This window comes from Vigna unguiculata, chromosome 2 (assembly GCF_037176805.1).
Source record: "Vigna unguiculata cultivar grain cowpea cultivar isolate G323 ecotype 2 chromosome 2, ASM3717680v1, whole genome shotgun sequence".
NCBI classification, from domain to species: domain Eukaryota; kingdom Viridiplantae; phylum Streptophyta; class Magnoliopsida; order Fabales; family Fabaceae; genus Vigna; species Vigna unguiculata.
The window spans coordinates 29,279,089-29,386,103 of NC_140793.1; the positions used below are offsets into that span (position 1 = coordinate 29,279,089).

Below are 107,015 nucleotides of genomic sequence, written 5' to 3' on the forward strand. Positions count from 1 at the left end.
AATAATTACAAAATAATTGATATGAATTAAAAAATATATTAAAATTATATGGAATTTTAAAATAAAAAAAAAGTTATTCAATTAAATTTAAAAAAAAAGTGAAAAAAAAAATCAAAACACACACACACAACACCTCACGTAACCGATGTCAGTCTCCCTTTTGTGCAAGTATCAATTACGTAACTGGTGTCACACACACCGCCCTGATTATGTAACCTCTGCATATCCCCTTCAATCATCCTTCCTCCACTACCATCTTCCTCCACCACATTTATCATCTTACATCTACCATATTTCTCCCCCACCACATCAATCCATACCACACATCGGTGCATTCATTTGTACATGTTTAAAATTAAGATTAATTTGATAATGTAACGCATAATACACTGAAATCAGTTTACATATGGATGGATGGAATAAATGTTGAATCCCACAAATCCACATTCGCAAATCATTATATATCACTTGAAAAGAATACGAGCAAAATCAAAAAACTGTCATCACAGATACACTTAAAGAGTACCATTCCTAGAAAGGAACAGGCATAAAAATAAATTAAAATTTAAAAAAATATGAAAATTATATATTAATGAGAAAGTCTAAAATAGTTATAAAAAAAAAGAACCAGCTAATAAGTTTTGTTACATCGTTGTTGAGAAGTGATGTGAAAATGTAAAAGAAAAAATGATTTGTTACAGTGTGGTGAAAGCAAAAGCAATGGAAAGGAAGAAACATGATGTACAGAAAAAATGATTAGTGGTTGGTCTGGTTGTGGCAAATAAAGGGGTGATGATTGTACACTTAGGTCTTGAATGGAAAGTATATGCGAAAGCAGATGGAAAGGAAGATAGCCAAAAAGCAGAAAGAAAGAGTGAGGGAACAACTAGGTCACAAGTCCACAGCTACGACACTACCAATACTTCTACATACACTTCGATTCGTCTTATCTAGCCACACAAATACATCACATTATCATTTTTATTAAATTATTGGGATTCGTTAAATATTAGAGGAGAGATATGATTCAATATTTTAAATTAGGCTAGAAGATGGACATAAGTATCTACTACTTTTTTATATTTATTTTATTTTAAATTATTACGATATTTTCAACTTTTTAAGTTGTTTAAAAAACGTATTATTATTATTATTATAATAAAAACGAAGAAAATATTTAAGAATAAAAGTAAACTCTATCTATAAAATTCAAATATTTTATTATTAACAATTCAAATTATAATGGAAAAATCAGTTACTCAAAATTTATTTTATAAAAATTATCGAAAACCTTTCTCTTCGTTTATATTTTCTTTGAGATTTGGACAAACATACTTATTTGTTAGAAGATAAGAAATTATAGTATAAGTTTAAAGGTAGAGTAATCTCATTCTTTTCAATGTCAATCTTTAATCAAACAAGTTAATTTTTAATTTTTAATTATATAAAAAGTGCTACTTGCTTGCATATGGCTATTTTGAGTTAAAGACGAATCTTTGTTTATGCGTGATCACTATAATGTGTTCAAATTATTACTCTAAAAATTTTTTCGATGCAGACACAATATATCTTCAATCATATATATATATATATATATATATATATATATATATATATATATATATATATATATATATATATATATATATATATATATATATATAAACATAATATTAAAATAGTGCACCGCCTATCTTAATTAAATATAAAAATGTTGATAATTAATATGAACGGAAAGAACACCAAATATAGTATCACTTAATATTTGGTTTCTTTTTAATGAATTGTAATTGTGTTTCTAAGTTCATGGCCAATATACTTTATCCATCCCTATCCGAGAACTTTATAAGAAAGCTATTTGGTAGGAGAGTTAAATGAGAAAGATGAGTATTATTAGAGAGATAAAATAGGATATTAGAATATGTTTAAGATAAAAATGAACAGTATTTAAATTAAATAAAAGTATATATTTTATATTTTTTCAATTTAATATATTTTAACTTTTTGTGCATTTTTCTTTTAAAAATATTAATTTAATTTAATTTAATTAATTGTCTAATTTATTACAAGTCCAGGGACTTGCACAAAGTGCTCAGTTTGATGACATGTCATTTTAAATGATTCCACACACAGCTCTTTAAAAATTCTGAGAGGGTCCTAATGCCCATAATATCTGTATGGGTTAGAAAAATAAATAGCAATATTCAGAAGGATAAGGGGTTCGTAAATTTTCCTCGGATCCCTTTGTAGTCCATTAAAAATGAGTCGGAGTGACTTGTCAAATAAAAATAATAACAGATTAATAACTTGTTTAGTAGAATATGAACCCGTCAGTATATTTTTAAATTTGTTCTTAATTTTTTAATTTTAAAATGTTTATATGTATATAAATTAACATTAAAAGTATATTTAATTAAATAAAATATTTTTTATTTTTTAATTATTAGTTAATATTTTTAATTAAATAAATTAAAATAATTATTATATTTATATATTATATTACTTAATTATAACTAATAAATGAGATTTAATTTGTAAATATTAGTGACTTAAATTACAATATTATAATATATTTATATATTTAGAAAATATAATGTAAAAGATAATTTATTTAATTGTTTTTTTTTAAATGAATTACTTATGTTTTATTATTAAATTGAGGAGTTGAATAATACAAGTCAGAATAAAGTGACTGGTTGAAATTTTCGATTCAACTCGCTTTTTACGGATCGGTATGTTGAGTCCAATCCATTTTGTATAAAATAATATCATTATTTTATTATATTATTATAATTATTAGAATAATTATTTATTTATATTGTCATAATCACGATTAAAATATTGAAAATATTACATAATCATAATGATAATTGTGCGGTGACAATGATAATTATTGTTTACACATGTGTATGCCAAGGTTTTAAGTTGATTATTATTATTTCTTTTCAAATTAAATATATTTTAAATTTTAAAATATATTTTTGATTATCAAATTTTAAAAATTAATAAATATAGAATTAATATTTGACATTCTTTCATTTAATCATTCTAATTTGTAAATAATAAGACGCTATCTTCAATTTAAGTATTCTAATTTCAGTTTCCTCAAAATCTTAATTTTTCTATGCTGAATTACAATATGGCAATATGGCGTCGACAATAATAAAAGTTGAGACGATAATAATTAGTGATAAACTCGACATTATTAAACTCGATAAACAATTGATATAGGTTGATTTGACTATCTTAATATGTTTGAATCATCTGAAACTACATTTTGTTAGAGTATCTAAAGTTATTGGGAAAACTATCATCATTCCGATCTATCAAGATATAACTAGAAGCTATCTTAAAAATAATTATTTATAAAAAAATATTATTTTCTATTGGGGTTTTGATTTATCATTGTTATCCTTTACTATTTATATTAATTCTATTTATCAATAGAGAAATTACATGAGATCTATTTTATTATCGCATAAATTAATTCATTACTTAATTCCAAATTTTACAATTGCATATAATTATCCAGAAGGAGACCAATTAATTGAAATACAATGCTGACATTTTATGAAAGACATGGAAGGAGGTCGTTGGAAACGTGGAATGATGTGTTGAGATGCCATCCGTGGGTGTATTTACATTACATAACATTAAAAATATAATTAAATTAAATATTTTATACTGAAAATTCATGGCTATGTTATTTGTATATGTATCAGAATTAGCAAATTTTTTAATTTAATAAAATTTTTGTTTAATTTGTAAAAAACAAAATGAGTAGTTATATATTTTTATTATTGAATTAGCTGCTAACATTTTTATTATGGTTATTAAATTGATGTCTATGTTTGTTTGAAGGTGATAAATATGTAGTGACCAGATTGAGAAAAGTTCACCCATCGGTTTTGATGGTTGAAAATTTGTGACATATTTAAGCTATTTGAACTTTTAGCTTAAGAAAATTGTCGCTGAAATTTTTAAAGTTCATTGCATGAAAGAAAACTTAAACCAAAAAGAATCTGAAAAAAAAAAATGGACTGTAAAAATATTTGAATTGCGTTGATTGTATGATATTTTTTTAAATCATTCATAAAGAATAAAGAAATCATATTTGAATGAAATTAATCAATTTTACTTATCATTTTTACATAAATTATAAGTAAAAAATAGTAAAAACTAAAATAAAAAATACAATAATAAAATATGCAAAAATACTTACTTCTATAATCTTTGTTATGTTATATTTTTCTTAAATTTCTAAAGAAAAATTTGGGATTTAATGAAACATAGATAAAAAGAAATCAAGAATATAAATGTGAACATGATAACATATCGGGGAAAGAAGTGGGAAAAATTATGATGAAAAACATAAATGTAGTTCTTTAGCATATACAAAAGATGAAATGTAATTCTAAAGGTCATGCTCATCTCATCTCATTTGCTCAACTAACGAGTCACCAAAATTACCACTTTCTAATTCTCATCATCACTAAAACTTTATCATAAAATATTTATGTCAAAAGAAAGCCTCATGCACAATAGAATCACCAACAAGAAACCAAGATAACAAGCAAAAGATACCATTAATGCAGAGTTCCAAATATTAATATATTAATGATCTAATCCGGTTTATTACAACTTTATTAACAGCATGGATAATTAACAATAATCTTATCTATGCAAATATAATTATTGGTTAAAAACTAATAAAAAAAATTAGGGGTGGCAATGCGGTCAGTCCGTCCCGCCCTGCCCCGCATTTTAACCGCGGGTTGAAAAGTCTGGTCTGTCCTGTATAATTGCGGACCTACATACTCGCGAGCCAGCCCGTTTTTTTTTTTAAATTCTTATGATAAAACTTTCAATATTTAAAAAATTAGAAAACTTTAAGAAGTTCACAAGATTAAGTAAAGACTTTGGGAAGTTTGATGATAAATTGATAATTCATTTTCATCATATTCATATTCATATTATGACATATATAATGTATTCTTTAAATTTTAGCACATTAAAAAATACATAATACTTATCTTTTTCGGTTATACAATAATTTGGAACGTTAATGCAATAGTCCATAAAAAAAAGTAAATGATATACACAAGTACAAGTTTTTTTTAATGCAGGTTTGCGAGCTAGTCCATGCTGCCTGTGAGCTTCTATGAATCGGATCAATACAAACTTGCGGATTCATTACCTTGGCCCGTCCTGTGTTATTTTTGCGGGTCGACTGAACAGAACAGACCCATATTGTCATCTCTAAAGAAAATTATACTCCTTTTATTGATTTTGATATTAACTTTTGATTGACTGATAAGTCATTATATTTATTTTTTCCCTACAATATCTTTATATTAAAAACTTTACCATTAATGAAAGGTTATTGTGTAACTGCATAAATAAGGCAGCACCTTTAAAATCCAAAAATATTTTTTTATTTATTTTGAATAATTATGAAAAATAAAAAACAGGAATTCAAGCATCTTCTATTTGCTTTTGAGTCAAAGTCTCACGAAAATTTCATAATAACTTAACTATGACCGAGACATTTCTTTGTCAAACATGATTAGACCAAGATTACTGAAGAGATATATTAAAAATGAAGGGAGCTTAGCTATTGAAGATAACTTGTTGCATTATATGCATATTTTGAGTTTAGATTTTCTTCTGATTTTTTCTCTTTTCTTTATCTATTTTATATTTAAAATATATCGATAGTCATTAATTTTAAAATATATTAAAATTATTTTTAAAGTATTAAAATAGTATGGTTTTAATACTCAGTAAAAAAAAAACTCAACAGAAAAAACGGAGTCGCATATTTTGAGTTCCATAACAATTGATGGAGGAAGACATATTCATTACGTGGGTAGTGAAACAATTCATTCAAATTAATTAAATTAATTGGTCATATTACATTATTCAACGTATGAGAAAGTACAAAAGCAAATTATGTGCATCTTCCTTATTTATGGTGATCTAATAACTAATATTTGATACCATCATTGGTTAAAGATGTTTATGAAATATGAGTTTGCTTATTGATGATGAAAGATCTTTACAAAAATTGATGATACATGGCAACATGGTAGGGTCGTGCAACAAATAAGAACTAAATCATGACCAAAAGTAATTGCCAAACGAAAGAGAACAACAACCTCAAGCCCAATCTCTCAAATATGCTAATATGCTTAGTCAAATATGGGACGAGATTCAAGAGATATAACAAGGATTGCACAATTTATTGATGTACGACAAATATTTTCAGTTAGTTGATGCTTTCTTTGTTGATTTTTAACACAAATGTGAACGATCTTTGGATTTAATCACAAACACTTTATATGTTATGTTTCTATTTGACTATGACTTATTTCCTTATTTGCTTTATCTATTTTTATCTATGTGGTATCACACTTAACATTATCTTTATCAAGAATTGTTACATATTTTTATTTTATACTAGTTTTATATCCGTGTATATGCACGGTTGATGTTACTTTGTATGTGTTTTTTTATGTTATTAAATATATATTATATTAAAAAATATTTAGAAAACAAAATAATAGTATTTTTAAGTTTATAATTAAATTTTGAATAAAATTAACGTAAAAATTATTCATAAGTTTAGAATATATATATATATATATATATATATATATATATATATATATATATATATATATTAAATTCTCTAAAAATACAAATGATAGATTATGCAAAAATACATAAACTATATTTGTTATAAATACAAATCAACTAATGAACATATTCGTCTATTGTATATTGTTAGACTCGTATAATTAGTGTATCAATGAATTCATCTGATATCTAATGTGAGATGCGTCTAATCAGTATATGAACACAATGTGTATTTCTACACTCATCTAATGTGTATAGACAAACTCATCTTATGTGTATTACAAGACACGTCTAATGGATATGATTGTCTAATATGTATTAATAAACTCGTATAATATGTGTATAAATAAACTTATCTAATGTATATTGCTAGACTTGTTTAATCGGTATACGGACAAACTCACGATGTGTGTTACAAAACTCGTTTAATCAGTGCATAGACAGACTCACCTAATGTGTATTCTTAGACTCGTATAATTAATGCATGAAATGACTTATTTTATGTTTTATGCATAAATAAATAAACTTAGAAAAAATTAAAATAACTCCTATACACGTGTGGCAAAAAAATAAATTAAAATAAATGATTAAAAAAATAATCTTTAATAGACTACAAAATAAGATGGGTAATAAGACTACTCTGTTGAGCTATGTCACAGAATTAAGAGCTCTAAGTGAGTCATTTTTGGTAAACAAAACTTGCAATGTAGGTGAATTAGAAATTGAGTTTTGATGCCTGCGCATTAACCTAGATCCCACAAAAAAATTTAGCGATCGAGATAATATGAGAATGGTCATCTTCTTTTCGTATATTATAATAGTTTTTAAGACACTCATCAACAAAATAAAATGGATAATAAAGTAAATTTAATAATATATTATTTTCATATATTATAATAAAATAAATTAGTTTAAAAATAAAATAAATGGATAAAAAGGTAAAATAATTTCGATGTAAATATGGCAGCAAAATAAATATAAATAAAAAAATTAAAAATATCAAATAACTAAACAACTAATTTTTAGGATAATTATCAACAAAATAAAATGGATGATAAAGTAAATTTCATAATATATTTTTTTTGTATATTATAACATATAATAGATTAAATATTTGTTTTTAAAATACTTTAATGCTTTTTCTTTAATTTTTTATTATTATTGTCAATTAATAAATAATATTTCTTTTGCATCAATAATTTCTTTTTTTAAATAATTCATTGTTATTTTCTCAACTAAAATTTCCAACAAAAAAAAAGTTTGTAAATTTTAACTTTACATGGAAAAACAAGTTAGTTATTTAATTCATATTGAATGTAAATTTAATGTAAATAGACGCAACAAATATTGAATTCATATACTGTTAAAATTATGGGGTTTTCTTCCTGCACCCCCAATATTTCTTCTGCACCTCCAACTTTTTCTTAAAATCCAAAATTACCCTTTGACCAGTTTGAAATTTAAATCAATCACTTCTCTCTCTTATTTAATGGAAACTATTCTCTCACTTTCTTTTAACCTAGCACCCGTTCTCACCCCCAAACCCTCCATCTCCCTCACTCTCCTCACTCTATAAGCTCACCCCTCAAGCCACTCCTCACTGGTTTTGTTCTTTGGTCTATCCTCTTCCTTTCTGTCATTCCTCTACATTAACACATGTAATGATATCCTTTGTAGTTTTTCATTTTTTGTATTATTTCTGTCATGTTTACCACCCATCTGCGAGTATCAATGTCTGAAACGTAAATCACAAACCCGAAGTCGACTTCCGCAAGTGATTTAATTTCGGAAGTCGACTTCCGTAAGCCACAAGATGATGGAAGTGAACATCCGTACACCAAGATAAATTTCGGAAATGGACTTCCGTAGACAACTATGAACAGCACGAAAATGACACAACCGGAAGTCGACTTCCGTAAGTCATCAATATCAGAAGTCGACTTCCGTAATTTAAACTAACTTAGTATGTGACTTTCGTAGTTGATGTAATTGTTTTTACTTAATTTTAATGTAATTGTTTTTACATAATTTTAATGTAAATAAGTAATAATATTAATTAATTATAATTTATAATAATTTTAATTTTAATTATTTAAAATTTTTAATTTTAATTAATTCTATTGTTGAGTAAGTATAATTTTAGTTAATTATAAGTTTAAATAATTATAATTTTGGATAAATTTATTCAAAAATTAATTTTAATATTAATTAAATTATATTTTAACTAATAAAATTTTTGATTAATTTTATTTATACTTAATTATAATTTTCAGTAATAATAATGATAATTAATTATAAATTTGAATAATAATAATAATTATTATTTATAATTTTGGAAAATTTTAATTAATTATATTGTTTGAATAATTTTTATTTTAATAAATTAGAATTTTAATTTGTTTTTAAATTTGTTAATACCATTTTTATCAAATTAAAAATATAAAAAATTAAAATATTCATTTAACAATAAAAAAATATAAAACAAAAATAATTTGGTGAATGAGACATTTACTGGAAGTGAAGCATTTTTCGAAAGTGATAGCAAATGAAATTGGTGAGCTCCGGAAGTCGACTTCCGGTTAAGTAAATGTTCGGAAGTCGACTTCCGGTTTTATTTTTGTTAATAATTTTTTATATATATTTTTTGGTTTTTATGTTAATGTTTTTAGTTCTTTTTATGTTTTTATTTTAAACTGTAATTAATTTTAATTTGTAATTATTTTAATTTTTATAAATTTTATTTGTAATTATTTTAATTTATAATAATTTTAATTTACAATAATTTTAATTCGTACATGGGGGCAAATTTTTTTTGTTTTTATGTTATTTTTTTTACTTTTATGTTTGATATTTTCGGAATTGGGGACAATTTTTTAAAGTGTGGATAAGTGAAATTGGTGAGTTCCGAAAGTGGACTTCCGATTAAGTGAATGTTCGGAAGTCGACTTTCAATTTTATTTTTTTATATTTTTTTAAGTAATTTTTTTATATATATTTTTTAGTTTTTATGTTTTAATTTTAATTTGTAATTAATTTTAATTTTTAATAGTTGTAATTTGTAATTATATTAATTTGTAATTATTTTAATTCGTACTTATTTTAATATTTAATTTAAAAATTATGAATTCCAGAAGTCGATTTCTGGTTATTTTTTTTGGAAGTCGACTTCCGCAAGTAGATAGTCTTTTTTAGTGTTTAATTTTTTTAGTTTTTATGTTAATTTTTTCACTTTTTATGTTTAATATTTTTGAAAGTTGGAGTAATTTTTGGGACAGTTTTCAAAAGTTGATTTTCGGTGAAAGGGCAAGAGATTTGGGGGTGCAGGATCTTAACATAACATTTCCTATCATTTAATTTGTTCGTTAAGTCAACCACCAACCTCTTTAAAGACTTCATCATTGCTTAATTATTACTTTTACTTTATTTACTTTTTAATTATAATTTAATTTTTCAAAGGGCATAAATGGAATACCACAAATGTTAGGAGGTGCAGAAGAAATATTGGGGGTGTAGGAAGAAAACCCCAAAATTATTTCATTTTTTTTAATAAACTCTAAACTGTTATACAAAACACATCCTATAATAGTAAATAATCATAAAACATTTTGAAATGATTAATCCAAAATATTTCAAAATTAATATAGACCTTCCACACTAAAATATTGCAAAATTATTTTAAATAGTACGTTGCAAAATTACTTTTCAATTTGTGGCATGTTCTGCATGTTGAATTTCATACTTAAGAGTGAAATTAATTTAAGAAATCTGTTACTTTTGTAGACCAAGTTGGTCCTCTTATAAATTATTTTCAACACAATGTATATTTAGAATGCAGTTTCGGAATTGCACGACTAGTACAAATACATATTATAGTGTTTAATAAATTCATAGTGGAACTCATGATAATTTGTAGGATAAAGTAAAATACATTAATTATCACCAAAACATAAAACTAAGGAATGTTGTCAGAGATGCACAATGCACATAAGTTGCATTCTTTAACAGCTTAACAGAGAGCCTAAAGCAGTATACCCTAAGAAAGATCAGCATAGAGAGAAATTTATAACATTAATCATCAAAGTTACGTTAATGCTATTGAGTAGCATCTTCAGAAAACCTGGCATCAAATGGAGCTGAGGGATGGGAAAGAGCTGAATTAGCAGAAGTAGCTCCAGAACCATGCTGCAATTCAATGACAAGCCATCGAACTGCTTTACTCATTTGTTCCAACCGAACTGCACTTATGGGAGGAAGACCAGTCATAGTAGCTTGTCCAGGTTTTCCTGCCACAGGCCTTGTTGCCTCATCCACCAGACACTCCGATCCTATCCTCTGCTTCACAGACTCCACAAATTCCTCAGCTTGATCACATGCTACTCTGAACAATTCCCACTTCTGCCTAAAGTTCTCTAGAGCAGTATCTGTTGCTGTTGTTTTAACGGAACCAGCATTTTCTTTGGCTTCTAACACATTGGCAGCAGCAGTAACAAAATCTTGATAGGCATTATTCAGAGAATCAACTACGCTGTCCATTGGGCTGCTTGTGTCAACCAAATCAATTCTAAGATTCTTGTAACAACAGATCCTAAGGAAAAGTAACACCAAAGGAATTAAAGCTCAACAACAGTAGCTACTAATATCTCAAGGCTATTTGTCTCCTATCCTGATATTCTGATGTTATTCACTGAAAATACATGACATACTAAAATATCACTATGAAAAAAATTGTTGAATTATCAAGACGAGAGGGTGATAGAAAAACACGGCCATACCAAGTACCCTATAAACATAACTGGTCATAATGAAATAAAGTAAAACTAAAATCTGCCACACTTTGATGTCATAAATTCAAATCTGTAATTGTACACAATCAAGAACATTTCGATTCAACTTGAAATTGTTCTAGGCACAGTCAACATGTTCAACAATAATCATTCCACATAAAATATTAATTGATGGTGGCAGATTCTTATGGCATAGACATAGACATTGAACAATATTTCTTCTCAAGAAAGTCATTCAGATTGATACCACTGTTATCACCAGATTGATCAACAGCATTCTTAGGGCGTACACATAATTAAGAGAGGTGATACAATACAATCTATCCACTTAATCATTGAATCTCATTGGCCTATTGCAGACGATGAGCTCCCAACCACAATTTTATAAAGGTTTAAAGATTAGGGATCACCATGTCAGCGGGGGACAACGAGAAACGATTAGGGCAAAAAGGGGGAAAAAGTCTAAAAGTGTGAACGCACCTCAGTCGTCGTTCTCAGTGGCTCGCAGCCGGCGCTGTGGGTGTTGTTTCCGTCGGTGACCAAAGGTGATCGCCACTCGCCTTCTTCCTCCTGCTTTGGGTCTCTGATGAGAAGAGAGAAGTGAAATGAAAATTGTAGCAAAAATGATAGTAGTGCAAGAAGAAAGGCCCCTAATTTCAACAGGGGTTACAAATTCAATATCCTTACCTAATCTATTTATTTTCTGACGGGTGTTCTTCAATTCAAATCTGTTTTGTCACTCTAAAATTAGAAGAAAGTGCATATAAATATGTTAAAATTTAACACACAACAAAATATTAAAAAAGAGATATCGATCCAGTTGTGATAATAATATTAGTCAAGTGTCTCGTGCTAAATTTATAATTTTTTTCCCTAAATATTAATTATAAAAATATAAATAAAATTTAGAAAATAAAACAATTAATAAAATAATTTATATTAATACCAATAAAATTTATAATATATATATATATTAAGAAAAAGTAAGCAAAAATAACATTAGTAATAGATATAGAGATATTTTATCTATAACAATATATAAAGGGAATTTTTTTTTGTGTTCACTTTTCATTTTTCAATTTTATTCTTAATTATTATTTTAAAAATTAATTATTTTATAATTATTTTTTTTAACCGTTTTTTTTAAATCTTTTTTATTTTTATCGTTATTTTAAAAACCTTTTTAAACAATTATTTTATTTAACAACTATTTTAAAATTTATTATATATTTTTTAAAAATAAATATTATTAATTTTATAAAAATTAAAAAATTGCATACACAATCGCGACATCACGCCTTGTGTGTTCGCTAGTTATATATAACTAATGTATAACTAGTTGTGTATATTATATAACTAAATTTTAACAATTTTACATGTATATATAATTTATTTAATTAAATTAAATAATTGCATTTTAAACATTAAGTAGGCCCATAAAAAATAAAATAAAAACATAATAATTTTTTTTATTTAAAAAAATTAAAAAAAATCTAAAATAATTTATATTAATACGTAAAGTTTATAATATATATATAAATATATATATCTATATATATATATATTAAGAAAAAGTAAGCAAAAATAACATTAGTCATAGATATAGAGATATTTTATTATAAATAACTAATGTATAACTAGTTGTGTATATTGTATAACTAAATTTTAATAATTTTACATGTATATATAATTTATTAAGTTGACCCATAAAAATAAGAAAAAAAAACATAATAATTTTTTTATTTTAAAAATTTAAAAAATCTAAGATATATTAAAAACTTATCCCAAATTTGATTTGAATGTATTTTTTCTACTGATATTAGAACAGTTGAGTATATAAAACAAGTTAAAAAAGATATGTAGTTATTTTAAGAGCACTAACAAATTAAAAAATATAGTGAAATCGATAAATTTAATTATTCAATAAAATTTCTGATATTGTAACGTAAAAATACACTATAATTTGTTAGTACAATGTTCAGGTATTTCGAATATGTTTTATCATAAAGTTTTGTATTTTATAGAAGTTTAGGGATGCCGTAGAAAGCAAGGGGTGCAGAAAGCAATCGGAGAGTCGAGAATATCACCCTCGTGGTATCACACCCTCCCTCTCTCTCTCTCTCCCCAAGAGATGAACGATCTCACTTTCAAAATAAATAACACACCTTACGGCATCATCAACATGCAACTCAATTCGGAATAAAGGGTCTTCTCGACGAACACCTTGGACGGCGTCGAACACGTGGTCGCAGATCTCGAGTGTCTTCTTGAGGGTCTTCTCAACCTAACGCCTTCCTCCGCATGCTTCCGCCTCCCTCCTCTGTCGCGACAACCAAATGAAATGAACGATCTCATCTTCAATTAAATAACAGACCGTGCGATAACAAGAAGCTGCAACTCAATTAGTCAATTTCTGATAAACTCTAAACGCTGATTCGCCGGAACCCTTCGTCCGTTCACCAACAGGCCAGGGCAGTATTATGTTCTGCTAAATTTAATCTGGTCCCCGGCGAGGAAACCTAATTTGCGGGCTTTGTTTTCTTTGGGGGACGAAGGGGAAAATTGCAGAGTGGAATAGGGTTAGTGAAGTATAAATAGGGTTTTCGACGCACGTAAGCTCTAGAAGAAGGCAGTAATCGGAATTGATTTTGCTGGAATTGTGTTTTGGAGCTGCTGTGATGAGCTCGTGCTGAATTGGGTTATAATTCGGATAGCTCTGGTCCGTCAGCATGGGTTACGATTCGGCTAGCCCCTCGCAGGATGGGCGGGACGAAGGTAAGTGTCTGCAATGAAAATTGGGGAATTGTAGCATAAGAAGTGGTAGGAACAGGGGAAAGAAAAAAAAGGAAAAAAAAGGAAAAAAGAAATTGCTTCAATAGGGTTAAAGGGTTGCGTAATTGGATGTGTAGTATAGTTGTTCAGTGCTGTAGGCTCGGAACATGTTTTTGTTTGCTTGCACTGGCTGTATGTTATCATATATAGGGTTAGAATTGGGAGTAGGGTTGAAATGGTTATGCTGAATTTTAAGTTAGTGGCTATGTGCTGAAATGGGATATCTGTAAGCTGAAGTTCACGTGATGTTCTAGTATGTTATATGGTTTGTTGTTTGGTATATTTTGTTAACTCCATGTGTGATGGATTTGAAATGATAGATGATGAAGAAGAATATGAGGAGTCTGGCAAGGGTAATCGATTTCTTGGGTTCATGTTTGGAAATGTAGATAATTCTGGTGATCTCGATGTTGATTATCTTGATGAGGTAATTTTATGCCGCCTTTAATGTTGCATTTGCATTTGGTGGCAAACAACTTAGAAATTCAGGATTGAGCTGATGCATGCATAAATGTCATGCTTAGATTTCTTTGTAGTAGTTTTTTTTACTCAATCATAGTGTTTTTGTTATCTTCCTGGACTCCTATGTACATCTTAGATAGTTATACAGCCCAAATGAAATTTCTTAGCTATTGTATATTTATAATTGGTAAGTAGAGGTTTTTATGTGACTAAACTTCTATTTTGGAAGATTTAAAGCCACCATATTTGTGATTCGTACTTTGTGGGGAACTTTTACTTGAGTCGTGCATCTTAAATTCTAAAAAGCAAAGAGGAAGCATTGTGAAGCTTGTGTTGCTCAGTATGATTGTCCAAAGTGTAAATTAACAAATTACATGGAATTCAATTTTGGAGGATTTTAGTATTTCGTGTGCAAACTTCAAAGATTTATTTTATATTTGCTATATGTGTATTTTTGGTTGCATGGTGGAGAACATCAGAAGTTACTTTGCCTTTTGGAAACGTCATTTCAGTGAAAATGATGTTTGGTTATTGGTGGATAGGATCAATTTTGCCTCCAGTCCTTGGTTTTGACTAGAATTGATAAAAAGTGGTTTTGTTTTGTTAGGTTGACAGCTTTACTTTTGAATTTCTTATCTCAAACTTGCTTTTTAGGTAAAATATCTAAACATAAATTACTCCACTTCAAAATCAATTTTAACAAATCCAAAATAGATTTTTCGTAGTTAAATTTATGTACTAGGCTGCTGCTTATACTTTATGCCTTTAACTACTTTCTCTGACATGGGCATGCCAGATTATGAATGATCCAGGGAATAATAAATTGAAGGTTCTAGGAAAGGTGGCCTTCCTAGAAAACAATTGCACCATTTATGATATGTATACATGTTATGAAAATTAAATTATACTGATTGTTGAATGACCAATTGCTTCTTGGTTTATTTATGTATATCTGTTTTGGCGAAAAGCTTTAAAGCTAGTGCTAAATAAGCTTATTTCTTCTTTAGGATGCAAAGGAGCATCTTTCTGCATTAGCCGATAAGTTGGGTCCATCACTGACAGATATAGATGTAAGTAAATCTAAATATCATTACCTGTTTGAATTTGAAATCCAAAATGCTCTCTGTGGATGCTTTTAAGAAGTGTCTAATTATCAGATTTTCCTACTGTGTCTTTCCTTCGATTTCTGTTTTGACAATGATAGTAATTTGTTGTTTGCAGTTGTCAGGAAAATCACCACAAACACCACCTGACGTTGTTGAACAAGGTGAAGTCTGCCAGGAAAAAACTATATCATGCAGTTTTTGATATTCTGTTGGTATCATTTTTTTCCCTCATCAACTGAGAGCATTTCACCTGTGTTTTATTTCTACTGGAATTCTTTCCCACATGGCATATGTTTGGTAGAGAATATCATATAGCAGCTCATTCTCCTTTCTTCTGAAAGAAGAAAATTCCATACATCTTATTAGAAATTCTGCCACTATACTTTCTGTCACGCTCCATTGTTGATTGAAATTTGTTGGAAATCACAAAATTTTGTTTCTCACTTCTTATTGATGACTCTTCCCTAATTTTGTAGTTTATAGTATTGTAAAACTGTCGAGCTGCTGCCATGTGTCATTTCTGCATACAATTTGGGCCCACTTTTTCCCTCTCATTTTCTCTCTCATGCTCTTGTGCAGAGCACAGACTCATTGCTAGTTTTTAATTAAAGTCGAGTATGAGCTAAAAAGAATGTTTCACTAGCATTCCTCATCTTGTATGTATTTGTAGCATGTATATTTATGGTATTGGAGGATTGGAGTTAACACTTCTTGGTGTAACTCTCCATTCTGGATAATATTTCATAAAAATGTTTTTGTAAAACTAAAACATTAGTAGTGATTCCCCAAGTTTGGGGCTAACAAGGGCCAGTGGTGCAAGTCAATAGAAGTAGATCGATATAACAAACACACGTGAAGTTTCACTGATGGGTTGTCATGGTATTAATGAACATGAGTGAATAATTGTCGTTCATTGGCAGCCATACATTGTTACATAGATATTGGTTGGCACCTAAAATATGGGTTGGTGCTCCTGGCTTCTGTTTGCTCCAAAAGGATTTTCCTTTTGGGAAGTGCATGTTAGTCGAAATGAATTGATATATGAAATACTTCATTGGATTTTTTGGGATTTGATCTGTAGAGGATGTTAAGGTTTTATGCAGTGGAGCTCTTTTTATGGGGGTTTGTTGTATTTTAAAGCAAAATGCAAAAAAATTACAGTGAGTAGCTTCTGCTGTTGAAATTTTATTTGGCTTAAGGATAGTTTTCAAGATTTTTTGTTTGTATGGAATTGTGATCCTTGTATACAAGGTTCTTGCACGACTGAGTGCCAGTTTGGAGAGTCTTCTCCACAAGCTCTTCTAGGAGAGAAAAAAAAAGAAAAAATGAAATTAGTTTTTCTGTAAGTTAAATTAACTTGTAAAAATTGACTAATTTGTATTCACTAATTCCTTTTAGCTTTTCCAAAATTTGATTTTTAACATGCGTAAGTTAATTTTATCTCTTAGAGAAACTAATTTCATTTTTCCTTATATTTTTCTTAGAGAATTGCTTAGGGAGAAGTTTTCTCTAAACAAGCCCTATGCTTCTTGAGTGGCATACCTGAAATTCAGACATGGGGTCCCACAGTATTTTTCCTGCATAGGGCATTATACCAATTTTCCTTTGTCATCCAAAGACATAGTCGTGTTTCGTATGAGGGGAAGGGTTTTGATTTGAATCTCATAATTTATTTTATGAGTTACTTTGACAGATCTGCAGAGGGATTTGAGAGTATTTCTGCATGATATACGGTTAATTTGTTATTGTTATTTTCTGTTGGGAGGATTTCTGACCCTTCTGCTCCAACATTTCTTCTTCCTTGGAAATTTCATTGGATAAAGCTAATGAACATCAAGGGCATTTGTTGTCTGGAAAATAGTTTGAATTTGACACAGTGTAGCCCTGTTTAAAAGAGCAATATAAGCCATCTCTTTTGCCCTTTTCTCTTAAATAGTTTACTAACTTTGGATTCTTTTAATGTTAGACTGTCATGAAAAAGCTGAAGACGCTGTTGATTATGAAGATATTGACGAAGAGTATGATGGTCCAGAGACAGAGGCTGCCAATGAAGAAGACTATTTATTGCCAAAAAAAGAATTTTTCTCTGCTGAAGCATCTGTATGTATGGAATCCAAAGCTTCTGTATTTGATGATGAAAATTATGATGAAGAATCTGAGAAGGAGCAAGACTTTCTGAATGAAGACTCTAAACCTGATAATATTTCCGTACCTGGTAATATTTTTTACACGAATTGCACCACCACTTTGTTATTGTTGTATTTTGTCTGATTTTAACTTAAAACATGAATTTACTTGTTATATTGGTTTTACTCCACATAAAAGTGCTAGAAAGATTGATTCTTGTAATCTAGCTATGGCATTTTTATGCAGCCTTGTTCAGATGTTGGTTGGAGACAGATTTATGGTGTTTGGATTTCAGTTGAAATACCCTAACCAGCTTTCAGTTTCCATTGAACACTGTGTGCCAACATATATGAACCTTTTCCTTGGATTTTGTCAGAAACAAAGTTTACCTTAAACTTCAATTAGGTTAAAAATTATAATGAGTTTTTTTTTTTTTATCTTATTTTTTTTTAAACTCTAGTTGAGTTCAACTCAACTTAATTACCTAATTGAAATTCAAACACATGTACTGTTATCACGAATGGGAGTGCTTCAACTATTTTACTAAAGTTTTTGTGGCTCTATTTATTTGCACCTTAAAGATAGTTTTCTTTCACTGATGACAGGTTTTGAAGTATATGTTGTTTGATTGTTATATTTTCTGTTAGGCATTTGGTTCACTACTATGTGATTGTTTAACGACATCCAGTATGCTAGCTAAGCTGTGGATGGCTTTTTGGCATTCTGTTTGATGCATGAAATTTAGAAATTGAATGTGAATGAGTGCGACTAGGCACACTTGTGAAATAATTTTATATATATTAACTCATTAGTTTGTGAGCTGATTTTCTGAGAATTAGTTGTTAGATTATGCTATAAATTGTCATTGTAATAAATTTACTTTGGCTCTATACATAATTGCTAGACAATGTTGGATCTTAGTTGTTAAACTATAGTAAATGGATGAGTCACTGAGTTGAAATTTTGTGTATCTGAGACAACAGAGGTGCTTTATTTGTATTGAGAAAATGAAATCAATTCAATAAATCGACGAGATATGATATCCTCTAATAAAAATATATGACACAGGAATATAACAATATTCCTAATAATATTTTATAACCAAGATATTCTTGATTATAAATGATCCGTGTCTTGTTTTTATAATTATAACCCTCCCCCTCAAGTTGGAGCATGTAAGTCATGTGTTTATCTTGTTGTAAATATGATTAATCCCTGGTGAACATGTTGCAAACAGTTTTCTGGAGTTGACAAATCGAGTCCTGATATATTCAAACTCCAATTTTTCTCTCATGAAATGATAATTTACCTCAATATGCTTGAAAGATAAAATTAGAGGCAATGCGTAATTGTGCTTGATTGTGACATAAAAGGTGTATTTGGGAATTTTCTTCAAATTTAAGTTCTTGTTGGAGTTGCTTTAGCCATATGAGCTTATAATTGGCTAATGCCATTGTGCTTTTTTTCTGTTTCTACACTTGATTTTGCCAGACCAGTTGGTTTCGTACTTTTTTAAAATATTAAGTTACCTCCAACAAGAACACAATACGTAAAGCTTCTATTGCTTGATGACACTGCCCAATCAATGTCAGAGTACCAACCAATTTGAGTATTTCCCCATCTGCATAAATAATGCCTTTAGGGTTTAGGGTTTGTACAACTGCATCTCAATGGTCTTAATAAAGAGAGTTTATAAATTGACTTAATAACTTGTTACAAAGGCAATGTTAGGACGCATCACAATGAGACAATTTAGTTTACTAGTGTTTGTATCTCCTTGGTCAAACGATGTATTGCATATGAGAAAACACAACTTCAATTTCATTAAATCAAATAGTTTTTAGGACATACATTTGACTATTTCTACTTTTTTTTTTTAATATTTTTATTTGTTGTATATTTTTTCACATGAGAATATTTGAATTTATTCAATTGCATAAATCGTTACAACGTGGGTTCTTTGGAGATTGAATCATTAATAGTATCATATTTTATTTGCCATGATTTTAATTTTTTTGTAAAAGAAAATATTTAACTAATATTTGAAATGGTAAGGAGGACGGGAGGGTATGGGGTATTCCTATTATGAGGATGAGACAAAAATTCCATGCACGATAGGAAAGAGGATAAATTTTTACTTCAGAAATGAAAATGAGATATTCAAACCTGCATATGCCCCACCCTGTGTCATTCCTAAGTTTGTGTAACACAAATTTATATTTTGTAATATACTATATAGAATCAATATTGATATGGGTTCTTCTATTACTATTAAAGAAAGAAATGTATAAAACAATTTATGGAATCAAATATATCCTTAATAAATAAGAAAGGGTTGTCTTATATATAATAGTAATGTATTAATAGTTGTTATAGGGTCCAATTATTTGCAATAAATGATTAATAAGATCCACACCGGAGCAAGTTTGACCACTTACGACAAAGTATTTAAGAAATCAATCATAGTTTTTTGTGTGTAGACTTTGACTATCAACCAAGTTTTGTATTTGTCATCTGTACCATGAATATTGTATGTTAATTTGAAATCTTGGAAATTTTAGGAAAGAAAAATAAAATTGCTTGTTTTCCCTTAATAACTGGTAGATGTACCTCATTTCATATTGGAATCTTGCAGTTCACATATGCTAGCTTTGTTCTTTCAGAGGAGCAGGAAGAGGCTGTGGTAGATGCATCTAAAGAAGAGAGTGCTCTTGAACGTGAATTACATGTTGACTCACTGCAGACTGAAGAATTGGATGCTGATGTACAAAAACCTGAGGAGGTATATTTCAGTTTTGCCACCTCTTAAATATTTCTTTTTGGCCGTTGATATTTATTCTTCTTGAAATTATAATAGGGTTTTGGGTATAAAGGGATGGAAAGGAAATAAGAGAGACTGAAGGCTCTTTGATTGATATTTGACTTTATGTAAACAACTATCCCTTATTTATTCTTATACCAAGTCATAATCTGAAGTTCCAGCGACATGAGGAAATAAATCATAAAACTAATATATGGAAATTAGTCCATAGGGATACGATATTCTTTGATACTGTGTAGATATCATTGTATATTCTTCATATATTATAACAATTCAAATGAATGATATTTAAGTTCTGTACTGTTTTGACTCTGGACCATATTTGACCTTCAAGTTGTATATTGAATATTTTTTATTAGATTACTTGTAGTCTTGCAGATGAAAATATAAGTGATTCAACTATATAGATAAAAAAAATTGATGGATGGCTTAGTTGATATGTGTGGAAGGCTGATTTTCTGATTAATAAGATGGGTAAATAGAAGAACATTTTCTGTTCTTAAGAAAATTGGTTGATCCTGATATATCTTTTAAATTCGTTTATTCAGAATCAAATCTTAATTAGAAGTAGGAAATACTAAAATTGGTCTAAACTTGTCCACTGAGAGAATTAAAGACAGATCACATAAGTAATTTTTTGACTGAAGCTGCCTACTCAATGAGTGCATATACTGCATTACTTTACGTAGTACTCAAACTATATTGACGTGAATGATAATCCAGTGTGTTTGTGTATGTTTATATATATATATGTGTGTGTGTGTGTGTGTGTGTGTGTGTGTGTGTGTGTGGTTTGAGCCCATGAGCACATGTTAAGGTATTCAATCCTTTGCCAATGTCACCCTATGATCCTCATTCTTCATAATTTTGCCCCCTTTTGCTTTTGGTTAATTTTAGGGAAACATAGCGCCCCCATAGTGATCTTAAACCCTCCCCTCACCCCCTCCCCAAAATGAAATATGAAAATATTAATCTGTAAAGTTAAATAATAAGTTATTTTGAATACCAAATAATATAATTCAAGTAGACAGAAAATTGAATCCTAAAATAATCTTGGGTAAATTGTGGTGCTGTTTGCTCTTTGTATCCAACCCTGCCTAGTGGGAAAAGTTGGTTTTAGTGGTGACGTGGGACAAGCAGAGATATAAGCCTGTGCCAAACAGTTTTAGGTTTTTGAAGAGTTGTTACTTGAACTATGCATAATTGCACATAACTCTCGGCCTTGTTTTGAAATGGTGGTTTTACTGGCCTATTTATTGTTTCACTTGATGCATTTAAGAAACAGCAAAAAGGATGGCATTTCAGTTTAGTGCTTAATTAATTGTAAATGGCTAAAGTGGGGTGGGAAAGAGTAAAAGGATTTCTCTGTGATGTGTGCATCAAATTGATGACAAGTTGGCTCCTTGTGTGTGTATTTGCTATTAACTGTGATGTATATCGAGTGTAGTACCCTGCTATAAGCACAGCGCAATAGTAATGCTTACACTAACATATTTTTTCTCTAACATTGATGATAATTATTGTTGATAGGATTATAAAAGATCATGTTTGACTTTCTATTGACATATTAATGTCTTAATTGATGAAACAAACAGGAAGGGCCTGAAGTCCAGAAAAGGTCTATGGCTATGCCGTTGCCTGTTTTATATGTGGAAGATGGTGTGGCAATTTTACGCTTCTCTGAAATCTTTGGCATTCATGAACCTCTCAGAAAGGGAGAAAAGAGAGAACATCGGCAACCTAATCCTAGGGGTAATTGGAGATTGGAAATGTTTACCTGAATTTTATTTTTATGTCAGAGTCTATTAAATCTTGTAGGAGAGATATGATTAGAAAATTAAAATTGTTGTTGCACTATTTGTACAGTATGTGAGGGAAATTAAGGGCTGCCAATGGTTAGATTTGAATGGCAAAATGAATGCTATCTTTTTGCAATGTTTGTATGTGGGGCTTCTGTTCTAATGGGCATTTTACCTTTCATGTTTACAGATAGATACAAGTCATTGGACTTTACTGATGATTTTGTAGAAGAGGATGAAGAGGAATTCCTCAAGGGCTCCTCCCAGAGTCTCTCACATGCTAAACAAGTTTCTGTAGTTCATAATGATGTATCAGAAAGCAACGATGTTGACTTGGAGTTTCCAAAATTTGGGTTTCTTCATGCGGAGCCCTCAGTGGCCAGGAAAGATGATCATCAATCAAAGGACTCGTGTCACAGTGCTGAACCAATGAAAGGGGATTTTGAAGAAGACCTTTCCTGGAAAGATCATCCTTTCATATGGACCAACTTTTATCCTCTTGATCAGCAAGACTGGGAAGATGAAATCATTTGGGGCAATTCTCCTGTTCCAAGTAATAATAATATTGAAAGTTGTGAAGTTTCTGGACCTGAGTTGGGAGTTTCTGGTGGCAGTGAAATAGAAATTGAAAGTGGGATCCAGAATATTCAGCTGGACCCTCACAAGATACTGGAAGATAAAGATCATGATGTGTTGCTCAGCTCTCCTGTCTCATTGGAGGCCTTTGGCTCAAGGGATTCTTCTGAAGCTAAAACCAATCTAATATCTAGAAGTCTTTTTCACCCCCAACTTTTAAGGTTAGAATCCAAATCTGAAGTGGATAGTGCTAGTCTTGCAGATGGAAAAGAGGAGGAGATATCTAAACATAATCAAAGTGGTCAAATTACACGTTTTAACAAGGCTATATCACAAAATAGAGACATGATGGAGGGTTCCTGGTTAGACGAGATAATATGGGAGGAGCTTGATCAGCCTGTGGTCAAACCAAAGCTTATCTTTGATCTTCAGGATGATCAAATGCACTTCGAAGTTTTGGATAGCAAGGATGGTGCACATCTTCGTCTTCATGCTGGGGCTATAATTTTAACTCGTTCTTCAAAATCAAGCAGTGGGGACTCTTCTGAACTACCAGGACATGGAAGTCAATATGGATGGCGATACGTTTCTAATGACAAACATTATTCAAATCGTAAAACTTCTCAGCAATTGAAATCAAATTCCAAAAAACGCTCAGCACACGGTGTCAAAGTTTTTCACTCTCAACCTGCGCTGAAGCTGCAGACAATGAAATTGAAGTTGAGCAAGTAAGAATTTATTTTTTTGGACGAGGTAGCTGTTTGGTCCATAGCATGCTTTACCTGTTTTGAGACATTTTTGGCTTAGAATATTATATTCTTTAAGATGAACTTCAGGTATAATCTTACATTCAGACTTGATGATTAGGCTACTAGATACCCAATGGTGAGAGCATCATATCTGCAAATGCTTTTGGGTTTTATTTCTTTCTTGCCTCTATGCACTATTCTTGAATAATATACCTTCAGTCCACAGTTGTTTTCAAACTACCATCATTTTGAAAAAAAATGTCTTTGTTCATCTGTCTCAGTGTAGGTGAACTTTTGTTGTACACTTAAATGGATAGAGTCCAAGATTTGTGAACTGGTTACTTGATGCATTATCTTCTCGTAGGTTTGTTGTTTATAATTTTTTCATAGTATACCAATTAAATGGATCTCATTTCACACACCGATTCACTTAATATAAATACAAGTTTGCAGTTCAGTTCTTTTTTCACTGAACAATTCATGCAACTAAATCCCACTCTGTATACTAAACTGAACTTGTCTCATTCTCCACCTTAAAATGGTGCATACATGCACTCTTATCATTTTACTATGTCCATCAACATAGCTCCTTATCTATTGTCAAACGTCCCTGGTAGCAAAATTGCTGGAGAAATCTCTGTATCATAGTGCTTCGGATGTTTTCCACCAGTTACAGCTTGTGGCGGATATAAAGATTGATTCTTTACATCTTGACCTTTGCTTCCGAAATGCTATTGCAAAACAATAATAGACCTTGACACCGATGCTTTTATTAGAGAACGACTCATTGCATTTGAAGTTTGAACCTAGCTCACAGTTTCTATATTAGCTCATAATCAGTCACCATTATTAGACCAGTCCATTTTTTTATATGTTAGTTGCCTTTAACAATACGGAGATTTCTTATGTTCTTTACCAAGTTCTTGCAAAACCTTTGTTGATTTGTGTATAAGTGAGGCATACAAGTTCTATAGTTTATATGGGGTTTTAATGTCTATTGTCTACATGTGTATTGTAGATTTTCTGTCATTATAATCTTACCAACTCTTTTGCAGTAAAGATATTGCAAATTTTCACCGGCCAAAAGCATTATGGTATCCCCATGACAGTGAGGTTGCTGTCAAAGAACAAGGGAAATTGCCAATACATGGACCCATGAAGATTATTATAAAGAGTTTGGGTGGCAAGGGGAGTAAATTGCATGTGGATACTGAAGAAACTCTCTCAACTGTTAAAGCAAGAGCTTCCAAAAAGCTAGGTTGTGAATTGTTCCTTCTATGATAAAGTTTCTTATTTCTGTAATGGATTTAAAATCATAATGAGGCTGCAAGTAAGTTTTAGATTTTAGTGTACTTTCTCCCTTCTGTATGGCTGATATGAGATTTTTTTTGTAGATTTTAAGGCATCGGAAACAGTGAAAATATTTTGTTTAGGGAGGGAGCTTGAAGATCAGAAGTCACTTGCTGAACAAAATGTTCAACCAAACTCCTTGTTACATCTTGTTCGTTCAAAGATACATTTGTGGCCAAAAGCACAGAGGGTTCCTGGGGAGAACAAGTCCTTGCGTCCTCCTGGGGCATTCAAGAAAAAGTCTGATCTGTCTGTAAAAGACGGACATGTTTTTCTGATGGAGTAAGTGACTTGAAACTTTTATCCTATGTATTTTGAGGCAGTGAATTAATATTAACTTAGATGTTTTTTAATATATTGATATATTCTATGTATTTGCAAGCTCTTATATTCATATTCAATGTACTATGTTTCCTGTTTGCAGTTTGTTTTGATTTAACATGCAATTTGCAAGAGTCTGTATTCAAGTCATTATGGGTCTATTTCATTAATTGAATTTGCAAAATATCTGATTCATTCCCTTTTAAAGCTGTCAAACCTGAGGATCGTAAAATTGTGACTCAACTCATAACTTCAGTCATAAGAGTTATGAGTATACGAAAAATCATATTCATAGACCGGTGCATGCATTAAAAGTAATATAAACAATAAAATAACTCGTAGGATCCTCAAAGTAGTAAGGTTCAATACATAACAGAACTAAAAACGGGTTAGCAATTTATAAAATTACTCTCCAGCAAGAACAGAGAAAAGTGTCAAGAGAAAAATACAGAGTAGAAGTGCATACTGGCGATGAGGAAGGCAACATTGGCATGATGGTCATGAGTGTTGTGGTGGCTTACAATGGTGAGGATAGTGTTGGTGGCAGCAGCATTAGTGCTTCGATGACTGTTGATAACTAGACTGATGGTTGCTTGACAACAGTACCAAAACAAAAGGGCCATGTAAGTTGAGCTTCTTTTTAGGTCAAACTTTAGTCTTTTAGCCTAGAAATGGCCTGTTTTAACTCTTGAGCCCGTGTGCTCAAACCAAAGCGAATCAATGTGGTGATGTGGTGCATGATCCTGCGATTTTGCGAGCAACCATGCAATCTGAGTACTGTCTGCACCTCCTATCTGTAATGCGCATCAGCTTGCTGCATCCATCAAACTCGCAGGAGTATGCGAGTGTACGGGTGATTTTTACAACTTTGGGTCCTTGTCTTAACAATGAAAACAATCTGTTTTCTTTTGTATAACTTTTTGTTTATAAGAATCTTGTCTTAAATTAATTTTCTGTGGGAAAAAAGAGAAGCACAACTATCGGTAGACTAATATTCTCCAAAACAAACAAAATGAAGAAGAACGATAGCAAATGTCTCAATATGCTCTATATACTTTTCAAAGCAATATTGCTCATAGAGTGTGTTAAGAAGTGAGATTTAAGCCTAACTCAATCTTACAAAACCGACTTGTAGGGTTGATTTAGACTTAAATTGTACTTCTTAACATGATATCAGAACTAGTGTTATAGCCTATTCTAGCGAAATTTGTAGTTTGTTGGGTTTATTATTCCACCCGCTATCGGATCACCCATTAATGTCTAGTCTCACGCACGAGATGTATATGCCTCGACATTAGGAGGGTGTTGAAAGTTCTACATCGATTAGGAATAAGGCGAATTTACGGTATATAAGTTTGTCGAAACCTCACCTTACAAGTCAATTTTGTAGGGTTGAGTTAGGCTTAAAGTTAACTTTTTAACGGAATCCATTGACATATGTAGAAATGGGTGACTGAGTTTCTGCTTGCACATTCATTCATGGTCGAGTATCTTCTTCTGTTTTTCTCTACTGTCTGTTTTATATTTTTGTTAGGTTAGAAATGTTGGTGGTGGTGGGTGGGGGAAGTGTTGAAAGCTAGAAGGAGAATGGTACATGATAATATTTATTATTCACTTGCTGTGAGAAAAGTTTCTTTTTGTAGATTGATTATAACAAGTTCTTACTTTCAGAGGTACAGTGCCGTTTTGGTTAAAAAGTAATAACATCCTTTGCATCTTGAATTCTCCTAAAGCAGTAAACCAGAAAAACTTTTGCTTGATAGTTGAAACTACTCAGCTTTTGTTTTCACATATTACTGATGCTAAATGCAATTCTTTTTTTTTGTTTGGTGATATATCCATTTCCATTTGCAAGTTCTGGATTTTTGACTTTGGCTGACTAAATTTTGGAAGTATCTTTTTTTTACTATACCAGCCCTTCAACTTGTTACTTTGCTTGTTATGTAATTTCATATATTTAGGTAAGACTAGGATGGTAACCATGGTGTTAGATAGTAAGAGAAATTAGATATGATTATATAAATCGGGAAAGAATGGTAGAGTATTCATTAATTTTGTCAGCGTTTTTGTGAATTGGACATTGGCTCAGTTGTAGAGAGGGAATCCCTCGGATAAGAAAATTCTACCTACTCAGTTTCTGCCTTTACATTTTTTCGTATTAGTGAGTACTCATCTGAAATTAAAAATGCTTGCAATTTATATTTTTTATGCATATAAAGCATGTTCTATTGCCTTCAGCTCTATTATATTAAGAGCATTTTTTTTTTTTTTTAAATTTGTTGCCTGGAATGGGGATACAGTTTTTTACTTTGTTTCTCTTTTGGATTCTGTGAATTGCATTTATTTTAGTGTATTTTACAGTTCAGTTTTCAACTGCACCGTTGGTAGTTAGTTGTTAACATAGTTTTTTGTATGATGTTACTAATGCCAACTGTTAATTATTGTTTTTGTAACTAATGTACATATTTTAAATTCCAGTTTGTGGTCCTTGGTCAACACAATAATACATTCCCACTTTCACACATTTTCTCTTAAGTTTTTATGTTTTTAACGGCATTGAATATGTTCTTTTTGTAGGTATTGTGAAGAAAGACCTTTACTTTTGAGCAATGTTGGAATGGGTGCAAGACTTTGTACATACTATCAAAAATGCTCACCTGATGACCAATCTGGCTCTTTATTACGCAACACAGATAGTAGCTTGGGGCACGTTATTTCTCTGGATCCTGCTGATAAGTCTCCTTTCCTTGGAGATTTAAAACCTGGTTGCTGTCAGTCATCGCTAGAGACAAATATGTATAGAGCACCTGTATTTCCTCATAAAGTTCCACTAACTGACTACCTGCTGGTTCGCTCACCAAAGGGAAAGCTATCATTAAGGCGCATTGATAAAATTAATGTTGTTGGACAGCAGGTTTGTTGGTTTTTGTTGGATACTGCATTTTGGCTAACAAATTCCAGTGCTTTGTCTCTGAGAATATCACAATGGAAGGAATAAAAGTCCAATCTATATTTGTTATTTGTGCTAAGTTGTTTCTCTAAATTACTCTTTGCAGGAGCCACTCATGGAGGTATTTTCACCGGGAAGTAAAAATCTTCAGACTTACATGATGAACAGGTTGTTGGTACACATGTGCCGTGAATTCCAAGCAGCAGAGAAGCGGCACTTGCCTCCTCATATCCGTGTTGATGAATTTCTCTCACAGTTTCCTTACCAATCTGAAGCGTCATTTCGTAAGAAAATCAAGGAATATGCAAATTTACAGGTACAAGAGAGTCCCAAAGCTTATTATCCTCGAAGCAATTTATAAGAGAATTCCTTATGGCTTTGGTTGGTTTATTACAATGTGTTCTAATTCTGTTTTTTTTTTTTTCAAATATATTTATAGAAACAGTAAAAGAACAATTGTTTTCTGTACGGATTTTTGAAAACAAAAATAAAGTAAAACAAGGTCAAACTTTTGTAGTTATTTACAAAAATAGGAAATGAAAAATAAAAGGAAACATTTTCTCGAATGAAACTGTCACTTGTGTTTTCCAAAAAAAAAGAGAAAAATTGAAATTTCTGCAAAATAGTTTTATATTGGAATTACAATCTCAATTTGTTGTTTTTATTGTTTTATGTATTCCTGGATGTTATCTATTACTGCAGAGGGGAGCAAATGGACAGTCGATTTTGGTTAAAAAGAGAAATTTCCGCATGTGGTCAGAGGATGAATTGAGAAAAATGGTTCCGCCAGAGCTTGTGAGTTATATCGTATAAAATTCTTTTATTTATAGTTTAAGACATGTCTTTCTGTTGAAATATACTAATAGTAAAAAAAGTCAATTAAAATTTTTTGTGGAGGTTTGGAAGCTGTTTTCTGAAACTTAATATTTGAATTGCATGATTTGTAGACTTCTTTCTGATTCATACTATGCTTTTGGGTTGTAGATATAATAAGGCTTCATTAAGTAACAATTCATTTTATTGGATGCGCAACATGGTTATGCATGCTCACCTTGTATTGCTTTTGATTGGGTGGTCTATAATCTACATGTTGCTTTGCTTGCGATAAAGTGAATTAACTGCATGTCAATCTTCGTTGCAAATTTGGGTGTTTTTTGCTTTACTGATTCTTTGTTGTAAGATATATCCTGTTATCTTGCTTCATTTAATAAGATTCCTTCGTTGTGCTGTATTTATTTTAAATTGTTTTAGGTTTGTGCCTATGAAAGCATGCAAGCAGGTCTCTACCGGCTAAAACACTTAGGAATAACTGAAACACACCCTACAAATATTTCGTCTGCAATGAGTCGGCTTCCTGATGAAGCAATAGCATTGGCTGCTGCATCACACATTGAGAGGGAACTGCAGATTACTCCTTGGAACTTAAGTAGCAATTTTGTTGCTTGTACAAGCCAGGTGATCTATGTTAAATCTGATTTTCAGTATATTTGGCACTGGCATCTATCCTGGCCGTGTTAAAAATTTCTACTATATGCAAGGATCTCATACATTTGCACTGTTTGTTTATTGTTTTCTACACGAATTTGAAACTTGGAAACATGCTATTGTTTTTCACAGAATCTTTTTCCAGGGTCTGAGAATCCTTAATCAAATAATATTTTGAAATAGACTTGACTGCACTAAGTTTAGACCGAGTGAATTTTGGTTCCAAGAGTTGTTTTTTCCAAGCTCATTAACTCCTGTGTGTTTAAGATGAAGCGAGGGGGATTCTGCTATCAATTTTCTGTTACCAAGTACCTCAAATTCCCATTTTCTACTTGGTAATTGTTTTGAATTATTTTTAACATTTTTTAATTCAAAATGCATTAATTAAAACATCAATAAAGTCTTATGAAATCCTCAAATCTCATGAGTTTCCTTAAATTTGATCAAAATTTCACTAAATTTATGACTGCTAAACTCATAAAATTATTTCAAATCTTGATTATATTACAAGTCGTCAAATGTTTGATTTAAAACTAATAGAAGAATTGATCTTTTACTGAGCTTAATGTTCCCATGTTAAGACTTTTGTTGTTTGGATTGAAAATTTACTATTCCAGTGTTTGTGATAGAAGAAAATTAAAGGGAGGATCAAATTTTCTTAATTTTGAAGTGGATGATGAACTTAATTGACTCAAAAAGATGGAGTAAAATTTCTGGAATGGTAGCTAAAGAAATATTAGAATACAATTATGTTTTGCAAAAGGATAAACATTATCCACTATATTTCCCCATCCCTTATAAAAGCAAAATCTTGTTTTTCTAATTTCTTATCTGTAATTTATATTTTTCAACTTAATAATTGAGCCCAAAAATAGAAGATCGCTGTAGTATATTATAAAGGTGTCCTCTTAAGCTGTGTAAGTGTTGTGTTGATAAGATGGTCTTTTGCTTCTTGACATTTGCACAAGGAGACTTGTCCTGAAAGATATTTGTTCTGCATCCTTATGTTTCCTACTATTTCTGCAACTCTTTCATTTGTTTACTGTCATATGAATCCAATAGAATTTGAATACAAGTGAAAATATATGTTATACTGGAGTGTAGAAACATGCAGCAATAGTGTGGTGATAATATGCTTGTATTTGTAAAATTAATTTTCTGTATGCTATTTATTTTACATTGGTGGGACTTCTTAGCAGGGCAAGGAAAATATTGAACGAATGGAAATTACTGGTGTTGGTGATCCTTCTGGTCGTGGCATGGGTTTCAGCTATGCTCGGGCACCTCCAAAGGCACCAGTGTCTAGTGCAATGGTGAAGAAGAAAGCAGCTGCTAACCGTGGAGGTTCCACTGTTACTGGTACAGATGCTGATCTACGGAGATTAAGCATGGAGGCTGCACGAGAGGTGCGTGGAATTTTGGTGATCTGTTGTGAACTTTATATGCTTAAGTAAGCTATAGAGCTTGATGTTAAAAAGGCTTTTTTTTCTGGCAGGTGATAGTTTTCTCATATATTGTACTCAATTGTGTTATTGTGTTCTGAATAAAGCTGATATTAACAGAGAATCTTGTTTTGTAATAAACTGTTTTTCAAGCTGCACTTCAAAAAGTGAAAAGTATTGCAGCAAAGTATTTTTTTTCTTTTTCTCATCTTGTATTCAATTATGTTATGAATAAAGCTGATATTAATGGAGATATTAATTGTGAATCTTGTTTATGTACTGAACCGATAGACAAGCTGCATCTCAAAAATGAAAATTATTGCTGAAAAATGTTTTGATCTCTGTTGGAGTTCTTACATTGATTAAAAATAAGACCAAATTAAGGTATTTAAGTGGAGGGTAACTCTTAGCTTATAAATCGGTTTTGTAAGGTTAATGACCCAAATACAAATTTTTCAGACAGTAGCAGTGTCTACCTTAGTGATTTTTATAGGCTTGTTTGGTTACTCATTATCTAGCTATTATCAGACTATCCACAGATGTCTGATCCTGCCAATTCAAATGCTTGACATCTTAGATCCCTCACTTTTCTACAGCGTTGTTAGATTAAAGTATATAAGTGAAGTATAACCCTCACTTCCCAAGCTGGATTTCTTGGGTTTAACTAGGCTTTAATCCAATTGTTAAGAATTGTTCTGATTTGTCCAGATTTTATTCCAAACAGTAGTTTGTTTTGTTTTCTCTCTCTATATATAGTTTTTTCAATCAAAAGATAGATTGCTATCACTGCCAAAATCAAAGACAAAAGAGGCTCTCCATTCCCCAATTTCCCTCTCTAAAATTGTATTAAATACTAAATTGTATACCCTTAATAGACTCCAAAGCGTTATCATATCTTTTGCAATTTCCAAGGAACCAAAGAACTATTAGACAAAGCTTTTTGCAGCCAACAAAGAATTTGTCTCCACCCAATGAGCTCTCCAATCTTTTTAGGTAGTGATATCAGTAGCCTGAATAACGCCCAAGAGTTTAGCTTCAAAAGTTGGATTTGTTTGTTTAAAATTTTTCTACGTAGCCCATGTTCTGAACTTTTGAATTTGTAAAAATTCCCCTAAATGCTGCTTTGTTGCCATATGTAGTGTAAGCTCGTCCAAACTACATCTTGAGTATACTAATCTTGTTGAATAATATTGTTTACTTTCCTTGATCTGCAAGTAATAGTAAAAGAATATACTCAATTAGATTACATATAATCTTCAACTATTGCAGCTGTGAGAATTCTATTCTTAATATGTAGATACTGTATTTGAAGCCCCTCAAACTGGATCTGTTTTTTGCTATTCCAAATTTTTGCTATTGAGTGACGGCAGATAGCTTGACTGCTGCCAGCAAATTACTCCAATTCCTATTTGGATGGATAAGTGTCTTAATTGTTGAAGTGTCCAGCTACTGATCCATGATGCTTTGAAGCCAAGTCCATAATCTAACTGGAAAAGAACAAGCTAAAAAAGTGATGATTTGCATTTTCAAACCCAATTATAACAATGGGACAAAATAAAAATACATTTCCTATGTAGCTAATTCATAGGCAGTTTATTATGTAACAATCTCCATGGGATGAATGTGTAGAAGGAAGAATGACTTTGGTTCAAATTCTTTTTCCCGAAGAAACCTGTGGTTTAGAATAATCAATATGTAAATAAGCAATTTTGAATGGTTAATTCATCACTTCGGTCTTCTTCCATCTAATCATATCCTAGGCATTAGCAATGAGAATCACAGATTATTTAATTTGTTGTACAAAATCATGTGACACTAATAAAATCCCAACATAACCATAGTTGCTTAAGCAGCAAATTAATTTTCCACTACTCCATTTGTCTGGTTGTGACTTTTATTAGTGTCTACTTGACTTTTGAATGCAATTATAATGATGGAATGCATTTTATGTTTAATATGTACTATTCCTGTTTTTAATCTACGTTCTGCTCTTATATCCAGGTTCTTGTTAAGTTCAATGTTCCTGAGGAAGTCATTGCTAAACAAACCAGGTGGCATCGCATTGCTATGATACGTAAACTTTCAAGTGAGCAAGCTGCATCTGGGGTTAAGGTTGATCCGACAACCATCAGCAAATATGCTCGTGGCCAGCGAATGTCCTTTCTTCAGTTACAGCAGCAGACTAGAGAAAAATGCCAGGAGATTTGGGATCGACAAGTTCAGAGTCTGTCAGCTGTAAATGCTGATGAGAACGAGAGTGATTCGGAAGGGAATAGTGATCTGGATTCTTTTGCCGGAGACCTGGAAAATTTACTTGACGCTGAGGAGTTTGAAGAGGGAGAAGAAGGTACAAATGACTTAAAACGTGACAAGGGAGATGGTGTTAAGGGTCTTAAAATGAGAAGGCGCTCAACTTTGGCTCAGGCAGAGGAGGAAATAGAAGATGAAGCAGCTGAGGCTGCTGAATTGCGGAGGTTGCTCATGGATGGTATGACATCGTGTTGATCATTGAAGTATTGTTACCCGATATTTTTAGTATTGAATGTGCCGAGGCTGATTTTGAAATTGAACTCAGGTGCTACTTGTCATATTTGACCTTTATTGTTTTGGGCGATAACTAATGCAGATGATGAAGCTGATAGGAAGAAAAAGAAGAAAACTAAAGTAACAGGGGAAGAAACAAGATCGGTATCAAAGATGCAATCAAAATTTGGCTTTGACAATGCCGAACAAGTTAAGCAAATAACAAATAGTTTACAATTAGATGGAAATATTCCCTTGAAAGAGGACGCCATTACAGATCTTAGAGAGGTGGGATGATAATTAGTTTATTTATATTGTCCTGTCGTTTGCATCTTTGTTTAAACTTTTATTTCATGATTTATGAGTATTATGTAATGACTTAATTTTCTATAAATGAGTCCTGATTTTCTTATTTCATGGTTTTGGCAGGAGGAAAATTTTGGTGCTAAAAAAAGCAAATCACTGAAGGTCAATAAAGCCAAAAAGAATGATATTGCATCTATTTCTCTTCCTAATAAAAAAATCAAATTGAATATGGGAGAAGGAATTAAGGTAAGTGATGAAGTTTAATCTGTTTCATCACTCTCCTTTTTCTTCGTAGAAAAACCATTTTAAGTGGTTGAGTTTATGTAAAAAGCAACAGGTATTTTCATGGCTGTAACAAAGTTTTGACTATTTTTTGTAGATTTTTTCTTAGTCTTTTAGTTGTATATGTATTAAAAATATTTTCTTCTCGTAATTTGAATTGTAACCTTAATTTGAGTTTCTGATTGCATGTATTTTCATTTAAATTTTTTTCATAAAAATCTTTTCTTCTCTTGATTTTAATAACCTTGGATCATTAGGGGAACTTAACCATTAAGGTCAAATCCAAAGTGTACATCATAGTAATTGCATTTCTTTCCATTGCATTATTGATAAATTAGGACTGTCCTTGTTTGCAACTACTCGAAGCATTTATCAATAATTGCTAGAATGGAAGTAAATTACATGGAAATAGTCTTCTTGATACTTGTTCAGATTGCAATACATTATTGTGTTTTGTAGATGTGCTAAAAGCTTGTTGAACTCTGTATGTGATTGTCTGAGTTTTTTGTTTGGATTGTTCCATGGAGATTATATTGTGCATTCTTTCATCTAGATTGTTATAATATTTTCAAATTTTACTCTGCTTCCTGAAATTGTCTCTGATTTATGTATGCAGAACCAGGTGTTTAAGGAGAAAAAACCATCAAGGGAAACTTTTGTTTGTGGAGCATGTGGTCAGGTGTGTGTATCTTGAGTTGTGTACATATGTTTCTTAGTATTCCATCTGGGAGGGTCAAGGATATATGAAAACTGTAAACTTGTTTTTGGAATATGAATTATATAAATCTTAATTCTCAATTTAGATTTTTGCTCATGTTGATTGTGTATGTGTGTGTAATGGCAGCCTCCGGAGTATTAGTTATGTCCCATTGTCCAGTCGACTGTCCGTCGACTGTCTGTATATGAGTAGATGCTTCATGGTTTGGTTTACAGTCTATTTACTTGAACTTTAAAATTATTTTTTTACATGTTGCGTAAGGAACGATGCTTTTAGTAGAAGGTATTTTTGAAATTCACTTTTTGTGGATGTGAGGGTAAACTGTAATTATGCAAGTGTATTTTTAAAATAAAGTGTGATCAAGAAACCAAATGAGTAATGTGTTTTCTACCTTAATAATTAATACATATCTAGCTGTTAAAACAGAAGTGTATCCTTGGTTATGTTAAAGTTTTACTCTCCATTGTTCAATATTGTGTTCTAATTATTTCGTTTATGACCAGGCTGGGCATATGCGAACAAACAAGAACTGTCCAAAATATGGTGAAGATCTTGAAACTCAACTTGAATCTGCAGATGTGGAAAAATCATCTGGGAAAACCATATCTGTGGACCCCTCCAGTCACTCCCAGCCTAAAGCCGCCTCCAAAAAGTCAAGTTCCAAAAGCAACACAAAGATTACTCCTGTTGACAATTCGGCAAAAATTCCACTGAAGTTCAAATGTGGATCCACAGAGAAATCTTCTGATAAACCTGTAACGGAGACCCTGCAAAACTCTGACAAGCCAGTCACTTCGGATTCAGAAACTGCAAAGTCTGCTAAGGTTAATAAGATAATTATTCCCAAAAAAGTGAAACCAGATGATACACAGGCTGAATCTCGTAAACATGCTGTTGTGATAAGGCCTCCTACTGAATCAAGTAGAGGGCCTCCTACTGATGCAGGCAGAGGTCACAATGATTATCACAAGTTACCAATTAAAATACGACCACCAGCAGAGGAGCAAAGTCACAAAAAGATTGTTATAAGACGTACGAAGGAGGTTATTGATGCAGAACTGGATAGTCCTGTTGGAAACTCTGGACTTCAACACAGAAAGACAAAAAGAATTGTTGAATTGTCAAATTTTGAGAAACAAAAGAAACAGGAGACCGTGTATGGAACTGGGGGTTTTCCAAAATGGAACACTAAAGAGGACAGAAGATGGTGGGAAGAGCAAGAGAAACGAAGAAATGATGCAAGACTTCGAGAAGAAGACAGAGCAAGGAGGCATCACAAAGAAGAAATGAGGATGCTCAAAGAGCAAGAAAGGTTAGATGAAATAAAAAGATTTGAAGAAGATATCAGAAGAGAGAGGGAGGAAGAAGAACGGCAAAAAGCTAAGAAGAAAAAGAAGAAGAAAAAGCCTGATTTAAGAGATGAGTATTTAGATGATCCCAGAGCAAGAAGACATGATAAGAGAATGCCAGAAAGAGACAGGAGTGGAAAAAGGAGATCTGTTGCCGAGTTAGGAAAGCTCAATGCAGATTATATGCCGCCAACAAAACGCCGAAGAGGGGGAGGGGGAGAGGTACATTTCTACGTTTTGTTACTATGCTTTTGTAGCGTTATTAGTTTGTTTCACATGGCTTGACTTGTTTCTTTAATTAAATTTGTGTCTAAAAGGTTGGTTTGGCAAATATCTTGGAGGGCATTGTGGACACAATGGTAAAAGATAGGTACGAGCTGTCGTATCTTTTCGTGAAACCAGTGTCGAAGAAAGAGGCTCCTGACTACCTGGACATTATAGATACGCCTATGGATCTTTCGAGAATAAGGGAGAGAGTACGGAACATGGAGTACAAGAGCCGAGAAGATTTCAGGCATGATGTCTGGCAGATAACTTTTAATGCACATAAATACAACGACGGTAGAAATCCTGGAATTCCTCCCCTTGCAGATATGCTTTTGGAATATTGTGATTATTTGTTGAATGAGAATGATGATAGCCTCACTTCAGCAGAAGCTGGCATTGAAACTAGAGATTTCTAAACCATGTCAAACTCAGATCATTAATTTCGAGGTTTTGGTAGCGTTAAATCATTTTCTAAATATAGTGTAAATTCTGGTTTATTATAAGGATACCAAAATGCCTCCTGTATTTTTTTTTAACGATATCCAAAGAGGGTTGCAAGTATTGTGGAAACAAGGGTGATGTATCAACCATGTAGCTTGTTAAATTTTCAGCGTGTAACAATGTAGATTGAGGCCATTTAAACAATTATTTTAGATGTTAAAAGAACAAAATAAAAAGCAGAGTAGCAGCAGTTATGGCCATACATGTGCTTACTATTAGTAAAGAAAATACTTTAGTGCACTTTTAAGTTTTGTTTTACAATTACTTTTTTAATTATCCTTTGATTGAATCTAATTCTTTAATTTTCTAATTGCTTCAATTACTTTTTTTTTTTTTAACTTAGAACTTTCATTCGTTCAGAACTCATCTACTTAGTTCTTAACCCAACAAATTAAACTAATTCATTTTCATGCAAATAAATAATTTGGTTGTTAGAAAGAATAAAATTTCTATTTTAATGTATGTATAATTAATGACATCATATTGTGTCGGGATTGCTTTGTGATTAAGTTATATAATGCAGTGAATTTAAAAGTTTAGATATTAGTTGTAATTTTTTAATAATGAAATTGACAGTTTCTTAATCATTCAAGAATTTGACTTGTTTTGAAAAAAGTTATGCCATGTATATGTATGACATTTGTACAAATTTAACTTATAATGATGGTAAAAATATAAAATATAATTTCTCATTATTTAAATATGTTTATTAGTTTTATAATATTAATTTTGTTAAAGCTGTTAGGTCTTATTTATCCGCTTTTTTTAGTTTCGAAACTTTATTCTCACTTGGTAGGTATTATATACTTAATAGTTTAGGTAACTTATTTCTGAATTTCCACGTTTTCTCTTTTTTTTGTTTTTTTCCTTTACAAAATATATATGATTATTTTTGAATGATATATTAAAGTTGAGTAGTGAAGTAATTTATAGGACATGAAAAAATAATTTGTTAAAAAATAGTAGATTAGTTGGGACAAAATATTTCTTAACAAACACACTCCTACCACAATAATAAGTTGTATTTTTATAATTCTTTTGTCTCATCTTGTTAGCCACGTTATGGCTTCACATCATACACTTACCATAAGAGTTGTGGATAGGTTGTATGAACGCAAATGTTTGTTTCTGTTGTTTGTTTGTTCTCATATCAATTCAATTCAATGGTGTTACCATTCTAAGCAAACCTTCTTACAAAACAACTTTCATCTATTTAACACATATTTTGGGTATCTTTGAAAACCTTATCTACTCATCTTCAACGGACTCTTAATCAACAAAAATAACCACTACTTTCTTACTACTATACACTGTCAAATCATCTCAAAGAGACAAATAATACAATGTTTCCATGTTATATAATATTTTAATTAGTCAAATAATATAAACCGTAATAAAATCAATAAAATGCTATAATTTAATGTTCATACCAAAATTATATGTGTTATGTATTATTGTAACAGTTAAAAGCTTTCATTTTATTATATATAAGCAAATAAAAAAAAATCTAGGCTTATAACTATGGTAATTTAGAAAGCAATTTAATTTTCTAGTTGTTTGATACAAATTTAGAAAATATTAATAAGTTTAATAATTATTTAACTTTAATGTTTTATTTGTGTACATATATACTTAGGAGTTAAGGTAGCTGGTGGAAGGTGTCAGTTACTAGATTGGTTTTGAACGCAATTGGATTAACAAAAACAACATGTTTTGATTTGATTTTACATATAACAGGATGTTTTGTTTGTGAAAAAAGTCTGTTTCTTCTCTGTGAGGACGAAAAATAACTTAATAAATTTAACTGTCTTTTTCTTTGATTTTCGCCAATAAAATAAAAGCAAAATTGCATGCATTAATTCAAAAGAGAAAATTAAACCCCTCCAAACCAAACCCCATTTCTTTTCTCTTACCAAACAGTACTACCAAAAAAGTGATTCCATAAATTTGAACAAAGCAGCAAAATAAAAGATCAATCTTTTTCTCTGTTTAATTACAGATTACAATCCCATTTCAAATTTCAAAATCAAAACTCGTTTTTCTCTCTCATTCTGTGAGAGAGAACTCATTTCAAAGCTCTGAAACTCTGCTCTCCCAAACTCCATTGTTGTTCCTTCCATGCTACAACACAACCATGTCTCTTCTCAGCCGATTCTTCTACAAGCGTCCCCCTGATGGTTTACTTGAATTTGCAGACAGAGTCTATGGTAAATTTCTAATTCCCAGTTCCTTTCGATTTTGATTTTGGTTTCGTGAAATTTTAAATTTTCCATTTTCCTTTTCAGTATTCGATTCCTGCTTCTCCACCGAAGCCCTCCCAGAGGGAATGTACCAGCTCTACCTCCGCCAAATTCTCTCCGACCTCCACGAGGACTTCCCGGAATCTTCCTTCCTCGCACTCAACTTCCGCGACGGTGACTCCCGCAGCCGCTTCTCCCGCCTCCTCTGCGAACTCGACGCCACCGTCATCGACTATCCCAAGCAGTACGAGGGCTGCCCCCTCCTCCCCCTCTCTCTCCTCCACCACTTCCTCCGCCTCTGTGACACATGCCTCGCCGACCCCGCCGCCGTGATCCTGTTCCACTGTGAGCGCGGCGGCTGGCCCCTCCTCGCCTTTCTCCTTGCTGCTTTCCTCGTTTTCCGGAAGGCGCAGAGTGGGGAGCGGAAGATTCTGGAGATGGTTCACAGGGAGGCGCCGAAGGGGCTGCTGCAGCTGCTGTCGGCGCTCAACCCGATGCCGTCGCAACTGCGGTATGTGCAGTATGTGGCGCGGAGGAACATTGGCGCGGAGTGGCCTCCGCCGGAGAGGGCGTTGTCTCTGGACTGTGTGATACTCAGAGGGGTTCCTGGGTTTGATGGGGGGAATGGGTGCAGGCCGTTGTTTAGGATTTTTGGGAGGAATTTGCTTAGTAAAGGCGGGCTTTCAACGCAGATGATTTATAATATGCATAAGAAGAAGAAGATTTTGAGGCACTATAGACAGGTTGTGTGTGTGTGTGTGTGTGTGTGTGTGTGTAAATGGTTGAGTTTGCTGTGGGACAAAACTGATATATGGTTGCTTAGGTGCTTTTGGTGCTGTTCTTTAATTCTGTGTGTGGGTGTGTAGTTGGTGGAGTTTGCGCGTAGGAGAACATGTATATCGTTCTTTTGGTTGCTTGTTTTTCGATCACTAGAATTGAGTTTTACTTTGGTAATTTGTGTACAGTTTGCATCAAAGGTTGACATAGATTAATGAGGTGAACCTTCAATTCTGATTGGAAAATAACGATTAAGGGAAAGTATGCAAGTTTTTTTGTTTGTTTTTGGTTGTTGTGTTTGTGTTTGTGAGTATTAGTTGATGCTGGAATGAATGTGTTGTGTTTTGATCTCAGGCAGACTGTGATGTGATTAAGATTGATATTCAATGCTTGGTGCAAGGGGATGTGGTGTTGGAGTGCGTGCATTTGGATTTGGATCCGGAGAGGGAGGTGATGATGTTTCGAGTGATGTTCAATACGGCGTTCATTCGGTCAAACATCTTGATGCTCAATGCTGAGAACTTGGACATTCTGTGGGATTCGAAGGAGCGGTATCCAAAGGGCTTCCGGGCTGAGGTGAGTCTGCATTAAAATGTACTGTACTGTGAAATGTTAAGACTTAGTCTGTTTGTTGTAATGGTTGTGATTGTTCTGCATTTTTAGGTTATTGGTTTTAATCTGATCTTGAAAAACCTTGAAATTTAGGTATTGTTTGGGGAGGTAGAAAACATAAGTCCTCAAAGGGCTCCCACAAGTATTTTAGATGGTGAGGTGAAAGGTGGATTACCCATTGAGGCATTTTCAAGGGTTCAAGAACTTTTCAGTGGCGCAGAATGGATTGACAGTGGTGATTCTGCTGCTGTATGGCTTCTTAAGCAGCTTACAGTCTTAAACGACGCCAAAGAATTTTCCAGGTTTCAGGGTAGAGGAAGTTGGTATTCATCTCCTGCTGACTCTGAAGAAGAAAATAATGAGTCGAGCACTGCTGATAGTTCAGACGAGGCCTTTGATGTTATTTCCCAGTCTTATGCTGATCCTTCAAAATTATTTACATCTGACACACCTGATTTAGTCCATTTAACTTTTGAAAACAACGGTGGAGATTATGTAAATCTAACTTCAAGAACACCTGATCAGTCACTAACCGATGATGTTTCATTACCTCACCATGCTCTAACTAAGGAATCTTCTCCTTGTTTGTCTCCACCATCACCTTCACATTTTCCCGCTACTCAACCCCTTCATATACCGGCACTTCTACCTCCATCATCAATACCTATACAGCCAAGTTTAGCTCGTCCCCCACCTCCGAATCCTTTAGTTCAGAATCTGAACAATGCTTCTACATTGCCTTCAACTCCTCCTCCACCCCCTCTCCCTCCTGTAGATGGGCATGCCGATAGCACTCTTGGTTTACCTCCATCTCCTCTAGGATCTGTAAGAACAAGTTCAGCCCCTCCACCACCACCACCTCCTCCTCCTCCTCCTGCACTTGGACCTGTACAAACAAGTTTAGTCCCACCACCACCACCTCCTCCTCCTCCTCCTCCACCAGTGAGAACAAATTCAGCCCCACCACCTCCACCTCCACCTCCACCTCCACCTCCACCACCTCCTCCTCCTCCTCCTTTAGGTCCTACGCAAACAGGTTCAGCCCCACCACCACCACCTCCTTTAGGATCTGTACAAACAGGTTCAGCTCCACCACCACCACCACCACCTCCACCTCCTTCAGCTCTTGCACGAACAAGCTCAGTTCCGCCTCCACCTCCACCTCCTCCAGGTCCTACACAATTAGGTTCTTTACCGCCACCACCTCCACCACCACCGCCTCCACCACCACCGCCAGGTCTTGTACAAACAGGTTCTGTTCCACCACCACCTCCACCTCCTCCTCCTCCAAGTCATGTACAAACAGGCTCAGCTCCACCTCCGCCTCCACCTCCTCCAGGTCCTGTACGAACAGGTTCAGCTCCACCACCCCCTCCACCCCCTCCAGGTCCTGTACGAACAGGTTCAGCTCCACCACCCCCTCCGCCCCCTCCAGGTCCTCTGCAAACAGGTTCAGCTCCACCACCACCTCCACCTCCTCCAATTGTTGTACGAGCAGGTTCAACTCTACCACCACCTCCATTGCCTCCAGGTGCTGTGCGAACAGGTTCAGCCCCACCACCACCTCCTCCTCCTCCTGGTCCGGTACGAACAGGTTCAGCTCCCCCACCACCACCTCCTCCTCCAGGTCCTGTACGAACAGGTTCAGCCCCACCACCGCCTCCACCTCCTCCAGGTCCTGTAAGAACAGGTGCAGCCCCTCCACCACCTCCTCCTCCAGGTCCTATACGAACAGGTTCAGCTCCACCACCACCACCACCATTGGCACCAAGGCCCCCAGGTGCTCCTCCTCCTCCTCCACCTGGTCGTGGTGCATCTCCAATACCACCTGCAGTTACAGCCTCTAGTGTGGCACCACCTCCTGGCAAAGCGTCAACAACAAATGTTGGTAGAGGTCGTGGTACTGGTGCTACTGCTAATGCTCCAAAGAAAACTTTGCTAAAACCCCTACACTGGGTGAAAGTTGCTCGAGCAGCCAAGGGAAGTCTATGGGCTGATTCACAGAAACAGGATAGTGGAACAAGGTACTGATTACAGAGTTTTTATATGGATATCAAACATGATTTTCATTAACTAGAAACTGTATTTTTTAAAGCTTTTTGTGGGATCACATTATGTATTGTTGTTGTGGGTAATTTTGTTAATTTGCCTAATCTCCTTTAGTCGGAGCGGGGTGGGATGCGATGCCTATTTAGCATTTCTGATTTTAAATAATGAAATGTTTGTTAGGGCCCCTGAGATAGATATATCAGAACTTGAGACCCTGTTTTCAGCAGCATCTACTTCTGATGGGAGCAGTACTAGAGGTGGAGGTCGGCGTGGTCCTAATATTAACAAGCCGGAGAAAGTACAACTGGTAAGCAACTCCTTTTTGGCATAAATTATTTTATCAACTAATGCTTTGGAGTTTATATGCTTGATTAGAAGATCCTAATACCTATCATGGTAATTAGGAATTAATCTGGTATTAAAATTGCCCTGAAAAGGGGCAACAAACATAAAAAAATGTTTATCATGGCAGATTATTTCTGCTCTTGCTAATTGCTTGTTATAAGAGAAAACATCACAAAATTTTATTGCCAAAGAAATTTTATATTGGATTGAATTATTGGACAGTTATCTGTTGAAACAAATGTTCAATGTTGCAGTTTGCTTGGTCGTTACAATATGATGTTGTTAGAATATATTGTGAGTAGACAATAAATAATCTCTCTCTATGTGTCTATTCCACCTAGGAGCATGTATATATATAAGTGACTATAATACAAAGAGGTTACAAAGAGATGGCCCAAATATATTAGTTACATTTGACAGATATATTTACTGACTAACTTAAACACAGATACTGAAGCATTTTTTTTTATATAATTTTTTTCGGATTAGTTGTATTTAATTAGTAAATGAAATGTATAACTAATAAACCCAAACTCCTTTTCCCTTTATTGTCAGGTTGACTTGCGTAGAGCATACAATTGTGAAATAATGCTCTCTAAAATCAAAATTCCTTTGCCAGATATGCTTGTAAGTTTCCCTTGCTCTTTTATTCAGTGAAATTACTTTAAATTATAAGTTTCGGAATTTTCTCTCTGCTGCATCATATGGAAAGTCTGGATTTAGTCCTAAACCTTTCTTGGACACATACTTATTGTATTTAGGTAGATACCGATGTAATTGAGTAATCCATGTAGATGGTAAACCATATTGACAAAATTGTACAGGTATGGCCAAACATAGTATAAAAGGATACCTCATGGGATTGGGTTTAATAGGAGGATTCATTGTGCTTATTCATTGCCACTGTCTGTTCCTTCATTAGATTCTTCTTTTATTTCAAAATAGAATAAAAGTAAAAAGCCTGATGGAGGAGTATGCATTTTGCTTTTATTCATCTTGTGCGAATGCATCCAGGTATTCTAGTTTGGTTCTGTACCATGACATTTTGGAGTGATAGAGGGCATTTATTACAATTTTCTTGAAGGCTATTTGGAGTGGAAACATATATCAATTTTTTGAATGGAATACTTCATATTGAATCCTCAAGCAAAAATTGAATGTTAACAACTACAGTGGCAGATTGATTTTACTCCTTGTTTTTAGTTGAAAGCAAACTCCAAGCATAAGTATTGAAATATAGCCACACATGTCACTAATTGATGCTTCTAATTTTCTTCGAGAAAGTTGTTTATTCTTTTGGTTTGGTTTGCTTTAGGAGTAATTGTCAATGTCCTCCTACATACTTCTCTCGTTTACTATACTAAACAAATTCCTTTTGTATGAAAAAACATTCTTTAGGGTTAATTCTTTTATTTGAAAATTATTTTTGTAATTTCACTTTTATAAATCCAGGCATTCTTGTTTATGTGAGTTTGAATTAGCTTATTTTGAAGTCAAAAAAAATTTTATCTTGGCCAGCTTTCCTTAAGACCTTTTCAGAAAAATAGAGATTATTTTTTTCTGGAAAACGGGTTTCCTAAACGTGCACCTAGTAATGATTATGTTTTATTTTATCCTTGCTACTTTTGTTAGTTTACATTGTAGATTTTAGTCAAAAATCATCTGTGAAGAAGATTTTTTCGTTGTTGACAATGTCATGTTTCACTATTGAATTGTTCAGACTTGAAGTTGTCAGAGTTTAATTGATTTAGAGTATGAAATTTATGATTGAGGTTAATTATCATTTTAGTTCATTATTATATTGAGCAGGTGGATTTTGAGCGCTTTCTCTTATTTTGTTTGATACAAACTTACACAATGAGAACATTTTATCATAATTGTATTTTTCTAACCTAAATATTAATTCACTGACTTCCGTCAGTGATGAGGTTGGTTTTAGATGACATTTTTTTTCCATGTTTTCTCTCGGTAGTTATCATTTTTGTGGGTTTTCTTTTTTATTTCAGAAAGCAGTACTGGCATTGGATTCTTTGGTTCTTGATATTGATCAGGTTGAGAATCTCATCAAGTTCTGTCCAACAAAGGAAGAGATGGAAATGTTAAAGGTACTCCTCTTCCCTTCTTGTCTGAGCAGGAACCCGAAAAAAGAATGTATGAACTGTAATGTGTGACAATATTTACTATAATAGTATATTGGTTGCAATGTTTTAATCTTCATATTCCTTACTTGTTTTCAGCCTCAAAATCTGGAATCATATAATAGTTCATTTGTCTGAACACATGGAGGTTGTCATCTTAGCTTGATTCAGTGACAATTTTTTAAATGTACATGAAGCATATTTTCCTATGGCTTTGACTTTAATTTATTTCAAATATTATTATTTCTTCATTATATGTAAGGAGAGAATTTTCTCCCTTATACCGAGAAAATCCTCTAATAGCACAGACTGAAGAAAACTACTCCAACTCTTTTACAAAATCCTCTCCTGCCTCTCTTTCCCTTCTTCCCCAGTCTCGCTTGTATAATTTCCTTGTCCATTTTGGTATGATCTTCAAATTCGTTTTACCACTCAGCATGTGACAGCTGTCCTAGTTGGTACATGTTGCCTTAACCCACATCTATTCAACCTTTTCATGTTTTAATATACAGTGTGTAATGGGTAGGTCAAAACATTAATACATTGTCTTAGACTGTTCCATTTTTGTTAAAAGGATGACAGCGGTCATAGAAGCTTTTTATATTATTTAGTGTGTGCAGAGAGAGAGAGGGAGAAGTCCAGCTTACAAAAATTTTAAACAAAGTGTCAATCTTCTTAATAATACATAAATTGTGAAAGCCTGGTCCAAATTTTACCGTAAAGAGATGCTACATTGTCTTTTTTGAGTTTTTCCTTGCTAAAATGTCTTTTGTTTCTAGAATTATGCAGGAAACAAGGAAATGCTTGGAAAGTGTGAGCAGGTCTTTCTCTCTTATACTCTTTAGTCAATTGATCTTTGTAACTTATATATATTGATTTTAATATATTTTCTTTCAGTTTTTTATGGAGCTGATGAAGGTCCCGCGTGTGGAATCCAAATTAAGGGTTTTTGCTTTTAAAATTACCTTTTCTTCTCAGGTAAGTTATCTAGGATATGGATTTATGATTATCTGGGTGGTTTCGCTGTAATATTTCATCTGTAAAGACTTGTTTTTCTTGCTTCTTCAGGTTAACGATTTGAAGGTAAATTTGAACACAATCAACAATGCAGCCAGAGAGGTATTGTCCAATGGCTCTTAGTTGACAAACATGAAAGCATATTTGCGCTGCTTCTTCATGCTATTACTCGTACTTTCAGGTGAAAGAATCTGGGAAATTGCGTCAAATAATGCAGACTATTCTTACTCTGGGAAATGCCTTGAATCAAGGAACAGCACGGGGTAACCTTTGTGTTAACTCTAGTGCTACTTTAGTTTAATTAGAGATGGATTTCTTATTGACATTTCACCTCATTATCATTGACAAAATGAAAAAGTTTCTGCTATGCTTTTTTGAGAATAAACTTTTATGTTGCACACTGCAGGATCAGCTGTTGGATTCAAATTGGATAGCCTTCTTAAATTATCCGACACTCGTGCAAGAAATAATAAAATGACTTTAATGCATTATTTGTGCAAGGTAGATGTCAAAATCTTCAAATTTATTTTGCATTTAACCATTGTATCTTTAGGGTAGATTTGTCTTTTCCTCCCAGTTGAAATATTAACTTCACATTATTTAAGTTCTAGCACCATTTGTTTGTCATTGCTGCTGCTTTTGTACGATACCTTACACGTCATCATTTTCTCTTTAGCTTCTTGCTGAGAAAATGCCAGAATTGCTAGATTTTGATAAGGATCTTGTCCATTTGGAAGCAGCTTCTAAGGTATTCTCTGTCAATAACATTTTCATTAACCTTATTAATGATAGATGTACTACACATGCTCTTATGAGCTTGCTTATGGGGTTGCCCACTCTATGTCCAACAGATTCAACTAAAAGCATTGGCCGAGGAAATGCAAGCTGTGAGTAAAGGTTTAGAGAAAGTGGAGCAAGAACTCGCTGCTTCTGAAAATGATGGCGCCATATCAATAGGATTTCGTAAGGTGAGAAATAAAAATTGTTGGCTTATACCTTAATGTGTTATACTTCTCTTATCTAAGATACTGCTCTACTAGAAATTATTGATGTTTGTTCTATTCATGCCAGCTTCATAACATGCTTATATTATATTTATTTTTATCCATTCCACAGCATCCCCATTTTCAGCACCTGAACACAAAAATATACACACATAAGAAAAAAACAGAAGCCTCAGCTACAATTCTATCTTGACTCCATTCATTCTATGATAATACTAAAGAAAATCATTAGAGTAAGGTTTCAGGGCATCAAATGTTGACTAAATATTTCCTTTTAGATACTTTGCTACATGATCATATCTTGATCAAAAGGAGTGCTGTTGTCTTCAATAAATTGTAATATGGTTAGCCATTGCTAGATGATTTTATGTGTCTTGTTACGTGAATTCTAGGTTATAGATAGATATATAACACAACAACTTCTCTCAGAAAACAATATAAACTATTCTAAACCTTACAATTTGATTCAGACTATAATTCATGATTCAAAAATGTCGACTCAAGATTGGGAAATCTCGTTTCTCAGTAATTCTCAGTGACGTTTTTCTTGCTCAGGTGTTGAAGAATTTTCTTGATATTGCTGAAGCTGATGTGAGGTCCCTTATATCATTGTATTCTGAAGTGGTGAGTCCTGTCGTAATAATAATTCTTCTTTTCCTCCTTTTTTTCTTGGTGTTGCTCTATACTTGGAGATTGCCCAGTCATGAGATTTTGATGCTCCATCCCATATAAAAGTCATTAATATAGGGCTGTGTTGTTGACCAAGTGTGCCAACTACTTATTTTTTGGTTTTGATCTTGAGTCTTTCTTTTCCAGGGAAGAAGTGCAGACTCTTTGTCCCAATACTTTGGAGAGGATCCAGCTAGATGCCCCTTTGAACAAGGTCTGATGTTCTCTTCAGTCTATAAAATCCACACATTCACTGAGTTTTGTTTGTTTTAAATGGTTATTTTGAGTGCTGAAATTGTGTTGTTGTTGCAGTGACACAAATCCTTGTTGTCTTTGTGAAGATGTTCAACAAGTCAAGGGAGGAGAATGAAAGGCAAGCAGATGCTGAAAAGAAGAAATTAGAGAAAGAAGCCTTGAAGGAAAAGGCAGCAAATAATTCACATTCCAAAAGAGACATGATTCGGTAGAAACCTGAACATCTAACAAGAACGTCGCAGGGTTACTTTCAGTTCTAACACACTGCATTACAAATTTTGGACGGTCTCAAATGCAATTCTTGCATTGCATGCACCATTGGGATTTATTCCTTCAATAGGACGCAAGTGGTTAGTGAATGTGCCTCTCCCATTGATTCTTCTGCACTGCTGCTAAAGGACACTGTGGTGGTCTTTTGTAATTATACCACAAGCCAACTGATATAGAAAATTCACGTTTTCTTCCTCTTTTAAAGTATAGGGGCTATATATAATTTTTTGAAGTTCAATTTTTCTTGTGCTTTAGACCATTGCACATACACACTTTCTCCATTTGTATTCAAGATACAGATAATTTTTGTAATTAGAAAGCACTCTAGATATATCATAATGAATTCTTCCTGTGTATTATAGAAAATCATTGTCAACACTAGAAAGTAAAAATATTATTCTTAGATAATGCATTCAAGATTATTAAAGAGGAGAATATTGAATGTACAGAGAAAAAGCCGTAAAACGTGTATGTTGCATAGAAGTGCTGTTTGAAACGGTAGTAAAAAGAAAGAGATGCAAAATGAAAAAAATATGGACACTCTTTCTATATTAAGTATATCTCTTCATAAACATTATACACTCATAATATAAATTTTATATATAAGATAAAGATATAAAGAAATAACTTTATTAGTAACAAGCATAAAAACATACGCTACCTGTATATGTGTATAATTTTTAAATATATTGTATCATAAAGTTAATATATGAAGTAAATTTATATTTATTAAAAATAAATTAAAATAAATGAAGAAAATGACTGTTAATATATGAAAAAAAAACTATTAGAATAGTTTAATAAAAACATTGTAATAATAATAATAACAACAGTTAGAACAATTTTATAAAAACCGTGTAAAAATAAATGTTAACTTTTAAAAATAAATAAATATATTATAAAAGATAAATTAAAATTAAATAAAAAATTTAATTATTGAAATAAAAATATATTATATGTAATATTAGATAAATAATTTTTTATTTATAAATAATTATTCAAATTTGGAAACTAAAATAATAAAAAGGTAAATAATTATTTTACAACGAGTAATTATTATGATTACTAAAATATAAAACTAAAAAAATTGTATGAAAAATTTAATTATCTTCAAAATTATATACAATAAACTAAAAATATTTGCATAAGTAAATACCTTTCTTATATGAAATGTAACTTTAAAAGACGTCAGTTTCAAATATTTATAATTTCAGTTTTAGTATTATTTAGTATATTATATTATTAATACTATAATTCATTGTTATATTTAGTATTACTATAAAATAATATTATATATTTTTAACTAATTTGTTATAAAAAATAATTGTGATTAGTTATTTATCTTTTTCGTATTATTAAATTTTTATTAAATATTATATTTATAAATATACATAATTATAACACTTAAATAAAATTATACAAATAAATTAATTATTTTGAAATAATAATTATTTGTATTATTAGTGGTAGTATTGTATTAAAATTGGTAGTTATTAATTAACTTATATATTTTTTACAATATCAATTTTAAGTGGATAAATAAATTTTTTGTAAGTAAAAAGAAAATTTTAGGTTTATTTTAACGAATAAAATACATTGCTTCAGCACAAATATCATAATTATTTTTATAACATTTAATTGTTAAATTATTTTTGAGAGTAAAAGTTAAACAAATGTTTATACAATTAATATGTTTAATTACTTAAAAAATATATATATTAACATTAATTAAGGAATATTAGTTATAAATATAATACAACTAAGTATTTATTAAATTTAAATTTTGGATACAACCATTTACATTACTATCTCATATATAATTATTATTAAGAAATTTAAATATTTGAGAAAAAAGTCATCACTTTTATATAATTTAAAGTATACAAATGTTTTACTAAAAGTATAAATTAAAACGTATAGATTTAAAAGAAAAATCAAATTATATATTTTTATTCAATTTTGTAATATACATAATCAAAATACTAAATGTAATTTTTTCATTAAATAACATTAAAATGTTATAATAATAATAATAATAATATAATAATAACATAGTATTAATATAGTAATAATAATTAAAATATAATATAAAACAATAAATAAAATAATGACATTGTAAATAAACTAAAAATAAATTGAGTATTAAAATAACATTTCCTTTTAAATTTATTTAATGGAATTTTATTTTCAAACAAAATCAATTATTTAAGCTAATTATATTATTTATAATTTATTATTTCAAAGCAAAATTTATAAATAAGAGTATTTTAATAATAATATTAATATTAAATTTTTTTTATAATAATTTTATTATTAAATTAAAAACAAATAAATATTAAAAAATTTAAAATATAAACACTATATGGTTCAAAGTTCGCACTCGAAACAAGTTTCTATTATGTAAATATCACATAAAAGATATTATTATACAACATGTAGTTTTTAGACATTGATGTGGAATGAAATTTTTAGTGTCCTTTATACTTTTATATACTAGACCTCAACATCAATATTGTAATATTTGGTTAAATTTTTAAAAATTGGACTTGAGTGATGTGTTTTATAAATTACAAATTATATATTTTCATACTAAAGTCCTTTTTCTTTATAAGTGGAGATGAAATGAAAAAAATAATGAAACACTATATATATTAAACTAAAATTGTTTTTTAATTTGTGGTTGTTTTAGGAGTTGTTATAAATCTTGAAAAATTTTCAAGATTAACAATTTTTTATGTTACACACTTGAATTTTGAACTCAAGGAAGTTGTTCTAAAAAAATATTTGATTCTTTTATCTTTTGGTTATCAATTGATTTTCATCTTCTTTTTTTCAAAACATTATAGAATCACTTTCTTACTACTAAATAAGAAAAAAAAATCAGTTACATTTTTATAACGATTTTAAAAAATAGGTTACAATTCGAGATTTAAACTATACAAGATGAACTAATGATTTTTTTAATTAAGAATATTATAGGAGAATTAAATTCAAAACATATGGTAAAAAAAAATTAAATTTAAAACTCAAAATAGCAAAAAACCGGTAAAAATATAAAAGTTTAAATTCAAAATTCAAAAAAATTGTAAAACATTAAATCTTTTTTGATGAATTTTTTAATGCTTTTGTTATTTTTTATCTTTCACAAAATTTTAAACAATAATTTAAAAAATAATTTTGATAACACAAACATCAATATATCATTATAAAGTGAAAATTATAAATTTTTAATCTTTTAAAGATATAAAAATAATTAATAATTCCAATTTCAATATTTCTCTAAAATTAAGATACATATTGTCAATTTAAAATTTGAAATATACAATAATAAAATTTGAATTTAAAATTTAAAATTTTAAAGAACAAAAAAAATACAGTAACAAAGTTTAAATTTGAAATTTAAAAATGTAAATGATGGTGAAAAAATTTAAAGAAGTCTTTCAAATATCTAACCTTTGTGTTTTTGCATTATATCGTCTAAAATTTATATTTTTATAACATCTACTCAATAATTTTTACGTCATTTATCACTTTTATTGTTAGTAATATTTACATTTTCCTACATTTTCTTATCAATATTTCTTTAAAATTAAATTTGGTTTCTTGATTTTAATTAACTTAATCTTAATGTATTGTTTAAAATAATTATACACCACACATTTTGTTATTAATATATATAAATAATTTAAATATATTTTCATCATAAAACTAATTAAAATATTATTATTTAATTTTATAAAATAAAATATTTATATTAAATTTAATTATACTTTTATAATTTTAAATTAATTTAATAAATATACTATCATTTTTAAAATCTCGTGACCCGTTCCACGGAGAGATACCAGTACATGTACATCACATATGAATATATAGACAGTAAAATTTCGAACTGATGGAATGTACACAGATGCTTTTCCGTTATTATTAGAAAACAAACATTTAATTCTATATATAACGAACCAAATAAATTTATTATTTTATTTATGATTTCATCCCAAAAGAAGTTTTCACATTCCATGCAGGTTGTAATTTGGCATTTGGCCAGTGTTGTTATCGCACTTAGGATGTTTGAGATGGTCATTTGGCATTTCGAGTACTTGTTTTAAAATCCAATAAATAAATTTAAATAGAATTTATTGTAAAGGTGCTGTTTGTTTTGTGCTGCGCCTAATTTTAGGGTTTTTTTTTTTCTTTTAAATGGTTGTTTTGAATTCCTAAAATATGGTAGTTGCATTTCTTTCTGTAAAATAAGATGATGTAATAGGATTTACGACAACATTTCAGACAAAAGAAGTCATGAGTGTGATATTTTTATTTATTTTTTTCTTGATAAAAAGGAAATCGTTCAGATTTCAACCGGTATTTAAAAAAAATGTATTGAAATTATCATGAATCCCGATGATTTTAATACTAAATAACACTTCAATTTTTTTCCATTTTTGTAAGAGAAAAGGAATTCGACTACCTTCGTAACAACTTCGTCCTAATGTCATAAAAAAAATATTAACCATTTAACCCTATTTAAAAAAAATTAAAAATTCAAGTGATCTTAGAATTCCAGTTGAAAAGAATCAAATTTTAGTTATGGATAAAGATAGTTTAATTCATTGTTTTTCACCTATTCCTTCAATTATCATTAAATTATTTATTTTGATTCTTTTAAATGATGTGATGTAATGTGATGATTTATTAAAAGTGAATAAAAAAAAATAATGATACTTTAACCCATTTTTATTTTATCATTCTCATCACCTTTAGATCATCATATCATATCACTACAAAAAATTAAAATAGATAATTTAAGAATGATGAAAGTGATAGATTAAAAGTGAGTCAAAATAAATAGGTTAAAATATCATTTTGACAAAAAAAAGAAAAAAAAGTTAAAGTATTACTGTCCTTTTAGTTATATCCCTTAAAATTCTCTTATCTGATAAATATGAGAATAAAAGTGTGGTTTTTTGCGTATCTAAAACCGTTGCGATGCCCCCACCACTACCCCACTACCTAATGCATAAAGAGGTTGAGCCCCACTTCCTCCTTCGCTATATATAGAAATAGGTTGAGTCCGAATGTGCCACCACCTCCACTTCCTTTCCCTTCAGCTTCTGTAGCCCACCATGACCAAGAGGTCTCGCCCTACCACCACCCTCTCCTCCACCAAGAGGTTCTGCTCCTCTTCCACCTCCGTCGTTCCTCTTCCTCCTCTTCCACCACCACTTCCAACTCCTTCACTATATGAGCAAACAGATTCAGCTCTATCCCCCTACCCCTCTACCTCCTCCATAAACACCTCCACCTCCTTCATCTCCACCACAAATACGTTTCTTTCCCCCTCCACCTCCACCTCCTCTGCAAATACCTTTAGCTCCACCTCCACCTCCTTCAGGTTCACTACGCAAAGGTTAAGCTCCACCTCCACCTCCTCCAGGTCCAGTACGTACAGGTTCAGCTCCACCACCACCACCACCTCCTCCAAGTCTACAAACAGGATGAGCTCCACCACCACTGCCACCAAAGCCCTCAGGAACTCCTCCTCCTCCCTCTGATCCAGCTGCACCTCCAATGCCATGCACTTCTCAACGTTCAGATCTTTTTTATAATTTAAAAGCACTTTTTACGTGTGATAATGAATTCTTCATATGTGTATTATTGAAAATCATTGTCATCGCTCTAAAATTATTTACTTGTTAACTAAAAAATTAGGAAAATGATTGATGAGGAGAATACTAAAAAATATATTACTGGAAATGTAGATAGAAGCGTTATCTAAAAAGATAGTAAAACGGAAGAAATATTCATCAAGGTAAGGTTTCTTTGAATGTCGAATATTGGTATATCAAATTAAATGAACGGCTTTTTGTTCTCCAACCCCATAGTTTATCATTGTATCAATTTTTAAAATGAATCATTACTCTTTTGGATCATCTGTTCTTATTTAGGCACCCATTATAGACACTTCTTTCGGCATTTCGATCACTGTGCATACATACACTGTAACATCACAACATGTGACTCGTTTATAAGGTTAGGAAAAATGCAATGTTTTATTTATGTTGTGTTTGAAACTGATTAGCAGAAAAACAATCGTAAATTCTCTTCTGGTTTTAGCAAATATTGTGTCTGTTGTAGAATCTTATGCAGGAAGAGAAGAAGAATGTTGTTCCGAGGCTTCTTCTAACTTTTTGGCCTTTCCCTTCTCAAGCAAGTAAAGTCTCTCTGCTTCTGGTATTGCATGAATAATTGTCTGCAACTTCAAATTTAACTCTTCCACCTTTTCCATTAGCCTGTCATTTGTAAACATCCCCATCATTATACTTTGAATGGTCTCCCAGCTCTCCACTAATGGTAAAATAATTATCACAGCAGACCCAACACTACCCCATGCTATAGCAATCACTGCCCAGAAATAGAAGTAGCCCTTACTGAATTCACCTGTGGTAAGGCACAAATGAAAGTGTGAGACTAAAAATATTGGTTAGGAAAACAAAGACTTTGCTCTTATTTTTTGGTATAAGCAAATAAAATAAAACGTTTAAATATGTTTTATGTTTTTAGTCCTTGAACTACACAAAATTAGACATGAAATATGTTTAAATTGAAATTCTAGCTGACATTAAAACAAAATTCGGGAACTTGTCAAACAATTTAAACATCAAAGCATTTAACACATAAAAAAATTCAATTTAAAAGAATTATATCTATTTAATTTTAATCATTTGGGACCAAAATGTATTATTAAAGTTTTAGACAGATGAATTTCAATTTCGTCTGAAAGTTCGGAAACTAAAAATATATTTAATTAAAAAAAAAAAAAAACATGTTCAAATGTTTGTTACTGCAATGCAACTCAAAGTTACCTGCTGGGAGGGAGAGAATAGGCCAAAGTATGACAATCAAAACAGTGAAACCAATACCCCACTTCACCACCCATGCTTTAGCTCTGATTAGCTTTTCTTCTTTAAACTCTTCTGCTGGCAGATCAGTCTTTTCCTTTTCCACCACTGTGATTTGTTTGGTGGTGCTCCAGTCATAGTTCTGAGGCCACAACATGCTGCAGATAGCATGCACAACTCCACCAGTTAGTATAGAGACAAGGTTTCCAGCAAGCATTGGTGCATTTCTTCCAGTTGTATCCAGGTTTACCCTGCCATATTGTACTTTAGTGACAGACAGCCATGTGATAATTCCTAGAACACAACCTGCGACTGTTCCAAGAATGGCTCCAGTTGCATTTGCTTTTCTCCATAGAAGCATAAAAGCAATAGGAAGAACTGCTGACCCAATCAGAACTCCCATTGCAAGGTACATCCATCCTAAAGAAACTCCAGCCTTGTTCAGTATGACTGCTAGCAACCCCATCAGACATCCAAAGCCTAGAACAACACCCCTTGACACCTTCAGGATTTGCTTTCCACTTGCATTAGGATTTATGTAAGTTCTGTAGATATCATATGTGCATAATGATGACACCGCAATTAGTTCTGATGAACCAGCTGAAGTCACTGCCCTGATGAGTGTATCAAAGTTCAAAATTATCAGAAATTTAAACAAAGGCCGGATAGTTTTGTGACAAGCCTTGTAGCAAATTGTTAATGTGTTTGTTGTAAAAGATCTTACATTGACTAGAGATAGGACGAGTTTATAGCATATAAGTAAGTGCAAACTTCATCTTACAAGTTGCTGAGTTAGTCTTAAAGTCCACTTCTTACCATTTGCTATATCAAAATTATTCAGGCATATTGAAAATATTTCCTATGGGGATATGATGATTGTAACTTACATAAAAAGCATGGTAAGAAGAAGAATGGATCCTCCTTGCCCCATCAAAGCTACTGCTGTAGCAGGAGGAACCAGTCCACGACCTGCTTCACTTTCATTTATTGGTAAATCAAGGGCTAGAGCTCCTAAACCCAATGATGTAGCCAAAGAAAATGGCACAGCAAACCAGACCAAGCCTCCTAACAGGTATCCTTTGTGAGTTGATGAAGGTCTTGCTGCGATGGCACTTACCCAGTATCCCTAGTCATTTTTCACCATTTAAACAATCATTAGCAACAGAAACAAGAAAGAAAACTGGGCAAGTTATCTTTACATGCTTGAAATCAAACAAACTGATGATGGAAAGACGCATTGATTCTTAATTGATGATTACATTGTCAACAAACACAGTGCCAAAGTTGCCAACAATGTTTATAATCCCAAACACCAAGCCACCTGAACTCAGCATTGTTAGGTAAGAACCTTGGTGATTCCCACCAACAGGACCACAAGATTGCCCTTTGTGTGATATAGGATCATGACATGTTCTTGATTTGCTTGCAACCTCTAGGAGGCGATTGTACACAACAGAAGGGCTACCAAGCTCACTGCTAGCCGTGTAGACAAGGTAGACAAAAATCACCAAAACAATGTGCACTGAAAAGTGTAAATCAACAAATTCCCAGTTTAACAGTAAAAGACATGAACATAGCAAAATGTGAAAAAGGATAAAATTAAGTAGAAACCTATGACAGAATGGATATAGCTTGCTAAGAATGTGGCCTTCAGTCCACCCGCTAGGGTATAAACAATTACTCCAAGTGGTATTAGAAAGCTAGCGGCATAAAGGTTCACTCCTGTTAATGCGTTCACAACAGCAGAACCACCAAGGAGCAACATAGCTGTCACAATTATGTTCGTCAAGAAGCAGAAGAATAGGAAAACAACGTGTGCAGAAGTCCCCCAACTGAGATAAAGAAACTTTGTTATCATCAGAATGACCAAAACCTTGTACTCAAATATGGAGAAAAACATAAATTAAATAACTCTGAATGTCCAAACTCTAAACCAAGTAACATACCGTGCCTTGACAATTTCACAAACAGTATGAGCATGAGGAGCCTTTCTTTTAATCTCTATGGCCATGATTCCAAACAACAATACCTGACCATTTTCAATACATTATAAACTCTCAGCTTTACTTCCATTTCCACATTCCATTACACGAAAATTCAGAAGAAAAAATTGCTTTGTTCTGAGGAAAAATCATATCATGCCTGAATGGTGGCCCCGCTAGCATACCAGAAAGGTCCACTAACTCCATATTCCCATGCTACATTAGAGCTTTGCAGTATTGTAGCAGCCCATGTCCACTGCACAAAAATCATTGTAAGAATTGAGATATGAAAATTGAACTTCAGGTTAAAAAGTACATAACAGAGACTGTTTGAGTTCATTACCTGAGACACAATAACACTAGCAATAAGCCCTGTCTTAACACTTCTTCCTGCTGTGTTAAACCATTCAGAAGTGTGACGTGACCCCACATAACGCTTCTCCAGCCACACCTGAACCACAAGTATATTTGTACCAAATCAATTTACTATGATAACTTGACGAACTATGAAAGCATAAACCAGTGATTATGAGAAAAAACATAGGCACTGATTTTCTAGTTCTAACAAATAATGAAACTAACTAGAGAAAAAAAAAAACACATTTGAGGATTACTAACCAAGAAAGAAGTGAAGAGAGCAAAGAAAGCACCAAAACCAAGAATGACAGAGTAACCAACTCCTTGATTAAGCACTGGTTTTCCTTCAAAGAAACTGGTCTGCCTCACGCACACGCCTTCATTCTGAGACACATGATAATACTTGCTAGAGAATTCATATGGTCCACACCCTGATGCAGAAGCCATGAAACTGTGACAGAAATTGTTTCAGTTGGTAGCAACTAATTCAATAAAATCAGAATAGTATGCAGGTGTCTCCATTTCTTAGGAACCATAGTGGAGATTTTGAGGCTTACCTGTAGCTGGACGCAAGAAAGTTAGTAAGTCAAACTAAGAGGGTATCTAATTAATTTAATCCAAGGAATCTATGGATCTGATTCCTTCATGGAAGTGTTTTGGTCCAATCGTTGAAATTTTGCATTTTATTTTGTCATCATCTCTCGGGAGTAAAGAGTCACCCTCATGGGATGAACATATTGACCAATGCAAATTAATGTCACACAATCAATTATTGTACTTCAATGTAATGTATTAATAAAAAATCATGTTTTAACCTTTTATATATATATATATATATATATATATATATATATTGTTTTTCACATTCAATAGTTCTAAATGGTTTAGAATCGGAGTCAAATTGTTTAAATAGATTTTTATCCTTCTACCTTCCAAAACATATTTTTATGGACAAAATTGTAAGTTCACACTTCAAAACGGACTAACATAAACTTACATAAAAAAATACATAACAAATTTCTTTTGGCATATGAACTTGAATGGAGATTGTTTATTATTTTATTAGAAAGAGAATAGATAAATATAATGATATATTAGACAAATTATGATTTGTGTTCTAGAGTAAATGAACATATTGAACAAAATAAGATATTGTAAGAATTGACGGTGAGAAATAAAGACTCTAGTTAAATAAAACTGTATAAGATGAATAATTTTTTAAGTGGAAGAACTCACGAATATATAATTTTAAAAAGAAATTATCGAATGTGGTGTCCTAATATTTTACATAAATTTGTTCATTTGTATATTATATAAAGATGTTGATATTATATGTAGAGAGAGAGAAAAAATGGGAAATTTAAGAAAATATACGAATATAGGCTATATTCTTATATAGTATGGTACAATTTTTATTGAAATGAAAACTATTTTAAAATGCTTTTGACAATATTTCTATGTATATTAATGTAATGTATACAAATTTTATGCGTATATAAATTAAATTTGAAAAGATTCTTCACATAAAATTTAATGTTAACAATACTATTGGTACAAATTAAAAATAGATAAACAAGATGGAATCTTTTATACAGATGACGAAAAGCCAAAATTAAATAGCGTGACTCATTTATTAAATGTATTTTGAAATAATATGAAACACGTTGATAAACATTAATAAACTAAAGTTGGGATATTTGTCAGAGATATAAATAAATATATTGTTTTTTCAGACAGCACTACTCATTCTAATTAGTTAATATCTTAGAAAGATATAAAGTACATTTTCAAAATCTATGTATCTATCAATGCATAATTTAATAATAATAATAATAATAATAATAATAATAATATACTATGCAATCACAAATATAAATAAATATATTTTTTCTTGTATAATATGTCACATACTAATACATAAGAAAAACAGGCTTTGTACGTTAGGTATTTTTAGGATTTGTATATTTGTTTTATATTAGATATAATTGTAGAAAAATGTAAATTTACATCTAATAAAATCCCTGCCATAAATTTATGTTCATAGGCTAAATAACAAAACATTTACGTCTAGAGTTTGAGTTTAGGTGTAGGGCTTATGTCTATCACATGTAAATCATAAATATTTACGACGTAAATGTTTTACTTTTTCTTCTTTATTGTGTACAAAATTTAGGTCTATTAGTGTTATAATATCCGTAAGTTTTTTGACTTTTTCTAATGGAATTGGTTTTGATATGAAACCAACCATAACAAAATATATATATATATATATATATATATATATATATATATATATATATATATATATTAAATATAACTTTTTCTGTACAAAATATATTAAAGTCAAAATTATCTAATGAATAAAAAGGTAATCTAACTTAAAAAAAATTAATCAAAATTTAATCTTTTACATGCTTTATGATATGACTAGTTTATTTTCATTTTCATCCTATTTTGATAATCTCCTCCTTTAATAGAAATTCATAAGACTTAAAACAACTATATAATTTTATTACATATAAATTTTTTCAAACTATATGATCCATCCACAAGTCATAAGTGTTTATGGTTGTTTAATTTTTAATGACTCATGTCTTAATAATAGTTTTGATCCGATATATGATAATAATATCCATGTTAGAAAGAACTACTCTACCTATTACACTAAAATAAATGAAGAAAAAATTAATATAATAAAACTTCTATACACACTAATTAATAGTGATATCTAATATTAGAATATATATATATATATATATATATATATATATATATATATATAAAATTTTGATTTTTAGGTTAAGACATAAAATCCAAAATTTGTGATTTATATCTAACACGTTTAGGTCATAAATTTTGATAATTTAACTTTAAAAATGTCATCGTGCATTGTTTATATGTTATTTTTTGTTTTAGTTATAGTTTCATTATTTAATCGCATTTTTTCGGAAACAGTTAAGTAAACATATTTTAAAACATAAAATTAGATATTATTATATCAATAAAATATATTTAAATTGATAAATAACATATATATTCAAGTCATAAAAGTAATTTAAACTTGAAAACCTGTTTAATGTCAAAATATAATATAAATATTAAATACAAATTAATTTATGTGACAATAGTATATAAAATCAAACTTAAATATATAGAAATATACAATAGTATACACTATTGTGTTATTATATATGTTAGATTGCAATGAGTAAATGGTCAAATAAAAAGTCAATAAATTGTTCTTGTGATTGATCCATTAACATCACAAAATGACATCTAATTGAATTAAATCAATGAACAAGTACAAAACTCAAGGGTTAAATGTAACTTTTATTCTTTAAAAATATGTTTTATCTTTAAAATAAATTATATATTTATTTATTTTTAAATTGTATAAAAATTATGTAAAGTACCTTTTTAATAAATAATACATGAATATCGTTTTTATTAAAACGATATTTTGTACTGTATGAGTTTTACAAATTATAGAGATGAAATAAATATATAATTTAATTTAGAAATAAAATATACTTTTTAAAATAATTTAATGTTGAAAAACATATTTAACTAAAATTAAACAAAATCAAATAAAATTGTCATAAAAAGTTAATTCAAAGTGGGTTAACACAATACATTTTAAATATTATTTGGAAATTTTTATTGAAAATGAAAATAAAATATTATCATTTTTTACAAAATGAAATTTAGAGAATATTATCATGCATTGCTTAACTTTAAACCTAGCTATTTTGATATATTTAATTTTTAAATATTAAAAGTTTATAAAATATGTTATTTCAAGTTTTCTAATATTATTAAATTATTATATTATATTTTTAATCTTATATATTATTTAATGATGTATATTATTGTATTAATAGGAACCCTGGTTGAATGAATGATACTTTAATCACGAGCTTCATCAACGAATCTTTAAATCATGTCGTGATCAGTTAAATCACTTTGGTTATTCAAATTTCTCAACTTTCACTGTAAATGAATTCGTTAAAAAAAAAAACTTATGTTTTAATTCAACTAATAAATTATATTTTTAATTGACTCTTTTGATAAAAAAAATTGTTTGATTAATTTTTTTTTATATTTTTAAGTTAAATTTTATTATCATATTTCTTAATAATTAAGACAATAATAAATAATATTATTAGTTTGTATGATTTATATATTTTATATAGAAAATAAAATAAATAAGTTAATTAAAATTTAAAAATTTAATTATATAAATTAATTTTTCATTAATGTTTTATTAAATGTTTAAAACTTTTATATTTTGTAATTGGATATTTATTGTTAAATGGAAAATATAACCATTTAATTTTATCATCTCAAGAACAAAATAAAAAAAATTAATGCACTAATTAATTGTCTTTATAAAAATGATATTATAACATCTTAATTGACAATAAAAATGAATTAAAAATATTAAAATTCCAAATATCTAATAAAACAAATTGTTTAACAGAAATTTAATTAAAAATAATTAAATTTACAATAAACTTAAATCTTAATTATATATTTTTTCATTCCTATGTAAGCAATGACGTCTTAATCTTAAAAAAATAAAAAACTAACCTCTTTCCTGATATTAAAACTTTAAAAGTAAATTATACCCTCTTGTTTAAAAAAACAACGTTGCCATATTAAAGTATTTCATCTTGATTTTTGAGAGATGCTGCCAGAAACTAAAACAAAATTCCTCCAAAAACAGAAATGATAGTTTGACACGATTGTTGGCATATTAAATAAGAGTTAAACACGTTTTCATCCATTCATTTTGTGAAAATTAAGATTAGTTTGTTTTTCAGATCTTAGTTCTATAATAACAAATAGGTCAGGCATGTTTTTCTCCGTGAAAATTAAAATTAATTTTTTTAATGATAACGAGTCGATAATGTTTGTAAATAATTTAATCTGTAATAAAAAAAATTTACTTGTTATTTAATTTGTCAATTATTTATTTGAAAAATATTTATAGATTTTAAAAAGATGACAGGTATTATAAATATTTGAGTATATTCAAAAAAAATTATAAATTTTTAAAATAAAATTTAAATAAATTACAAAAAGTAATAAATTACATTAAATTTTAATTTTAATTAAATTTAGTTTAATAAAATATAAATTAAATTTTAATTTTTTATTAATAACTGCAGTATAGATAATATAATAACGACGTCTAATCCATTAATAAATAATATTAAAATACTTATTATTTATAATCTATAAATAATAAATACTTGAAAATACCAATTGTTAAAAACAAATTTTATTTATAGATATTTAGAAACAGAACATTCTTATTATTCCTTGTTGGTTCAATTTCCATTTTAGATATGATAAATTTAATTTTTTTAACTAAATTTAATTGACATTTCAAATATAAATATGTTTTTATAATATTTAAATTGTTTATATTTTTAATATATTTATATTTTAATAATGTTAAAATATATATTTAAAATATTTAAAAAAATTAATAAAATTTTATTAAAATTATTAAATCCATATATTTATAATAATAAGAATCTAATTTAATAAAATCTTGAAAATGGTCATCTTTAAAAAAAATTTATACCTAAATTATTTCATCTTGATTTTTTTAGAAACGCTGTCAGAATCTAAAAGAAAAGAAAAAAGAACTTTTCAAAAAGAAAGTATAGTTTGAGATGCTCATTAAAAGTACAATCATTTAACACAAATTTTTAATAATATTATATTAAACTAACACATTAAAATATAATATAAATAAAAGTATTAAATATAGTATTATTAATAGTTTGTGTCAAATTATAGTATTTTTAAAAAAGTTATGTCAAACTATTAATTTCCTCTTTCCAAAAGGGGTCTCATGCAAAAGATTTTCTCTTTCTTTCTAAAACTGTGTGCCACAGCTTTTAAACTATTGACTTGTTACACACGAAAGCCCTTGTTCTTTCAGGATATTTCTATATACTTGCTCTCCAAGAAATAACTAAGTTTAAATAAATCATCAATTATGACTGCTATGCTGTACAAATATGCAGTACATGAATCTGATAGTACATGCAAATCTGATATAAAATAAATTTCATTAATTAATTAATTATTTATGTGGATCCATTTTCAAAACAATAAATAGTAAATTATTAAATAAAAATTAAAAAGTATCAAACTGAAATTTTGAAAGGCATATTTTTTGCAATATGCAGTAATTTAAAAGCAACTTCAGAAAAAAAAAAATGTTAATGAGAGTATTCTAGAAAATTCATGCCAACTAATTATCACTTGTCCAACGTGTCTCACAACTTAACCATATATTATACAATATACATTATTATATATAGACTTTCTTAAACCCTTTTCTTCCATAACCAAGAAAAACTAAAACTTTCTTTCTGATTTGATTTTCTGGACTCGGTATATTTCTCTCTTTCGTGATTATTCTATCAGAGTGTAGATTTTGGTGGGTGGGTGATGACGACGATGATGATGATGAGTCGCGGCGGCGGCAACCGTGTGGCCAACACTGTGATGTTGGTGGCGAAGGGTTTAAGCGGTGAAGTTGGTGGTGCAAGAGCGTTTTATGGCGGTGGTGTGAGGAGTGAGAGCACTTTGGTTTTGCCGGAGAAGGAGAAGATGGAGAAGAAGCTTGGTGATGGTGGAAACAAAGAGCAAAAAGGGATTGTGAGTTATTGGGGCGTTGAACCCTCTAAGATCACCAAACTCGATGGCACAGAGTGGAAGTGGAATTGCTTTAGGGTATATTTTTTTCTTCATTTCTTTCTATTTTTACTTATGTATTAGTTTCCTGATTTTTTATAGAAATTTTGAAAGAAAAGTTATTATCGCGAAGATTGTTTGATCTGTGTAAATGTGTGTTGATGATGGTTTTGTTTTTGTTGATGTGAAGCCATGGGAGACATACAAAGCAGATGTTTCAATTGATCTGAACAAGCACCATGCACCAACCACATTTCTTGACAAGATGGCTCTTTGGACTGTCAAAACTCTTCGATACCCCACTGATCTGTTTTTCCAGGTATTTTGGGTGTTTTCCCACACTACTGGGAACAGAATAAAGTAAAGAAAAACGAACATTATTTCACTTTTTTCGAAAAGTAGAATATCAGTTTTTTATATCTTATTTTATAATACTAAGCATTAAAAGTTATTTCTTTTACGTTTCTCTCTCTTTCTGTCTTATTTCTTAGCTGTCTCTTTTTTTTTTCCCTTTTTTTATATCTTTTTTTTCTACTTTATACACAAAACAAATGCAGCATATATTCTTTGGTTTCAAGGAATGCAAGTGTGTCTCTTTTAATTATTTCGATTATTTCACCGAATACAAGGATTAGTTATTTAATATGAGAAAATCTCAAGGTTTTTAATGCTCCGAACGAATTCTAAAAATATTGTTTTCGTGTATACGTTCAATTTTTTTTGCATTTCCTGATTTGTGTTTTGAAATTGCAACGTTTAGTTTTAATTATTATGCATTAACTTCGTTTAGGAACGTAATGTATTGATTTTGTTGGCCGTTATTAAATTGGATTTTTTAGATTGAACGGTTTTATACAAAATTTGGACCGGTTCATGTACACTTTTAAAGATATTTTGCATTCCTAAATGCTAAAACATGGTTATTCCCTGTTTAACATATTTTTTAAAATATTTATATTTGTTTTCTTGGAATCTTATTGGGTCTCTTTTTTTTTTTACTCAAAATAAATTTGATGCGGCGCATAATACATATGATATTTGCATGTGGTGTGGTTAGGAGCCACTGTTTTTGAACCTCAGTTTGGAACGAAAACTACCCTTTGGTGAGTTTTGTATTGTATAAATTTGTGTATGAAGTTAATTATTTAGTTAATTGTGGTGTGTGGAAATGTAACAGAGACGATATGGATGCCGAGCAATGATGCTAGAAACGGTGGCAGCAGTGCCTGGGATGGTAGCAGGAATGTTACTGCACTTGAAGTCACTTAGAAGATTTGAGCACAGTGGGGGTTGGATCAAAGCACTGCTAGAAGAAGCAGAAAATGAACGGATGCACCTAATGACGTTCATGGAAGTAGCAAAGCCAAAGTGGTACGAGCGTGCTCTAGTCATAACTGTGCAAGGTGTTTTCTTCAATGCATACTTCTTGGGCTATATGATCTCTCCTAAATTTGCACACCGCATGGTGGGTTACCTTGAGGAGGAGGCAATACACTCCTACACGGAGTTCCTCAAGGAATTGGACAAAGGCAACATAGAAAATGTGCCAGCTCCGGCCATTGCCATCGACTACTGGCAGCTCCCACCACACTCCACTTTAAAGGATGTTGTCACGGTTGTCAGAGCTGACGAGGCACACCACCGTGATGTCAACCACTTTGCTTCGGTAACATTATTAACTTTTTATATTAGTGGCCAAAAAAGGGGAGATAAGAAATTTTGAATACTGATGCTATTTTTTGTAATGAATTGCAGGACATACACTACCAAGGGCGTGAGTTAAGAGAGACTGCTGCTCCGGTTGGTTATCACTAGAGTCGATTTTTGGCTGGGAGTGTGAAATTTTATGGCGTATTGGTTTTGGTTACAGAATAAATAAAATTTCTGGTGATTGACTGGGCTTTTGGTTGTCTAATGATGTCTGTAAATAATGTGTAACTTTTTTTTTTTTTTATTTGAAGCTTTTGTAGTTCTACCGTGCACTCTTCAAAGTACAAGTGGAGTTATATATGATACATGATATATTTTTCTTACAAATTCCTTGATTTCTTCCATGTGAATATGGATTTTACTTCCTCTTGGGTTTCTCCTTCTTGGACATAAAGAATCGAGATTGAAGTATGTTTTTTACTGTGCTGGAAAATCATCATAAATATGGCACTAAAACGAAATGCCCGGTATGTAGTAGACAAACTGAGACGCAGTCCATGTTAAGGGATTTCTTTGACATGGTACAATTTTTTCCCATCTTCCCAAACCAATTCACTTTCGTGAAGGTCATTATGTAAGTTTCTAATTTAAACCTACATAGATCCAACTGTAGTGAAGAAAAATTTTAGTTCGGCTACAAGTGCTGTTTTAGTGTAAAATAAGAATTGGAGTGGCAACATGCAGAATATTAGGCCCCCATGGCCAACTCAATAAATTTGCCACATGCGACGTTACCTCTGTTCTCTAATTAAATAAAATGGTTTTTTTATATTATTTGAATTTGAATAAGAGTATGAAAAAGTGAATTTTCACTTATATATATTATCATTATTAAAAAATATTTTTACTTTTATAAAAATAGAATATTTATATAATCTAAGTAAAAACGCTTCCTTGGACAATGGACAAAATAGTATACGATCCTAAAGAGATTCGAAGTGCAGATATGTTATACATCATTTCTCCTGTACGATTCCTTCCTCATTTTTATTGTTTAAAGTCCAACCACACAACAGGCATTCAGGTGAACAGGAAGAAGGAAAGAGCACAGAAATTCAGATAGATAGTTTTTACGTTCATGTTTTGTAGCAGCACTACTCAGCATTATGAACATTCCAGATACCTGGTTATTCCGAGATTCTTATAACCTCGTATTGATGTGAAATTCGAAGAGGGGATTGCTTTGAAACAGGTCTACTCTCAGACCAAAGCTCCAGGTTGACAGTGCCACAATCCCAGTGAACGAGACACTTGAATACCTCAGTTACACTAAATCGATTGACCAGTGCCAAGCCAAGACATTTATCAATGAGCTTCCACTCACCTGAAACAAAATTAAAATTAAAATTTTAAAGGGCACACCAACCTAATGTCCATACTCAGAAGATTGACAAAGATGAGACATGCAAGAACAGCATGTCACCAATTGCTTAAAATTTGTCCATGTTCATGGTTTGTTCATGGAACAATATGTTCAAGAGAATTTGTGATTTTTCATAAAATAAACATCTTCAGAAATAAACAAGTCTGAAGGCTGACATCACATCTTAAACTCAAACCCAGTTATAATTACATTTTAACAGATAAAAATAAAACAGGAATACTATTAATTAAAATAATAGAAGTCCGTTTCAAAACACATTCCTGTCATTTTTTCAGTTTTTGGTTTTCGTCCCTAATCCTTTAAATGTTTGGTTGAATTCCTATAATTTCGAAACCTCAAAGAATTGGTCCCCGCTGCCAATGCCTACATTTAGTTTTTGGTCTTAGTCCTTACACCAGGACAAATTCTTTGTAGTTTTGAAAACACCATGACATATTCTTAGGAGTTTTGAAAACACCATGACTATACGCACTCAAAACCAACTGTTTCAAGTCTGGAGACCAAAACCAATATTGGGAATAGTTATAAAGACTAAAATTGTATTTAAGCCTAAAATCTCCAAACAAGAACTGAAATGCTGAAATTTCAGACCCGGTTTCATGTTTATAGGCTAAAACAGAAGCCAGCATGCCAGTTTCTCTTCATTTTTATAATTTGATTATAAAAAAATTAAATATATTGAATTTTATTATTTTATTTATGATTTCATCCTAGTAGAAGTTCCCACATTCCATATGGGTATTAACGAGTTAGATGAAATGACCATATTACCATTAGGAATGAGGTTTCCTTCAAAGAATTGCTCCCCGCTATCAGGAAAGACTTCATGCACCGATCCATCCATTGAAGTAAATGAAACAAAAGATTCAGACGGATGTAAAAGAATGAACGTTGGGTGAACTCGTAAGCAAACCAACCTACAGAAAATACAAGGAAACACAGTAGAAGTTATAGCATCTGAGACAACTGACAGAAACAATACAGCAGAGAAAATAAAAGACAAGAAGGATATTGTCGTTAAGATCTAAACTTTCCACTTGAATCCTCGTGCACAATATAGTGAAAAACACCAGAAAAATATCACAAAAAGAAAATTAATATATGTGAAGTTCAGATTATTGATGAAAATTAATCAATTGTGAAACATATTCTGTTAGAAATATAATATAAAACCCTTTTCGTGTCTTCACCTAAGAACTCAAGCTTTTGTAAAGTAGGTTCATGACATGGTATCATAATCTGTATCCAGTGGACTAGAGGTCAATCCTTGCTAGCCTCATTTTTCAAATATAAATGTTTAATTTCAGCACAAGTATGCCTATGCATTATCCACACTTTGCCTAAGGCCTGCACAAGCTTTTAGGACAGTTGGTTCATGAAATTTTTGAGTTAATGATATGTCTTGGGAGATATATATCCAAAGCTACTTTTGAAAGAGTAAATTGTTTGGAAACGTAAAAATTGCCAAAATATATGTATCTATACAATCATAAAGGAGATACAATGGGTACTATAGTAAGGAGAAAAGAGAAGAGGCTTCAGATATAACCTTGAGAACCCTCCAGAACCAGCTCCAACACTGCGGGCTATTATACTAGAGTCTATCTGGATGATGTTGGCAACATTCTTTGGAACATAGATATGACGTTGAAGAACCAATCCTCCACCAATATCACCCTCTAACACCACCAGTCCAGGTTCTCGACTGAAAAAAAGATTTCCACGAAACACGTGTTAAATATCAAAATGAAAAGGGGAGTAGGACAAGAATAAATACCATCCTAAAAATGTATACTCAAGGATCTACTTCGCCTTTCAATTATTCCTTGACAATAAACTTTCCTTGTTGAAATCATGAAATGGAAATACTTATGAAACTTACTCAATGACAGAATACTCCTCAGAACACCCAGCAGAACGATACTCCGTACCACTGTACTCCTCATAACCATTGATCTCAATCCTACTATGGAGCCATTGTGTTCCTGAAAGCAGATTCCTTATTATCATGAACATTATAGTGCATATTATAAACAACATACATTATTTCATCAGAGTGCCATGGAGAAAATACAAGCTACTTGTACATTCCCAATCATTAAAAAAGCAAAATAAATATATTGAAAATCATGATCAAAGTACCTGAAGGAATGTGTGTCATGGAGATGATTCTACCCCCTATCCAGGGAACAACTTTAAGATCCCACTCCCCATTTTTCAGTTCAATGGGAGTTTTTAAAAGCTCTGTTCCCTTGGGTCCAGAAACTTCTTCTACATCAGGAATTGCAGTTGCATTTTCTGCCAAGTAAAAAATAGCAGAATGTAGCACAACTTGATATAGAATTGGCAGTTATGGGACCCTTGAATGCATGCTCGACAAAAGTAAAATACAACATAATTTCTAGGATAAACAATTGATCAGCCTCAACTCTATTCACGGACGGGGTGGAAGAACTAAAAGTCCATACAAAAGACTAAATTGAGACAATTATCAACAAAGGGAAAAGTAACCATAAAGCAGATATAAATACATGCAAACTACACCACAGAAATAGTAAGGAGAACATCTAAACCAAGAAATATCTTAAAACAAAATACATATTAGATCTTAAAAGGAGTACACTGAAGAATAAAATGTTATATGTGCTGCAGAGAAAATAATGGTCAAGAAAATAAGAACTTGTACAACACAAGCATACATATCATATAAACTAGGCTAAATTCTACTTGTAATGTTCAATTTAATATTATCTTATTTTAATATTCAGTTTGGTCTTTCATCTTTTGTAATGTTCAATTTTAATCTTCTATCTTTTAAAATGATTCAGTTCAGTTCTTTCTGACACGTCTACATATAAAAAAATTGAGGTTGACATTTTTTGTTGGTTTAAACACTGCCAAAAAATTGTTTTTTCCTGTGAAATAACTATCGGTGGTTTTAAAACGTCAAAAAAGTCAACCTGAGATGTTATAAGAACTGACAGAAAAGAGTCAAATAGAACTTTTAAGAGAAAAAGAACGGAATAGAACTTCTAAGAGAAAAAGAACGGAATAGAACTTTTAAGAGAAAAAGAATAAAAGATAAAGAACCAAACTGAAAATGAAAACTAACCTAACCTATATACTGAAATTGATATTCATAAATCAACCGAGGATATTTTAACAAGCACATACCCAAACGGTCCTTGTATTGCTTCTCACTAGTAGATACTAGCTTCAACACCTCATCTTCTGAAGGCAACATTAGTTGCAGAACTTCTCCATCACTTCCCCATGTATCAAGCTGTTTATAACACAATTTCAAAAATATTCAAACCAAAGTACTAGGTAATAAAAGATACACACTCAAACACAGTTTTCACAGTTTCTTTCTGAAACAGGTTTCAAATTCTTCATAGTTTCATCTCAGAAAAATACATACCATTGCACCTCCACCCAGCAATAACTGAATATGAAGGCGGCGTTTGGGTCTTTCCCATGATCCTTCAGTTTTGTGTATACTCACAGTAACTACCGATGATTTAAGTTCAGCCACATAGTGTGTTAATAAATAATTCCCTTTTGTGAATTCGTATCCATCACCATCATCCTCAAACAGAACACCATCAGCTTTGCCTGTCAATGATTAAGGGTTCATTTGGGTAAAAACATTAAACACTTGTTAAACAAGTTCTTGTCTTGTAAGGGCTTATGTCATAAATTGCTTGTTTAGATGAGTTGCACCTCGAAAGAAGCTAAGAACTTATTGGAATCATAAACTATTTTAACAAGCTTAATCTGAAATTCCTTACAACACTCTGCAAATTATCATATTCATATGGCATTTGAGAGCAAGACACTAATCTGAAGAATGCAGATCTCAACAAGCATGCCAAGGGAAGTTTGAATGCATTGACTCACCATGTTCATCTAAAGCCACAAGAAGGGTCAAGTCATCTGAGGGATTAGCTTCTCCAACATGCTGAAGAGGGAGGCCCACAGGAATAATTGAGCCACCTTTTAAGTATAAAGCTGGCAAATCCTGACATTTCAAGACAAAACAAAAACATGAAATAAAATAAATTTTTGTACAAAAATAAATAAAAATAATATTAAAATAAAATGCAAACCAAAAGAGCAGGAAAATCATTTACCGGATGTGCATCATTGAAATCAAAACTCAACCATATTCCCTTAGGCAAATTAATCTCCATTTTATCCAACCCCTGTCTTTGTAAGGTGCTGATCAATATACAAATAACATGTTAAAGCAGCAAAAAATTGCATAGTAACTTGTTATAAAGCTTTATGGAAAACTTCAAGTTTAATTAAACATGAGGCGACCCTGAAAAGGAGCATAGGTCCTAAGACCCCAATAATTAGAAACGTGGTTTGTTAATGAAGGAACGAAACATTGCACATTTTTAATATTACATTTATAACAAAGAAAAAGTGGACTGGATCAGATAAAGGTGGGAAGAGGAATCAACTGAAATTCAAAGAGATGAACAAATAAAATCAAACAGAGCATATAGCAGTAGCGAATACAATCATTTATGTTTGTTTCTCTTGTACAAAAATAGTACCTTTCAAATATTCATATGGTTAATAAATTTTATGTTTTCTGCTTACTAAAAATTTGTTTTTAATGATATTTTCATGTGATGACAATAGATGTATTTGGGGTGTCAGCCTAACTGAAATGTCAAAGATTATAGTGATGCCTAGCATGAGTTTTAAAAAAAAAAAGATATAGGGATTTACCATGATGAAATCTAACTTAAAAATGTACTTTTTTTAATCATTCACTTTCTTGATGACTAAAGGCAATACCAATTATACGGTCAGCATGAAAAAAAAAATCAGAAAAGCCAGCATATTTCCTGTACAGTTATATCTACAAAATATAGTAGTGTTATCTACATTACTGATAAAGTAATGAAGTACCAACCTTGCATACACTAAGACTGGACCAAGCAAAAACGAATTTTCAAGTTTCCTCAGGCTAGGATCTTTTGGATCTGCAAAAGCAAAATCAGTACACAAATATGTAAAAAATCATGATATGTACAAAGTAAGCTCGTATATCATGAACCAAAGACATGAACCCACCGGCAAAGAAAGTAGGGGTTACCACTGGAATGCCTCTTGTGTGAGCAAAATAGAAAAGAGTGTAGATAAGAGGGATCAGACGGTATCGCCTCTTCAGTGCCAATCGGCACACTTCTTCACACTAAAAGTTAGAGCTAAAGTTAGAGATGCTCAAAGCACCATTTCATTATGTGACAATTATACGGGCTGCATATTGTCCCATCCTCTTGTTTGTCACATAAAGGATTGCATAAAAAATAAATAATGTTGCTTCTAATAAAGAAATATCTAGTCACACAAAATATAGTCAAAAGCAAATATTAATAACAAATTACCATTAAAGGAATAAAATCCTGATTAAGTAGCAGAATACAATTGTAATGCTCTAGAAAAGAATACATGCTAATGAGTGTGCAAAACGGTGGCAGGTCTTAAACTGAAACCTCATGGCAACTCTGGAGAAACTTGTGGCAGCAGGAACAGCAGTCGGACATGCCATCACGTGCCAGAAACGCATGGCACATGAAACCCACTTGTGGAGAAAGAAGATGTGTGTCGAAGGGTACGAGTAGGCCAAATCATTTAATGTAAAAAAAAAAAATTCTTGCATCGACATCTAAAGGAAGAATTATACATGGAGATTTCTCTAGGGTTTAGGTCTATTGAAGACATGAATGAAGTGTCCAAGTTAAAGAAAACTTTGTATGTACTCACGCAGTGTCCCCATGCTTGGTTTGGTAGACCCACAATTAAAACACTTTCTTGAAATAGAGGTAACTTACTCAAAAAAAGAGTTTTTATCTTAAAGAAAATATGTACTTGATTTTCTCAAAATATGAAGTCAGTATAATCTATTCTCTCATATAGTTTGATCGTTTTCAAGTTACTCCATGTGATATGTAATAATAAAATATTTCAGCATACAATTTAGATAAATGTACACATAAGATGAAAACTGATAGAGGATAGTGATTTTATACAGACAAAGATGACCTAACCTCTTCCCCAAAGGACCAGGGTTCGTGGTCACCTGTGGCAGCTTCAGAATGACCTCGGCAAAAGGGAAACATGGAACCTACACCCATCCACCTTCCAAAAAGCTTAGGTGTTGCATTTCCAGCAAATCCACCAATATCAGGACCTGAAAGTGGCTGACCACTAAGTCCCTGAACAGAAGGAAGCAAACTATGAAGGGAAACATAACATATATTCAAATTAACAAACAATCACGTGAGCTTAAACTATTACGTGAAGATGAATGAATGATTTTACATTGTATCTCTAACACACATCCATGATTTTAAGCATGAAACCTCTCAAGTTGTCCTATCATTGTAAAGATCCAACTTTTTATTACAAGAATGGAGGCAGCAAGGATTGAACTCTATACCACTTGGTTATAGGCAAGTCTAATAGCATGTCATGAACAAGTAATTCCAAAAGCTTAAACTAATAGGTGAAGACACATAAATGGTCCTACATTTCATCTCGATGCATTTAATAGTATTGATTACATAGTATGATACACAAATATAATACCAGTATTGGATATGACACATCCAATATGACAATTTGTACACACACAGACATATATATATGTATGTATGTATGTATATATATATATATATATATATATAATTCACAAAATAAAATAAATATATTATAACTTTCTTAAACACCATATTAAAATTGGAAATCATTATTAAATATTTTCTAAATGCATATATAAATAGTGAGTGTGAGTTGTTTCTATCTACATTTGTTGTCACAATGCTTTTTTTAATTATGTGGTACTCGTATATTAAAAATCTTGAAAATGATTTCACAGAATAAATCAGAAATATTTATTGAAAATAGTTCAAGTGTGAGTCAAAGTCTCACATTGGATAGAATAGACAAAGTTAAACACTATATAAAAACAAAGACCCATAACACTATATAAGAATAGGATCTCATTCAAACTGCAGACAGTTTTCAAGAAAAAAATTTAGAAAAATGGTATGCTCATAAATCTTACGAGAATAAAGCATATCAGAACTTGACAAAAACTTGGAACATACTGTCTATATGACAATATCTAAAATAACCTTTTAGAAAATGACTGCCACTTGCTGTCAGATTCCTTGTCTTAAGAAGGTACTGTCTTGTAGCACCAATTAAAAGCGTCATATGGGTGACTAAAGTTTTCAAAACTTAAGCTAGCAACTATTGGATAATGGTTGTAACGACTAATATCCAGCTAGATGACATACAATGTGTCCAGAAATGTTTCTTGTTGAGATCTCATCTCATATAGACTAGCAATATGACCAAGTTAGTCCTTACAGTGTTTGAGAAGTTCTAACCTCACAAACTAATTTTGTAAGGTTGAGTAAAAACATGTATTCTAAGCTTTGCAAGAAACTCCAGAAGTTAATGGCACTAAGACAACATCAAATGACAATGTTGCTCAAGTGAAGTAGCATCCATGCTGCTGAGAATCTCACCAGCTGAAGTACCATTGAGATACTCATATGAAGATGCTCCCAGGTAGAAAGATTATCTCCGGTCCATGTTGAAGCATACCTTTGGCTGCCAAGAAATCCAGCTCTGGTAAGAACAAAAGGCCGCTTATTTCCATTGGCTAGTTTCATGCCTTCATAAGTTGATCTTGCCATCAGTAGACCATACACCTACAGAGAACAACTATAATAATTAACAACACGTCATACCTATAAAGTAAGACATAAAAACACTTAACAAATCTAAGTTATAAACTAACATTAGAGTCAAGATGCAGGCAGTGCCAAATAATAGAATCAAAGTGCTTTGACAAGTTTATGATTGAAAAACATGTGGCTTCAAAATCTTAATAAAGGGAAAAGGTATATTACATTATGATAGAATGAATGATTCTGACAACCCCCCAGTTCACCATCTCCTCTATGAACATTGCTCTCGGGCATTGTTTTTGTAACAACCTAGAAAAGAAATGGGTAAGGAAGATGGAAATGGAACACATCAAGAGCCACAATAATAAGATTTGGGTCAAATATTGTGTCATATTATTCAAAGAAAAGAAACCAGCATGATCATAATTACCTTAAAGACAGCAGGTTCATTCATATCATTCCATATACCATCAACACCATTGGAAATGAAATCTTTAACTAAATTTGCCCACCATGCACGAACTTTTGACTGTGTATAGTCAGGGAAGACACATGGTCCAGGCCACACCTCCCCTGAGAATGTATATATGGGATAATGCATCACAGAAAGAATAAAAGAAGGGATGAACAGTCATAATTGATGTAAAAAAACATTGCAGGTCTGTTTTGTAAGATCATGAACAGGCACCACAGAAGTACCGGAATATTCATCTCAAAAAGAAAGACGTTACCAACATAAGGAGTTCCATCTGCCTTTTGGACCCAAACATCATTTTTAGAACCACTATCATATACAAAATAACCATCCTCCTGCTTGATTCCAGGATCAAGCATCCAAATAGCTTTAAAACCACTATAATGGAGATCTCTCACTAAAGATGTAGGATCTCGGAAACGCTCCTGAAAAATATCACATACTTTCTAAGAAACAATATTATCACATACATTAAAATGAACAACCCAAAAGTAAACTACGCAATTTTCAAATTACCAACAAATACAAGCCAATAAAACAAATTTATATAACAAATAATGCAAATACATCCCTTTGAGACATATGTTGCACTTCCTAATCACCAAATCAATTCATGTTCATAATTAGAAAGATCTAGAAACGTAACTATAACTGTAAACTGATTATTGGTCCTTTTTCTAGGAGTACAAAACTTACCTTGTCAAAGGTGAAACAACGAAAACCATCCATGTAATCAATATCCATCCATATCACATCACAAGGTATACACTTTTTCCGGAATGTTTTTGCAACCTGCAAATTTTAATTAAAATTACTACCAAGGCAAAACATGCTTCTGAGAAACTAAAGTTAGAATCTACAAAACTATGTTCATAGCAATGCATTCCTAGCTATTTTGAATGTCTACAAACCCGAATTTATTATTTATCTGTTATCCATGAAAAATTTGGAAAATCATGTTTAGCATGAGAGCTGAAAGCTATTAAAGATTGCCTGGATGATGTGATTTCTACATTTAATGACTATGGATTTTCTTATTCAATTTCAAACAAATAGTTTAAACAGTTTTTACACACCTAAGAACCCCAGGGATTCTGGATTACCATATCTATTGAATTTTATCGGTATGCCTTCAAACCCTGTCATATAAGCATGTATCATCCCATACAAAAATGCTAGATATCTTTTACATATTGAAATACAGATACACCAACTAGAACTAATGATTTCTTTTATTTTTAACCAGAAGGATAGTTCACGAAAAAAGACTACTGGAAAAACAGTCAGAACATGGAACACATGTCATATTCAGGTTCTACAGCTTTCTACATATATGAGTGCAAGAAGAAAGGAAGTACCTCCAGAACTCTCTGGTCAGATAAATAACTCCAACGGCATTGATGATAGCCTAATGACCACTTTGGGGGCATAAATACAGTTCCTGACAAAGAAATGTAAATATATATTAGTAGGATATTAAATGTACTATGAGAAGTAATTAGAAGATTCTAAGGATCCCTTTGTAATTATTACTTTAGGATTAAACTTCTCTATAATATATATATATATATATATATATATATATATATATATATATTGTGCATGTATTAGGATGTGACCAGTATAATATACAACACTTATAAAGTGTTGAAGTTGGAAAGTGTTGAAGCTGGAAAGTGTTGTACATTATACTGATCACATCCTAATACATGCAAAAAAATTTAATTTCAAAAAAGTTCTTCATGAACTTAATACGTAAAGTATAGGTATCCCTTACGCAGACCTAAAGGAAGACTATACTAAACAAATATTACATGCTTTCTCAATTTGAAGATTACAAATTGATAATCTTCTTATATTTTAGGTATAAATTTCATCAGCCTATTCATGTGTTCTTCTATAGCTATGGAATACTCTCCAAAAATGATGAAAGACTTTAGTTTTTCAAAAAATTGCACAAAATCTTCTTATGTAGAGTCCCTCGACAAAGGATGGAGAGGCATAATTGCCGCACAGTTACCTAATTATCACTGCATTTTTTAGTAGAAATTACCAATTGCTTTTGATAGGGATATCAACACTTCAGTGGGTGAAGAAAATGGGCCGAACGTAATGACAGGATATGAGGATGAAGCAACTAACTGTATCGTTGATTCTCTTCTCAGATCAATCTGCTTATGAGCAACCAGATGACCATTAAACAGATTATTGCAATAAGAACACAGACTTGTGTTGAAGGTTATAAATTACAGAAGGCCACATATTACAGTACCTCACAGCGCCTTGTAGTGTCAGCAAGAATTCCAAGTGCCTCACCATTGGGAAGAACAGCTAACACCCATGGATGGGATTGATACAAGGATGTAGTTCCAGGTCCATAACCCCATGCATCTGTGTTCCATGTGAAAACCTGCAAAGGAAACATAACTGATCAGTATGCAAATAATAACTAAATCTTTTTTAATAAAGAAAAATTCCATAAGATTGAGTTACTCTTTTGCCAGTCCTCTCTAGGTCTCCACTAGCTTCTCCAGTTCCATAAAGGGAGGAACCTACAGGCAGCTGGTTCAGAAACAAATTCAATCAATTTATGAAGCCCAGGGAAAAGACAGCAGCAAACAAAGCCAGCAAACTAGAACTCTCAAATTTAAAAGATAACCAATATTTTTAAGATTACAGCGAAAAGATCGGTGGTTACCAGGAGCAAATAAAGTAACTGACCTCAAGTTTGACAACCTGCTGCTCTAGAAGACACTCAAACGTAGGGATATACAAAGGAACCTTCTGAGTAGAGATAGGTGTGTCTCTGTCCCTGCTATTCGCAAAAGAAATACTGGGATACGCTGCATCTCGATCATTCACAGAACAATCAAACCGGAACACTCCATCTTCCAAAATAGGAACAAAAATCATACTCCCTGATCTAACATCGCTGCCACTAGTAACTGCCTGTCCTTCATAATTAGCCATTTTGGACACAAGCTTCTCACAAAACCGCTTTCTTCTGCTCACCAAAAAAGCACTAGTCACAACACAACTACTCAAGTGTTCAACTCAATCTTTGTCCAATTTAATCAAAATTACTAAATAATCACGAAAACACTTTCACTCACACTCAACGAAATTCAGAAATATCAATAATCAGGTACAAGTAAAAGCATCAGCAAGAACAAGCGAGTTAGTTTTCTCTCTATCTCTCTCCCTCTCTCTCTCTCGATTCAAATAAGATACTAAAAATTCCACAATCCAAACTCCGATTGGCGACTGATCATACAAGAACAAGTTAGTTAGTTCTCTCTCTCTCAATTCAAAGGTTTGAGTAATAAGATACTAAAAATTCCACAATCCAAACTCCGATTGGCGACTGAACATACAATAACAAGTTAGTTACTTCTCTCCGTCTTGATTCAAAGTATATCACGTGACATTTAGTAAAAAGCTTCTCGAAATTTCCACAACCTAGATCGACGGTAGCATCAGAAAGAGAAATTTAGAGTTCGAAAGTGCGATGCGGAAGAACGAAACAGTATCAAGGAAGGAACCTGTGAGCGACTATGTAAGATGAAAATGGCGCATTCCGAAGAAGACGGTGAAGATGATTGCGATAGCGAAATGGAGATAGTGAGACCGACGGAGATTGAAGGGAACTAACTTTGTAGCAGTTACACCATACTAATGCTTCCTCGATCATCGCGTCGTGACTTTTGATTTCTATTTATATCATTATTTTATTAAATTATATTAATATTATTATTATATTGGATTCGTGACGCACGTTTTGTTGTAGTCGACACGACAACTGTGGAAGAATGAATTCCATTCGGACATTGAACAGTGGAAAGCGCTTCTCTGTGTTTTCTGGTGCATAGATATTATTCCACCATTGTTTTATTTTTGGCGAGTTAGAAGTTGTTGCTAATGAAACAAAAAGAAACGTGAAAGGTACTGAATAGTTTATTTGGATAATATTCTTAACGCTAATTATTATATATATAAGATATCGTCTATTTTAGAGATCAAAATTTCATCACCATCTTATACTGACAATATTTTCAAATGTAATAATTAAACCTAAGAAATTTATTTTATTTGAATTTAGATTTAATTACTTTTTTATCCCTATTTTTTTTCAAAAATATTAAATTGGCTTTTTTATCCCTACATAAAACTTAAGAACTACATTTCATAGCATAGATTTTTCACTATGTTTAAATGTTTGCCTAAGGACAAATGAAATCGATCGAAGTAATTGGTTATAAACAATGACCCAAAATAGTAAATACATTCAACGTGACTCAGTATTGCAGTATAATTAAATAACACAGACTTTAAATTCAATTAACAATTTTTATACCTGAAATTTCACATTTTTCAATTGAATTCTTCTTATATGCTTTATTTGATGACAAAAAACTTAAATTTAAATTCTTAAAATAGATTTAACATAAAAAAATTCTACTGGATACAAAATTTCATTTTGGAAACATTTAAAAAAAATAAGATAGTTTAACCCACATTTTTTGACTCATTTTAAATCCACTCCTTTAACCACCATTAGATCATTTAGTTTGATTCTTTCAAGTAATTTGATGTGATAATCTAATGATGATTAAAGTGGTGGGTTAAAAATAGGTCAAAAAAGGTGAGTTAAAGTATTATTGTTTTAAAAAAATTCAATTGAATTGCAAAATATAAACATTAAATTTTTTAAAAAATATTTAATAATTCTAAAATTAAATAATACATGCAAAAATATTAAATCACTAATTTTGACTTTTTTTTATAAATAGTTTATCTAAAGTAACTTATGATTTTAAAAACATAAATATTGGCAATTTCATATAAATGTAAAATATCATTTACTGATTAATTCATTCTATAAAAATAATCACAATTTTTTAGAGGTAGGTATAACCTTCCTTATTAAGATGTTTCCTTTCAAATGATTGCACACTTCTTGTTTCTTAAATAACATCAATTTATTGCGTTTTGTTTCTTTTATTTTCCAAGTCTCAAGTTCACCTTGTCAAATATTTGGATATTTTATTTTTGTTAATTATTATAATCCTAATCACAGTAATTAGATCCTAAAGCTTTTAAAGGTCTATTTATTGATTATCCTCCTGATAAAAAAAACGAATGGTATCATTCTAAAAGTTTTCATGTTTATATCACTATAAATGTCATATTTCATTAAACATAATCTTTTTTTTTTCAATCTTATTAAAATATTTCAAGTTGAGGAACTCTTTTTTTCGTATTACAACATCTATCTATATGGTCAATGAAGTCACTACAAATAGGAGGTAAGTGTTATTTGAAAATTTATCAATTGTGTCGAGAAAGGAAAAAGGAGCGTAAGTTAAATATTTTATTTTTCCATATATCAACATCGATAATCTCTCAACATACATTGAAGTTTTATTACTATATTAATTTCATATAAATTCCTACCTTAATTCTAGAAGTCATAACAAATGAAGATTGGACTCAAACTTTGATAAGAAAAGAGATGAATGCATCAAAAAGAAACTTAACGGGGAAGATTGTCGACAAACTAAAAGATAAAAAAAAAAGGTAGAAAAGAATGTAAAACTTAAAAGAAATGAGACATTAGATAAGTATAAAACTAACTTGGTTGCAAAAGAGCATACTCAAACTTATGAAATTGAAAAACTATATTGTCTGTAACAAAGATGAATATAAATCGAATTATTATTATTCAAACACCTCATCTTAATGTGCAATTAACAAAATTCCTTAATACTTGAAATCAAGTCCAATAAAAAGACCATAGATTTCATAATGCAAGTTAAATTGTTGATAAAAAAATCCACATTATGATACTCGTATCTCTTGGAAAAAACCTACTAATAGAAAAAAAGAAACATAATAAAGTACGTCATTCTAGTGTAGACGTTAAATTTTGAGTTCTTACACGATCTGTGTGTAAAAGATTTTAGATGAATAACATACTTTATAACCTTAAAATAAAGGTTGAAAACCGAATGTAATTATACTATGATAACAAACTAGTAATCAACATTGAAATCGATGAATTTCATCATAGATAATTTTAACAAAAGCCTAATGATTATAATTCATGTCCCTACAATATTTCAGGTAATAGACATCGGCACTAAGGAGTTCCGACAAATTTTAGAATCTTATACATGGAAATAATTGATATTCAATTACCAAGGGTGGGTGAATATTGTAAATTCTCTATAATAATTGATATATTTTTATAGTCTTTCTTAAAAAAATTGATTATTACAAATTGAAATTATTAGAAAGTGATTTATTTAATTATTATAAATAAAACAATTCTGTATTTTTCTTACTACTTCGTCTCTCCAGTAAAAGAAAGGACAACAATGCTTCTTTAACATTGATGACATCTTTTTCTAATTTATAGGAAGAAAATTCAGGTAAGAGGAAATTTAAAACTATTCATGCATATTATTTAACAAACCGAACTAAAATCCCTTGAGGTAAAGTTCATTATTTTCCAGATCAACAAGTGTTATAACAATCCTTCAACCACTCAAAGTAACATGTCATTGAACATCTGTTTCAAAGTAAAAAATCCAGTCAACATCATCTGCTTTGTCCTACAAAAGGATAACCAAATTATCTGTTAATTATACACTAATAAAACAGTCCTGTGAAGAAACAAACGCAACAAATAAACTTGTTGTATATGGTACAACAGCATTTCATGGGACAACATATTTGTATCATAATCTGTTTGCAACGAGCAACATAACTCAGGATGGAAAAGCCATCATTGAATAATATAGCCCTGAATGAATATTTTTAGAATTGACGAAATTTCACACCAAATATCCCTTTCAATCATATAAAGAGATATAGTAATAATGTCTTTCTAATTCAACGTTTTCGTTTTTCACTAAATATGTGTTGTAAGTCTAACTTGTGATTCTCTATTTTCATATGCACTTGCATAATCAAACTAATCTAAGTGGACTCCCCCCAAAGATTTAAAAATTCTAAACTCACCAAAAATAAGACAATCTTCATGTGTGTAGAAACAACACTGCCTCCCCTTCTCTGTATCTCCCTCACCCACACTAGAACAAGAAAGGACGAATCATCCTCTTTTGCTATTGTTTGTTCCCACATACCACCCACCCTGTTCCTATCTGGGCATGATCATATCTTAAACAGTGTGCTTGTTAGTTGATATAGCTTTGCCTGAATGAATTAGTACAATGCCTTCAAATGTTTGCTTCTGGGTCCTATATATATATAATCATAAAATTTCAACCAAATACCAAACCTACATTGTCATTCTTAATAATATGTTGCTATAATGTGCTAACTAAATCTAAAAGAAAAATATTCCACACGGGAGGACATAATTGCATGATACTCCTGCTTCTTCATGCTTTGTTTAATCCAAAACATTTTCAAGTTAAACTAATGAGATGAAAGGTCTCAGTGAGTAGGGACACAACATCAAGCATTTCATACATAAATAATTATAACATGGTTATCAAACTCTAGAGTCAACTTGTAAAATCAGACAAGGTACGAGTTCACTCATGTGCAAGCTCATTTTCTGGGGGACTCAGATCAGACTCAAAGCAAGCTCATTTAACTTGGAGTAGACTTTTGAGTCCAAGTTTTGAGTGAATGAGGCGAGTTCAGCACAAAAGCAACTTGTGTTACATAACACAATTTCAAAAAACCAAGGCTCGGTTCAATCTCTATGTTTGTTGCGTGTTTGAATACAACTCTCTGGTTTGATGAGGTTTGTGATCTCCTACTCTACACCCCACACATTGTTTGACCACTGTTTCACATCTTACCTGATAGGCCACTATGTTGAATCTTCTCCAATCGCCATTGTTTAGCGATGTATCCTCTGCACAGTGGTCGTTGCTGCCCTGCATCTTCTCCAGCCTGCATCTCGTTTCTACGATGAGGTAAGTTTTCATTTCGTTCCTTTGCTCTTTATTTCACTTCTTCTCCAGCCGCAACATCAGTTCTTATTTTTTTTCTTCACTTTGCTTCTATTGTGTTTTTATAAAAAAAATTTCTTAGTTTTGTTCTGTTCAGTTCAGGCCATGGTTTCGTTCAATTTTTTTTCTTTATATTTCATGGTTAGTTGCGAAAGAGTTAAAACATCTAGAAACAGAACTAGTTCAAATTCTTGTGATGCCAATGTAGATGAATCATCATGTGGAAACATGGAGTAGATGTTTTAGGCACAAAAAAAAAGTTAAATGCAATTACTGCTCAAAGACATTGAATGAAGGAGTTTTTCAGATTCAAGAAAGGAAATAAAGAAAAAGTTGATGCTCAAGTGTTGAATTTTTCTACACAATTGTCATTTCATACAATGATATTAGAGATACAGCTTTTTCAAAAATGTGAGATGATTAAGAGATATGGTGTTAACTACAAATCTCCAATTATCATGATGATAGAAAGAATCTTTTCAAACAAACAGTGCAAAAAGTTTATCTAGTCCTTCAAGAATATCCATGAGTAAAAGAGAACAGATTGCACAATAATGTTTTATGGGTGGACAAATAAAAAGACATTAAATTTGTAACATTTTGGTAAACAACAATAGAGAGGACAATGTTTCTTTGTTCATTAGATACCTCAGAAAGCTCCAAACCTACATATGAAGTGTTTAAGATGTAGATGTTGTGAAATTTGATGGAGAGGACAATTTAATGCAAATAGTTACTTATAAGGCTCCAAAATGTTGACCTAGTTGGACTAAGTTCAACAAGTCCAACTCTAGATGCATTTGATCTTGATAATATAGTTTTTTTGCCAACATTGACTACGCACATTTTTCAGTTGAGGAAGTATTGGATGGTGATGAAGATCTTGGAAACAATGTGATTAGAGGATTGAAGACAAAAATTTGACTAGTCTATTCGGTATAGTTTGAGCCTATATTAGTCATGCACTACTACGCTTAGGTATTATATAGTCATAGAATTATTGTGTACTATTTTAAATAGTTATGGTGTTCAAATGTTGAATTAGCATGGTATAATTATTTTTCATGATAGATTAGACTCTAGAGTATGACAACCTTAATATTGCATAATAAACATTTCATCAATACATAAATCATAAAACATGACATTATCAACATTTTATCATATATAAATCATAAATTACAAAATCAAAATATGTAAAATTCTCATCACATATTCTTTCATAACATTCATAACTTTATCTTTTCTTTTCGTCCTATTGATAGATCAGCTCAAAATCTCACATTGTCCACTCTTGTTTATGCCACATTTTTCCCTTGTCAAAGGGCACTGTTAGAAGTCGAACATCAACTAGAAATAAGGTCAATTTATAGCATATAAGTGGGTGCAAACCTCACTTTACAAGTCAATTTTGTAAATTGAGTTAGGCTTAAGTCCACTTCTTAACATGGTATCAAAACCAAGAGTTAAAATCTATCCTAGCAAAGTTTGTTATTTGTTGGGTATATTGTCCCACCTATTATCGGAACACCTTAATGTTTAATCCCATGCTTGAGATGCATATGCCTCGGCATGAGGAGTGGGATATTGAAAGTCTCACATCGATTAGAAATAAGACCAATTTACATTATATAAGTTAGTGCAAACCTAACCTTACAAGTCGGTTTTATGAGGTTGAGCTTGAGTTAGGCTTAAAGGTTTTAACCGACACTAAACTAACTCTATGAGAACCAAAGGAGACATTTATTCCTTTTTGTCAAAAGAGATATTATGTTTTAATATTAAAATGTATCTAAGCCTGGTATATTTAACAAAACATACAATTATGATATCATCATAAATAATATTAAAATAATCAATGCACAAAATATAGAATATTACGTTGAATATCCAAACAAGAAAAAATTAGGCTAATTAATCATAAAAGTCTTTTATGGACATTAAAACCTTCCAATCATAAAATTATATATATATATATATATAATATATATATATATATAGTGTTATTAATATTGAATATCGAAAAACATCGGATACCCTATAAATCTTTTATAAAGTTATGGTGGAAACAATAACAGGTTATGGCGGAAATATTAGAATTAAAAGAGATATAATATATGGATATAGATAATTAAAAGAATTTATATTTTGTCTAGAAGAATGTGAAAGGCGACAACTACCGATGAGCGGTGGAGATCAACAGCGACCAGTGATGGACAGTGGCTACCGACGATGAGTGGTGGCGACCAACACCAAGCAGCAAGGCCAGTTCAAGAAAAAGAAGACAAACTTGGGAAGGGTTAGTGGGGTATTAGGTTAAAATAAATGTTTATTGGGCCTAGCCCAATTTTTAATTAAACATTAGTTGGGCTTTTAACTCCCTTAATAGACAGGAAAAAGAACGTATTCAGCCCTACAATTAGGGTTACGTTATGCTCAGTTGCATCTCACAAGCAAGTAGGGTTTCTCAGCATGTCGCTGCCCCTACTTCTTCACTCTGTCGCCTTTTTCACCATAGCCGTTCCGCACCCGCCACCCGTTGTGAAAAAAGCGGTCGCCATGGGCCATCATAAGAAACTTGCATCGCCACCGCATTCGTATGGCGGCAGGCTGAAAAACCGTCACCAGTTTCCGCCATAACCAGTTTTAATAACATTATATCTATATATATATATATATATATATGTATATATATACATATATATACATATATATATGTATATATATATATATATATATGTATATATATATTGTTCCACAAAATCATTAACTACGTATGAATTTTACTTCAATCCCAAACTATATTTTAGGTTGAAGGTAATAATTTAATAAGGTGTATAGGATCATAGGGTTATTTATTGGTTTTCATGACTTATCATATTGGGCATCTCATATTCTAATAATTTTCTTACATTTTAATATCTTTATCTTTTTCTGTCTCATTTATCTCATACACTAATATTCTCATTAATATCATATTTTACTCTCTTTATCCTTTGATTAAGATCATATTTTAATATCTTAATTTATCTCATTCTAACCTCTTAGGATGTAATTGTTTATATCATTTAATTAAAGTTCTTCCAAATAATATGAGCATTCATAAAAGTTGTTCATTTATTTTAGTGGCATGTTTTACATCTCTCCATTTCTAGTTCCAACCTATTTCATCCACTTTCAGAGTTGTGCTAAATGTAAAACAATGCTAGGGTTGCAAAAAGCTATGAATATGATTAAAGGGTTTATTGTTCTATTGCCCTCAATTCCTATTTTTTATTCTAAAGGTGTTCAATCAGTCAAATGCTAACTAGTTGAAATTGCTATGAAAATGATTAAAGGGATTATCGTTCAATTGCCCCTCAATTCCTCCTCATTTTTTTTTTCATGAGGTGTTCAATAAGTAAAATGAATAAGTATAATACTAACATGTTACCAATTAGAGAGAAATATACACATACATCCACTAAACCATAATTACTCTTTTGCACATTGTAACCACCACTGGCTCCGCTGTCATTGTATGAATAATTCTTGAAGAGAATGAAAGCACATTGTAACCACCACTGGCTCCGCTGTCATTGTCCCAACAGGAAGTCCCTCCATCACACTATTTCTCAACCATCTCTCAGGATAGGACCCAGACAAACAGTTAAAATTGAATGCAAACAAATTAAATAGTAAACCTTGTATTACTCAATCATAACCACATCTTTCTATTTAAGTTTTTGTCTAACCAGGGTCAAAACTGCACATTTATATACCTGCTTCTAGGAGTGATCATGGATTGGATTTTTAATGATCCAATCCACATACATTTTGGATCCAAATAATTGGATTAGATTTTCGATCCAAATATTTGGATCAAGTTTAAATCCATATCCAAATATTTGTATCAAGTTCAAAATCCAAAATCCATTTTTCATAAAATAAATTTAAATTGAATTTTCTAAAACTTTTGTCCATAAGACCAACACCATAGAATTTGGTAGATTTTTTATCGGGGCCAACAAGGCAAAATTTCAACATAAGACAGACTTGACTGACTTTCGGTCGAGGCCGATCGAATTTTGGTCGAGCTCGACTTGGTCGAATTCGGCCAAATTTTGGCTAGGGTCGAATCGGCCGAATCTTAGCTAGGATCGACTCGGCCGAATCTTAGCTAGGATCGACTCGGCCAAATTTTAACGAATTTCGGTCGAGGACGACGTGACCAAATTTGGGCAAGGACCGACTTGGAGAAATTTCAGTCGAGATCGACTTGACTAGATTCGGCCGAATTTCGCCTACGGCCGATTTTGTCTACTACAATCAAATTTTGGCCAGAACCGACTTAGCCAAATATGGCCACACTTGGGCCAGGGCCTGATCAGTGAAATCTCGGTCAGGGTTGACTCCGCTAAATCCGTTGGTCGAAACCGACTCGGCTGAATATGGCCAATTTTCGATCACGGCCGACTCAGCTGAATATAATCAAATTTCGTACGGCTAAATTTGGGCTAGAACCGACTCGACCAAATTTTGGTCATGACCAACTCGACTGAACTCGACCAAATTTAGGTCAAGACTGACTCGTCTGAATACGATCAAATTTCGGTCACGATCGACTCTGCCGAATACGACAAAATTCTGGCCAGGACCAACTCTGCCAAATTTCGGTCGAGGCCAACACGACCGAATTTTGACCGGAGTCGACTCAAGTGAAGTCGGACGAATTTCGGTCGTGGATGACACAGTTGAATACGGCCAAATTTCGATCGTGACCGACTCATTTGAATACGGCCAAATTTCATCCAAGGCCGTCTCAGCCAAATACGGCCAAATTTGTGCCAAGGCAGACTCGACCAAAACTCAATCAGAGCCAACTCGATTGAATTCGACCGAATTTTAACCAGAGCCTACTAGGCTGAATATAACCAAATTTTGGTCGCAGTCGTCTCGACTGATTACGGTCAAATTTTGTCTAGGTCGAGTCAGTCAAATGCAACAAATTTAGGATGAGGTCAACTCGACCGAATACTTCCAAATTTTGTCCAGGACCGGTTGGACCAAATTTCGATTAGAACCGACTTGACTAAATTCGGCCAAATTTCGTATAGGATCACGTCAACTCAGTGAAATATGACTAAATTTGGACTAGTCCGTCTCGACCTTTAGTGTAACCTAACCAAAAACATAAATTGAAAATTTGGACAGGAGATTTTGGATTATCCATTTTGAAAATCTAGATTTGGAGAATGGATATCCAATCTATAAAATATATAAAATGTAGATCAAATTGAAATCCAAATCCAATAAAATGGATTTTAAATGGATTGGATTTTTAAAAAAAATTGATATTAAATGGATTAGATCAGAGAAAAAGTGGATTGGATTTTTTGCCCACCCGTACCTGCTTCACCCCAATTTGAGTAAAAATAAAACTAAGCCTCATAAGGTTCGCAACCATTACATAATCATATAAGAGAAACTATTAAAACCTAACAAACCCAACCCTTTCCTACTGAGTGAAGGATCAAACAAGTAAAGAATCAGCTTCAAATAAATGATAACAGTTCCACTTTATTTAGTTCTATTAAGCAACATTGTACCCATATAAAAGTGCAATCAAGTATGAAGCAACTTGTAGAGGTGTAGTTCTTCAGGCAAAAGATATAGGTGTGCAATCGTGTAGGAAAAAATTGCAAGCACTCTTATATAGCTAGATAGACAGATGGATGGATAAACATATAGATACCAACCAAAAGGGAAATGAAAATTGAAGCAACAAATGAATAGAAACATATAGATATCAGGAAAAACAGACATGCAAATCAATGAAATCAAATTTGAACACAAATCAACAAATAAAAAAAGACATGAGAGCAACAGAAATGAACCTGGCATGAAGGGCGTGCACACACAGCTCTAAACCCAGATACAGAAATTGTGAAGGAGTGTAAACAAGTGATAAAGGGAGGCACACGTGTGAGCAGCAGTAAGAATTTCAATTTCTAAATTTTTTGGTGGAATTGAATTTCTAATATTAATGTTAATAAATATATAAAGACAAAACTACTGGAATTTCAAATGCATTTTAAATACCCTATCCAGACAAATTATTTTACTGCACAACATTCCAAGTGCACTAAAACATCAATTACTTGCTTAAAATTCCTCATCCAAACAGTGCATATAAATTAAAGATCTGATTTAAACTAAAATACACAGTACAATTCTACAACTTAACATTTATGCACAAACCTAATAGTTATTAATAGGTGACTTCACTGATATAACAATGGTTGACCTCTAAGAAGGAAAAAGCCATGCTTCCATGAGAGGATGAACAAACCAGGGCCACATTATATCTTGATAGAACTAACCACAGTTCTCTTCTGCTTTCACATCTACAATGCCTTCATTAAATGGATGAACTTCAACCTGAATTTGGTCCATTGATGGTAAAACTTCCATGCTATTAGACTCATGGACTGGTTTCTCAGATGAAGGGTGAGTGATGCAATAATGGTCAGAATGCGGTGAATCTATATGCTCACAATACAAAGGATCACATTCAACTGATTTATCTCTTTTCCATCCTAAATCCTGTGGAGCATCATTTGTTCTTACCCTTTCCAGAGCTGAACACATTAAAGTTATATCAGGCAAGGCTAGTTCACGCAATTTGGCCTTTAAAGTAACTTTTCCAGCATAATCAAGTTCCTGAAATTGCTTGTGCAAAGCATCAATTTCACGTTGTAGTGATACCTCAGACCCCTCTTCGCTCATTTCTTGGACACTGAAGTTTAACCTCCTCCAATGAATATGAATTGCCTGCAATGGTACTGATTGCAATGATACTTCAGACCCCTCTTCATTCATTTCTTGGAAACTGGAATTGAACCTAGTGCCATGATCTTGAACTACCTGCAAGGGTATATTGTACCTAGCAAGTTCACATGCACAAGGTAGACCATGTGTAGTTCTAATTGTGCAACCACATATAGAACTGTCAGTGCCAATGGTCTTAATTCGGTCATATTGATCAGATATATAACTCAATGCACTCCTTGATACAAATCCCACCAACATTTTGTAGAATGGAGTATTGTATTCCACTGTATTTATGCTTTTCTCAAATGACACTTTAATCTCCTTGTGTTGCAATTTAATCATGTTATTTATAGCATCCCAACAACTACAAATGTCCCCCGCACTATCTTCAAGCAAGTTCTCCAACCTCCAATGTGCTGTTTCCGATCTGTACAGTAACACATAAGAGTTACCATTTGATATCTATAATCATATTAATAGTTAGCAACTTAGCATACTAAGTAGCATATTGGCACATAATAATAATTAGCATAATCATAATTAAATTAATATTTAACATAATAATAGTAGAAGCAGTTTAACCCACATAATTAAAGCATACCTGTTAAGTGTTGTGTTACCCAAATGCATCACTCGATCTATCCATGCCGTGACAAATTTTTCCTTATGAGGAGTAAGCCACGTATTTTTCACATAATCACCAAAATTTGGAAAATCTGAGCAAACTTTGTCAAATAATGCTAAACGATGCGTATACTCACCCTCGTTAGGAGAATTCATAACATTGTGCCATGCATCCATCACCAAGTCATATTGCTCCTTCGGATGAACCATCATCTTGCATTTGGCCTTCACATTCTTGATTATATGAAAACGACATAACAAATTAGAAGAGCTCGGAAAGACTGCCTGCACTGCATCCATCAGAGCAGTGTCTCTTACAGTTACAATTACTGGAGGCATCTCACTGTCTTTGACAATCAATTCTCTTAACTTCTCCAGTGCCCAAGTGAAGTTATCAACTTGCTCAGACTCTAGATAAGCAAATGCCACAGAGAATGTTAACTCTGTTGAAGTAACACCAACAATCTCAAGTAGTGGCAATTTATACCTATTGACTTTATAAGTATTATCAAGGAGCAAGACAGTATGGAAAGCGCTTAGAAGTTTGATGGCATCTGGATGTGCCCAAAATATATCACAGATAGCATCAGAACCATCCATCTTTCTATTCCAATATACATATTGATCATATTCCAATAACTTTTGTAGCTGTTGCATTTCTGTCCTAGGACCTTTCTGAGAAGATCGATAAGCTTGTCGAGCATTATAAATATGCCTAATAGTAGTCTCATTATTATGATCTTTCAATGTTAGTAGTATGTTTCTCGGCTCCACCATGTTTTTTGTCATATCAATGACTAAAGACTTCTCTTCAGCACTTAATCGGCCAGCATATGAATGTCCTACCACCAATGTTTCCCCTAATTCATGGTTGTGACGACCACACATTACCTTAACAACCCATTTTTCATTCTTTTTCAAAGCTTTTGCCCTTAGCTTGAAGGGGCACTCACATTTTTTGGTACTAGTCACCTTAGATAATGTATTCTTGTATGGTCTATATTTTCCACTCCTTTCACAGCCCATTATTACATATGTCTTCCCTTTGTTATTCTTTTTATTAGTTCTTGTACATGTTTCTGACCTCAAAATAGTAAGGACAAATCCATTCTCTTTTGCTACTTCTCGAGCCCAATTCAGCATAGCGTCTCGAGAAGGGAAAACCTGAAATATAAATAAAATTTTAGATTTTTATGGTCACATGCTGGTAACAAAACAAAATTAATTAACTGTTCAGTTACCTCCGTAGTATAAAATGGGTCATTATAATCACCGGTCTCAATATTTCCTCCATCAGTCCGAATAGACACCTCCTTAGACATCTGACTAACATGGTCTTCTATGTCTAGCCACAAATTGAAAAGATAAGTAAAGTTTGCAACATATTAAAAAAAATTAAAATATATTTAAACCAGACTTTATGTTGGTCAACTATAGGTAATACGTTCTTGCACAGATATGGACTACTATGTGAAAGTGAAGAAAGAATCCTGCTTCTATGAACAAAACAATTGCATAAAATCTCAACGAGTTCCTGAACAAAAATGAAGAGGCAAAATTGCTATGGAGCTAGATTAAATATAATTGAACTTTTTTTGTTAAAAAACCACCAGTTGCTTTTGATATATGAACACCAGCTATTTATACATTTCCAATTACCTAAATAACAAATTGCTATTGACAACGTATGATGATGTGTCACCCAAAATAACCTGACCAAAAATCCATGAAACAACTTAAGATTCCACTCACCACTTCTCCGTTCAATGAGAGCAATTTCTGTTCTCTTGGGTCCAGAAACCTCTTCCACATCAGGAATTGGAATTGCACTTTCTGCCAAAGAAAAGAGCAGAAAGTAGCACACTTTGATTTAGAATTGGCATTTTTAGAATCTTGAATGAATGATGGATACAATTCAATGTAAAATGCAACATAATTTGCAGAATAAAACAAAATTGGTCAGCCTCCACTCCACTCAGATGGGAAGAAGAACTAAAACCCACGCAAAAACTCAATTCAGAAATATCTCAACTGAGGGAAAGAAACCATATTGCAAAACAAAGTCAAGGAAACTAATGCACAGAAATAGTAAGGTGAATATTCAAAATACAAAAAATAACATATTAGATCTGAAAAGTAGGATTTTCTGCAAGACAAACAAAACTACATAACACTATACAAAAGAATAAAACGCATTAACAGCAGAGAAACTGATGGTCAAGAAAATAAGAATAGGTACAACACAATCATAAGTATAAATATACATTCATTAACCAATCAACTAAAATATTAGAATAAGCACATACCTAAGCGGTCCTTGTAATGCTTCTCACTAGTAGATACTAGCTTCAACACCTCATCCTCAGAAGGCAAGATTAGTTGCAGAACTTCTCCATCAGTTCCCCATGTATCAAGCTGTTTATAAAACATGACCATACAAATATTATGATCAAGCCGTTTATACTCTTAAGGATAGAATCAAGCACAATTTTTTTGCAGATGCTTTCTATACATGAGTTTCAAAATCATTGAAGTTTCATCTCAAAGACACACATACCATTGCACCCCCACCCAGCAATAATTGAATATGCAGGCGCCGTTTTGGCCTTTCCCATGATCCTTCCGTTTTGTGTATACTCACAGTAACAACTGATGATTTAAGATCAGCCACATAATGTGTTAATAAATAATTGCCTTTTGTGAATCCGTATCCATCACCATCATCCTCAAAAAGAACACCTTCAGCTTTTCCTGCCAGTGATTAAGAGTTCATTTGGATAAAAAACTTAATCAAACACTGCTTCCCATAAATTTCTCCATCAAATTTATTTTCATTTGATAAAAAGAGCTTATTTTGATAAATTGCACCAAGAAGCATATCCATATAAGAGTTTAGGGGATAAACTGTTTTCACAAGCTCAAATTAGCCCCCTATAATTTCTTTGAAACGCTCAGTTAATTATATCTGTACTTCCTTAAAGAGCAAGGTGTTATCTGAAGAGTACAGACCTGACCAAGATAGTTGTGTTTGAACCAAATATTTAATGCATCAACTTACCATGTTCGTCTAAAGCCACGAGAAGAGTCAAATCATCTGAAGGGTTAGCTTCTTCAACATGCTGAAGAGAGAGACCCACAGGAATAATAGAACCACCTTTCAAGTATAAGGCTGGCAAATCCTGACATGCCCCCAACAGAAACAAAATGAAAATGAAAGAAAATCAATTAAAATACAACAAAAGTAAAATACAAATAAAAAGTGCAGGATAAATAAAGTACCGGATGTGCATCGTCGAAATCAAAACCCAACCATATCCCCTTAGGCAAGGTAATCTCCAATTTATCCAACCCCTGTGCATGTATGGTGCTGATCAAGATAAAAACATGTTAAATCAAGCACAACATCGGACGTGATAGCCTTTTATCAAACTTCTAAATTAAACTTGAGGCTGTGACACAAAAATAAAATGAAAAACCAGAGATCCTAAGACCACCGCATACTCATAAATATGCAGCACTAATGAATAAGAGAAAATATTACACATTTTTAATATTTACATCACCTAGAATTGCTTAACTTGTTTGAATAGGTTATCACCTAGGTGTAGTCTGTTCAGTTGTTCTGCGTATATCTGATTGAAGGACTGCTATAACTCATTTTAAGAGATATGATATCAAAGGACAAATTCAGTATAATACTTCTCAATTTCTCTATTCTCAACATGTGTTGGAAGTACCACAACGAATAGAGATAAGGCTAATTTAGAATATATATATATATATATATATATAAGTGGGTGCAAATCTCACCTTATAAGCCGATTTTATGGAGTTGAGTTAAGCTTAAAATCCACTTCTCAACATGATATCAGAGTCATGAGTTAGAGCCTATCCTAGTGAGATTTTTCATTTGTTGGGCATATTCTTTTGCCCACTATCAGACCACCCATTAATGTAAAGTCTCACGCTCGAGATGTATATACCTCAGTGTAAGAGGAATGTTGAAAATCTCATATCGACTAGAGATAATGCCAGTTTAGAATATATATATATATATATATATATATATATATATATATAAGTGGGTGCAAATCTCACCTTACAAGCCGGTTTTTTGAGACTGAGTTAGGCTTAAAATTCACTTCTTAACATGGTACAAAAGCAATACCATCCCCCATGACTTGTTTTGTCACTAATTCTTTCAACAAATACATGAATAAGCTAATAGATGCATTAATCTCTTAAGCATTCTTCTGTATTTTTCCCTTCTCTAGATGGTGTCAAAGTGAGGCCATCTCACTCTATCTATTATAATTTGGTGACAACGCCAATACGTGCCATAGGCATACATCCCAAGCCAACATGATTTTTCCTTGACAAGCACCAAGTCATCTTCGCCTCATTACACAATAGAGATCCCACAATTCACCATCGATGGCCACAATCAGTTTTCTCTACTAGGCACCAAATTTGGTGTCTTGTTTGGTGACAAAGAACCTAGCACATCGGATTGCCTTCACTCACAACATCTTTAAGCACCCCAATCAACAATGTGGAAACCTTGCACCACCTTCTGTCACTAAAGCTATGTCACCAATGTCCATAGGGTTCACTAGCTTCCCTTGTCCCTATTTAAACCATATGTTCTTGTTTTCCACCACTATTTGTGTTAGATGTAATGGGCTTAGGCCCATCCCCTTGTATATTTTTATTTATAAACACATAATCCTATGTAGTATGTACACATTAGGGATTCAGTCTATGTCTCTCTCCGTCTCTTATTTTAACATGGTATCATAGCCATTTAAAAGTCTATCCTAACGAGATCTATTGTCTGTTAGACCTATCAGACCACCCATCAATATTTAGTCTCACGCTCCAGAGGCATATGCCTCAACGTGAAGGGATGTGTTGAAGATTCTTCATAGAATAGAGATAACGTAAATTTACAATATATAGGTAAGTACAAACCTTACCTCACAAGCGATCTTTTTAGGGTTGAGTTAGGCTTAAAGTTCACTTCTTAAGAAGTCTTCAGCCCATCTTTTTGTTTTTTCCTTATTTATAAATACATAACCATATATGCTCTATAAACATTAGGGATTCAATCTATGCCTCTCTTATTTTAGTAGTTTGTTTAAACCCTAGGGGGAGTGGGTTGTATGGTCAATTTGGAGTAGACCCTTTGTTGTTGCTTCTTAGGAGCTTAGCTCTAGGCATTTGGATATTTTTTATTCTTCTGTATTTCTTACTTTCAATCAAACAGAATCAGTGATCTCCTTTCTCAATTTATTGTTTCTTTATTTCTGCAATTTAGATACGTATCATGATTAATTTGAAACACTATCCCAGTCTCTATACATAGAGAACTCTAACTCTAGAGTAATAATTACAAAGCGCTCTCTAGAATCTTCTAATAACTTCTATTAGCTTCAAGTAATACATTTATTAGTCTACAAGCTTTAGTAATACATTTGATATCCTACTCACAACAAATAGTGGTCATTGTCATTGTTCACCATCTTCATCAAGGCTAGTAGTGGGCCAAGAAGGTATGTCCCACTCATCGTGCAATAGACATCGTCATTGAGACCTCCTGAGCCCACTACAAGGAGTGGTGAGGCCTCATTTGACTTCAACTTTAGTACATTTTAATTCTTTTGGTTCTTTGCCAAACAAGTTCCTTTTGTTATGAATCAAAACAACAAGAGATAAATCTTTTTTATTATCGGCCCACTATCAAACCACCAAAAACATCTAATCACCCACTCAAGAAGTCAATTCCTTAACATAAAGGGGCATATTAAAGACTCCACATCAACTAGAGATATGACCAAATTATAGTATATAAACGAGTGTAAACATCCCATCACAAGATGATTTTGTAAAGTTAAATTAGACTCAAAGTCAATTTTCATCAGATGGTATCAAAGTCTATCCAAATGAAGTTTGTTGATCCTATCAAGTCATCCTCCTTCAAGCCACAATTTCAAATGCACAGAAGCAGCCGGTAGATAATATCCATAAACAAAGTATATAAAGCCTCAACAAACATAGATAGGTGGGGCTTTAGATTACAATTATTTACTTTTTCTTTGCTTGTGCTAACTAATACCACTGAATATCGATACTAATAAATTTAATGTTTCCTACTTATTAAAATACGTGAAGGATGAATGTAAAAGGATATTTACCATAAGTACCTTAAATTGTTTTACAACCTAGAAAAGTAAAATGTTAAAAAATATTATCATTCACCCTTTGTCAAGTGACTAAAAACTACATCAAATTTGCAGCCAGCATGCATAGAAGCACTAGGATAACCAGCCTATTTCATGAAAAGCATCTCCAAAAAAAAAAAATAGTGGTGGTATCTAAATTGGTGATGGTCAAGTATAGTAGAAGAACCTTGCATACACTAAGACTGGACCGAGCAAAAACGAATTTTCAAGCTTCCTCAGGCTAGGATCTTTTGGATCTGCAAAAGCATAATAAATAAGTATATAAAAATAAGAAAGATCAAATATCAAAATAAAACCAACGACATTAGAAGTAGTAGACAGAACATGAACGCACCAGCAAAGAAAGTAGGGGTTGCCACTGGAGTGCCCCGTGTATGAGCAAAATAAAAAAGAGTGTAGATAAGTGGGATTAGGCGGTATCGCCTCTTCAATGCCAATCGGCAAACTTCTTCACACTAAGTTAGAGCTGAGGTTAGTGAGGCATAAATTACAGAAAACCATTGCAGTATGCAAGAATCATAAGGGCTGTAAAGTGTCACATCTTCTCATTTATCACAGAAATGTGTTCTAAACCTTTATCAGATAGATAGTGCTAGGTTTCCACAGATTAGAATTAAAAGTTTTCTATTAAAGAAATATACTAGGCATGCATAATATAGTCGGAAGGTCCTAGCAAAATCAAATAACAAATTACCACTACAAGAATAACATCCGGATTAGGCCAGTAAAAGAAAAAAAAAAATCACAGGTAAAAGCTATTAAACAGAATTCACGATGATGAATGTGGTATTCTTTCACATCCTCCATCCTAGATACCTTAAATAGAATTAAATTAAGTATTTACATCCGACGGATATCTAGCACCAATAAAGGGGGGAAATATCCCTAGAAAAATTTGAAAGTTCTTGGAATTACGGTTATGACCTAACTCAACCTCAAACAAGTTTTCAAGGCAAGGGTTAGTCGATCTTTATTAAGGCATAACTCTAGTCTGTGTGGTATTAAACATCGCCCACCCTTGAGGTTGCAACTATGGCTGGCTACAAGTAACCCCAAGGCAACTTTAACACTCTGAAGCGTGGATGCAAGTGGCTCAAAAACAGATCTAAGAAATATTGTGATACCATCTTGGAATTTGGGTTTAGCACCAAACTGAGTCGTACAAATCTAGCTTGTAAGGTTAGAATTGTTCAAACATTTTAAACTTTATGTAAGTCATATATTTATTTGACGTGAGACTCAACTGCAATTCAGGTAACCCCCAAAAAGGCAGCAACTAAGGTAAGCTTGGGTTGCCCTCAATTAAGGCAACTTTTCAATAAAAGTAGAATAAATCAATAACAGATGCACACCTATAGCTTAAAGCATGAAATGAAATATGTGAGATTATGAATTTTTTCCCACTAACTCAAAATCATTAAGTTGATACAAATGTAATGATCAAGCTCAATATTCCGACTTCATTCTTTCTTCCTCCGAGTGATACATATTAACATGAAATTTCAACTTAGAATTTAGATAAATATCCAACAAAGGCAAAGATGAACTAACCTCTTCCCCAAAAGCCCAAGGTACATGATCAGTGGTGCAAGCTTCAGAATGCCCTCGGCAAAAGGGAAACAAGGAACCAACACCCATCCACCTTCCAAAAAGTTTAGGTGTAGCATTTCCAGCAAATCCACCAATATCAGCACCTGAAAATGGCTGACCACTAAGTCCCTGAATAAAAGCAAACAATATTATTAAGGGAAATAAAACATATATACTCAAAGGGATTATTTAATGTGTGGAGCCAACAAGTACACGAGCTTAAACTACAAGGGGAAGACAAATGAACGAGTTTATTGTATATATGTCTAACACACACCATGCAAGCGCCCTTTTAGACTTAAAAGTGTGAACAACTTTTTATTAGAAAAATCGGGCAGCTAGGTTTGGACTATATACAGCTATACCAAGCCATGAACCAATGTTAGTACACTATCGTTACCTATATAGTTGGCTTGTATGAGTTATTTTTGGATTGTACATTAGTAGGTTCTCTTCTATTGTATCTTTTTCCTTTTCATGTACAGCTGTCAGTGTATGACAGTTGTCAGTAACTGACATGTATAAATAAGTCAGTGTACATATGATTCTGTGTGTGATGTTTATAAAATAATTTCAGTTCATTCTCTCTCTTTCCTCTCTTTACTTCATCTAATAACCAATAATCCCAAAAAACCATAAACTAATACGTAGACACACGAATGATTTTGTTTCACTAACACAGACACCCCCAATGTTGTGAACTGAACATCTCTAGTGTGGGACTAAATATTTGTGAGGGGTCTAATAGTGGCTGGAAAGCAGATGGCACTATAAGTACAAGAAACCTCGCTAGGATAGGATATAATATCATCTTAGGAAGTAGACTTTACACATTGCTCAAACTCACAAAATCCAACTTGTAAGATGAAATTTGTACCCACCTATATCAAATAATTTAATCATATCTCTAGTTGATATGAGATCGCTAACACAACTCCTCATGTCAAGGATTGGACATCCAGTGTGTGAGACTGGATATTTGTGAAGGTGGCCTGATAGCGGCCTAGTAGTAGGTAACATATAATAGGCCCAACAAATCTCACTAGAGTAGAAACTGATATCATCTTGAAGGTGAACTTTAAGTGTAACTCAACCTTACAATTATAAAATGACGTTTGCACCCACTTATATATTATAATTTAGCCATATCTCTAATCAACATGGACAATCCAATACTTTTCATTTCACATATGTGGCTCAAAAATAAGCAAGTTTTAGGTATGGTTGGACAATAAAAAAAACAAAAATTTGAAGCTTGGTTCACCATGTTTTGAGAGACTAACCCTTAAACCCAACCTGTTGTTGGTACATGAATGGTTTTAAATTTATATATCACACTTATTTTTCTAAAATAATGTAGTGTATAAAGTTCCAATTCAGAGTGTTTATTCTGAGACACATTATTTCCTGTCATTCAGGTTTTATGTTTAAATTTAAAGTAAATATTAGATTGTAGTAAGACAATAATAACATCTTAATTCTTCTGAAACTGAACCACATTTTCAAAAATTATGCGCAAGTTTCAAAAATTCAGTGTCAATAGAATCATAAAGAATAATACACATCACAACTCAAAAAAAAGGGAAAAGGATGATCCACATCATTACGAAATGTAGACTTCAACATCAAAACAACTACGTGCCTAATGAAAAAAGTATCATTTATCATTTGCAACAAATATTTCCAAAACTTAAGCTAACAAAATTTGTTATAATGTTGCTAAATGTATACTGTGTATCTAGAAATGTTTCTCAAGAAATTGCAGAAGTTAATTCATGGAACAATGACAACATAAAATCGCAATGCTACTCAAGGGAAGTAGCCTCCATGCTACAAATGTAACCATACCAGCTGAAGTACCATGGAGATACTCATATGAAGATGCTCCCAGGTCGAAAGATTATCACCAGTCCATGTTGCTGCATACCGTTGGCTGCCAATAAATCCAGCTCTTGTAAGAACAAAAGGACGTTTCTCTTCATTAGCTAGTTTCATGCCTTCATAGGTCGATCTTGCCATCAGAAGACCATACACCTATAGTGAAACAATCATTATAATTGACATAACTTCGTAACTAAACAGTAAGCATAAAAAAAGTTAACTCAAAATTCAAACACTAACAACAGAATCAAGATGCAGACCATATCTAATTATATAATCCAACAGAATCAAGACTCAAACACTTTATAAACTTTGTCAACAAGTTTATGGTAAAATAACATGCGAGTCCAAAATCACAAAAAGGGTAAAGTATATTACATTATGATAGAAAGAATGATTCTGTCGCCCACCAAGTTCACTATCTCCTCTATGAACATTGCTATCAGGCATTGTATTTGTTTCAACCTGGAAATGGAACAAATCAGGAGTCACAAAGAGTGGGATTTGTATCAAAATATTGTTGCATATTATTCAATGAAAAGAAACTAAGGATATTAGAATTACCTTAAAAATAGTTGGTTCATTCATATCATTCCATATACCATCAACACCATTGGAAATGAAATCCTTGACTAAATTTGCCCACCATGCACGAACTTTTGACTGAGTATAGTCGGGGAAGACACAAGGCCCAGGCCACACCTCCCCTGAGAATGCATATATGGCATCATGTATCATAAAAGAAGAAGACACGCATGAAGGACAAAAATATTTGTGTAAAAGAAAAACAAAAAGCATACCTATGAAAGGAGTTCCATCTTCATTTTGGATCCAAACATCATCTTTAGAACCACTGTCATATACAAAATAACCCTCTTCCAGCTTGATTCCAGGATCAAGCATCCAAATGACTTTACAACCACTACTACGGAGATCTTTCACCAAAGACATGGGGTCTTGGAAACGTTTCTGAAAGATATCACAATACTTACTTTTCTAAACAAAAAACTATTGCCAGACTTTAAAATGGCTAAGCCAAAATTTAACTAAGTATTTTCGAAATCAAAAGTGCAGGTTACAAGCATTCAAATGACTTTACAACCACTACAATGGAGATCTTACACCAAAGACATGGGATCTCAGAAACGCTCCTGAAATATATCACAGTACTTACTTTTCCAAACAAAAAAAACATTGTACGACACTAAAATGGCTATGCAATACATCACTTTAACATATGAAACACAGGACATGGAATACTTGTACAAAACATTAAATCAATTCAAGTGCATGATTAGAAAGATCTAAAGTAAAAAATTATGATAATGTAAATTAATAATTCATCATTTTCACGAGTAAAATAAACCTGCCTTGTCAAATGTGAAAACACGAAGACCATCCATGTAATCAGTATCCATCCATATCACGTCACATGGTATGCACTTCTTCTGGAACGTTTTAGCAACCTGCAAAATTTAATTGTTAACATATCAAAGACTTAACATGCTTTGGAATAACTGAAAACCAATAATGTTAGAATGAAATTAATGAAACTAAGTTGATACCGATGCAGAATTCCTAAATTCCTAGATATTTTGAATGTCTGCATATCAATAAAATTATCTGGTATACATGAAAATTTATCATTGATGTTAAGTATGAAAGTTGAAATTTATTACAGATTGTCTAGATGATGTCATGGTGTAATGACAACACTTTTCAGTTTCCGGATTATCATATTCAAATACAACTGCATTAGCTAAACTAGGTTTATATGCAAAGGATTTATAATCATCTGAGATTCCCTTGTATATTGGATGGTATACCCAAAAATGAAGAAATATGATATCCTGCCACGTTCTTATGCTTTATGTCAAGCACATGCATATTATCATCTCATCCGAAAATCCCAGATATCTTATGTATTATACAGGTATACTAAACAAAGCATATAAGGATTTTCGTTTTTTCATAACCAAAAAAATTGAAAAAGCCAAAAAAGCATATATAGCAATAAAAGGCATAACTGGGAACACGTGTCATATTCAAAATCTTGCACTCTAACTCTGAACATACATGAATGCAACTAATACCAGAATCGTCACTATAGATAAAGAACCAAGTACCTCCAGAACTCTCTGATCAGATAAATAACTCGAATGGCATTGATGATAGCCTAAAGACCATTTCGGGGGCATAAATACAGTTCCTGACAAAGAAAAACTTTTAAGTTTTGCAGAATAATGTTCACATACTAATACATGCATGAAATTTTAATTTGAAAATGATCTCTTCTTCATTCTTGTAGATAAATTATAGTTACACAGATAAAAAAAATGCAAGATAATAGTAAACTCACATTACATGCCTACTAAATTTGAAGAATATAAATAAATAAGCATAATATTATGAATAAAAATGATTGATAATGTCTTTATTTTTAGACATAAATTTTATTAGCTCCAAGTACACTAAAAGCACACTACACATATTACAAACAAATATTTATGTACACACATAAAAATTAACATATGCTATACGAAATCAATAATTGTGGGTCAACTACAGGTAACAGGTTCTTCTATAGATATGGACTACTCTCCATAAGTAAGGACGGACTTCAATTTTTACACACAAATTAATTGCACAAATCAACCAAGATGAAGAGGCATAATTTCCATGGACCTCAAATAATTATAATTTGATTTTTTTTATTAGAAAATTACCAATTGCTTTTGATAGAGAACTTAACACTTCAGTGGGTGAAGCAAAAGGACCAAATGTAACGACAGGATATGAAGATGGAGAAACAAACTGTATTGTTGATTCTTTCCTGAGATCAATCTGCTTACAAACAAACAAACAAATGCTCACCAAAATAGTAATATAACAGCATAAACATCTCTTCAAGGTTATAGATGAAAAGAAGCCAAATGTTACAGCACCTCACAGCGCCTTGTAGTGTCGGCAAGGATTCCTAGTCCCTCACCACTTGGAAGAACAGCTAACACCCATGGGTGTGATTGGTACAAAGATGTATTTCCAGATCCATAACCCCATGCATCGGTGTTCCATGTGAAAACCTGCAAATGAAATTTAACTGATAAGCACCAAGATAATAAGTAAATCTATCTAAAACGCAAAATTTCCTGAGATTGACTAACTCTTTGACCCGTCCTCTCAAGCTGTCCGCTAACTTCTCCAGTTCCATAAAGGGAGGAACCTACAGGCAACTGGTACGAAAACAAATGCAATCAATTTCTGGAGACAAGGGAAATGGCATGAACAGAAAATTACGCAGGAAAGAAAAAAGATAATTAATAAACACCTCTTAACAAAAAAAGATAATCAGCACCTGTAAGATGAAAAGTTGACAACCAATAGATATGAAGAAATACGCTAATGGAGTAACTGACCTCAAGTTTGACAATCTGCTGCTCTAATCGAATCTCAAACGTAGGGTTATACACAGGAACCTTCTCAGTAGATATAGGTGTGTCTCTGTCCTTGCCATTCAAAAAAGAAATACTGGGAGATGCTGCTTCTCTATCCTTTACAGAACAATCAAAACGAAACACTCCATCCTCCAGAATAGGCTGAAAAATCATTTTCGGTCTGACATGGCTAGCAGCAATGCCCGAACGTCGTCGTTTAGATCTAGCCATTTACGATACAGCCTCTCAGAAACCCCCTTTCTTCTGCACGTAAAAAAAATTGCCCTAGTGATAACCAAGCAAGTGTTGAATACAGTAGTTTAATCATGGAAGTATTCTCACTGACATGAATGAAAATCGGAAACAACAGTGAGCATGTAAAAGCAGTAGCGAGGACGAATTAGATAGTTCGCTCCCACTCAATTCCAATGAAATCGCTTAACGCTAAAGAACGATTGGCGACTACATCGGGAAGAACTAAAAACGACGCTGACATTGCAGAGAGAAATTACAGTTCCAAAGTGTGACGCGACAGAACGATAAAGGGAACGAACCTGAGAGAAATTATGGTAGATGAAAATGGCGTTTTCGGAAGAAGAATGTGACGGTGAAATGAAAATTGAAGGGTAACGGCTTCGGCGATGCTGCTACTCCGCACCACTAGGGCTGTTCATGGTTTGCTCTCACTGATTTTGCCCGGCTCACAAACTAATTTTTTGACGGGTTGGGTTTAGAAAACAAATAACAATATAAAAAACCGTATGCTAAATATTTTTTCTTTTTTTGGAACGATAGGATATAATTTAAATTTAATAATTTAAAATTCATATATCACTGTTTAATTTATTCAGTTAGTCTATAGTTGTTTAAATGACGAATTAATTTAGATAGATTATTCGGATTGCATGTTTATATTAAGTTGATCTTTTAGAAAGAAATACTTTTTTTAATAAATAAATTATATATAATAAATTTTTAATTACATAAAATGACATGTAAAATTTTAGTAGTTATTTTTATAATAGACTACGATTCTGTATAGCCTATTACTAAATTGCAACAAACAAAACATATTATACAAAAAAAAAAATATATATATATATATATATAACTATTAATTAATAAATATTAAATATAAATTCAGATCAGCTCAAATATCCATAAAATTTTAATTGTTTAGCCATATTAAATTATAGTTATCTCTCAAATTTATTTCATATTTGCTTATGAATTTGTTTGGTATTTTTTTTCTAAACAATATCGACTAAAAGTTATATTGTTATATTGTTATATCATACCGTTATATTGTTATGTCATCATACTCAGTAGCGAATCTTGATAAAAAAAGTTTGAAGGAATCAAAATAATATACTTAAATTTTATATATTTAATTATTATTACTAATATAACAATATTGAAATCCTTATATGTTTTTTCTTAAAAAAAATTATAGTTTTGAAATTGTATTTGTTATGAAACTCATTTTGAATAAGTTTTTATAATCTTATCTCTTTCTCTAGATATACTTATATCATAATTAAGTTCCAAAAAATTAATATGAAACATCCTGCCTATAAATCAACAAAATTAACATGAAACATTTCGCCTATAATTCAAAAAAAAATAATATAAAACTTTTCACTTATAATTCTTTGAATATTAAAAAATGGTTATCTAATTCAACAGTTGAATTCTTATAAAATAGGTTTTGGGTATATTCCCTTTTGTCACTCTAAAAAATAATCTATTATTTTATTTTTCATCCATATACCTACCTAAAAAAAGAAGACTAAAAAATAATTTATCAAAATTTAATAAAAAATTGAGAGAGTAATTACTAAAAAAATATAATAATCAAGTCACACTTAATAGATAATTATGAAAAAACATATAGTACATAATTTTTCTTTTTATATTCATGAAAAATTAAATATACAAAAAAAAAATCATATGATGGAAAAAAAAAACTAAATATCAACCATTACTGCTTGCACTAGGTGGTTGGCCTAAACAAAAAAACAGGCTTAACCATATAGGCAAATAAGTCGGATAAAATGAATAAATATGTAGAAAGTTGTTTGTTACTTTTCGTAAACTTTTTAAAAATTTATTAATCAATCTTTGTTTAACATCCAATGGGATGTATATGTACCACGAATTTTATTCTAAGCTACAAAAATCAATCCTTATTGCTTGCAATAGGTGGCTGACTTGAAAAAAAAAAAATACGTCAAACCAGATAAGCAAAAAAGTTTGACACAATGAACAAATATGTGGAAAATTGTTTGTTACTTTGCGTACAATTTTGAAAAATTTACTAATCAATATTTGTTTATCATCCAATGGGATGTACATGTTATGTAGCACGGATTTTATTATAAGTTATACAAATCAACCCTTATTGTTTGCACTAAGTGGCTGGATTGAAGAAAA

At 31.9% G+C, this 107,015-nt stretch overlaps 7 protein-coding genes across 14 annotated transcripts; 3 read left to right on the plus strand and 4 right to left on the minus strand.

The window, feature by feature from the left end:
• Window positions 1-10,491: 10,491 nt before the first annotated feature.
• MED32 (mediator of RNA polymerase II transcription subunit-like protein) lies at window positions 10,492-12,185 on the minus strand. Of its 3 annotated transcripts, none has more exons than XM_028056060.2 (3): window positions 12,111-12,185; window positions 11,904-12,006; window positions 10,492-11,176 (listed from the first exon to the last, which is right to left on the minus strand). In XM_028056060.2, the coding sequence occupies exon 3, from the start codon at window positions 11,170-11,172 to the stop codon at window positions 10,732-10,734; it is 441 nt and encodes a 146-aa protein (XP_027911861.1). In that variant the 5' UTR covers window positions 11,173-11,176; window positions 11,904-12,006; window positions 12,111-12,185; the 3' UTR covers window positions 10,492-10,731. The 3 variants fall into 3 exon arrangements, with proteins under 3 accessions (XP_027911861.1, XP_027911855.1, XP_085525796.1); XM_028056054.2 differs by having other exon boundaries at window positions 10,492-11,224; XM_085669670.1 differs by lacking the exon at window positions 12,111-12,185 and having other exon boundaries at window positions 11,904-12,094.
• Window positions 12,186-13,459: 1,274 nt separating this feature from the next.
• Window positions 13,460-37,589, plus strand: HAF01 (HAC13 protein (HAC13)). Of its 4 annotated transcripts, XM_028058177.2 has the most exons (21): window positions 13,460-14,198; window positions 14,576-14,682; window positions 15,725-15,787; window positions 15,939-15,984; window positions 17,790-18,038; window positions 20,614-20,732; window positions 22,367-22,523; window positions 22,761-23,874; window positions 24,951-25,153; window positions 25,290-25,527; window positions 28,144-28,480; window positions 28,623-28,832; window positions 29,219-29,311; window positions 29,768-29,971; window positions 31,201-31,407; window positions 33,445-33,931; window positions 34,070-34,254; window positions 34,396-34,518; window positions 35,171-35,233; window positions 35,776-36,843; window positions 36,939-37,589. In XM_028058177.2, the coding sequence occupies exons 1-21, from the start codon at window positions 14,153-14,155 to the stop codon at window positions 37,302-37,304; spliced, it is 5,685 nt and encodes a 1,894-aa protein (XP_027913978.2). In that variant the 5' UTR covers window positions 13,460-14,152; the 3' UTR covers window positions 37,305-37,589. The 4 variants fall into 4 exon arrangements, with proteins under 4 accessions (XP_027913978.2, XP_085526105.1, XP_085526104.1 ...); XM_085669979.1 differs by lacking the exon at window positions 13,460-14,198 and having other exon boundaries at window positions 14,247-14,682; window positions 15,939-16,031; XM_085669978.1 differs by lacking the exon at window positions 13,460-14,198 and having other exon boundaries at window positions 14,247-14,682.
• Window positions 37,590-39,316: 1,727 nt separating this feature from the next.
• On the plus strand, window positions 39,317-49,108 carry AFH14 (Formin Homology 14). 2 transcript variants are annotated; one of them, XM_028057923.2, is made up of 17 exons: window positions 39,346-39,596; window positions 39,675-40,372; window positions 40,761-40,982; window positions 41,112-43,042; window positions 43,248-43,374; window positions 43,968-44,039; window positions 45,419-45,517; window positions 46,330-46,371; window positions 46,448-46,528; window positions 46,619-46,669; window positions 46,749-46,830; window positions 46,974-47,068; window positions 47,244-47,315; window positions 47,419-47,535; window positions 48,127-48,195; window positions 48,388-48,454; window positions 48,553-49,108. In XM_028057923.2, the coding sequence occupies exons 1-17, from the start codon at window positions 39,524-39,526 to the stop codon at window positions 48,705-48,707; spliced, it is 4,053 nt and encodes a 1,350-aa protein (XP_027913724.2). In that variant the 5' UTR covers window positions 39,346-39,523; the 3' UTR covers window positions 48,708-49,108. The 2 variants fall into 2 exon arrangements, with proteins under 2 accessions (XP_085526107.1, XP_027913724.2); XM_085669981.1 differs by lacking the exons at window positions 46,330-46,371; window positions 46,448-46,528; window positions 46,619-46,669; ... (5 more) ...; window positions 48,388-48,454; window positions 48,553-49,108 and adding an exon at window positions 45,650-46,298 and having other exon boundaries at window positions 39,317-39,596.
• A 5,657-nt stretch (window positions 49,109-54,765) lies between these two features.
• DUR3 (urea-proton symporter DEGRADATION OF UREA 3 (DUR3)) lies at window positions 54,766-58,703 on the minus strand. Its single transcript, XM_028051439.2, has 10 exons — window positions 58,561-58,703; window positions 58,265-58,454; window positions 57,990-58,097; window positions 57,807-57,902; window positions 57,611-57,693; window positions 57,276-57,496; window positions 56,924-57,186; window positions 56,552-56,790; window positions 55,629-56,278; window positions 54,766-55,203 (listed from the first exon to the last, which is right to left on the minus strand). Exons 2-10 carry the CDS (start codon window positions 58,448-58,450, stop codon window positions 54,905-54,907), a joined length of 2,145 nt encoding a protein of 714 aa, XP_027907240.2. The 5' UTR covers window positions 58,451-58,454; window positions 58,561-58,703; the 3' UTR covers window positions 54,766-54,904.
• Window positions 58,704-64,359: 5,656 nt separating this feature from the next.
• Window positions 64,360-66,757, plus strand: LOC114170318 (ubiquinol oxidase 1, mitochondrial). Of its 2 annotated transcripts, XR_014993058.1 has the most exons (5): window positions 64,360-64,759; window positions 64,911-65,039; window positions 65,898-66,386; window positions 66,476-66,611; window positions 66,642-66,757. XR_014993058.1 is itself a non-coding variant. In XM_028055801.2 (4 exons), exons 1-4 carry the CDS (start codon window positions 64,475-64,477, stop codon window positions 66,533-66,535), a joined length of 963 nt encoding a protein of 320 aa, XP_027911602.2. In that variant the 5' UTR covers window positions 64,360-64,474; the 3' UTR covers window positions 66,536-66,757. The 2 variants fall into 2 exon arrangements, 1 of the variants encoding a protein (XP_027911602.2); XM_028055801.2 differs by having other exon boundaries at window positions 66,476-66,757.
• A 567-nt stretch (window positions 66,758-67,324) lies between these two features.
• Window positions 67,325-79,880, minus strand: HGL1 (heteroglycan glucosidase 1). Its single transcript, XM_028057801.2, has 23 exons — window positions 79,553-79,880; window positions 78,732-79,014; window positions 78,504-78,572; window positions 78,283-78,420; window positions 78,064-78,181; window positions 77,369-77,451; window positions 76,707-76,802; window positions 76,267-76,435; window positions 75,966-76,108; window positions 75,758-75,844; window positions 75,371-75,556; window positions 73,883-74,050; window positions 72,906-73,026; window positions 72,745-72,814; window positions 71,948-72,035; window positions 71,715-71,835; window positions 71,236-71,429; window positions 70,989-71,097; window positions 69,957-70,112; window positions 69,697-69,799; window positions 69,364-69,519; window positions 68,586-68,731; window positions 67,325-67,754 (listed from the first exon to the last, which is right to left on the minus strand). Exons 1-23 carry the CDS (start codon window positions 79,699-79,701, stop codon window positions 67,558-67,560), a joined length of 3,150 nt encoding a protein of 1,049 aa, XP_027913602.2. The 5' UTR covers window positions 79,702-79,880; the 3' UTR covers window positions 67,325-67,557.
• Window positions 79,881-90,038: 10,158 nt separating this feature from the next.
• Window positions 90,039-105,309, minus strand: LOC114172722 (uncharacterized). Its single transcript, XM_028057052.2, has 22 exons — window positions 105,137-105,309; window positions 104,565-104,846; window positions 104,313-104,381; window positions 104,094-104,231; window positions 103,875-103,992; window positions 103,275-103,357; window positions 102,519-102,614; window positions 101,949-102,117; window positions 101,713-101,855; window positions 101,527-101,613; window positions 101,116-101,301; window positions 99,229-99,396; window positions 98,012-98,132; window positions 97,844-97,913; window positions 94,715-94,802; window positions 94,494-94,614; window positions 93,993-94,186; window positions 93,742-93,850; window positions 93,188-93,268; window positions 92,677-92,780; window positions 91,413-92,599; window positions 90,039-91,238 (listed from the first exon to the last, which is right to left on the minus strand). The coding sequence occupies exons 2-22, from the start codon at window positions 104,811-104,813 to the stop codon at window positions 90,356-90,358; spliced, it is 4,464 nt and encodes a 1,487-aa protein (XP_027912853.2). The 5' UTR covers window positions 104,814-104,846; window positions 105,137-105,309; the 3' UTR covers window positions 90,039-90,355.
• Between the last annotated feature and the right edge of the window lie 1,706 nt (window positions 105,310-107,015).

Coding starts and splice junctions, on each gene's coding strand:
- HAF01 (XM_085669978.1), top strand. CDS start 14,518: ATGGTTTGTTGTTTGGTATATTTTGTTAACTCCATGTGTGATGGATTT. Junction 20,733..22,366: donor ATGTACAAAAACCTGAGGAG/GTATATTTCAGT, acceptor TGAAACAAACAG/GAAGGGCCTGAAGTCCAGAA. Junction 23,875..24,950: donor ATGAAATTGAAGTTGAGCAA/GTAAGAATTTAT, acceptor ACTCTTTTGCAG/TAAAGATATTGCAAATTTTC.
- AFH14 (XM_028057923.2), top strand. CDS start 39,524: ATGTCTCTTCTCAGCCGATTCTTCTACAAGCGTCCCCCTGATGGTTTA. Junction 46,831..46,973: donor GAATCAAGGAACAGCACGGG/GTAACCTTTGTG, acceptor TGCACACTGCAG/GATCAGCTGTTGGATTCAAA. Junction 47,069..47,243: donor TAATGCATTATTTGTGCAAG/GTAGATGTCAAA, acceptor TTTTCTCTTTAG/CTTCTTGCTGAGAAAATGCC.
- LOC114172722 (XM_028057052.2), bottom strand. CDS start 104,813: ATGGCTAGATCTAAACGACGACGTTCGGGCATTGCTGCTAGCCATGTC. Junction 103,358..103,874: donor TTCTCTATCAAAAGCAATTG/GTAATTTTCTAA, acceptor TTTCTTTGTCAG/GAACTGTATTTATGCCCCCG. Junction 97,914..98,011: donor AACCCCTACTTTCTTTGCTG/GTGCGTTCATGT, acceptor ATGCTTTTGCAG/ATCCAAAAGATCCTAGCCTG.
- HGL1 (XM_028057801.2), bottom strand. CDS start 79,701: ATGATCGAGGAAGCATTAGTATGGTGTAACTGCTACAAAGTTAGTTCC. Junction 75,557..75,757: donor ATCATTCATTCTATCATAAT/GTAATATACCTT, acceptor TGTTCTCTGTAG/GTGTATGGTCTACTGATGGC. Junction 68,732..69,363: donor GGTTCTGGAGGGTTCTCAAG/GTTATATCTGAA, acceptor TATTTTCTGTAG/GTTGGTTTGCTTACGAGTTC.
- DUR3 (XM_028051439.2), bottom strand. CDS start 58,450: ATGGCTTCTGCATCAGGGTGTGGACCATATGAATTCTCTAGCAAGTAT. Junction 57,694..57,806: donor CTAGCGGGGCCACCATTCAG/GCATGATATGAT, acceptor GAAAATGGTCAG/GTATTGTTGTTTGGAATCAT. Junction 56,791..56,923: donor GCACTGTGTTTGTTGACAAT/GTAATCATCAAT, acceptor AAAAATGACTAG/GGATACTGGGTAAGTGCCAT.
- LOC114170318 (XM_028055801.2), top strand. CDS start 64,475: ATGACGACGATGATGATGATGAGTCGCGGCGGCGGCAACCGTGTGGCC. Junction 64,760..64,910: donor GGAAGTGGAATTGCTTTAGG/GTATATTTTTTT, acceptor GTTGATGTGAAG/CCATGGGAGACATACAAAGC. Junction 65,040..65,897: donor CCACTGATCTGTTTTTCCAG/GTATTTTGGGTG, acceptor GAAATGTAACAG/AGACGATATGGATGCCGAGC.
- MED32 (XM_028056060.2), bottom strand. CDS start 11,172: ATGGACAGCGTAGTTGATTCTCTGAATAATGCCTATCAAGATTTTGTT.